Source organism: Mesoplodon densirostris, chromosome 3 (assembly GCF_025265405.1).
Source record: "Mesoplodon densirostris isolate mMesDen1 chromosome 3, mMesDen1 primary haplotype, whole genome shotgun sequence".
Classification (NCBI taxonomy): Eukaryota; Metazoa; Chordata; class Mammalia; order Artiodactyla; family Ziphiidae; genus Mesoplodon; species Mesoplodon densirostris.
In genome coordinates this window covers 141,155,613-141,263,745 of record NC_082663.1, presented here as the reverse complement: position 1 = coordinate 141,263,745, position 108,133 = coordinate 141,155,613, and the positions used below count along the sequence as shown (strand labels likewise).

At 54.0% G+C, this 108,133-nt stretch overlaps 3 protein-coding genes across 9 annotated transcripts; 1 reads left to right on the top strand and 2 right to left on the bottom strand.

Moving 5' to 3' along the window:
* Positions 1 to 1,846: 1,846 nt before the first annotated feature.
* On the bottom strand, positions 1,847 to 14,339 carry PIK3R2 (phosphoinositide-3-kinase regulatory subunit 2). 3 transcript variants are annotated; one of them, XM_060093867.1, is made up of 16 exons: positions 14,220 to 14,339; positions 11,667 to 12,414; positions 8,746 to 8,838; positions 8,359 to 8,400; positions 8,119 to 8,250; positions 7,818 to 8,028; positions 7,236 to 7,321; positions 6,977 to 7,085; positions 6,789 to 6,887; positions 6,460 to 6,640; positions 6,232 to 6,357; positions 5,046 to 5,188; positions 4,635 to 4,811; positions 3,735 to 3,806; positions 3,391 to 3,561; positions 1,847 to 3,067 (listed from the first exon to the last, which is right to left on the bottom strand). In XM_060093867.1, exons 2-16 carry the CDS (start codon positions 11,986 to 11,988, stop codon positions 2,860 to 2,862), a joined length of 2,172 nt encoding a protein of 723 aa, XP_059949850.1. In that variant the 5' UTR covers positions 11,989 to 12,414; positions 14,220 to 14,339; the 3' UTR covers positions 1,847 to 2,859. The 3 variants fall into 3 exon arrangements, with proteins under 3 accessions (XP_059949850.1, XP_059949852.1, XP_059949851.1); XM_060093869.1 differs by lacking the exon at positions 6,789 to 6,887; XM_060093868.1 differs by lacking the exon at positions 8,746 to 8,838.
* A 1,064-nt stretch (positions 14,340 to 15,403) lies between these two features.
* MAST3 (microtubule associated serine/threonine kinase 3) lies at positions 15,404 to 53,068 on the bottom strand. 5 transcript variants are annotated; one of them, XM_060093862.1, is made up of 28 exons: positions 45,201 to 45,379; positions 44,836 to 44,916; positions 36,701 to 36,789; positions 36,547 to 36,619; positions 36,337 to 36,357; positions 35,731 to 35,809; positions 34,891 to 35,051; positions 34,610 to 34,685; positions 34,108 to 34,317; positions 33,908 to 34,009; positions 33,501 to 33,633; positions 31,895 to 31,959; positions 31,386 to 31,471; positions 30,315 to 30,523; positions 29,490 to 29,628; positions 26,823 to 26,955; positions 26,502 to 26,667; positions 25,860 to 25,961; positions 25,050 to 25,172; positions 24,079 to 24,188; positions 22,296 to 22,435; positions 21,513 to 21,757; positions 20,852 to 21,058; positions 20,124 to 20,350; positions 19,563 to 19,685; positions 18,795 to 18,931; positions 18,501 to 18,682; positions 15,404 to 17,538 (listed from the first exon to the last, which is right to left on the bottom strand). In XM_060093862.1, the coding sequence occupies exons 1-28, from the start codon at positions 45,245 to 45,247 to the stop codon at positions 17,006 to 17,008; spliced, it is 3,999 nt and encodes a 1,332-aa protein (XP_059949845.1). In that variant the 5' UTR covers positions 45,248 to 45,379; the 3' UTR covers positions 15,404 to 17,005. The 5 variants fall into 5 exon arrangements, with proteins under 5 accessions (XP_059949845.1, XP_059949848.1, XP_059949846.1 ...); XM_060093865.1 differs by lacking the exons at positions 44,836 to 44,916; positions 45,201 to 45,379 and adding exons at positions 47,401 to 47,432; positions 53,030 to 53,068 and having other exon boundaries at positions 15,405 to 17,538; XM_060093863.1 differs by lacking the exon at positions 36,337 to 36,357 and having other exon boundaries at positions 15,405 to 17,538.
* A 6,474-nt stretch (positions 53,069 to 59,542) lies between these two features.
* On the top strand, positions 59,543 to 78,999 carry IL12RB1 (interleukin 12 receptor subunit beta 1). The gene is made up of 16 exons (XM_060092170.1): positions 59,543 to 59,690; positions 60,494 to 60,562; positions 61,480 to 61,597; positions 62,016 to 62,185; positions 64,607 to 64,746; positions 67,885 to 67,918; positions 68,394 to 68,516; positions 69,277 to 69,359; positions 70,203 to 70,440; positions 73,459 to 73,626; positions 74,324 to 74,461; positions 74,829 to 74,984; positions 76,355 to 76,489; positions 77,356 to 77,503; positions 77,818 to 77,899; positions 78,634 to 78,999. Exons 1-16 carry the CDS (start codon positions 59,543 to 59,545, stop codon positions 78,997 to 78,999), a joined length of 2,316 nt encoding a protein of 771 aa, XP_059948153.1.
* The last annotated feature ends 29,134 nt before the right edge of the window (positions 79,000 to 108,133 follow it).

The window sequence follows — 108,133 nt, the reverse complement described above, 5'->3', positions numbered from 1 at the left end:
GTGTTGAGAGGAGAGTGGTGCGGGCAGGGAGAATAGCCCAGATAAAGGCTTGGCGGCTGGTAGTGTTGGGGGAAGTAACCGAGACGTTCCGCCTTCAAGGCCTTGACACGACACAGATTCGGATCCCACCAGAGGAAATGCTCACCCGTGGGCTGGAAAACAGCCCAGTCCTCCGCTCCACAGCCCATGTTCCGCTTCAGTTCTGGGGAAACGCTGGCCCGCACGGCCACATTCATAGCAGCAGGTTTGGGAGCTGGGGTTCCCCTGAAGTCTCCACTACTGGATGGTCCCCCCACCCCATTCTTCTGAACCCTTAACAAAACCCATTTCCTTTGTGAAACCTCTGCAAGACTAAGCAACACAGCTTTGGGGAACTGTGTGTGCTTGGTCCTGTACTGGGCAGGACAGGAGAAATAGCAATAAATATAATTGCTACTATTTTTCCGGTGGTTATTAAACACCAGCCCTATTGGAGGAATTCATAAATGTAACCTCACCCATTTGATCATGGAACCCTCAGAGGTGTCCACTGGGGGCAGGGGTAGAGACGATTGACCCTACTTGGTAAGAGGAAGCAGGATCAGAGGGGAGGTGACATCTCTGAGAAAACACAGTTGATTTGAGTGTGGGGACTGGCTAGAGGCTCTGTGGGCTGTTCTCTTGTGCCCCCAGGCTCTACCCGGCTGGACTCATGGGACTGAGAAGGTGAGCTTTACCCTGCGTCCACCCATGCAGTGGGTGAAGACCACAGTGGGGGCAGAGTCCGGGCTGGAGTTATTTATGGGGCACCTCCTGACTGACCACTCAGTGGGGACAGTGCTTGGGAAGGACCAGAGCACTGAGGCCAAGGGAAGCAAGTCCTGTCCCTCTGAGAGCCCAGTGGAGAGATGGGTCAGAGGCAGCCTGGTTCCTTCATCCACCTGGGGCTGCCTCAGGCGTGTTGGATCCTGACAGGTGCTGTATGGGAAGAAGAAAGGTCAGAAGGTCCCCAGCCCTGGGGGTGTGAGAGGGAAGGGTAGAGTGACAGGGACCTTTGGGAGAGGGAAGATGGTGAACATGAATCTGCGTCAAAGACAGCATGAGGACCCAGCTCAGTGTCCCCTGGGACATGGCAGCCGGCGTCAGGGACAGGTGTGGAGGGGGGTCAGTGGAGGTCAGCAGGGAGGGGCTGGCACTGCAGACTCCTCTGGGTGTCACGGGAGGGGTTGTGACTATTGAGCCTGCCTGGCAATGAAGCTGCACATCAGAGGGGATGTGACTTTCTGGAGGGTAGGGCTGGTGGCTGATTGCCGGAACTCCAACTCAAACTTGGGGGCCAGGGAGGAGTTGGGCCAGGGTCTACCTGGGGTCCCCACAGCAGGCCAGGGTGTGGGGCAGAGCTTGGGATCTGAGCCTCTCTGCTGTGTGACCTTGGCGGGTCTCTCAACTTCTCTGGATGTGAGCATCTAAACTGGGGTTGGGGGACTTCCCTGGTGGCTCAGTGGTTAAGAATCCACCTGCCAATGCAGGGGACACGGGTTTGAGCCCTGGTCCGGTAAGATCCCACATGCTGTGGAGCAACTAAGCCCGTGAGCCACGACTGAGCCTGTGCTCTGGAGCCTGCGAGTCACAACTACCAAGCCCACGTGCCACAACTACTGAAGCCCGCGCACAACAAAGAGCAGCCCCCACTTGCCGCAACGCAGCAACGAAGACCCAACACAGGCAAAAAATAAATAAAATAAAATAATAAATAATAAAAAAAATAAACTGGGGTTGGGGGTGGAGGTGGGGAGGAGGCAGGGGTTGTCAGCCCTCATTTGGCAGCCCGGAGCTAAAGAAACCTGTCACCAAAGACAGAAGCATCCAACAAGTTCAATGTTTTATATCCACATCAGTATCAACGTACCATACAAAATCCGCCTGCCAGCCTGGCCAGGCAGGCAGGAGGTGGGGTGGGGTGGGGGTCCATGGGCGGCATAGAAAACCAGGGCTCTCGTCCCAAAGAGGAGAGAAAAGAGGGCTTTACGTACAGTCGAGGAAAAATAAAATCAGAGCCCGACATGATTGAGAAGCCTTGAGTCTGCGTCGCGTAGAGGTGCTGTGGGCAGCGCTGCGTGTCGGCTGCCCCAGAGGTGCTGGTGGCCTCAGTTCCTGGGAGGCCTGGGGTCAGCTCATGAGTTTATTTTTACTTATTTTCTTTTTTTGGGTTACTTCTTGGCAGCAGCCCCATTGTGGTGTTAACCGGGTTTCACTTCAGGATTTGAAGGGGAAGTTGGGGTCTGTGGGGCAGGTCCCGCCTGGCCCCAAATGTCATGGATGAGGTTCTTGGAAGTGGCCAAGCAAAGTTCCTTCCTGCCCTAATCCCAGGTCTATGGCTTAAAAATCGGGGTACCCAGGTCGGGGCCGCACAGCCCGGAGGCCTCTGTAAACATGGCAGGTGCAGCCAAGGTGGGGCTTTGGGGACCCCGGGGGCCTGTCAGGGGCAGGGCACAGGGGTGTGGGTGGCCAGAGCTGCAGGGAGGGCAGTGCCGGTGGGGGAAGGGGGGTGGAGTGGGGGAGGCGGGACCCCCACAACAGATACACAGAGGGCAAGAGACCAAGAGGGAAAGAGAGGACAGACAGATGGAGCTAGAAAGGGACGAAGTGTGACAGTGGGAGATGGACAGAGACTCAGAGAGATGGAGAGACAGGCAGACATGGAGAAGAACCTGAAAGAGACAAAATTGCAGAGAGATGAAGAGAAAAACAGATAGACCTGGAGAAATTCACAAAGACAAGAGAGATGGAGAAAACCCAAGAAAGAAGAGACAGGTTCAAAAAGATGGAGGCCGCGGATGTAGCTGCCACCCCAGCTGGGCCAGTTCTCCTGCTCAGAGCTCAGCGGGTGGCAGGTGGGGGCCCGGGGCCCGGGGCGCGCACAGGATGGGCAAGTGTGACGGTGAGCGCGTCGTTGTGCTGCACCAGCGAGGCGTGCTGGTAGTGCAGCACCAGCTCCTTCAGCGACCCGTACAAGTTGTAGGGTTCTGCGAAGCCAAAGCCTGTGGCTGTGCGGTAGATGACGCAGTGCTTGGTGTCACCGTCCACCCTGTGGGTGCAGGCGAAGGGGTGGGTCAGATGGGCCCCCACCAGGCTCTCCCAGCCCCGCCCCCCTATTCCTGTCAGGTGACCCTGCCTGGGACCTATATTTCCCCATTTCCTGTATGCTGGATGCCGACCCGGTCCAGACCCCGCCATCTCCTGCTTTGATACCATCCCAGCTTCCTCCTCTGTCCCCAAGAATCCAGGGCTTCTTCCTGTCTTCCCGAGGCCTAACATACAGTTGGCACTCAATGAGAGCTCTCAGAAGGAATGGGCGGATCCCTCCTCCCCACCTTCAGTCCACTCTCCGTTCCCTTGCCAGGCACTCACACCACAGAACAGGCATAGCAGCCCCGCTGGCTGCTTTCACGGATGAGGAAGGTGCCATCTCGCTTGCCACTCAGCATTTCCTCAGCTTGGGTGCGGTTGATCTTGCCTACATACCATGTGCGTTCCTCGTGGTGGGGGAGATCATCTTCATCCTCCATCAGTGAGTACTGGCTGTGGGGGAGGCAGGGAGGAGCCCTGGTCACTTACTCGTTAGCCTCCAAGGTCCCCCTGCCACCTGGACAACTCTCCCTCCTTGGTGAACTCCTACTCATTCTGCAAAGCCCACCAAAAATGGCCCCTCCCCTGGGACAACCCCTCCCCCCCGCCACCAAGTGGTCACTCACTCCTCAGTCTCGTTCTTGATCCCCAACCATTCATTGATTTTCTTCTGCCGGGCACCTTTCTGAGTGAGCCACCTGGGGGGAAGAGGAAAGGTGGGCTCCTGCTGCTCCGCTGGTAGGGAAACAGCAGCTGCAACACAGGCAGGGCGAGCCACCATGGGCCAGGCCAGCCTGGCTGGAGGCAAGGGTTGACAAGTGCAGGTTCTGGGTGTGATACCCCTGGTTGCCACAAGGGGTCAGCCTTGGCCTGGCCAAGGACCACTTGAACCCGAGTGGACTCCTCAAGCTCTGCCAGGGAACCCCCCTATTTATTATGTTTCTGTTTACACTTTTTGAGACTCTGGGTTGTGCCACCATGGCAAGGTCTTATCACTATCAGAGGCTCAGTCCCGGGGACTTCACGGTGGTGTGCCTTTGCACAGGGCAGCTTTACAAAGGACTCTGAAAGGACCAAGTGAGCTAATGTGTGCACGGTGCTTGGCACACAACAGGTGTACATGAGCGTCCAAGACCCAGGCGGAAGAAGGAAGCCCCTGATGAAGTCCTCAGTGGGTCAGTGGGCAGAGGAGGGATCTTGGGCTCAGGCTGGGTGCCGTGTGCTGGGTTGCACAGTTGGCATTCATGGAGTGGACCCTGTCGGAGGCTCCCAATGACCCAGCCTCGTGAGAGCAGTGTTCCCATTCCACAGCTGAGGCTGAGGCCGCCGCACAGGGAGCCCATCTGAGGGAACTGGGAGGGGCCTGATCGAGAGGGAAGGGGCTGGCGGACAGACAAGGGGGCTAGGGGACTAGGTAGGGCTAGTTGGTGGAGAAAGCAAGAGTGAGATGCATGCAGAGGTCACCACACCAGGCGCCCCTGCACTAACGGGGGGATCCACGGTTGAGTGCAGAGCCAGGCACTCACACGAGGTACTGGTCTCTGATCTTGCGCAGTTGCATGAGGTCTGGCTTGAGGCTGTTCATGCGCTTGTCAATCTCTCGGTTGTCGGAGGCCTGTGCCCGCAGCTCCTGTTCCAGCTTCGTGCGGCTCTCGTGGATCTCAGCAATGCGAGACTTAAGTCGCTCTGAGTTCAGCAGGATCCTGTGGGAGGAGTGGCTCAGAGGCCTCAGATGGCTCCCAGTATCTAAGCCTTTGGACATGCTGTTTCCCTGATTGCTCTTTCTGGCAAACTCCTACTATTCATCCTTCAAAGCCCATTTCAACCGACCCTCTCTTCCCCTGAAACCCAGGCTGCCCTCTCTGTTTCCTTTCTTTCCCTACTTGCGCTGTGTCAGATCAAGGTGTGGTAGGGCAGGGCAGAGGAACCAGACTCACCTCTGCATCTCTTTCTCATTGCCCTCACGCCGGAAGCGCTCCAGATATTCCTTGCTGCACTTCTCCTGTGTCTGGCCCTGCTCCTCAAAGATCTTGATAGTCTCATTGAAGGCCTCTATGGCTGTGCGCTTCATCTGCAGTTCCTGGAGGAGGGGGTAAATCTGAGCACCTCCTGGGACTCCCTGCAAGTCCCTCGTGAAGGATAAAGGCAGATCCCAACCTGATATGGAGACTTTGCTCAAGCTGTTCCCTCCACCACGTGCATCGTTCCTCTAGCCCCTCCTTCACCAAACGAACTCCTATTCAGCCTTCAAACCCCACACTCCCCAAACCCCCTCTTCCTTTAGATCCTCCTTTAGGCACCTTAAAAAAATACCTGGGTCTGTGAGCACGGCTGAGAATTAATGATAAATCTAGTTGCTACAATTCATGGGGCTCCTTCTCAGAGTAGATGCTGCACCAAGCACCTTCCATGCATCATCTCATAAAACCTCCCAAGAGCCTCCTACAAAGTCAGAACTATTAATGGGGAAACTGAGGCTCAGGGGGCCTAAGCCATTTCCACGGTCATGATGTTCCTAATTGATCCCAGACAGGTATCTTGTCCACTTAGAACCTCAGGTGACCCATCACTAGAAAGGGGACAAGACAGAAATTGCTCAGGGACTCCAGGGGAGACAAAGAAATTCCCTGCTCGAGATGGGATGTTCAATCTGAATAAGTTGTATCTCAACTTACAAAAGAAATTTATTAACACAGTCCTTGAGTAATAAAACCTCCCCCAACTTCCTTGTTTTTAAAAGACACTGCTCTTTTCCATGACCTCCTGACGCTTTGTCTTAGGCAACTCTTCGTCAGGCGGTTATCATCATTTTGAATAACATCCAGGTTGAAGGGGATGGAGAAGTAATTAAGACTCACGGTTCCAGTTTCCAGATGGGGAGACTGAGGCCCAGAGGCTCAACCAAGACATCTCCCACAGCTCAGCTGCTCCTGGGAGGCTGGTTGGTGCCTCTTCATCTGTTTTTATTTGTTTTTTTTAGAACCACATACATTGATTTCTATGCTTTTAGAGTGATCCCTGGTTGTAAGAGCCTGCTGTGACCTAGAAGTGGACATCTGTCCCTGTGGCCTTGGCACTGCCCCTCTGTGCCTGGGTCTCCCAGGATGCGCTGGCCCGCGGTACCTGGGAGGTGCGTGTGTACTCCTCGTAGAGCTGGTCATACTCGCGGCTCTTGTCCTGGTACTGCTGGTGGTAGACCTTGAGCTGGGCGCCCACTGCTTCCACACTGTCCTCCTTGACGATCTGGTCCTGGGGATACCCGGTGCCGTCAGGGAAGCTACCTGGGAAACAGGCCCAGGGCCGGCCAGGCACCACCCACCCCCGCCCCCAGCTCCCACCCCAGCCCTGTACCTGCTGGTACTTGGACACCGGGTAGAGGAGCCGCGTGTCCAGCTTGGCGTTGTACTGAGCCAGCGACTCGTGGCGGTAGTGGGTGATGAGGTCCACAACAGAGCAGAAGGTGAGTGGCTCCGAAAAGCCGTAGTGCCCGTCTCGGTGGAAGACCTTGATCAGCTTGTTGTTCCCACCTTTCCTAGGGGCGGGTGAGAGGGGGTGTCAGCAACCAGCAGCATCCGCAGACCCAGCAACGTCCCACTGGCTGTGCGACCCCCAGTCCTCTGACCTGGGTGTTCTCCCTCCCACCGCTCACCCCTGGTCTCCCTGAAGGGACAGGCCCCCACCTGAGGGTCAGTGTGTACTCCCCCTGGATCTTGCTAGATGCATCTCGGACCAGAAAGGTGCCATCAGGTGTGTCCCGCAGTTTCTCATTTACCTCCTCCCTGTGGAGACAGCCAGGACTGGGGCTGCTCACTGGGAGACCCGACCCCTCAGGCTTTACCCACCATGTGGCTCCACCCCACAACCCTACCTGGAGATGTCACCCCAGTACCACTCAGCATCCTGCAGGGAGGGCGGGTTGCCCCCATTGGCCAGGCCTGTGGGGGCTGGCTTTGCCTTGGGGGGTTTTGGCGGCAGTGCTGGGGGACAGGAAAACAAATGCACACTGAGCACCAACTGTATACTGTGGCCAGCTCCCATTGCAACCAAGCCTGCTGATACTGGCAGGGCTCCGAGTCAGCATTCTTGGTCCCCAACGATAGGAGCTAATAAAAGGGGGTGGAGGTCACCTGGGGGCGCAATCTCCTGTTCCTCCAGATGTTCCTGAAGCAACTTCTCCACCAGTAGCGCAGGGAAGTCGGGGGTGGCCTCAGTCCTAGGGGGAAGAGACGTGTGGTGAGCGCCGGGTAGGGCCTGGTGTGCACAGGGTCCTGCATGTGCTTGCGTGTCTGGTGGGGGGTCTATGTGAAAGCGTGAGAGGGGAAGAGTAGGTGACGCAGGCTGGTGTGGGAGACCCACTACTGTTTATGTATATGCAGTTAGCTCCCAGTAAGTATTCATACAACAAACAACAGGAATCAGCACGTGAAGGAAGGTACAGACACCACCCAAGTGCCGGCCCTCCGGTATAGGCCCCATCGCCTTGTCCCAAGGCCTGCTAGAGTCTTCCTGGACCTCAAGTCCCACCCCTTGTTATCCTTCCTAGCTCGCCCATCAGGACAGCTCTGGCCTCTTCTCCGCTGGGCCCCGTCCACACTCCTTTCTCATCGTCTAGACCCCCGCCCTGGCTACGTCTCCAGCCCTTCCTCCATCTAAAGCCCCACCCCTTTTTGCTCCGGCTCAGCCCCGCCTCCCCAGCCCCGGCCTCTCACCCGTCGGGCGCGACCCCTGGCGGCGGCGAAGGCGACGGCGCCCGCAGCAGCAGCGGCCCGAAGGCGGCGCTCAGGGCACGCACAGCTGGGCCCAGGGCTGGGGCGCGCCGGGCCACCCGGCCCAGGTGCTGGAGCAGGAAGCGCAGTGTGAGCGCGCTGTGCAGCGGCAGTGTCGGGGGCTCCAGCGCCGGCCCCACGGGCCCCGCGGCCTCTGCGGACAGACGGCCAGAGGAGGGTGAGCCAGGGCTGGCACCCGCCCGCCCCAGAGCCCTCCCCAGTCCGGGATTCCTGCCAGACTCACCCCGCAGGGCTCGGTGTGCCTCAGCCACGGCCTCGGGTGTCACAAGGGGTGCGGGCAGCGCCAGCAGGAAGCCCTTCACGCCATCTGTCAGGGCTGCAGCGTCCCACTGCTCCATATCGCTCATCGACCAGTCTGCGGGTGCAAGGGGGATACATCGATCCAAGGCGGGTGCAGGGAGGGGACATCATCCGTCCAGGGCAGGTTCCTCTCCCACTCTTGCCCACTGAAGCTTTCCCTCACCTGTGCGCGCGGCAGGTACCTCAGGCCTGTAGCTGTCTAGCCCTGTGGGGAAGGGGATGGGGTAGGTCAGTGCCACCCCACGTGGCAAGGCGAGCTCTCAAATGCTGCCTCGACCCCTGTGTGGGGTCTGGGGTGGCTACTAACCTCCCAGAGGTAAGAACAGGGGGAGGGGAGGGAAATGGTGGCAGAGGGCACGGCGCATGCAATGATGGGGTCTACATTCCCCTGGGAGTTACTCCTTCCCCAACTCAACATGGAGGCCCAGAACATCCAGACTCAGCCACTTCCCATACAGAGTGAGCCCAGCAGCCCTGTGAAGGAGATGAGTTGCCCATCACTAGAGGTAAGCAAGCAGAATCCAGGGGTTGCAGCCAGGCCGAGGCTCACCTGTCCGCTCAATGGCCTCCACAAGTTTCACCAGGATAGGGGGAGCCACATCAGGCGGGGAGAACTGGTCGGGTAGGTCAGGGAGTGTGAGGCCTGGCAGGAGGGGACAGAATGTTGGCAGGGTCCCTAGAAGGACCCCGGCCCCTCTCTTTGCCTGCTGCATCTCAGCCCAAGTGCCTGGCATCTGGACCACCACTCTGGGTGGGGGGACAGAAGGCCCAGCTGGTGGGGCTGGGAGGGCTGAATTAGTGGGGAACGATTTTCTAGGTCAAAATATCAATTCACCCAACTACAGAGGCCAGATATAGTTGGCCGACTAGTGTCCTCCCAAATGGTATGTCCACTTCCTAATCTCTGGTACCTGTGACTGTGACCTTACTTGGAAATAGGGTCTTTGCGGATATAATTAAGGTAAGGATTTCAAGATGAGATCCCTAAATCCAATGACTGGTGTCTTTATAAGAGAAGGCCTTATGAAGAGAGAGGCAGAGATTGGGGTGATGTGGCCACAAGCCAAGGTACACCTGGAGCCCCCAGAAGCTGGAAGAAGCAAGGAAAGATCCTCCCCTAAAGCCTCTGGACAGAGCACAGCCCTGCCCACACCTTGACTTTGGACTTCTGGTCTCCGGAACCATGAGAAAATAAACTCCTGTTGTTTGAAGCCACCAGTTTGTGGTAGTTCATTACAGCAGCCACAGGACACTCATACAGCAGGTTTAGGGCTCTGCCATTGCTTGCTGTGCAACCTCAGGCACAGGACCCACCCTTTCTGTGCCTCAGATTCCTCAACTGAGAAACTGGTCGATGGAATCATCTCTCCTTTCTCAGTGGGAACAACAAAGTGGTTGAAGAGAGTAAAAGGAAAATACCCCAGCTGGATCAGAACACCTCATTCCAAGGACCTTTCTCCATTTTCTAAGTCATTTTGTTTAAAAAAAAAAAATTTCCCCCCTTTTGAAAATGCTGACCTCCTTCCATGTCCCAACTCCGCCCCCACCCCCCAGCCCCATGTTTCTGCCCCACCCAGCCTTTTGTGCTCAGGCGCACTCTGCCTGCACGGCCACCATTTGATGCAGCTTTGGCCCTTGGCGGGGACGCCCTGGCACACAGCAGGAGCAAGCCGGGGCCTGCGGGGCCTCCCTGAGTGATGGGCCAGGTGGTGCCTTGAGCTGAAGAAAGGCCCAGCTGTGTCGAAAACGCAAAAAAAAAAAAAAAAGTGAGCGAACAAGGGGAGGTGGGTGACGTCCCAGCTGGTAAGGGGGCTCTGAAATTCAACTTTGAAATTTGCCTGTGACCAGTTTGCAAAGCATGGAGGGAGGTCCCATTAGGATAGGCATTATCCCCATTTTACGGATGAGGAACTGAGGCTCAGGGAGGGAGCAACCTCCCCGTGGGTGCACAGCCAGACGGGGGCGCAGGTGACATCAGGGTTCGGCACGCATTTCCCTGCGTGGAGTTGAATGGAGGGAAGGCAGGCAGCTGCAGCCTGCTGCCTGGTGGTCCCAGGATCCAGGAGGGTCAGGGCTTGAACAAAAGGACTAGTACCCCCCATTTCCAGATGAGGAAACTGAGGCCTGGAGAGGGGTGGTCCTAGCCGATGTCACATAGTCCTGGAAGATTTGGAGGGTGGGGCTGGGTGGCCGCCCGGAGTGGGGATGTGTGTGGTGTCTGGACCCAGGCCAGGCACAGGAGGGAGGCGGCTGTTACCAGGGGGAGAGGCAGATTCTGGCTGGGAGCCCGGATGGGGCCGCCTCCTGCTCCTCTAGGCCGAGGCGGGACGCAGGCCCTGGCCCTGGAGACGCCAGATGCTGCAAAGCCCAAGCCAGCAACCATGCTGCCTCAGCACCCCGCCATTTCACCCCACGCTGTGGGACTCTGGCCTGACCCTCTTTGGGCATCAGTGTCCCTCGGGCACAAAACCAGGCAGGCCATCGGGTGGGGCCTCGGTGCCTCCCAGGGGCTTTGGCCTTCACTGGGTGACTGCCCCTGAGCGAGTGGTCCAACCCCCTTGCACCCTGGTCTCCACATCTGTACACAGGGCCTCACTGGGTGGCTGTGAGGGTCAGAGCAGACCACGCTGGGTGCTCAGCACTCATCAGCCTCCTCCCCACAAGCTGAGCCTCGGTTTCCCTGGTTGGAACCCACACACCCTGCCCAGCATACAGCCCAGCACGCAGCAATTGCAGCGTATGTTCAATGCCCTGATTCTCCACTCCCAGGACACTCTTTGGAAGTAGGGATGGCCGAGGGTCTCTTTGGGGAGGGATGTAGGGTCCTCACACGTCACTGTGCTGCGTGGCCTCGACTGAGTAGCCCACCTTCTTTGGGCTTTTTGGCTCTCTTCATTTTGGAAACCGGAAAATTAGGGTTACAACAAAGGGGGTTCCTCAAGGGATTCTGTCTGCAAGCCACAAGATGAAGCTAAATTGAGCCCCTGAATCTTACTGGACACTCCCTATTGTCTTCATAATCAATCCCACAAAGTCCTTGAGGGGAGGACCCTGCCCGTTTTCTCACTCCACTCCACCTGACAGCTTGTCCCCTGAACCCGTCATGACATTCCCACCTCAGGGCTTTTGTCCTCGCTGTACCTGCTGCCCGGAGCCGTTTACCCCCATCTCTCCTGAGAGGCTCCTTCCTCACAGCATCTGTCATCACCTAATCACGTTCTCGTCACTTCTTGAACCAGAAGCCCCATGAGGGCAGGGCCAGGCCTTGTGTCCACCACTCGGTGCCCAGAGCCATGAACTGCATCCAGCACTTGACGGCAGTGTAATCAACACTTGCCGACCAACCAAATGTCCTTATTCCTCCTCTCCTGGAAGAAGCACCATTGCCTCATGGGAGAGAAGAGGAAACTGAGGGTCTGAGGGCACTCCCCCTTTTCCCCAGCCCTGCCAGGGCCCCTACCTGTTGCTCACCTGGCTCAGGGGGCCCATCTCGGGGCCTGGCAGGCAGTGGGCGTGGGCCACGTGGGCGAGGCCCAGGCCGGGCCAGGGTCACAGGCCCTAGGAACTCAACATAGGTGCCAGGGAAGTCGCCGCGCTGCCGTGTACGCTCATTGAGGCCAGGCATCCAGCCCACGCTCTGTGGGCAGCGCTCACTGCCCTCGGCCACGCCCAGCGCCTGCAGGGCTGCCCTGCTCACCACCAGCACGTCGCCCGGCAGCAGCTCCAGGTCCTCCGGCCGCTCCCGGCGGAACGGGTACAATGCACGGTATTGGAAGCCCTCGGCGCCAGCCATGGCTGGGCAGGGTGGGGTATGGATGGTCAGGTGGCTGCTTGGAGCCCCAGTGGCCCCATCAGCCTGGGGTGGGGGCCAGGAGGGTCCGCTGGGTGGGCTTGGGGACTCAGACCTCTATTTCCACCAAGAAGTTACAGGTGACCACAGGGGATGCTCACGCCTTGCTTCCCACCATTGTTCCACGACCCTGACAAGGGTCACTCGTTGCTCGGTCCACCATTCGTCAACCGGTGGGAGGGGGTCGGCAGCAGCGTGATCTCAGGTCACTCAGCCGCTGCGTCCCCCCTCAATCCGTAGGGCTGGGCTGGGCCGCTCACTCCCTCGCGTGGGGAGCCATCGGCTCCCGAGGCTGGCGGCTCTTCCAGCTGCGCCAGGCGAGGGGGCCGAGGGCACAGGCTGTCACCATGCTCGGCTCGGGACGCCGACCTAGGGGGAGAGGGGCAGGGCAGCATCAGCCAGTTTGGACTCCTGCCACCCCTAACTCAGAGATGGGCCCAAACACCAGGTTAGAATCCCCGGACTCACTGGCTAACGGGGGGCCAGTCCCTGCCCCCTCAGTTTCCCCAGCTGTAAAATGGGTACAACAATAGCCCTCCTTTGGGGTTGTTGGGGGCACAGCTCCAAAGAATCTGCCCCGGGCATACTGCATACTCAGTAAACAAGCTCTTCATCATCCCTGTTAGAGATGGGGAATCTGAGGCTCAGAGCAGGGAGGTCTTTGTTGGACAACTCAATGGGCCAGGATGCCAGGACTCAAAAACTCAGATCCGTCCAACTTCACAAGGCCCAGGATAGAGGAGAGGAGGCAGCAGCCACATAACAGACAGTTATACCCAGAGTGGGTAGGGTGTAATGGGTGGTGCTCAGGGTGCTGTGGGAGCCCCAAGGAGACTGGGCCAGCTGAGCACAGAAGGAGGCATCAGGGGCAAAAGGCGGTAGGAAAGGAGGTCCAAGCAGAGGCCCCAGCACAGGCAAAGGCCTAGAGGTGAGTCCAAACAAATGGATCTCTGATCTCTGCGGGGGAGGAGGGAATGGGGTGGGGGCGGTGTCCAGACATTGCTCAGTTTGGTGCCCACACAGTAGGTACTCAAAACAGAAGGGGGTTGGTGGGAGGCCAAGAAGACCTTAGCCCCAGGGTAGACATGGAGCCAGTAAAGGGTGGAGGGAAGGAGGGCACTGCAACTGCCAAGAGGGAGGCTGCTGGATGCAGGGGCAATGATCACTCCTTAGGAGCCCCCAGTCTCAGGGAGACACAGCCCAGCACAGACACACTCTCAATCTCAGCCCTGCAGGTTCAGTCCTCCAGAGAGGTTGGGGGGTGGTAGGCGGTGCTTTTCCTAGGGGCGGGTCCTCACAGAGGAGAGGAGGGGGCACTGGCCAGAGGAAAATTGTACAGGCAAAGACTTGACAGCAAGAAATGCTTGCCAAGAGTTCAGGGTGGCTTTAAGAAAGCCACAGACCACGCAGGGCCTCGAGTGCCAGGCAGAGGGTCAGACTTTATCCCTCGATCACGGGAGCAGCAAGAGGTGTCCGAGCAGGGAGCACAAGCTCCACATTCCAGGACGCCCCAACTTACCCGCTCCCTGGCCCCTGTACCCCCACTCTACAGGTGGGGAAACTGAGGCCTAGCGAGGGGGACGTCCAGGAAACCGCCTAAATCCGCTTGCCTGCCCGCCTCCGCGCCCAGCTGAGCACACGTTTGCACACGCCCCAGTGTGCGCGCCTGGGAACCAGCGCTCCCCGAATCCAAGAGGCGGGTGGAGAGGCCAGGCCTGGCTGGGGTCTTGGCGGCTGGACTCAGGGCCTGCGCGCTCACGCGTGTGCAGACGCGCACTCGGGCCTGCGTGGACCCCGCAGCCCAGCCCAGGGGCCGGAAGTGGAGTCGACCCTCTGCCGTCTTGCACCCCACTATGCCCCACACAATGCCTGGGCGCCCCTCATTACTGCTCGATGCCCCACTCCCGGCAGGGCCTCCCTCAATTCAGGGCCGCAGCTCCAACCCCTTATCTCTGTCTAGGGTCCCCCGTTCCGCCCTCATCGTCCGGGGAAGGCTGCAACGCAGCCAGGTCGAGCCAGAGGCCTCCCGCTCCCTGCGGCCCCCAGTTCCCGCGGGGCCCGATGCAACTCTGCTCGCATTCTGGCTTCCACCGTGGCCCCACACTCTGCCTGGGCGCCCCCGCATCTGACCGAACCCCAAGACCGGCCTGCCACGCGGACCAGGCCGGACTTACCTGGTCGCGGCCGCCACCGCTACTGCCGCGGCCGCCGTCACGCAGAGCCGAGCCAGACCCGTGGCTCCACCGCGGCCGCCGTCGCCGCAGCCGCGGGATCCCCACCTCCGCCGCCGCCGATGTTCCGAACAGTCGGGTCCGCCCCCGGCGGAAATGGCCGAGCGTATTCGGGCCGGGAGGGTGCAATGAGGCCGAGGCGGAGCCTGGGAACGCTCGAATGCTTCCGGAAAGAGCCGAACGTACTCCCGCGGGACTGGAGGGTAACGGGGTGGGGGTGGGGCAACCCGAGATAGCCGACCATTTCCGGAAATAGCCGAACATAATCGGGTCAGATGAATAATTCCGAGGCTGGGCTCGGCTAGGCTCGGCTGGACTCAGAGATGCCCGAGCAATTCCGGAAATGGCCGAGCGCGCTCCCCCTGGACCGGCAGAACAGAGGCTGGGCCCCGAGACTTCGGAAAGTTTCTGGAAAGAACCAAGGGTGCTCGGTCCCAAATGAGGCCCTGGGAACTTAGATCTAGAGGCGACCACCAGCTTCCGGAAACTGCCGAAGCATGGACAGCTCCAGAGGGCGAGTGAGGTGACCCAGAACTCAGGAAATGGAGGCGGCAGAGTTGGGGGCACGGGCTCAGACAGAAAGCTGCGCTTTTCAGGAAACAAGCTGAGAGCCGAGAAGGAGCCGGAGTTGAAAGCCGGAGTTTCCGTGGTAGCCCAGAGCGTCCGGAAACAGCTGAACTAACTCTCTCGGGTAGGGAGAACGAGCCCAACGCCTGTCCAGCTGCAGACTGTTTCCGGAGATAGCCGAAGACACTCGGAAACAGGGGGCGCGGCCAAAGGTTTCCGACCTACGGAGCGCTTCGGAAGTAACCGAACGCGCTCGGGCTGGACAGGGTTCCAGTGGTGGTGAGGGGAACTTCAGGGCACAGCCTCAGCAAAGACTGGTTAAAAAAGGACACAAAGATGGTTTATTTATTTATTAACACAGCTTCAGGGCCCCAGACAGGTGTCTGGATGAAGCTTCTAAGGACAGAACCCATGATGGGTACTCAATTCAGAGAGGACAGCAGGAGGCCAGGACCAGAGAAGGCATCAGGAAGAATCTCAACAGTGAATTCCCAGCAGCCTTCAAAACCCACAAGTGACTTTGAGCCAAGGGTCTGTTTTCATCCCGCCCCCACCCCACTCTTCCCTTACCCTTTTCTTGGCCCCTCACAAATCCAGACATTGGACCTCTTCTTTGTAAATGTAGGCTTTTATTCACCATTAGCTCCGGGATGGAAGGTGGGAGCAAGTCATGCACAGCCTTGATCTAGTTCCAACACCAGGCAGTGCTACACGGATGTCTCCAGAGAGAACACAGAGTGGGCTGCAGTGCCTGGAAAGTGCCCTCACCATTGTGGGGTATGGTGATCTTGCTGGCCACCTCTGAATGGGAAATGGAGACTCTGAGATGCCCAGTGGGTCACACAGCATTACAGGGGAGAGAGCTGGAGCTGGAGTCGGCTGTATCTGACAACAGAGTCTCCATTCCAGCTCCCTTGACTACAATGCCCAGGACAGAGCCTGGCTGCATGACTCTTTCCAGGCAATGGTGGGGGCAAGTCTCCACGTCTTGCCAGGCCTTAGTTATTTGTCTGTAAAATGGGGATGACGACACCACCTCCAGCCTTCTCAAGGTTGGCTGAGGGAAAAGCCACAGTAAAAGCGCTTGGCATACAGTAGGTGCTTAATAGTCGTTGGGATTTGTTTTGTAAACACAAGGAAACTGAGGCACAGAGTGGGGAAGTCATTTTCCCAGAGCCAAACAGTGAAGCCAAGAGTCCAACTTGGGCCTCACTGCCCCCCAGTTGGATTTTTCTCACTCGAATTTCATCCCTACAAGGCTCTGGCATATCGAGGGCACCCCCCAGGGGCTGTTTCAGACACACCATGGTCAAGTTCTCACCCTGGTGGGCATTAAATACAAAAAATCTTGTCCAGGGTGGACATTCTTCTCCTACCCTGGCAGTGTCCTTCGAGGCCTCTGCCTCCTGGGGCATCAGTGTCTGCTTGTGACGCGGGTGACCCCTCTGCCTAGATCTGGTGAACTTCTACTCACATATCAAAGCCCCAGTTCCCACACCTCCTAAGCCTATAGGACTGGAGGCAGACTCTAGCAAGGCTGGCCTAGGGATGGAGGCTATGATGGTGGGAAGTAGCCTTCAGAATCCAGTCCATCATCAAGATTACTTTGTTTTGTGGTGGAGGGGAATTGTTTACGGAATCTCCAAGTCATCCAAACTGGGCCTGGACAGGTAAGCTTGGCTGCATCCCTTCAAATCTGTGGGTCTTGAGTCAGGGATGGGATCAAGTAACACAAAAAAACTTTAAAAGTACAGAAAAACCATAAAACACGAACACACGTTGACTTGTCCAAAGTGCTTCCTTCTCAGCCCAGGGGGCAGGGTCTACAGATGGGTCCCCAGTGCATGGGACAAGACCTGGGCAGCCGCCTTAACAGTGGCAGCTCAGTCTGGCTATCGCTTATAAAACGTAATAAATTAGCTGCAGGGATTTGCTGCTATTTACAATGCCACCCTAGTCTCCCTTGCCTGCCCCTATGGCTCCCTGATTGATCAGCTCCAGAACATGAGGGAGGCACCTTCCAGCAAGAAACGCGATCGCTTCTCATCTTCCAGGTGTCAGAGGCTGGTGGCTCAGTCTCCATCCAGGTGTCAATTTATGGAAAACACACTCCACAAAAAATGCGTTGACTTCCAGGCCCGGGAGAGGCTAGGTAGGAGGGATTAGTCTTTCTCAGAGGGTCCAAGGGCTCCTGGCACAGCCTCAGCGCCCTCCACAGCGATCTGCGGCACCAAGGTGGGTGGCCCAGTGGCCTCCTCAGGTGGTTCGTCAAAGCTCACCTCCTGCACAGCCTCCTGCTTCTTGAATGAGTCTCGGCGCTCGGACAGATGCAGCCGTCGCATGACCACCAGCTCGGAGTCTGGCCCGCGGCTGCGGCGCCCCAGCTCCCCGTCGAGCCGCTCACCTGTACCCAGCTTGTCAGCCGACTGGCCTCGGCGCAGCCTTGGGGACCGGGCAGGCGCAGGCGGGTGCCCTGACAGGGGCGAGGGCGAGCGGGGTGGGGGCGCTGGCACGGGCGGGCAGGCCAGCGGGGAGGGCGGGATGCTGCTGGTGGACTTGCGGCGGCCTGCTTTGGGGCGGGGTGGCCCAAGCTTGGTGGCCAGGCCATGCAGGGAGCTGGGTCGGGTGTGGCCAGCGGCAGCCGGAGATGCAGGGCTGCTGGAGCTTGGGGATGCGCTGGGTGGAGACACTGTGTCTGTGGGTGACGGGAGGGTCAGGGCCACCAGCCTCAACGTGCCAGCCTCGAGGTGGGGCCCTAAGACTGACTGCCAAAAGCCCACACTGTTCCCTGTGGCCACCCATCAGGCCTGGTTTTTCCTTTGTTTGCACAGGCTCTTCCTTTGGCTTAGATCTGGTGGACTCCTACTCATCCATCAAAGCCCTAGCTCCTCTTCACCCACTTTTCACCTATATGACCCACTGAATCATTCAGCCAAAGGCACCTGCCCACCGTCCATCTATCCATCCCATGAACCCATTGATTCTGGAAGTTATCCAGTACGGGCCCTGCCTCTGCCTGTGTCTACTCCCCACCCCTAGGCCTCAGCCCGTGAGGATGCCTGATCTGAGAAAGACAAAGATGGCACAGATACCCCCAGCCCCATGAAGTCAGGGTAGGCCAGAGGGAGAGATAGCAGTTGGGGTCCCCAGAAGGCAGGGAGGGCTTCCTGGTGGCTCTCCTCCAGGAGGCCTTCCCTGCCTCTGTGGATTGCCCCAGACTGTCTCTCTAGTCTGATGCTAACCCAGTGGAACTAGGGGTGCCCATCTCTGGCTGTCTCTCACAGACTGGGGACCCTCAGGGTTGGGCCAAGTCACCATCCTTTCCTGCTCCAGAACAATCTTTCCATGCCCTCTCTGGCTCACCCTCCATGGCTCCCTACTGCCCCCCAATTTAAGCCCAGCTCTTCGGCTTGATCCATTCCCCCAATCCCCTCTCCCTAGCCTCCCTCTAGCTTTCACGTCTCTCCTGTCTGGATCCCCTTTGTTCATGATGTTCTTTCTGCTGGGCACACCCTTCCCTGCCCATCCCAGACTGCCTTTGAGGCTGTCACACATCAAGTCATTCCAGCCTCCCAACTCTGCTCACTCTCCCGCTGTGCTGACCACCGCAGCCCTAAGGGGCCGTTCTTCCCAGGGTGGTCCTGGGGGTGCACCCACCTGCTGGGGCATCGGGAGCCGGGCTGCAGCAGGGCGTGGTGGGGCTGGGGGAGAGGCTGTGGGTGGGTGAGCCCGGGAGGCTCTCGCTGGATGACAGGGAGTGGTGGAGGCCGGAAGAGAAGCTGCGGCTGGTGTGCAGCACGGACGACTGTTTTGAGATCTTCTTGAAGAGCGACTTCCGCCTGGGGGTTAGGAACCCAGATTCTTCAGAACCCCTGCCCCCAGCGGCCCAGGCCGCCCAAACGTGCCACAGGTCCTGCATCAACCCTCCCCGGCAGCCAGCCCACCACTCACCGCTCCTGCGTCTCCCGCCTTCGGCTCCGCTTGTTCCTGCGCGCCATGCGGCCCTTGGTCACATTCTTCCGTGCGGGGCCCACCTTGATGGAGGTGTTCTCCAGGGGCGTGGTCCGAAGGGCGATCTTGTTGCCACTCTGCAGGAGGGATGGCAAGGGGTCGCCTGTGTGCCTTCCATCCACCGAGCCGTCCACGCACCCACCCACCCATCTACTCATCCGTCGGAAGCCCCGTATCCTAACCACCCGCTTCTTACCTAATGACCCCACCACTCACTGGGCCAAAGATGGATGTCTGTCATCTGTCCATCCATCCAATGAGCCATCTACCCACCCACTGGTCCCAGGAGCTATCCAACTAGGGGTCTGCCTCCTCACCTGTGCCCACCTCCCCGCCTCTAGGCCTCAGCCCCTGAGGACCCTTGGTCTGAGGGGAGGCAAGAGGCAAAGATAGTACAGATACCCCCAGCCCCCCAGAGTCAGGGTGGGTCAGAGGGAAGGTCAGGAGAAGGGGCACCCAGGGGGGCAGGAAGGGCTTCCTGGAGGAGTGGCTCTGAGGCAGAGGCCACGGGACATGCAAGGCCGAATGCGGAGTGGTACGGTTGGACGGGGAGAACCACACAGAATCGGGAGCTGAGGCCAAGGGGTGGGGATGGAGGTCACAGGAGCAGCCCAGAGGGTGGGCAGTGTTGGGAGATCCAGGGGCCCTGAGGATGGACAGGGGTGGAGGCTCTGGGATGGAGGCGGGGGTGGGGTCGGGGGCCTGCACCTTCAGCAGTAGCTCCACGACGTCCATGTGCACCAGCCCCAGGACCGACTCCCCGTTGATGTGGGTGATGAGGTCCCCGGCCCGCAGGCCTGCCTCCTGGGCAGGGCTTCCCTCCTCCACACTCTGGGGGTGGGGGCAGATGGCGGGGTCAGTGGCCTGGGCCCCAGAGCTAGAGACCCCAGCCCAGCTGAGTCAGCTACAGGCCCCCAGCAAGCTGCTGCCTTTCACACTGCCTGGTTTCCCAGACCTTTCAGAGACCAGTGGGGAGGGGACAGGTCCTGGGCTGGGGGAGGGAGGACAAAACACCCACTGTGCGGGAGCTTTGTGCCCACTTGAGGTCTCCATCCCTCTTGCCCAGTCCTCTCCCTGTAACTGACAAGGACCATTAAGACACAGGGGGCATCAGTTCCCTGCCCTGGGCTCCAAAACCTCATAGGCAATGAGTACTCGCTTGCTTCCCAAGACTAACAAATGCAGCTCCAAAAGGGAAGCACCTTGCCAGGGCAGAGCTGGGACTCAAACCAGGTCTGGCTGTTCCTGCCCATCCCAGGGCCAACTCACCCACACGACATGGTGCACAGTGTAGATGTCACTGTCACCCATGTAGACGCGGATTGCCCGCAGGCTGAAGCCGTACTTCTTGCCCGAGCTGTGGATGACAATGGGGGGCCGCAGGCTGCCACACACGGGGGAAGGGTCTCGGCTTGGAGAGGAGTCGCGGGACGACGGGTTTGAGGACAGCGAGCGTGGGGACAGGGGGCTCATGAGGGGGCCGCCGCTGCCGTCATCTGCAGGGACGAGGTTCAAGGAGGGGGGTCACTCCCTTGTGGGTCCCTTCACAAGGTACCTTCCTCTCCCTCCACACCGATCAGTCGGTTTGTTTTTGTTTTTTGGCCGCACGGCGCAGCATGTGGGATCTCAGTTCCCGGACCAGGGATCGAACCTGTGTCCCCTGCAGTGGAAGCTCAGAGTCTTAACCACTGGACCACCAGGGAAGTCCCCACACTGATCACTCTGGCTGCTTTGCTGCCACTCCAATGCCCCAAACACCCTCTCCCTTCCCCTCCAGGCCTTTGCACATGTAGTGCCCGCCGCCAGGAATGCCAGTCCCCCAGCTGCTTCCTATCTCCTGGGCTCAGCCCTGAAGAGCAGCCCTGGGAGCTTTGTGCCCAGGGACACATCACCTGGAGGGACCCCCTCCAGTTCCCGCTGGCCAAAGCAGCCCCCACTCCATGGTTAAAATGGACATGGACAGACAAGCAAAGACGAGGCTGGGCCGTCGGCGTCACCTGCCGTGATGATGAGCGACAGGGCAGACACTGATGCTGACTTGGGCACGCGACCCCCACTGGGGGAGGTCTTGGATTTCTCAGGGGCTGAGTCTCTCGGGCCCCCAAGGCGGCGGCCCCGGCCGGCATCCAGGGCCCTCGGCGTAGAGTGTCGTGCACCGGTGCTGTTGCTTCGTAGGCGCGCGTGGCTGAGGGCAGCTGTGTCAGCTACAGGGATCAGCAGGGTCGGGGGGTCAGTCTGCCCCTCCCCCATCTCACCACTTGGCCCCTCTGCCCTCAGAAGGCAAAGCCCCTTCCTCCCTGGTTGGTGTGTACACAGTCCAGCCTCCTGGCCTTTGTTCAGGCGTTCCCTCTTCCTGTACACCTTTCTTTCACTGCTCTCCCTGGGAAGCTCCACTCTTCAAGTCCCCTACTCCAAGAAGCCTTCCCCTCACCCCAGTCAGATTCCTAACTCCCACTCTTGGAGCTCCCCAGTTCAATTCCTCTCTCCCGTCCTAATCCAATGAAGCTGCGGGGTATCACCCTCAGACTGAAGCCTTTGTTACACAAGTGAATGTTGTCTCTAGAGAACTCCTACTCATCCTTCAAAACCCATCTCAGATAGTCCCTCCTGTGGGAAACTCTCCATGACACCATCCCTCCCACCCTGGATTCCACCTACCAGAAAGGCTTGAGGGCTTGGGCATCACTGGGGTGGCTGCTGGGGATGGGTCGGGCTCCCCTAGAATGAAGACGGGCCTTTTGGGGCCCACAGGAGCCGGGCCGACTCCCTCATCCTCTGATGAGAAGGCAAATTTGGGCATTGTGTCCAGGCTGATGGTGTTCAGGGAAGATGGGCTAGGGCCCCGCTCAGGCTGGGAAAAGGATAAGTGGCAGGAGGAACCGGAGGATGTGCAGGACCTCAGCCTGTAGCGGGGAAGAGCCTGAGTCACACCTGCCAGGTGCCCTCACCCCAGGACACCCAGTCTCCCCTAGTGACCATACCTTAACTCTCAGCCTAGAGTCAGAGGTAATTTGTAAATATAAGGTGAGTTCCCTCTGCCTGCTCTATCCTCTGTGACTGCCCAGAGAACTCCTATTCAATTTTTAAAACCCAGCTTCCAACGCCCATCCTCTAGCAGACATTGATTATTTCTGTGAGTTTGGACATTGAAAGATGAAAGGGACTTCATGAGCAAAGGGTATTCTGGGCAGAGGAAACAGTGTAAGCAAAAGCCTAGCAGTGTGACGGTACATGACTGCTTTAGGTTTAGTGTGGTTAGGAATGCAAAGCCAAAGGGAGTGATGACAGGGGCCAGGTTGGCAGGGGTCTGACAGGCTGGCCAATATGTTTTACCCTTTTCTACTGGGCCACTGGGAAGCTCTTTCCAATGTTAAGACTTTGTGGCTCCACCTCCCAGCAGGTTTGGAAGCTGGATCTGCTTATACTCCCCAGCCCACCTACCGGACCTCGGTGGTGCTCAGCCGGCGCCCATAGTCCCCCTCACTGCTGCGCTCCCACCCTTCCTCCCGGTCCTCACTGAAGCTCCGTTCAGCAAAGGTTGGGGTGGGCTGGGCGGCCAGGAACTCAGAGCTGCTGTAGACCTGGGAAGCAATTAAAAATAACAGTAACGGGACTTCCGTGGTAGTCCAGTGGTTAAGACTTCGCCTTCCAATGCAGGGGGTGTGGGTTCGATCCCTGGTCAGGGAGCTGAGATCCCACATGCCTCTCAGCCAAAAAAACCAAAACATAAAACAGAAGCAATATTGAAACAAATTCAATAAAGACTTTAAAAAATGGTCCACATCCGAAGGGGAGTTCTGGGCAGAGCTCTGGCCCCTGAGGCTTCTGAGGAGGAACTGCTACCATCATGACAAGCATGGATTTCTGTACATGAGCCCCTTTGGCAAACTGGTGACACCTACAGACCTCCTCTCAGAGTAGTATTTTTAAATGCATCAGATGAAATAGGTCAGGTTGCAAGCGAGGCTGATTATATTAAAATAATATTAGGATATTTTTTAAACCAGCAATATGGTACTATATGTGTCTCTTTAGTAATGCATTAAATAACAAGATCTAGCAGGTCTTATAAGTACCATAATTTTGAAGTAGTTTTGAACTTGAAAGATATTTTACAACAACTCCAGCGTGACGTGAAAAATCCATGATTTGTATTTGTGACAAAGTCAAGGTCATGCTAATATTACTGTGATTTGCTGCTCATATTACAATTAGAAAACATGCCAAATTTCAGTTAGAGATTAGTGAAAATAAAGATGTAATTTATTCCCATGCAAGTTCACAAGCCCCAGATTAAGAAGCCCTTCAATAAATTCTGATAGTACCTGAAAAAAAAAAAAGGTCCACATCATAAAAAAAAAACCAGAAACAAAAAAAACAGTAACAACAACCGCATTCGCGGGGGACGGCTTAGGTGAGTGTTTCCTACATGCCTGACACTTCCTTGAGTCACTTCCTCAGATGCTTACTTACCACATCTCTAAAGACGTAGAGTCTTTAGCCCACTGTACAGGTGGAGAAACTGAGGCTCAGAGCAGCCTGGCTACCAAGGGGCCACAGCTGGGGTTTCCTGCCTGGGGCCCAGACCCATAAGCAGTGCAGGTTTTTAAATCAAATTATAAACAAAGGAAGGAACTCAAGTTAAGCTGATGAGGCTATAATATAACACCCAGCATAGCAGGTCTATTCACAATTGCCCCAAAGTGGAAACAACCCAAACGTCCATCAACTGATGAGTGGATAAAACGAAATATGGTCCAACCATACAATGGAATATTATTCAGCCATAACAAGGAATGAAGCACTGACACATGCTACCATGTGGATCAACCTTAAGAAGCCAGACACAGGGAATTCCCCAATGGTCCCACATAGCGTATGATTCTATGTATGTGAAATGTCCAGAACAGGTAAATGCATAGAGACAGAAAGCAGATGAGTGGTTGCTGGGGAGCGGGGGAGGGGGAAACCAGGAGTGACTGCAGCCGGGTACAAGGTTGCCCTTTGGGGATGATGGAAATGTTCTGGAACTAGATACAGGTGATAGTTGCACAACATTGTGAATGTACTAAATGTCATTGAATTGTATGCACAGTTTAAAATAGCTAAAATAGTCTATTTTATGTTACATGTATTTCACTACAATAAAAAAAAAAGAAAAAAAAAACCCCAAACACCTTGCCCTGTTTCCTGAGCAGTAGCTACATCCAGGGCCCAGGCTCACCTTGCTGAACCGGTGGGAACAGGATGAGAACTGGGGGATCTCCGTGGATGACTCCTCATCATTTGTCTCGTCATCTTCAGAGCCCAGGTGACGGTAACGCTCTGAGCGTGCTGCAGGAGGGAAAGGCATGTGCAGCCCACCTGATGCTGGGGGAGGTGGACACAGGGGCTGGGGGGTGATGTGGGGAGGGCCTCCCAGGTGGGGAGACGCTGTCAGGGCAAAGCCTTTGTGGTGGGACCAGGCTTGGTATGTTTAAGGACCAGAGGAGGCTTGGGTGGCAGATTTAGTATCTGGGAATAAATCCCAGTTGTGTTCCTAAAAGCTGTGGGACTGTGGATGGGAATTCTTGTGTCTCAGTTTCCTCACCCTTAAGATGGGTTACCCAGAGTTAGGTAAAATTGTGTATCTCAAACATAAAGGATGTTCCTCATCTTACAGAAAAGGAAACAGATGCTCAGAGATGACCTCTGACATGCCCAAGATCACACGTCAAGTTCTGGAGGAGGCACTGGAAGCCAAGGGCGTTTACTCTGTGCTTGGCCAGAGCCCCGACTGGGGAGAAGGAGATTTGTATGAGCTCACCTGAAGTGCTCGGGGGGACCCCCTCCACCAAAGCTGAGCGAGGCACCCCACCCTCCTGTATGACAGGCAGGGCTCCATGCCTGGTCAGGGCTGACACTCAGGAGGCTGAACCTGCTGGGGGACCCCCAGACAAGGGCTGCCACACTCAGTGCCTTGGTTTCCCCTCCCGCAACCCAAGGTGGTGCGACAGCCTCCTGAGCTCAGATGCATAGGAAATCCAGGCAGGGGGGCAGCCAGCAGACATGACCCAGCTTCTTGGAAAGCTCAGGAAGTTGGAAGCTCCAGGCCCAGGCCGAGGCACCAAGCTGGGGTGGAGACCCTCTTAGACACCCCTCACCACCCCAGGAGATCGTGGGACAGCACAGCCCGCCTCCTGGACCCCTGCTTACTGTCGAAGTAGCTGGTGTCGTCCTCAGCTTCAAGCTGCGGCACGAACTCGGCCTTGTGTCGCAGAAGCCCCGCCCAGTCCAGTGTCCAGAAGAAGGGGTGCTGCTTTACTTCGTGGGTGCCTCCTGCAGACATGCCTGGCTGAGCCCTGCTGGTCCCCACCCCCCATGGCCCCCTGGGCCAATTATGAACCCGAACTTGGCCAACACAGAACCAGAAAGATAGGAGGGGAAACGAGCCTTTAAGAGCCCATAGGTGAACCAAGCTAGGGCTAGAACCCAGGCCCTGCTCTTCCCTCTGCTGGATTCTGAGATCCCATCACCTGGAGAAACCCCAGAACCTTAGGAGGGGGCTTTTTCCACATGTTTCTACCCCATGGAGCAGAGCTGACTGTATCCTGTTCCCCAACCTCAGCCCCCATAGTCCTCTGCAGCGGCCAAGCTTCATCCTGAGTGTGATCTGTAGTGGCCACATAATGGGTGGCTGCATGAATATTAAATAGTCCCTTAATCAATATTTTGGTGGCTGGGGAAACTTGGGACAGTGGGATCCACTGGACTGGGCCTTGGGGACCGTAGGACACAGCCCATGGTGACCTGGCAGGCTCATATACACAGCCTCAGTGCCCCTTGTCTGAACCAGATCCAGCTACCTGCTACTCTTCAAAATCTCATGCTAGTTCTTGGTGAGCTCCTATGCATCCTTCAAAAGCCCAGTTTCAAGTCCCCCTCCTCTATGCAGCCTCTCACATAGAACTCTTGTTTACCCCAGCCCCCATCCTACCCACCTGGGCCTCACCCACACCTACGTACCAGTGCCCAGACGGTCCAGGGGGCTCTGTCGGAGCAGCCTGGTGATGAGGTCCTGGGCGTCAGCTGGAAGGGCTTCGTCCCCCTCTGGCCACATGATCTCATCTAAAATGAGAGGAGGGAATGAGGGACTGGGGACAGCGCTTCTTAGCACCTCCTACCACCTCCCCTTCCTACGCTCCAAGCCACCAGCCTCCTCTGCTCCTTCAGCATACCAGGCTTGGTCCCATACAGCCTTTGTTCTGGCTGTGCCATCTGCCCTGAGCACCTTCCCTTCATCCATCTCTGTGACTCCCTCTCACTCCTTTAAGTCTTTGCCCACACGTCACCCAGTGTGGCCCTGCGTGACTCTCTATTTAATAGAGCACCCCTGCACCCGCCCCCCCACCCCCTCCCTTCTTCCTACTTCCTTCTCCCCTTGGCATTTTTTGCCTCTGATTACTCCATAATTTGCTTATTTATCTCCCTTACTGTCCGTCTCGCCCTTGGCTGTGCTCCCAGGGCTCAGCTGGGGCTGGGACGCCATAGGTGCCCAATCCACAAGTGGGCCTGCTCCCCTCCCCGGCAAAGGCAGGGGGGACCACCGACCAGAGCCAAAGTGGGGCTGAGACTTAAACCTGGGGCGACAGGGCAGGGGGAACGCACCACTGACCACCTGGCCAAAGAGTTCCTCAGGGGTATCTCCGAAGAATGGCACACAGCCCACCAGGAATTCGTAGAGGACGACGCCCATGGCCCACCAGTCCACTGGCTTCCCGTAGCCCTGGCGGAAGATCACCTCCGGGGCGATGTACTCAGGCGTCCCGCATACCTGGGCCAGGTGGGACAGAGAAATGAAAGACCGCCCCCAGCCAGGGAAGAAAGTGTGGGTAGAATTACAGGGATAGTTTATTTTCTCCTTTTTGCTGCAAAGTCTCCCCATGTCCTGGGCTCAGGCTTCAGGCAGAGGGAGGCAGCCCCGCCCACCTGCTTGTCCACGAACTCCCGAGTGTCCTTCTCGATGTGGCCCTCGTAGAGGTTGGTGGCCATACTCATGAGCCCGATCTTAGACAGGCCGAAGTCAGTTAGCTTGATGTGGCCGAGCGAGGTGATGAGCAGGCTGTGGGCAGGCGGGTGGTGAGCTCAGGTGTGGGGGGCCCGACGTGCTTGGCCACTCCCGCCCCCTCGCCCACCCAGAACTTAGTCCTACAGGAGGTGGCCCGACCCCTCCATGGATCAGAAAGCACTGCCTGTGCATGATCACATTATTGAAAGAACCAACGGGTCTTGGGCAATATTACAAATTTGGCAAACATCTCTGTGCACCAACTGGGTGCATCTGGTGTTGCTCTTGAGCACCTACTGTATACTCCGCTGTGCAAAAATTAGGTTCCTGAGAATCACAGCATGTCCCCACTGGGCATTAAAACGTTTCGTGAACACCTCCTGGGGGGGATCTACAGCATATTCTTGTACATGCATCCATGATTTTAACAAACTGAACACTTTGTAAGCACCTATTGTTAAGTGAACATGTCTTTAGCACCTGCTGTGTACAGGAATATTTGTGCCTCTCATGGGCGCACCAGTTTCTTAAAACTTACACACCTACCATGTATGCTGCTGTTCATGTTCTCCTGCAAGCTTAAGTATATAAATATTTTAAGTGATAAAATGATATGCGCCAGCTTTATTTTATAAAGTCACATTTTCACGCACCTCCTGGGGACATCTGCCCATTTAAAAATAAATTTCTGGGGACTTCTGTGGTGGTCCAGTGGTTAACACTCAGAGCTCCCAATGCAGGTGGCCCAGGTTCTATCCCTGGTCATGGAACTAGATCCCACATGCATGTCGCAACTAAGGAGCCCACCTGCCGCAACTAAGACCCAGTGCAACCAAATAAGTAAATAAATATTTTTAAAAGTCAAAAAATAAATAAATAAAATAAAAAGGGGGAATTTGGACACAGACATGCACACAGGAGGAGCACCACAGCCTAGGGGCTACCAGAACCCAAGAGAAAGGCCTGGAACACATCCTTTCCCATCACCTTCAGAGGGAGTGTGGTCCTGCCGACACCTTGATTTTGGACTTCTGGCCTCCAGAACTGTGAGAATAAATTTCTGTTGTTTAAGCCCCTGAGTCTGTGGTACTTTGTTAGGGCAGTCCTAGCAAACAAATGTACCTTCTCCTGACTTGGGGTGTATTTGAAATTTTCTGAAGAAAAGAGGAAAAAATATTTTTCTGGAGCACCAACTGTGCGGGCCTATCTCTCCCTGAACCCTCCAGGGCTGCACCTTCCCACACCGTTTTTCAGATGAGAGTCCTGAGCTTGGGAGGGGCAGGTCCTGCCTTGGGGACACTTGGAAGATCCCACTCCAGGATGATCCCACAGAGACCCGATGGGCACAAAGCAAGCAGCCTTAGAGCGTCAAGAACAGAGGCCCAGGTACACAGCAGATGCCAACACACATTTGCTTTGTTTTCTAAGCCACTCGCAAACAACAAGATGCCCTGAAAACATGCAGGGCTCTTAAGGCTTATGTTCACGTCTCCACATAGCAAGTACCTCCACTGGAGAAAGGGAGCCATGTCCCTGGCACACAGTAGGTGCTCAATGCATGCTGACCTCAACATAAAAACTTTATAAAAAGATAGCTGCAGTGTTCGGGGACTGACACACAGTCATTGCCTAATAACTGTTGTTCTGATCACCTTTACACAGCTGGTGTCCAATAAATACACACCAGCTAAAAGATGTGCTTTATAAACTCAAAAGGGTCATCAGTGTGTAAGAAGTTAGTTATACCGCCGTCTGGGTTCCTTCAAACGGTGAGCACAGGCCCAGGTATACAGCAGGTGCCAAATACAGGTGCTTTGTTTTCTAAGCCACTTGCAAACTACAAGATGCCCTGAAAACATGCAGACTCTTAACGCTTATGTCCACACCTCCACATGGCAAGTACCTGAGAAACTCACACTTCTTGCCTGGTATCCAAAGGGCACTTGATGAAAGAGCAGCCCTTTCCTCTGTACACAGGAGGTGCTCAACTAATGCAGGGAAGAGTGCTTTGAAAATTATGAAAGGGTTACAAAGCATGAGGGATTATTCACACTCACACTTGTGTTTTTCAGTCACCCAGAGAGCACCGGGCACTCAGTAGGTGCTTACTAGAAGCTAGAATAAAATAAACACCCTAGGACTCTCTTTCTTCCCTGCACTAATACACAGCAGGAGCTCAAGACATGCAGTCCCTTTCTCTGCACATAAGGTCTTGCAAAGTGCATGTCCCTGTTCTTTGTATATAGCTGGTGCCTCATAAGTGCATGTTCACTTCCCTTGTGTGGCAGCAGCTCTGTGAGTGCCTGGTCCCTTCCCCTGTCCAGTCTGTGCCCCCTCACATTGCCTGGCCAGCACCTCGATAAGTGCACTGTCCTTCTCCTGCACACAGCAGGCGCCTATTAAATACCTGCTCTCTTCAGTACACACCAGGTGCTCAACATTGTCAAGATCCCTGCTTTCTACCAGCAGGGGGCCCATGATGCCAGCAGAATCTAGATGGTGGGGCTCCTGAGCAGTCCCAGACCCACTCAGAGGCCCCGCCCCCAGGCTACTCTGAGCCCCGCCCCCTGAGAGCCCGGGCCACTCACTTGTCTGGCTTGAGGTCCCTGTGCACGATGCCATAGTTGTGCAGGTACTCCAGCGCAAGCACCGTCTCGGCGAAGTACATGCGGGCCATATCCACGGGCAGCGGGCCCATGTTCTTTAGGAGCGTGGCACAGTCGCCGCCTGCAGAGGGGTGGACGTGCTCACAGAGGCCCTCGGCTCTACAGCCGTGCCCAGACTTGTGCCTATGTGCCCTCCCCACCTTCTGCAAAGTGTCTCCAATCTGTCCTGAATTGGGGTGGGGACCTGGGAGGGGCGGGAGGATAGGCAGACCCTGCCTTCTGATTTTCCCCTGGCAGGGCAGCAGCTCTGTTAAGTGCACAGTCCCTTCCCCTGTACACAGCTGGTGCCTCCTAAGTGCATGCTTCCTCTCCTCACCCGGCAGCAGCTTGGTAAATGCACGTCCTGCACTTACCTGAAGGCCCTGCTCTTTCCTGAACTGCAAACCTGATCCCACAACTCCTCACCCTGGTCCCCAACCCCCCTAGTCCTTCTGACGCACGCCTCCCTCCCTTCGCTGCTCTTGCTCTAGCCTCTAGGCCCCTGCCCACCAGTCCCTCCTGCCTAGGCTGTCCATCCTACCCCTATACCCTAGGGTCCTGCCCTCACACTTCTCTTTGGGATCCCCCAGTTCCAACTCCCTGAGGCTGGGTCCCCCACCACAGACTGAGGGTCCCCCAAGGCAGGCTGGGACCCTATGGAGGACAGAGCAGACTGCGGGCTTGATCAAAGGAGGGATAAGGTATTTCTTCTGGATAAGGAGTAAGCTCTCCATTGCTCTGGAGGCACGCAAGCCCCAGTGACCGCACCTTCTACATACTCCATAACCATGCACAAGTGGCGCCGGGTCTCGAACGAGCAGAACATGCTGACCACAAACGGGTTCTCAGCGAAGGTGAGGATGTCGCGCTCCACGAAGACCTGCTGGATCTGGTTGCGAAGGATCAGGTTCTGCTTGTTGATCTTCTTGATGGCAAAGCGCTGCCTCGTTTCCCGGTGCCGCACCAGGTAGACGGCCCTGGGGCGGGGCAGGGCGGGGGTGGGGGGGGGCGGAGCCGGGCTCGCTGAGGCCCGAGATCCAGGTCCCGGCAAGCACTGGGACCCGACCTGGGTCCAGAACCCAACCCGCTGTGCCTTTGCCTGTGTTGTGCCCTCCACCCGGGACACCTGTTCTCTTTACCCGGCCCTCCCTTCTCCCAAAGCAGCCACCCCGTGGGTTTAAGCCACTCTCCCTGGTGTCATATAAAGAGCCAAAGATGACCCCTAGGTTGTTTATTTCTTCACAGCCGACTGAGACCCGTTAGCTCAAAAGCCCCGCTGGCACACACTCAAATCCCTTTAACTACAAGTCAAGTAAGCAGATTTTTAGCCATTTAGAGCCTGCTGGTTTTGCATACCTTGTAGATAAGATAAACGCTGGGGCTATTAAAGACCCCAAGCTGCTCCTGCCCCGTGGAGCTCTCTGACCCAGAGACTCCCCACTGTGCTGTGGACACATAAGCTTGGACACAGAAGCCTCCTCTGCAAGCCCCCCTCCGTCCCAGACCCCACAAGGGTCTTATGTTGTAAGGGACTCCTCCCCCCTCCCACAAAGCGAATCCGTCAAAGCGGCACTTAAAGAATGCTTGGCGCACGCTACTGCCATCGTGTGGCCATCTTTTTCCTTGCTCAGTCCCCAAATTCCTAGAACCCCAAACACCTGGGGCAAGAAGGACCTAGATCACGGACAAGCCCTTCCACGGCCATGCCCCTGCTGTTTTGTGCCTCCACTTCCCTCTTCAGGCCTCAGTTTCCCTGTCTGCACACTCAGGGGCTGTGTGGGCTTCAGTCATCCTCATGGGCATCTGAGAAATGGGTCTACAGGGTACCCAAGGACTCACCCGTAGGCCCCATTGCTAATGAGTTTGATAGTCTCGAAGTCGCTCTCACAGGGCTTCCTCCGTGAAGCGCCGACCAGGGCACGACTCTGCGGGGGGGTGGCAAGAGGGGTCAGGGTCCTGCCCCACTGCAGAGCAGGCTGCGTTCTTCCTGCCCCCAAGTCCCAACTGCTGGTCCTGGCACCTGACGCTACCTCTTCTCCTATACAAACTTCTCAAACTCAGCTTCTGAGTTTGAGCTTTTGCTTACGCCATGCTGCCCTCCTTGCAGAAAACTCCTACACATTCTGCAAAGCTCCCCTTTCCAGTGCCCCCTCCAACCCTGCCCTGCCCAACCTCCATGACAGGGCAGTCTCACCTGACCCCACCATCCCCCACAAAGTCACAGGCGTTCATTAAGCACCTGCTATATGCAAAACCTCAGCAAACAGCAAACCCAGCCCTTCTCATGGCCACCTGGTCTACCGTCAAAAGAACAAGACAGGTGGGGCTGCCAAAGCTCTGCGTCTTACTTCTGGGGACTCCGGTGCTGGGGGCTGTCCTCCACTGTCATCAAGGTGACTCAGAGGCACCATCTCTGTAAAATGAGGGAGGAGCCTCAAATGGGGTTTCTGAGCCCTGCCCCTCCACCACCCAGAGACTTCCGGAGGCCTCCAGGGCTCATCCTGGGCTGGGGAAATGGTGCCTCCTCTGACCAGCTCTCACGATACTGTCATTCAGCCCCTACTGCGTCCAGGTGTCGGTCAAACCCAGGAAGCTGGACTGAACAACGACTAAGGAACCTTCTAGAAGGGCCAGTGGGAAGCCCAGGCTCCAAATGCTCAGCCTACCTTGAACCCTGGCCCCAAGTCTTGGGCCTGTGAACACCGGCTGTGACGCTGCCCCTCTGGGTGATGGCTCCTAACATCCTCCTCAGCTCAGGGCATGGCCCAGGCGAGCCCCCTTAGTTTCCAGCCCTGGGGCTTAGCAGAGGGGCGGCCCCAGGTAGGAGTGTGCAGTTGGTGAACATCAGCAGTGACGGTGACCATGAAGACAGTGTCTTGCGGTCACAGAGCAAGGCTAAGATGAGGCAGTGGAGCCTCAGGGTGAGGGAGGCCCAGGTTCAAATGCAGCCCACCCGTCCCACCATCAGTGGGCCCACTGCGCGGTGCTGGGTAGATGATCTGCCCCCGCAGCCTCAGCTGCCACCTGCCTGCCTGGCCACTTCGTGTTTCCTCTGACACCCGGGCCCACCCACAGTGCCACCTGCGTCGTCTTCATGAGACAGAAAAGAGGTTGGCTGCGGCCACACGGCTAGTCCACGTGCCATCTGGCCTTGGGCACACCTGGGCCTGAACCCCAGCTCAATCTCGTCTGCCTAGAGCCTCAGTCTCTCCAGCTTTAAATGGGGACAATGGCAGCCCAATCCCAGTGGACGCTGGCCACTGCGGCTGGTCCCTGCTGACCCCGTCGCCTCCCCCCAGCTCCCCTCCTTCCTCAGCCACACTCCTTTCCTCACTGCTCTTCCAACACGCCAGACACAGACCCACCTCAGGACCTTTGCCTTCACCATTCCCCCTGCCCGGTTCATTTTCTCTCTCCCCTGAATCTGCACACCTTTCCATCCTCCAGGCCCCAGCCTGAATATCCTCTCTTCCCAGAGCTCCCCCAACCACCCCTGGACCAGGCCAGGTTCAATGCTCCCCTAGCACCATGTCTGGGTTGTTCCCGTCCTGGCTGGGGGGTTCTCGGCCACCTCGGTCGTGCCCATGGGCTGCCCCATCTGACTCCCACTTCCCGGGTCCTACTTCCCGGGCCACAGTAGGATGAAATTGGGAAAGTGCTTTGTGAATTCACAGGACGACGTGAATGCCACTGCTAAGGGTGGTCCCCTGGCACCCTGGCCCAACTTGACTTAGCATTTGAGGACTTCGCAGGTCAGGGGCTCCAACTAGTGGCCACCTTACCCCAGAACCCTGGGCACTTTCCCCATAATATGCCCTGCAGGTGGCTGAGGACAGGGCCAAAGAGAGAGGAAGGACAGTGTGGCGGCTCTGGAGTCAGATGGGCGTGGGTTGGAATCCCGGCTCCACCGCAATCTCGCCCCAGTTTCTTCTTTCTGCCCCACCCCCAGCTCACCCTGGAGGGGGTCCTTAGCCAGGCCCAGCTGCCCAATGATGTACCGCGGCAGGTCCGTCTTGATGCCCTGGCCCTCGCGGGCCTGGCCCTCGGCAGCCTCCAGCAGGTGGTAAAACTCCTCAGGGTCAAACTCCTGGGGGTGCAGAGGGGTTGGTCAGCCGAGGCCTGGTCCCACCTGCAGGCCTTTGCACACGCCGCTCCCTCTGTCTGAAGCATCCTCACCAGCGGCTCCAACTCGTCCCCGGGATCTTAGCTCCCGGCCCCTCCTCTGGGAAGCCCGCCACAGCCTGGCAGCCCCCAGCATTCCTCTCAAAGCCCTATACGATGGGGCCTGTCTCTTGTATCTCGGCAGGACTGTTGGGTGCCTGGACTCAGCCCGGCACCTGGCCATGTGCCAAGACACTCACCAGGCACTCGAGGAGCCTCGCTGGCCGCGAGATGATGATCAGCAGCTTCCGGACAAGCTGGACAATGAAGCCAACTTCCTCACTGTCTGAGCGCTCATGGGCCTGGGGGCAGATGGGTGTTAGCGTCATCCACAGGCCCTTGGTCCTGCCCTGCCCTCCTTGGGGACCCCTAAACCCTGCGCTCCCCTGCCCCCACGCACATCCTGCAGCAGCCTCTCCAGCTTCTCCTGCATCTCCAGGAAGTAGCGGGAGGTGACAAGAGCCTCTCCAGACTTGGCCAGGCAGTCGCGGGCCAGCTCGATGATTTGGTGGTGGATGAAACCCAGGACGCCGTCAGCCAGTGCCAGCCGGGCGCCGGGTGAGAAGGCGGCCAGAAACTCCTGCAGACGGCCCTCCATCTGTGCTGTGGCCTGGGTGGGGAGCGGGGGAGATGGGGTGACCTGGTCATTGGATGGGGCTGGGGAGCGACATGCGCAGATGGGGGTGGGAGAGAGAGATGTGATGATGGGGTCCAAAGATTGGAGGAGAAGAAGCAACGTGTATAGGTGCGGGTGGGGGAGGGGGGAGTTTGAGACAGAGAGATAGGTAAAAACAGAAATGGACAACAGATGGGGGGACGCAGCCAGGAAGACAGCAGGTGCCATTGGAGGGACAGCAACATGGAGGGAGCTGGGGCTGGTCTAGCCGCCAGGCGCTGCCCACCTTGGGGAATCTCTCCCGGTACACGTGATTCATCATGACGATCTCGTTGTCGAAGGCCCCTGTTGTGCGTCCAGGGCTGAAGGAGGGGACAACTGGTTTATGACATGGGACCCAAAACACAGCCCAGGGAAGGGCGGCTGAGTCAGGTCTGAGGGCCAAGGGCCGGAGGCCAGGCTTGTGCACGGTCAGGACCAAAGGTGGAGGAGGAGCCACGATGTGGGTCCCAAAGCCAGCCCAGGGAGGGGCTGGGGCTGGGGCTGGGGTCAGAGGTCGAGGCCCACCTGAGGCTGCGGGAGCGGGGCCGAAGGCGAGGTGAGTGGTGGCCGCCCTCCTCATCAGCCATGCTCTCTGAGCTGCGGAAATGCTTGGACAGGAAGCATAGTTCGTCCGGCGTCGGCTGGAAAGGAAGCTGGTGGAGGCGCTCCCTGGAGGATGAGCTCGACTGGCAGGAGGGGGTATCGGGGCCATGGGTTCATGGTCAGTGCCACAGCCAGGACCCCAGCATTACCCCTGAAGGCTCAGGCTGTCTGCTGGTCATCAGATGGTAACTCTCCTGCCTGGCTCCTATGCATCCCTCAAAACTCCAGCTTTGCTGTCCCCTCTTCCAGGAAGCCTTCCCTACCTGCTCCCTTGGCAGCCCCAAGACCCCCTCTGACCAGGCCTTCCCTGACCACACAAGGATGAGGATATCTGTGTACCCCGGACCAGGAGCCCCTTGGGGCTGAGGCTGGGTCCTTTCAGGGATGCCCCAACGTTGCCCAAAATGGGGCACAGAGGGGCCAGCCAGGATGTTTGCTGATTGGATAACTATCCAACACCTTAAAAAAAACCCCAAAGGGGCTTCCCTGGTGGTGCAGTGGTTGAGAGTCCGCCTGCCGATGCAGGGGACACGGGTTCGTGCCCCGGTCCGGGAAGATCCCACATGCCGCGGAGCAGCTAGGCCCATGAGCCATGGCCGCTGAGCCTGTGCGTCTGGAGCCTGTGCTCCGCAGCTGGAGAGGCCACAACAGTGAGAGGCCCGCGTACCGCAAAAAAAAAAAAAAAAAACCCCAAAGACGCGTCTTCCCCACCCCCAACTTGGCACTCCCCTGTTTGCCTGCCAAGGTAGGACTTGTGGGTACCGAGAGAGTGGAGCTGGGCGTGTTGGTTCCATAGCCAGAAGACGGGAGGGACGCGAGGGACCATCTTCTGCCGTCGGCCCTGGAGAGAATGAGAAGTTGGAAGGAAGGCACGGCCCCTGCAGCTTGTGGGGACCAAGGGCAGGCACTGTGGCTGGCCAATCCTGGCCCCATTGGAGGAAGGACCTTTTGAAAAGGCCAAGAACCGGAATACAGGGTGAACAAGTCCACTGTGTGTTTTCTCCATGTTCTTCAGCTGCCTCCTCCAGGAATTCTTCCCTGACACCAGCGGCCAGTTCGTCCCCCATCAAAGCTGCTCTCTGAGTTGCAGCTGCTGGGGTACACGCTGGCCACTCCCACCAGACTGAGGACTCCCTGAGGGCCAAAGTCCAGCCTCTCATTCCTCAGCCCCCAGTGTAGGGCACGGCATCCAGCAGGCACTGAATAAACGTTGTTGAATGAATAAGTGACATCTAAGTGCCTGGCACATAACAGGTCCTCCATCAGGTCTTGTTAAGTGAATTAACAACTTTCAGTGAATGAGTGATTCCTGGACCAAGCCATGCCACCCCCTCTCCCTCCCCCTCCCGGAGGGCTCATAGAAATTACCTGTCTGTGCTCGGGATGTGGCTGCAGGAGACCGTGCGTGCATGCGTGCATTTGCCAGGGGCGGAAGCCAGAGGAGAGACCACAGCAGGGCAGAGGCCAGGGGTGGGGAAAAGGCTAATGAGGAGGCAGGTCCAGCCACCACGTCCATGCCCCTGCCTGTCCCCTCGTCCATCAAGTCAACACCATCCCCCAGAGCCGGAGACCACTCACCTCCGGGCAAAAGGAAAGTTGATAGCAGATGCAGCTGAGAAGTTCCGAGGACTATCCAGGGGGCTGCTGCCTGCTGAGGAGGACGTGGGGGAACTGAGTCAGTGGGGGTGGAGACAGAACACTCCCACCCCACCCCGCTTGCCCCCACGCTCACCTGTTGGGATGGACAGTGGTGACAGGGGCCGGGAAAGGGTCGGCGAGGGTGTTCCTACCACCAGGCTCTTGCGGTTCCCGCTGCGGCAGCTGTCGGGGGGGAAGGTGGGGACAAGGTCAGGTCCAGGACTCCTGCTTCAGAGGACCACATGCTCAGCCGGGAGCACATGGGTGATGGCTTCAGGGCAGGACAGGAAGCTGGGGGCGACCACTCTCTCTCTGCTCCCCAGGCGGACCGCCCCGCTCCAACGTCATGGCCCTGGCCCAACTTCTCCAGCTTCTGTGTTCACAATCCCACGCCCAGGACTTCCCCAGCGGTCCAGTGGTTAAGACTCCATGTTTCCAATGCAGGAGGCACGGATTCGATCTCTGGTGGGGGAAGTTCCGCATGCTGCGCGATGCCGGGTTGGGGGGAAGTTTGCTCCACAATCCCACCCCCACAGCCTTGCCCACATCATGGCCACTGCCAGGAACAATGGCAAATAAGGCAGAGGTTGGAGAGGATCCTGGAACCCACAGGTGGGTTGAGGCAGGCGCCCACTCCATTTTATGCACCTTTTCCCAGGGCCACTGCTCCAATCTCTGAGCAGACCCCCTCCCCAAGATCCCCCTAAAACGCCAATCTGATCCTTGGAAACCCTAAAGCCAGAATCTTGCACATTGGGTCCTGTTCTTGTTCTACCAAACTTTTTTTTTTTTCAAAGAATGTTTTTTTTTTTAAAAAAAAATTTATTTGTTTATTTATTTTATTTTGGCTACACCGGGTCTCAGTTTCCGCACGTGGGATCCTCGCTGCGGCACACGGGATCTTTTAGTTGCGGCATGCGGGATCTTTTAGTTGCGGCACGCGGGATCTAGCTCCCCGACCAGGGATCGAACCCGGGGCGCCCCCTGCATTGGGAGCGCTGAGTCTTACCCACCGGACCATCAGGGGAGTCCCTGTTCTGCCGAACTTTTGCCCACATGTTTTCCTCCCTTCATCCCAGCTCCCTCCTGGCCGCCAGAACCCTGGCCCAGGTGCCCCCCCCCCCGACCCTTGCCCAGTAATTCCCATATGTGCCCTGGCCCCAGCCCCCGCCCTAGCAGAGGGAAGTTGGGAGCGACACTGCACCCCCCACCCACTCCGGCAGTCGCCCGGCAACAGCTCCGATTGCTCTCGACAAGTGCATCAGCCCACACAGCCTGAGCCGCCAACGCAGCCCAGCCTTGGCGGGAGAACTGCGCAGGGAGGGAGAGATGACACCTCGGGGCCTCACAGGGCCAGGAATGGCGTCCCAGGCAGAAGGCACAGTGCAGGCCAAGGAGAATGAGGTCAGCAACTGGCTCAGGAGACAAGACATGCACGGAGGAGGGGTTCAGCCTATCCACGGCTCCATGTGCAGCTGCTCTGCTGAGCCTGTTTCCCCATCTGTATACTTTGCAAAGGTGCATACACAGTGCTCAGCTTTGGGCCTGGCACTGGGTAAATTGCGGCATGTACGTATATTGTCATCTTTCTCCTGACATTGCTCACAGGGCCTGGTGCATGGTGGGACAGCAAGCAATACCTCTCCAGCGAATTAAATCACCAACATCTGCCAATACCAATAAGCCCAGAGCAGGGAGAGACCAGCTGCACCCATTTCCCAGCCTGGAAAACTGAGGCCACAGATGCCATCAGCAGCAGAGATTGTCCTCTAGTCTGAGGTGCAAAAGCAAAAGCGAAACCCACAGGTTCCTGCAAAACTTCCTGTCACCACCCCCCCAACACACACACATCCGACAGCCCACATCCTCTTCCAGCCCTTCACCCCCACACTGCACCCCAATGCATCATTTTTCACTTCCAACAGCATTTTGGAAAAACACTGGGAGCCTCCCCCTTGCTCTCAGGCAGGGCTTTCTTGAAAACAACCAAATCTGAGATCTCAAAGGGGAACTGGGCATCATCTGTTCAATTCCCGAGCATCTACTGAGCACCAACTGTGTGCTCAGCCCTCCCTAGAGAAGGCCCAGGACCCTGAGGAGCTGCCTAGTTTTTCAATAACCAGCCCTGTGGCACAACAGAGAGTGAGAATTATGTCAGAAAAGAGGGGCCTGAGGCCAGTTTCCTGCACCTGATCCCTGAGGTGCCCATGAGCCTTCTGTGGCTCCCCAGGTTCTGGAAGAAGAGCCTAAACCCTGGATTAGTCATTCAAGGTCCTTCAGCAGCTGGTCCCACCGTCCAGCCTTTGCCTGTGCTCCCCTCTGGGAATGCCCCGACCAAGCACTGGTGAGACATTCAAGCACAGAGGGGTTAAGGAAATGCCTGAAGGCACACAGCCTGACAGTGGCTGAGCTGGAATTTCAACGCAGGTCCAGCAGAGCTCACAGCCCTCACTTAGCTTCTCTGCCTTTCAGAAGAAACTGAGACTCCACTTTGCTCTGGATAGAACACCGTGATTTCCCCCCACCCCCCCATAACCGACAAGCACACCATCCTCCTGCAGCAAATATTTGCTTCCGAACCATCATTTCCGCTGACTGGGCCCCAGGGACTAAACAGCCTCAGTTTTTCCAAGAAGCTCTTCTCCAGGTCTGCCCAGAGGACAGGTTTGAATTCTGATTCAGTCCCAAATCCCTGCTGCTTCTGTCACCACCTGAGCTGCGACCCCGGCGGACAAACACCCCAATTTGGGTAAGGAGCGGTGAAAGGAGGGTGCCTGGGACCCCAGGGGATACCTGGATCCCAAAGCATCCGCCCACTTCCCCCTACCGCCGCACACAGTGGCCCTCCCCGCGCTGCCGAGACACACTTTTGGCAACTCGTGTCTGCTCGGTCCGCCGCCGCGCCTTTGCCCGCGCGAAGCCCCCTACCTCTTGGAGCGCTGCAGCAGCGCGCCCTTGGCCAGGCGGCTCCGGTGGCCGGGCGCCGCCACCGCCGTCCAGTAGCTAGGATCGGACATGCTGCTTCCCTTTGTGCCGCCGCCGCCGCCAGAGGCCCGAGAGGCGCGGGGGCGCAACCAGCGGCGGCGGGACGCGAACCTTCACGGCGGGATCTGCCCCGGGAGACCCGCGGTGAGGGGCGGGGACGCGTCGCGGGGCTGGGGCTAGGGGGCGAGGAGGAAGCGCGAGCCCGGGAGCGAGGCCTGGAACCCCGCCCAGGACAGCGCGGGGGCGGGGCCTGGCCTGGCGGGGTGGGGCGAGCGACGCGGAAGCAAGGCCTGCGAACCCGCGTGCTGGCTGGTGGGCGTGGCGTTGCCATGGCCGCGGGCGGAGGGGCGGGACGTTGCCAGGCTTGCGGGAGGCGGGGGCGGGGCGTTGGCGGTACCTGGATGTAGTTGCCTTCGAAGTTGGCTCCCTTCCTTCAAAATGTAAATCCGATCGCGCCCCTTTCTCCCCTACCTAGGCGCTAACCCCTTCTGAGTGCGGCACTCAAGACCCATTCAGCGGCTTGGCCCAGCTCATGCTACCGCACCCACGCTGGCTCTACTCCTTGGAATGCCTTTCCTGCCTGGCAAAATTCAGCGTCCCCTCCTTCAGGAGGTCTCCTCTTGTGTCTGTCCAGCTCTGTCTTCCCCAGGCTTGAGCTCCTTGAGGTCCCAGCATCTTCCAGCGCTGGACTGGCACAGAGGGTGTGTTTAGCAAACTGAGTCAGGGCATCTGATATGCTCTTCCTGTCTGTATGATGGGAAAGGCCATCAGCCTGGCTACTATCAGGAAATCAGATGCCTGATTTAACTTCTCAAGCCTCAGTATTCTCAACTGTAAGATGGGAGGAAAATGGGGCTGACATGAAGATTACTCTGTGCGTCCCAAGAGTGCCTGGTAAACGTTTGATAAACGTTAGCATTAGGCAAACTTCCAGGCCTCTGGTTCCCCATATGCACATGTCCCTTTGTGAAAATGGAATAAAGTCAGAGGCACAGAAAGTGCCTGGTACAGAGCTGGGGGTACAGTTCATCTTCACTATGGAATGTCTCACACAGTAGACTGTGAATTAATGCTTCCTCCTTTCATGACAGCCCCAGGAAGTCAGGGACAGTGTCACCCTGAAGGTGGACCCCCCACAGGCCTCACAACACTTTGGGAACTGGCCCAGGCAGGACTGACCTGGAGCCCAGACCCCACATCTGAGAAAACTGAGGCGTACAGGGGGTGTTGCTGCCTGATGTGTAGCCCTAACCCTGCCCATCCATCTTGCCACCCATTCTGCTTCTCAAGTCTCTCAGACTCCCTCCAAGCCCAGTGTCACCTTCAGGTGGCCCACACGCAGTGGCCCAGATATCTGCTGTCTCCCCAGGCCTGCTCTCCACACCCCCAGACAGGGGCTCAAACAACCCATATCTGGCCACTCATTCACTCAACAAACATTGAGCACCTACTGTGTGTCTGCCCTTGTACTGAACCCTGAGGATGCAGGCCACAAATAATCCCTGCCCCCAGGAGTCCCCAGTCTGGTAGGGGAGGCAGAGAGTGAACAGAAAACAATTAAATGAACAAGTTAATTTCACACACTGAAGTTGAGGAAGGAAAAGAACAGGGGTAAGGCTGGCAAAGGACAACTTTAGCCAGGAGGCCTCTCTGACGTGACACTGCAGCCAGCAGTGAGACATCGAGAAGGAAGAAGAGCCAGCCATGGAGAAAGAGCATCCCAGGAAGGGAGCACAGCTCATGCAAAGGCCCTGAAGCAGGACTGAGGGGAAGATGCCAGCAAGACTCACCATGTGGGCCTTGTGGGCTACAGGGAGGAGTGCAGTTTTACTACAGCAGCAACAGGGAGTCATGGAGGATGTGTGAGCAGCGGGAGGGTGTGATCTGGACTAAGCTTGTAAACCACCCCCCATGTCTGCCATGAGGAACAGGAGCTGTTGGGGGCAGGAGTGGAGGTGGCAGGAGGCTAGTGAGGGGCTGTAACAGGATCTGGGAGCGGAGGACACAGGCCTGGACCAGGGTGGGGCTGTGGAGTAAAGTGGGTGGATCCTGGACTTATTCTGAGACTAAAGAACAGGCTCTGCTGTGGGGTCATATGTGTAGATGAGGATAAGAGAGGTCACCCATGATCCTCAGGTGTTTAGCCTGAGCCACATACGGGAAACAGAGCCTCCTGCATGGGAGGAATTCGAGGTCCCATAGGCCTGGGGACCCAACTGGGGATGAAGCCACGGTCTCATGCACCATAGGCTAACATGATGTGTCCACAAGCTCCCCCTACCATGTGTGCCGGGGACACTTCTGCACACAGTTAGTAAAGGAGCTGCCCATCATCCCCAGTCTGTGCTGCCTACGTGCCTCCCACTATGCCCATTGTGTTGGCATCCCCAGCAGCTGCTTCTCCCACGCCCATCTGGCCTCAGTTTCCTCCTCTGCAGAACAGGGTTACAGCTGGCAATCCAGAGGGCCTGTGGCCATGGCAAAGACCTCCCCTGAAAGGCTGGCTGATCAAGTGACCTCTGGTGCCAGCCCCTTGCCCACTAGATCAAGCCCCTCCCCTACTCACACACCCTCCACGGCTCCTCATTTTACAGCAAATTCACACTCCTGGGTAAATCCCTTTCCTAGAGCTCGAATCCTAACTCTGTGCCTCAGACTTTGCCTCTCTCTGCTTGTGCCAGTAACTGTGTAAATAGGAAAGCCCTAGGTGGACATACAGACCCTCATCTCCGACCCCACATTGGTAGGGCTACCCCAGCCCTTCCTACCTGCCCATGAGCTGTCCATGCCCCTCTAGGCCCCATACTTTATGCGGCTCCCAGTGCCCTCGGTAGAAAATCCAAATTCTTCCCGTCCTTGGTGTCCAAGGCCCCAGAGGGAACACATCTCTGACAATGCTGTTCCTGCCTGGAACAGCCTCTTTGTTGTCCCCTTGGCCATATGGGCCCAACTCATGACCTTCTCTTCAAACTGCTCCCCACCAGCACCACAGGTAGAGCCCTCCCAGCTGCTTCCCATTTGTCTGCGCCACAAGCATTAATTGAGCACCTGATGTATAGCAGGCCCTGCCTGAGGCTATAGGATGACCAGGACAGATCCAGGTCAGGCTTTCAAGGGGCTCTCAAACCTTTGGATGAGAAAAACAACTCAATAATCACACAAGAAAACATGGAAATCACAACCATGATGGGGTCAGGATGAGGGAAATGGATGTGCATAATGGATGCAACTGGGGCTTGGGGGCCCTTATGGTGGGGTGGGGCAGGGGCAGGGAGGTTTAGTCACGAAAGGCTTCCTATCTGAGAGCTTGATGGAGACTTGACAAATGGATAAAGGAGTAAACAGAGAAAGCGGAGCTCTGGGCAGGGGGGACAACAAGTGCAAAGGCCCTGAGGCTGGCCAGCTTATATTCTGGCAGTCCAGGAAGCTGCACGGCTAGAATAGGGTGAGCACTGGAGAGGTGGATGGGAGGACGTGGGGCAGGGGGGTGGTTCATCACAGGAGCTGGACCCATAGGGCCTTGGAGGCTGAAGGGACAAATGTGGGCTTATTCCCCTTGGAGCAGGGGAGGCAGGTACCCATTTCCTTGCCTGGCCCAAGTCAACGGGGCTCTGCTGCCCCCTGGTGGCAAGCAAGGGGGCCAGTGGACTCAGCTAGAGTCCCAAACCCTCTGCCTGTATTTCCCCCTGGTAAAACTGGCTTATCTGCTCTCAACAGGTCCCTCCCCTCATCTTGTCCTCACCTGAGGTTGAGGCCAAGGACACAGAGTCAGATCTGGCCTGACACTCTCTCTAAGGGTGCCTCTGGACAACACACTCTGAGGTTCCAAGCTGAGTTTCTCCTCAGCTAAATGGGGGCGACACAGTCTCTGCCTCCCATTGGACACCCCAGGCTGGTCCAGGCCCCACCATCTCCCACCTAGATGTTGCCCTAGCCACTTCCCTGCCTCTGCCACCTCCATTCCTGTCCCCTGTCCCCAGCCAACCTTTCTTCCCCCAAGGTAGCCACAGGGGCTTTAAAAATCTTGGCCCTGCCTCAGGACCTTTGCATGTGCAGTTCCCTCTGCTTGGTGCTTCTCTTCCCCTAGCTCTGCTCAGGCCTTGGCTCAAACACCACATTAAGAGGTCTCCGTCTGAATGTGTCTTGTTTGTCCATTCCCTTGTTCATTGCCTACTTCCTGAGAACTGACTGAGAGCCTCATGAGGGAGAAACTATGTTCATCTTGTTCACAGCTATGCCCTTAGCACCTGGCACACAGTAGATGCCTGCTTAATGAAGGTACCTGCCTGTTGCCCAGCTCCCAGTGTGGGCTCCAAAGTGTTCTCTCTTCTCCCCACTAAAGGCCCATGGGAAGAGTCTGAGCAGCTAATTCACACTAAGGTGTAAATGGTTGATGGGCCATCAAATTCTAGACATCATTGACCTGTACATCTGTCCCCTCCCTGAATTTTTGCCCAAGCTGTGTGAGGCGCCCACTATAACCCTGATGTTCTCTCCCATACAGGGGCAAGACCCTGAGACCCCGCCGTTGCAGAGAGTGGCTCAAACCCTCAACAGACTCTGATGGCAAAGCTGGCCCTGACTTGGCCCCCAGACGTACTGAACCAGGAGAACTGGTGTCTCCTCTCTGAACCTCAGTTTCCTCCGCTGGGCAATGGGATCAGAAAGGGTGCTTCTCTCCCAGGGTTGCAGAGGGGACAGAAGGCACTTGGGGCACTCAGTCAAGCTGGTTCTTTTCTCCCTATACCACTTGGCCTGGTTGACTTCAGTGCACAGGGCTCTAATGGTGGACTCTCAGGGTTAGGAGTGTGTGTGTGTGTGTGTGCGTGTGCGTGTGCGTGTGCGTGTGCGTGTGTGTGTGTGTGTACACATTCACAGGGAGGAGCTTTCCGGCCAGCTGAGCTGGGTCACAGCACAGGAGGCCAGGCCAATTCAGCAGGGCCCTGAGCAGGCTGGGAACCCAGCACCTGTCTCGAGGAAGTCCTTGGGCAACAGCTCAAGTTCTGGCCTTGCCCTGACCATCTATCTGAAGGGGGAACCTGCTGCCTATGACTGAATATGGAATTTTCCCATCATGGTCCTAGTGTGGATCACAGTGCCATTTTATGGAGAGGTAAACTGAGGCCCAGAGAGTCCATGTCACCAGCCCACAGTACCTTGGTGGGGAGCTGGGTCTGGGCAGCTTCCAAGTCTCTGGGGTGCCGGGGCGATGTCCGAGCCCCGCCCGCGCGCGCTGTCACTTACCTCCAGGGGTGCAGGCCCAGTGAGGGGCTGCAGGGGCTGCTGGGACTCAGCAAGGACGGGCTCTGGCTGCTTGGAGACAGACTGCAAAGAAAGAGGCCGGGGACGGTGAACCCGGCAACGGCCCCTGCGTGTGGCCGAATCGGGAGACGGGACCGGGGTTGTGGTTTCCTTAGGGAGAAGGGGCCTGAGGCTGGGGATACGAGATCTCGCGCAGGCCGCGAGGGCGGGGCCGGACCGTTGACTTGGGAGGGCTCCCTGGAGGCGGCGGTGCGACTCGGGGCGACTTGAGCAGAGACGCGGAAGAAGGGTGGTTGTCAGCCTGCCCCTCTTCCCCCAAATCTCCCCTTCCAGGTCCAAGCACTCACTCGAGGGTCAGCGCCGGGATGTGCAGCTTGTCCCTGCGGGACTTCATGCCGAGGCCGGGGCCGCGTCTACGCGACCGGGTACTGACGCCCCCTTCGTGGCCGCCAAGCCCTGATTGTGTCGCGATCGGACAGACAGACAGACGCGGACGCCGGGACAGCACGCCTGGTAGGCGAGACAGACGCGGAGTGGGGCCTGGGCCGCCGGGGGGGGCGGTTGGGGCGGGCTCTCTCCGTCCCGGGGCGGGGCTCGGAGCCCCGCACCTGCGCGCAGGCACAGACCCGCAGCAAAGGTCGGATTGTGCGAGGCGGGAGCCGCGGTCCCACCCCTCCCGGGCAGGGACGCTGAAGGTGCCGGGTATCGAGCCCCCGAGCTGCACGGCCGGAAAGGAGGGGCAGTCACTGCCTACTCCGCCGGACTTTTTGCTCCATCAACTGGCCCCGCCCCTTCCCGGTCGAGGCCGTACCTCCGCGCTCACCCAGCCCCACCCAGCCCCGCCCCCGGGGGGGTGTCTCTCGGACACCAATCCACGGTGTGCGTGCCCCACCCCAATCCTCCCACCCGCAGCCGCTCAGCCCAGGCGTTCCCGGCCGCCCGCAGCGGGTGTCCCCACCCCGGCGCACACGGGAGGCCCCGACCACGCCTACAGCACTTTGTTTCCCTGGGTTCCCTCTGCCCAGTCAGTCATCCCCCTCATTCATATCCGAATTCAGCCCCACCAGCCTCCTCCCTACACGTGGACCCCTGGCGCTCCGAGCCCCACCCTCCCTCCTGCCCAGCCCAGACTCCGAAGGTTTGCGGTTGTCTGTGTCTGGCCATGGCCCCCTTGAAATCCTGGTTGGACCCAGTCAGGCACACCGCAGGTGGCAAAGACTAGACACCCCTCAGGTAGTCTTTGTTCTGGTCCTATTCCGAGGCCCAGGACTTTGCCCTCAGTGGTTTGTACTGATTCACGGTCCACTGCCCCGCCCCCAGCCTGGGCAAAGGCTGGGGACAGTGCCTGCCTTCCGGGCAGTGTCCAAGCCCCGCCCCTACTGGGGTCCTCAGGGCCCTCCCCACCAGGTGCACTATCCCCAGTCCAACAAGAGATGGTCTGGGCTTAGGGGCTACTCTGACACCAGCCCCACCATCAGATTTCAAACTCTCATCCAACCCCCAGGACCTACCCCTTCTCCTCTCCCTCCACCTCCCCTATGCTCACTTCACCCCAGCTACCCCGTCTCCATGCTGTTTTTCCAATGCCAAGCTAGTTCGCACCTCAGTACCTTTGACCATGCTGTTCCCTCTGCCTGGAATGCTGTTCCCCCCACACTTTCCCCCTGGCTCTTCCTCCTCTTCCAGATCTAGTCTCAAATGTCACCTCCTCTAAGAGATCCCACATCTTCAGGGCTAAAGCCACCCTCCAGCCCCCTCTGTCTGTCTCTGTTTAATTTCTCCCCTGTATAATACCACTTCATCACTCTCTCCAATAGAGTGCAAGCTCCATGGGCAGGGTCCAGCATTGACTTGTCACCGTGTCCCCTGTGCCTGGAACAGAGCCCAGCACACAGTAGATCCTAAAAAAATGTTTGTTGAGTGAGTGATTTCACTGAGGCGCAAGGGAATTCCCACCCCCAACTTAGGCAAACGCAGCCTCCAAAGAGGGAGTGTCTGCACTCACACTCCCCCAGACCACCAGTACGAGGCAAACTCCTCCCCCTCCTGGGCTTTGGTTTCCCCATCTGTAAACAGGGGAAGGCACTGAACAAATGTTTTTTGAGCTTTTGGGATCTCAAAATGCCAATCACCAGGAACATTAATGTGACCCTGAAGTGTATGATTTTCTGCCGGTGTTCCCCAAAATAGAGTGAGCTTCCTGTCATGGGAGGCATGCAAGCTGGTTCCAGGATACTTGACTGGAATTCTACAGTCTGGACTCTGGATGCCACCTTTTCAAGTTGGTTGCTTTACAGCCAGCGATGCAACCCTTATGCACCTCAGTTTCCTCGTTTGCAAACTGGCATAGTTTGTACCTCACCTCCCAGCCTGTGGTGAGGGCCACGTGAGGCGCCTGTGAAGTACTTTGCAAACACCGGGGCAGGATCAAGGTGAGAAGCTTTGTAGTAATTATTAAATAAATTCACAATTTGGAGGCTGCTGCTGAACTATCTGTGCCCAGGGCCACAGGGCCCCACCCAGCCCACTGGCCCCAGGTGAACTCACCCACGTCCCCGGCGTGGTAGGCTCAGCTCCTTCTGAAAAGAAAACAGGGGTCATTCTCAAGGAGACAAACACTTCTCATCCCTAGCTTTCCACCCACCTCATTTCCCAGTTGGCCCCTTGTTCACCCTGTTCCAACCAATGCCTCTTTTCTGCTCACCCCACACATTGGACTCAGCCCTGCCTCAGGGCCTTTGCACCAGCTGTATCTTCTGCCAGGACCACTTTCCCTCCCTTCTGGTGCTTGTTAATTGAAGCTCATCCTTCAGGTTTCAGCTCAAGCGTCCCTTCCTCTAGGAAGCCCTTTCAGATTCCCAATCTACCTCCCTTCTCAGCTCCCCTGCTTACATTTTTAAAAAGTCATTATTCAAAATAAATTAGTTATATTTACAAAGAAGTATGTCAGTAGTGGCTAAATACTAATAATCTATTGAGAAAAGGGAGATTCCTTTGTCATCCTCACCCTGTCCCCTCCCAGATCTGAAAGCCATTCCCTGCTCACCTTCTGCAGAATCTATGCAGGTTTGGGTCCTGGTCATTGGTGGGGGCTGGGCACACTGACCAGTGACTACCTATTGAAGACTCTTTTAGAGCTCAGCAAGCCGATCTGCACCAACCCTGGGTGTCCTCACCATATATAGGGCAGAAAGCCCTGTGCTTGGGTTCCACTGTGACCCCAGAGTCCACCCTCAAATGTGGCTTGCCCAAGAGGGCTTTTTAATTCTCAAAAGGCTGTATAGCACAAGTTTAGAATCTGAGGACACCCAGACCTGGGTCCAGATCTATCATCTGTTCTTTCTTGGCCGTGGAACCTTGAGCCAAGTGACTGGTACTACCTGTGCTTTGGTTTCCCCATCTGTAATTTGGAGATAATGTAAGAGGGTTAAAATGTAAGGGGTAAAAATGATCAGAAATTATTGTTGTTGTGTTACTTACTGTTGAGCTCAGTAAGGGCCTTCGCAGACTATCGCAATACTTGCTAAATTTTATTCACATTTACTGAGCCGCTACTACGCATCAGGAGCAGAGGCCTTTTTACAGGCGGGGAAACTGAGGCGCGGAGGGCAGCAGCTGCCCACATCTCTCGACGGAGGTAGGGCCGGGAATCCAGGTCTCTGGACACCACACACACACACACACACACACACACACACTGGGGCGGTTGCGTCGAGGATGCAGGACTATTTTTACCTCGGTGGGCTCAGGGCTGCCCACATCCAGAGTTGGGCGTTCGTCATGGCAACCAATGATGTCATCAGCCCCCGCAGCCAATTGGAGGGGGCCGGAAGCTGCTGGGCTCGGGATGACAGGGCTGGGAGGGGTTAACAGGGTCTCCAGGCAGGGGAAGAGGAGGATCTGCGGGGGTGGGGCGTCGCCCTGAGGCTGGACCCCAGCTACCTTGAGCTCAGAAAATCAAGTCAGAGCCCTTCAAGGTGGGAGGAGGCTCACCTGCCACCCTGAGGTCCCCTTGTTTGCTTGAATACCTCTGGGGATGGAGAGCTCACTATCATTCTGCGCAAACGTTCATAGACCCACCACCACCACCACCACCATTAGGCTCTCCTTCGGCCCCCTCCGGTTGTTATGAGATCTCATGCCAGCTTCCTCCTCCCCTACTAACCCACAAAACAGTAAGGAGCTGGGATCCGAACTCAGGGGTTCTTGCTGTGCCCACACGTGCCACCCCCCACACACCCCATCCCAGCCATTTCCTTCCAAAACACTGACAGTCCTGGGTTCCCAGTCTGGCTCCCTAATCTGGGCTGTGTGACCCCCGACAAACGACTTCAGCCGTTTGCGCCTCAGTTTCCTCCTTTGGAAAATGGTCCAGTTACGTAGGGCCCTGGGAGGAATCAAGTAGCAGGCTCAGGGCCTGGTGCTGGGGGAAGCTTTGATCAATCAGAGCCCAGAGAATGATTTTGTGAGGTTAATAACTACCAATTTAACCACAAATTTTAATTTACTTCCAAAATACAAAAAGATGTGAAGTTGCACAGAGAGGTGAGGGACGGTCAGCAGCCCCCCTACAAAGGCTCAGTGGAACGCTGGGCCCACATGGAACTCTCCCGGCACCACCCCCGGACCCTCTGCTCCCTGCGCCATCTGCTCTTGCCTTCAGCCCCCTCTTTGCCAGCTGTTCCTCAGCGAGTGGCTCCCGCCTAGAAAGGGGGTGGGGGTGGGGGTGGGGGTGGTCTAACCCCCCGGAACTGCCCTTTAAGGATAATATTTATGGCATCCTCTTCTGGGCTTGACTGGGCTGGGAGATGCTGCTTCCTCACCAGAAGCCTCAGCTCCACCCGGAGGAACCCACATTCTGAAGGAGACAGGGTAGGGCATGGACACCCCCATACTGGAGGCATTAGTAGGGACCCAGAGGAAGAGAAGGGGCTGGAGGGAGAGGGGAGCCAAAAGAGTTCCAGGAGGAGGGTTTCAGGCTGGGCTAGCAGGCTAGTGGGAAACAGTAGGGTGAGGGTGGGACTCAGCCCAGTGGGCACCAAGTCTCATCGGAAGTTGGCAGCTGGAGCGAAGAGAGAGAGGTCAGCAGGGACCACATGGCACCAGCCGGAGGGCTTCCTGGAGGAGGAGAATAGTGGAACCGGACCGTGAGGATGCCAGATGAACCTTCCAGGGAGCTTCCCCAGCAGCAGGAGAGACAAAGTCCAGACACAGACTGGCCACCTTCTCTGTCCCTGGATGCTCTCTTTGGGGATCTGCTTTTAAAATTCTGTCGTTTGTTAAGCAAAGGGCAAAGTGGGAGATGATGAAAAAAATGATAAAATAATAGTGGTAGTAGTCCTAGTAATAACAGCTTATGTTAACTGGCGCCTACAAATGCTACACAGAAGACTGAGCTTAACCCAAACCAGAAAGGGCCAGTCTCCACCTCTTCCCCTTACCCACAGCCAATGCAAACTGGTGGTCCACAGGCCAAGCCAGGTCCTGTTTACAACCTCCTAGTACTCAGTCAACCGCACGCCCTGCATTGCCACAGTCAGATTGGCCAGGATACCCCCAGCTATTGTCTGGACTGGCCAATCAGCACCTGACTTCCTCAAGCTTTCATGAATTGACTCTTTGATCTTTGGCAAGGATCACCCTCCAGGGTATCTGATTGGCTCTGACCTGATTGGCTGGGGGCGCTCTGGGCTCCAATCAAAGAAGTGTGTGACTGATGCCCCAAACCAAGGCCCTCAACATCTTTGCACCCTCAAGTGCCAGACCACTTAGAATTCCAACTCCCTGACTTCCTGGATGTTATTTTCCTTCTCTGAGCCTCAGTTTCCCCCTCTGAAAAATGAGGCTAATAATCTCTTGGGCTGTTGGAGAACTAAATGTATGTACAGTGCTTAGCATTTGTAGATGTCCCTTAATGTGAGCAGTTATTTACACTTCTACTGTTATTTTAAAAATTATTTTCATGTGTCTCCTACTTGGTCCTTTACTCTAGATGCCTTCCTGGTTTCTGGCCCCCTTTCTGGCCCCCACCTGCTCCAGAAGAGTCTTTCAAAGCCCTCAGATCTGACATGACCTCCCCTGTTCCATCACCTTCCATAGCTCCCAATCACCCTAGGAAGAAAGTCTAACCTCTTCAAAATCAGCGCTGGAAGCCCTGGAAGCAGATGGTCCCATCTCACATGCCCAGTTCTAGCACTAAGAAATGGCTTCTAGCTTCCCCATAAATACATATGGTTGCATACCTCTGGGCATTTGCACGTGCTGTTCCCTCTGTCCAGAATGCCCTCACTCAACCGGGCAAACCCTACTTGCCCCTCCGCCTCCTTGGATGGAGGCCTGCCAGTGTGGGGTTGGGCTGGAGGGAGAGGCAGACCTGCCTGGGTTCAAATCCTCTGTCGCCTTACACACTGTGACACCTGGACAGAGGCTATGATTCTATGAGCCTCAGTTTCCCCGTTTGTAACATGGGACTCGTCATCAGGGAATGGGTGCCTCTTCCCCATGGAACAGCAACCCCCCCGTTTCTGACGTCAGCTGCACCCCCCATTCGCCTACCCGAAGGCGGTTTCTCTATTTTAAGAGGCTGCAGGCAGGGCTCAAATCTATCTGGGGCTCCGGGCGGGGCTTGTTTCCCAACAACACCCCACTGCAAACCAGTCCTGCTGCACCCCCTCCTCTATGCTCAGGCCCCCCACTCCTGCCTCTGGCAACGGCCCCTCCCCGCCCCCCACCCCCCCGCATGTCCTCAGGGTCTCTGCCTTGCAGCTCTACCCACACCCTCCCTGACTCCCAACCGAAACACTCCCTTCCTTCACCTCCCAACAAGTTCGCAGTTCTGCAGCCCGGGTTCAAGGCCTGCCTTTCCCCTCCCTCCTCGGCCTCAGTGCCCACCTCCCCACCCCACCTCCTCCTTTCTAGCTTCTCTGAGCCTCATTCATTTCCCCAAACACCAACCCCCTGCCCTGCCACCAGTGGCTGCTTCCTCTGTCCCAAGGTCACCCAGCAACCCTCGGTTCAGCCGCCTTCTCCAGGGGTGCCTGAGCGTGCCCCATCGCAGCTGACACCTCTGCGGGGTCACTGCTGCTCAGGCATTCGTCTCCCCCAACAGGCTGGGAGATCCAGGAGGGCGGTTCCAGGGGTGAACCCTCCATCCCCCGCCTCTCCAGAGGGGCGGGGGTGGCGTGGGACGGGGGACTACAGCAGGCACTCAATAAATGTTTGTTGGGTAAATGATGAATCCCGGGTTCCCCCACTTGCAACTGGTGGCTTCTTGCGGGTGTGGTCTAAGCCCCAGAGGGAAACGGCTAGATTGTCTAAATTCCCACTGGACGGATGGGGACACTGAGGTCCAGAGAGGTCAAGGAAGTTGCCGCCGCGGGGTCACATGCGTTAGAATGCCAGCCTCTGCTAGGTCTGATGCTTTTTTTGCTTATCTCCTGGTGGCGCTGCCTCCCGAACACAAACCCGGGGCCAGAGGTCAGAAAAGGAGGGCTCTTCTAATGAATGGGGAAACTGAGGTCGGGAGACGCAAGAGTGCCTCCCAACGCCCCAGCCCCCACCCCCCCAGGCCACAGAGCCAGCTGGCAGTGGCTTGTGCACCTGAGAGCTGGTTAAGGTCGCTGGACTGAATCCCTGCTGTGCGACCTCGGGTTTGTGACTTTCTCAGACTCCAGCCTCAGTTTCCTTATCTGACGAAAGGGCAGACTGACATCCCCAGCCTCCCCAGCTTGCCTTAGGGGTGAGCTGAAGCAGGGCTGCGGTGGCGCTGCGAAGGCACGAGGCATGTATTAATACACATTAATTAATATTAATATAGCACTAGTAAAAGTATTGACACAACGAGATGAACTTATGGTGAGCGCTCAAAGGCTGTCGTTGCTCATATGATTAGAGCTGCTGGTGGAGAGGTCGAAACCCTCAGCCCGTTTCTCCCACGGAGCCTCAGTTTCTCTATATGTCAAATGGACATACCCTCTTCCCAACAGGCGAAAAGCACTTTGAGATGCGGGTGGACAAGTGGGAGTCTCCGGAGCGCGCACCTCCCTCCGCCTCAGTTTCCCCTGGTCCGCCAAAGCCCCGAGCCCGGCACCCAAACAGATTCGCCAAAGCCCCGACCCCGGCACCCAAGCAGATTCACTCCGCCAGCGCCCTCTGCCCGCCCGCGCAGGGGCCTCACCTGGAGCCCACGGCGCCGCAGCAGGCTCGGCTCGTCCATCGCCGGCTAGTCCGCAATGCTCGCTTGCGCCCTGCCCCGCCTCAGCCTGCCAGGCCCCGCCACACCCTGCCGTTGGCCAAACCGGTCAGCTGACGAGGCCTGACCCCGCCCCTCTCCGAGAGCTGGTCTCGAAAGGCCCGCCCCCTTCGGGCGAGCCTGCCCCGCCCTTTCAGGCCCCGCCCCACCCCTAGAGCCTAGAAGTAAACATTTTTCAATGAATCTTCCTAGAAGGGAGAGTTATCCCCATTTTGCAAATGAGGAAACTGAGGTTCAGAAAAGTTAATTCATGTTCCCCGGGGGGCACACAACAAGGGTGAGGCGAGTGGGGCACTCACGTCTGTGCAAAATTTAAGAAGCGCCCACAAAAAAAGTCAGTAATGAAGATACACAACATTTTAATACAATAGTTTAACGAATCGAAACCAATACAAAAATGCATGATGAGCTAGACATCAACATTTTAAATAAAAGCAGGATCAGATTCTGCCCTTGCACGACCCTGCCTTCTTGCCTCACTACAATCCTGGCCCTTGTCCCAATAAAACTTTATTTACAAGAATAGGTGGCCACTGTAGTTACCAGTTTCTTTTCTGAGGATGGCTGCCTTTGCTGAGCGCCAATTGGGCACCCAACTAAGTGCCTCTTGAGGACCTCCTCTCACAGGTATCTGATGATAATTGTTCAGCCTGACTTTGCAGAAGGGAAAGGGAGGCTGGGAAAAGCCCAAAGTCCCAAGATGGCACCCATATTCTCTCTTTCACTGGGACTCCCACTGTCTCTGCAGCTGCAGGGTCCCTTGGTTACCAACTGTTCGACCTGGACATTAGAGTATGTTCTCAGATTGGAGGGAACCCTAGCTAAGGTCTCTGGCTAATCGCCTGTAAGGTACAGTAGTGTCCCACCAAGTTATGGTGGCCAGATTGAGCACATAAAAATACAGGACTCCAAGGCCAAATTTGCTTTTCTCACACGGTTTGAAATTGACATGTAATTTACCTACCATAAAATTCACCTTTTTAAAGTGTACAATTCTGTGGTTTTTAAACATATTCACAGAGATGTGCAATCATCACCACTATCTAATTCCAGAACACTTTCATCACCCCGCAAAGAAACCCTATACCAGTGAGCAGTCACTCCCCATTCTCCCAGCCCCTGTTAAAGACTAATCTTTCTGTCTCTGTGGATCTGCCTGTCCTGGACATTTCACATAAATGAAATCATCCAACATGTGGCCTTTTGTGTCTGGCTTCTTTCACTCAGCAAGACGTTTTCAAGATTCATTCTCGTTGCAGCAAATGCCACTACTTCATTCCTTTTTATGGCTGAATAATATTTCATTGCATGGATAGACACATTTTGTTCACTCATTCATCCATTAATGGACATCTGAGTTTTTCCACTTTTTGGCTATTGTGAAGAGTGCTTCTGTGAACATTCATGTACAATTTTTTGTGTGGACATATGCTTTCGATTCTCTTGGGTCTATACCTAGGAGTGGAATTCCTGGGTCCTATGGTAACTCTACATTTAAATATTCTCAAAAACTACCAGACCGTTTTCCAAAGCAGCCACTGTTATGGGTTGAATTGCGTTCTCCCAAAATTCATAAGTTGAAATCCTCACCCCCAGTACCTCGGAATGTGATTGTATTTGGAGATAAGGCCTTTAAAGAGGTAATTAAATAAAATGAGGTCATGTGGGTAGATCCAAATCCAATATGACTGGTGTCTTTATAAGAGGAGATTAGTATACAAACGTGTACAAGGGAAGACCATGTGAAGACACAGGGAAAAGATACCATCTTCAAGCCGTGGAGAGAGACCCTGGAAGAAATCAAACCTGCCGACACCTTGATCTTGTACTTCTAGCCTCCAAAACTATAATAAAGTAAATTTCTGTTGTTAAAATCACTCAGTCTCAAAAAAAAAAAAAATCACTCAGTCTGTGATACTTTGTTATGGCAGCCCTACCAAACTAATACAGACACCTGGTTAAATTTGATTTCACATAAACAATGAATACTTTTTCGGTATATGTCCTGTGCAATAATTGGGACATAGATATGCTAAAAAGCTGTGTTGTTTATCTGAAATTCTAATTTAACTGGATGTTGTGTGTTCTATCTGACAACCCTACAATAAATAGACTTCATCTGGAGCCTGCATACCCCAGGTGATGGTAAGTTCACACCCTACCATGGCCAACTTTCTGTCTCTGGCTAGTTCTGCCTAAAAGTTCTGTAATCCAGGCTGGGGTGGACATGTGACCTAGAGTCCTTATCCATCTCAGTCACTGTGATTGGTTCAAGATGGAGATGTGACTCAAGCTCAGCCAATCAGAGTCTTCCCTGGGACTTTGGCTGGAACCCCGAGGAAAGAGAGGTTCCCTGTACCAGAGGTGGTTGGGCTGGACAGATGGGGAGCTGCTGGAGGGGAAGCCACCAGAGAGGTCTCAAATGCCCATGATCTATCTGGAGAACTTCCCAGAACTCCTTCCCAAATGACCTCTTCAAAGGGCAACAGGGAGCATTTATTGACTGTCCGACTGGAGGACTGACTGAATGCAATTTTTCCACGGTGAACACCTATCCTTCAAAATCCACTTCAAATTCTCTTTGAGAAGCATCAGAGAACATTTATTGAATGAATAAATAGATTTTTTTTCTTGCAAACTTCTACACATCCATCAAAACCCTCCTCAAGGGCTTCCCTGGTGGCACAGTGGTTGAGAGTCCACCTGCCAATGCAGGGGACACGGGTTCGTGCCCCGGTCCGAGAAGATCCCACATGCCACGGAGCAGCTAGGCCCGTGAGCCATGGCCGCTGAGCCTGCGCGTCCGGAGCCTGTGCTCCGGCAATGGGAGAGGCCACAACAGTGAGAGGCCCGCATACGGCAAAAAAAAAAAAAAAAAAAACCTCCTCAAATATCTCCATGAAGGGTATCAGGGAGTGTAATCAGGGAGTGAATGAATGAGTTCTTTTCTTGGTAACCTATGTATTCTTTTTTTAAAAAAATAAATATATGTATTTATTTATTTTTAAATTTTTATTTATTTATTTTTGGCCGCGTTGGGTCTTCGTTACAGTGCGCGGGCTTCTCATTGTGGTGGCTTCTCGTTGTGGAGCACGGGCTTCAGTAGTTGTGACATGCGGGCGCAGTAGTTGTGGCTCATGGGCTCCAGAGTGAATGCTCAGTGGTTGTGGCACGTGGGCTTAGTTGCTCTGGGAAATGTGGGATCTTCCCGGACCAGGGATTGAACCTGTGTTCCCTGCATTGGCAGGTGGATTCTTAACCACTGCACCACCAGGGAAGTCCCACCTATGTATTCTTTTTTGGGGGGTGGGGGTGGGGTCCCACACTGCACAGCATGCAGGATCTTAGTTCCCCGACCAGGGATCGAGCACCTGCCCCCTGCAGTGGAGGTGTGGAGTCTTAACCACTGGACCGCCAAGAAAGTCCCCTTAAGTATTCTTTTTTAAAAAAATTGAATTATAGGGCTTCCCTGGTGGTGCAGTGGTTGAGAGTCCGCCTGCCGATGCAGGGGACACGGGTTCGTGCCCCGGTCCGGGAAGATCCCACATGCCGCGGAGCGGCTAGGCCCGTGAGCCATGGCCACGGAGCCTGTGCGTCCGGAGCCTGTGTTCCGCAACGGGAGAGGCCACAACAGTGAGAGGCCCGCGTACTGCAAAAAAAAAAAAAATTGAATTATAATTGACCTACAACATTATGTTAGTTCCAGGTGCACAATATATTGATTTGATATTTCTATATCTTACAAAATGATCACCACTATGTATTCTTTAAAACATCCTCAATTGATCCTCTGGAGGCCTCAGAAAGTCCTGGTTGAGTGAATGAAAAATGTTCTTATTGGTGAAAAATGTTCTTATTAATAAATGTGTTTGTTAAATGAACTCATGGATTTTCTCCTTGCCAACTCCTACTCATCCTTCAAGATCCTCCTTAGATGCCCCTAAGGGGCACCAGGTCTCCTGACCACATGGAGAGAAGCTCAGCCCTTCTCGGGCTAAAGGTCACTACCCGCCCTTCCCACAGAAGGTGGAAGCTGAGGGGGTGGGGAAGTTCTGTGGTTCCTCCGATTACCATTTCCTGGGGAGGGGGGCCTATGACCCTATCCTTCCTGCCTCGCCCTCCCCCAAGTTTGTGGGGCATCTGAAAGTGGGACAGCTCTGGGGACATATCCCAGCTGTGCTTCTGGGGCAGCTGGGAGGGCTTCCTGGAGTAGGTGGCAGGCAGGCCAAGAGAAGTGGGTGTACAAAGATTTGGCACGGGGAAGGTGGGCTGCGGTGAGCCTCAAGGTGAGCTTCCAACTGTGACCTCAAAAAGGGTAGAAACAACACCTGACAAGTGGCTGGAATCCTTCTCACACTCCTGCCATAGCTCCTTGGGAAAAAGCTCTTGGGAAAAAGCCTAGCCCTTCAGCCCAGCACTCAAGGCCCTGGCCCTCCCTACCATCTTCATCTCTCCCATGGAGCCCCAGACCTGCCATGTTCATCTTGCTGTTCCTCACATCATGTCCCCCAAACTTTTGCCTCTTCTGTGACCTCTGCTGGGAATGCCCTTTAATTCTACGAAGCCAGTTCAAGACCTCCCTACTCTGGGCAGCCCTCCCTGGTCCCCCGCAGGGCCCCCTTAACCTCTGCCCCTCCCTGCACCCAGCCCCTGACCTCAAGGAGCTGGGGGCATCTGTGTCCAGCTCTGCCCCACGCCCCTTGATGTTTTTCCAGTGACTGCTCTAACTTTGGGGGGATGGGAGAGAGGTGTGACAAGAGCAGAGGCCACTGCGAACCCCCAAAGAACGACAAATCATACTGGCTCTCTGGTGGGCAGCAATGCTCTTTTATCCACACTCGAGCCCATTTGCAGATGGGGAAGCTGAGGCCTGGGAGGCCCAACTTTCGGGAGGGGGTTTGGTGGGAGGTAGGGAGTAGCCCTGGGGCATGGGCCTTACTCTGGAAGGTGCAAAGCTCAGCCCCACTGTGGGGGGCGCCCTGCCTCAGGGTTTGCATCTATGTTTTCACCTCTAGCTGGGTCCCTGAGTGGTCTGGGTGTCTCTGGACTCAGTTTCTCCATCTGTGAAATGGGGCACTTGAGGTAGGGGTCTCAGGATCATTGAGGGGGGGCCATGGGTTTACCCTTATCTCCAATGGTCCCTTCTATCTTTATGTTTCTCTCCATTTGTGTCTCTGTCTCTTTCTGTCTCTGACCCTCCCCCAGGCCTCAAATCTACTCCGCCCCCTGGCCTGGCCTGGGCCCTGCTGCCTGTGAAGACTGTTCTGTGCAGGGTCACAGGGTCCCCGTCCCCACTGTGCCAGGCCTGGAACACTGCCTCTTTGTTCCGATGGCTCTGACTTCATGGCCTGCTGGGCGCCTGACCCTGGCCAGCCCAGCTGCCCCTCAGGACTGGCTCTCAGAGAAAGGGCTCCCTCCTGGCCTCTTGGGCCTCAGTTTCCCCAGATACTTTCCCCCAGGAGAGACCCTTACCCTGTTCTTTGCCCACCTGGGCTCCGAGAACATTCTTTTTTAGGTGAAAATCACATAACATAAAATTAACCATTTTAATATGTACAGTTCAGTGACATTTAGAATATTCACTCTACAGTACACCAATTACCTCTGTCTAGTTCCAGAACATTTTCAGCACCCCAAAATTCAGCCCCATCCCCATGAGTAGTCACTCCCCATTCCCCTCCCCCAGCCCCTGACAACCACTAATCTACCTTCTGTCTCTGTGGATTTGCCTGTTCCAGACATTTCATATACATAGAATCATACAATATATGGGCTGCTGTGTCTGACTTTTTTCACTCAGCCTGTTGTTTTGGGGGTTCATCCAGTTTGTAGCATGAATCAGCTCTTCTCCATGGACATTTTGGGCCTTTGTTGACAGTGCGGAGAGAGGGTCAGAAACTGAGACCACCCCCACCCCCCGCCCCGCCACCTCTCCACCTCTGGCTGAGAAAAAGACACAGAGAAAAGACAAAGTTGAGTCTAAAGGAAACAAGGAGACTCTTCCAGACCTGGAACCCAGGGCGCCCTGAGGCTGGAGTTCGGGAAATGGGGAGGTGGACATTTTCGGAGTGCCCAGCCTACAGCAAGCACTTCATAACAATTTATTGGTAGAGTGAACTCTGACGTCTGAAGACCCTGGCCTCCCATTTAGCTCCTAAGTCTCAGAAGTGGACCAGAGAGGGCTGGAGACCTGGCCAAGGGCACAGAGCCCCAGGCCACCCATGGGGCTCTCACCCAGTGTCCAGCTTCAGTCTGGGGCCAGCAGAGAAGACCCCCCGGATGTGGGGCTCAGGGTCCAGGGCTCGGGTGTGTTTGTGGTCTGAATGAGGCCACCACGCCCAGGCTGACTTCCTGGGTTTCTCTTTCACTTTGACTTGCCTTGGGAGGGGCCATGACACCTAACTTTTTTTTCTTTTTAGTTTTTCTTGCTAAGCTTTAATGTGTTCCTGGGTGAGGACTGGGTGGCTGGGCCCTCTCCAGCAGCACAGAAGCTCGTCCAGGGCTGCCGCCCTCTTCGAGGACCTAATGGGGCAACGGGTGACCAGGCTGGTCCCCCTCTTTCTCCTCCTGTTACCCCGACAGGGTGGTGAGTCCCCTACCCTGGAGTCGCGGCTCTTCTTGCCGGGGCCGGGGGCTGTGTGTGTATATGTGGAGCGCTGTGGACCCGGTTCCCAGGGTTGTTTCTGTGTCTCTGTGCCTCAGTCTTTCCCTCTGTCAAATGTGAGCTGGATGATCATGGATTCTGATGTCAGACTTGGGCATCTCCCCTCTGGTCTTGATTTTGCCTTCTGTGTAGTAGGCTGAAGCTCTGAATCTTTCCCACGTCCCAGAGTTTAATGAGAAATAGCTAAGGAAGGGATAAAGACCAAGTATATATATAATATATATATATATATATATAATATAGTGTTATGTACCCAGTGTATGTAATATACATACTCTCTCTCCATCTTGGGGAATCGAATGGGAAGGGACCCAGCCCCCAGCAGATGAGTAGGTTTGGACTCTCATCCCAGCTCTGCTGTTTCATGACCTCGGGCAACATCTTTGTGCCTCAGTTTCCCTCTCTGTAAACTGGAGATCAGCAAGGTTTCAGGGCTTTTAGAGGTCAGGCAGGGCTGGAGACCAGCAAAAGGGAGAGGTACAGGGGACCCTGGATTGCTTTAGAGGAGCGGCCCGAGAGCTGGATGGGTGGGTGGATGGATGGATGGATAGGTGAGTGGATGGATGGATGGATGGATGGATGGATGGATGGATGGATAGAAAGGTGGATGGGTGGGTGGGTGCAAGGATGGGAAAGTGGGCAGGTGCATGGATGGTCACTGGGCAAGCCCCCCTCCCCTGCAGTGAAAGGCTGAGACTGTCATTATCTCTTCATTGCCTTTGCAGCTGAAGCCTGTGGCACCATGGGGTGCTGTTTTCAGGATCCGCCGTATCAGTATCCGGATGCAGACTCAGGTCTGGGGCAGTTCCCCATAGTGGGAGGAAGGGGTTGTACTGGGCTCTGACTGACCCATCCTGAGCAGCCACTCCCTCAGCTCCCTCCTGCCCAGCCAAAGACTGGGGTCTCAGGAGCCCCAACCTGACAGCCTGATGGCCTGTCCTCACCAAACTCAGGGGTCCTGGAGCAGTCACCTCTGTAAGCCTCATCTACTCCGTAACAGGGTCGCAGGACTGGTGTCTGTGTCCGTCCTGACTGGTCAGCATGTGGGGCTAAGCAGCTGTTAAACATTTTGAAGTTGCTCTGAGGCAAGCATTGCTGGAACATTCATGCTTGTAACAAACTCACTAAATCTGCCACTGGGCAAGGCATTTCATCTATTCTTTTGTTCCAGAAATATTTACCAAGCACGTACTACGTGCAGACACAGTTCTAGACACGAAGGAATCAGCTGCGAGCCCAGCTGTCCTCCTGGGGTCACAGCCTAGTGCAGCAGGTGGACAAGAGGCACACAAATGCATATCCTGCATACAATGACGCGCTATGAATAAAACAGAGCAGGGTGAGGGATGGAGAGGGAGGGGGCTGCTTCAAATAGCCTAGTGCTTGAGGAGGTGACACTGAAGGAGAAATTGGAATGTCAAATCTGGGGCAAGGACATTTCAGGCAGAGGGCATAGCACATGCAAAGGTCCTGAGGTAGGAGTGAGCCTGGGGTGTTTGAGGACCAGTGAGGAGGCTGAAGTGGCTGGAGGAGGAGGTGTAAGGGAGATGGCAGGAGACAGGCGGGAAGGGCACAGGAAGGTGCTGGAAGTCACAGCGTGTTTAGGCTGAGGTGACACCGGATTGCATAAGTGTCACAAAGATTCCTCTCTGGGGTGTGTCAGTTTGGGGACCCCGCCCCTCCCCACTCTAATCTGTTCTCAAACCTCCAGGCTTAGCTTCGGGCCCCCGGGACCTAAACTGCTACCGGATACTCAGCAACGCTGGTTATGAATGTTCCTGGGAATATGAGGGCCCTGCAGCTGGGGTCAGCCACTTCCTGAGATGCTGGTGAGGATCCTGCCTTTGCTCCTGACCCCCTGCCTCTACTCTCAGATATATGACCTCGGCAGTGTCTTTGCCTCTTCCTGGGCCTCAGTTTCTCATGTCAGAAGGGAGGGTTGGGGATCTGTGTTGTGGGGTCAGCATGGGTGGGTATCCAGTTTGGGTGGCAATTAGGATCCCTGTGGTCCTTCCTTCATCCTCACCCTGTGACTTATTCATCCATCTATTCATTTCTTCCTTCTCTCTGTGGCAGCCCATGTTAGGAGATTCTGGGATCCTCCAAATCCCTTAGTCCCAAGTTGATCCCTAAGAAACCCCCAGGGTGGGGAGTGGGAGTAAAAGGGGAAGAAAAGGATCCTGGGATGTGATGCATATCATCTGCTGTGGCTGCTGAGACTCAGTACCAATACCCTCCTTCCCGCAGCCTCAAGCCTGGGCGCTGTTGCTACTTTGCCGCAGGCTCAGCCACCAAGCTGCAGTTCTCCGACCAGGATGGCATATCCGTGCTCCACGCTGTCACTCTCTGGGTGGAATCCCGGGCTGCCAACTGGACAGAGAAGTCCCCCAACATTACCCTGAACCTCTACAGCTCAGGTCAGCACCCTGTTCTCTTCCTCCCCACTACCACTTCCTCACCCGGAGAAGCCTCTGGTCCCCAAGCCTAGACCCGGGGGAATTCTGGGTCCCTGGCAAGGGGCTGGATACTGCCAGCTGTTTTTACATCCAACTCTGTCATGTAACCTGGCAGAGTCTTTCATGGTCCCCTAACGGATCCCCTACTGATGAACATTTAGGTAGCTTCCGGTTTCTCTTTGATACTGTAATGTGGCCAAGACCCTGTTGGGTCTTATAATTTTTTTTTTTTTTTTTTTTTGCTGCATTGGGTCATCATTGCTGTGTGCGGGCTTCCTCTAGTTGCAGAGCATGGGGGCTACTCTTCTTTGCGATGCTCTGGCTGCTCATTGCGGTGGCTTCTCTAGTTGCAGAGCACGGGCTCTAGGTGCGCAGGCTTGAGTAGTTGCAGCACACGGGATCAGTAGTTGTGGCTCGCAGGCTCTAGAACACAGGCTCAGTAGTTGTGGTGCACAGGCCTAGTTGCTCCGCGGCATGTGGGATCTTCCCGGGCCAGGGATCGGACCCGTGTCCCCTGCATTGGCAGGTGGATTCTTAACCACTGCGTCACCAGGGAAGTCCCCCGTGTTCGGTCTTTAAAATCTGTTTTCATGAATCAATAACATATACTTAGTTTATACTCGTTGAACTGCTACTGTGTGCCATGCTTAGTCATAGGGGACATGGGCAAGGCCAATGGAAGTCACAGCACAGGGCTGAGACAAGGGTGAGATGAATGAGGCATCCTCCTTGGCCACAAAATGTTATGGGGGTGCCAAAAAACCTCAGTAGTCATTATAAACTATATCATGATGCAACTTTTCTTTTTTAATATTTATTTATTTATTTATTTGGCTGTGCCTGCTCTTAGTTGTGGCACGCAGGATCTTTGTTGCCACTTGAGGGTTCTTTGTTACAGCATGCGGGATCTTTTAGTTGCAGCATGCATGTGGGATCTAGTTCCCTGACCAGGGATCGAACCCAGGTCCCCTGCATTGAGAGTGCAGAGTATTGACCACTGGGCCGCCAGGGAAGTCCCATGATGCAACATTTTAAAAAAATCAGTATTGGGCTTCCCTGGTGGCGCAGTGGTTGAGAGTCCGCCTGCCGATGCAGGGGACACGGGTTTGTGCCCCGATCCCGGAAGATCCCACATGCCGCGGAGCGGCTGGGCCCGCGAGCCATGGCCGCGGAGCCTGTGCGTCCGGAGTCTGTGCTCCGCAACGGGAGAGGCCACAGCAGTGAGAGGCCCGCGTACAGCAAAAAAAAAAAAAAAAAAAAATCAGTATTAATGCAAAAAAAAAAAAAGCCATGACAAATCAAATATCAGATTTTTTTTTTTTTTTGGCCTCACTGCACAGCACGCAGGATCTTATTTCCCCGACCAGGGATCGAACCCACACCCCCTGCAGTGGAAGTGCAGAACCCTAACCACTGGACTGCCAGGGAATTCCCCAGAACTTCAAATAAAGACAGGATCTGACCCTGTATTTGTAAAACCTTGCCTCACTCTCCTCACCCTAATCTCAACCCTGTCCCTGCCTTCATGGAGCCCAGATTCATGTAGGGTGATGGACAAGGCATGATCATTACACATGATGAGATACTGCTGGGAGGTCAGGGAGGGCTCCAGTTCAAGGATGAAAAAGATCCAGTAGGAATAAAGATGGGGAAGTGTGGATACAGCAAAACAGAGGATACAGCAAGTGCAAAGACCCTGAGCTAGAATCAGGCACAGTATGACTGAGATGCAGAAAGCATGATAGATGTCTCTCCTCAGGCCAGGCTCCTTGAAGTGGGGTTAAAAAGTTAGTAAGATTTGGGCTTCCCTGGTGGCGCAGTGGTTGAGAGTCCGCCTGCTGATGCGGGGGACACAGGTTCCTGTCCCGGTCCGGGAGGATCCCACATGCCGCGGGGCGGCTGGGCCTGTGAGCCATGGCCGCTGAGCCTGCGCCATGGTCGCTGAGCATGCACGTTCAGAGCCTGTGTTCCGCAGCGGGAGAGGCCACAACAGTGAGAGGCCCGCATACGAAAAAAAAAAAAAAAAAAAAAAAAAGTTAGTAAGATTTCCCTAATAGTCCTTCAGAAAAAAATAGAATCAGTTAATTACCCTCTCATCAGCAATTTACAAAAGTGCCTGTCTCACCACAGCCTTGCCAGCAATGAGTATTAATGTTTTAAAGACACCTTTACTAATAAGTTCCTGTGTATAAATCTTAACTCTTTGACCCATAGAACCCCAGGCTTAGATGGGACCTGTAAAGGTGTCCCTGATTCAAATTTTGGGAGCTTGGTGGTTTACTATGGGCCAGGAGGATCATGGGAAGATTTTCCAGAATTTTCAGGACCAACAGCTCACACACATGCCGGCTTCCCCTTCCCAACCCCCAACTCTGCTTCCAGTTAAATACGACCCTCCCCCAGGAAACATCAAGGTGTCCAGGTCAGCGGGGCAGCTGCTCATGGAGTGGGAGACCCCAGCCCACCAGGATGGTGCTGAGGTACAGTTCCGGCACCGGACACCTGGCAACCCGTGGAAGTGGGTGAGTTTATTCTCCAGATCAGGGGTTTGAACAGGCACAGGGCACCCTCACACCTCTCCCATCAGTTTTTCAATCTCTGTATCTATCACCCTTCCCACCTGGCCTCCACTCTTGCCCCAGGTTTAGCCTCTGGGTCTCTCTGACATAAAGATCTGATTGTGATCTCTCTTGCTCACACACCCTCCATGGTTCTCCACTACCCTCAGTAAGGCATCCTTATCTTCAGCTGGCCGCAGATTCCCTCACTTGCCTCATGCTTCCTCTGGCCCCCCCCCCCTTTTTTTTTTTTTTTTGTGGTACGCGGGCCTCTCACTGTTGTGGCCTCTCCCGTTGCGGAGCACAGGCTCCGGACGCGCAGGCTCAGCGGCCATGGCTCACGGGCCCAGCCGCTCCGCGGCATGTGGGATCTTCCCGGACCAGGGCACGAACCCGCGTCCCCTGCACCGGCAGGCGGACTCTCAACCACTGCGCCACCAGGGAAGCCCCTCTGGCCCCTTTTTGAATGGCCATCATTCTTTGCCCATGCCCTGGATTTCCAGCCTCTTTGCCTTGGTATATGCAGTTCCTTCCACCTGCATGCCCTCCTCTGTACCTGGGCACGTGTGAATCCAACCCACCTTCAGGGTCCAGCTCAAGGGCTACCTCTTCCAGGAAACTACCTTTCCACCATTCCTCCCTCCCTCCCTCCTTTTCTTTCCTTTTTTTTTTTTTTTAAGCCATGCTCTATGGCATGTGGGGTCTTAGTTCCCCGACCAGGGACTGAACCCTTGCCCACTGCATTGGGAGCACAGAGTCTTAACTGGACCGCCAGGGAAGTCCCTCCTTTTTAAAATTCAGATGTAACTGACTTACAAAATGATAGTAGTTTCAAGTGTACAACATGATTTGATATTTGTATACATTGTGAAATCATCACCACAATAAGTCTGTTTAACCTCTGTCACCACACAGGCATGTTCCAGATTTTGCTTCTTGTAATGAGAACTTTAAGATCTACTCTCTTAGCAACTTTCAGACAATACAGTTCAGTATTGTTAAATATAGTCACCATGCTGTACATTACATCCCCAGAACTTATTTATTTTATATTGATAACTTTGTACCTTTTGACCACCTTCACTCGTTTCGGCCACACGCTACTCCTCACCTCAGGCAACCACTACTCTGTTCTCTGTATCTATGAGTTTGGTTTTTTGTTTGTTTTAAATTCACTTGTAAGTGAGATCATACAGTATTTGTCTTTCTCTGTCAGGCTTATTTCACTCAACATAATGCCGTCAAGGACTATCCATGTTGCAAATAGCAGGATTTCCTTCTTTTTATGGCTAAATAATATTCCATTGATACATGTACCACATTTTCTTTACCCATTCATCCACCAATGGACACTAAGATTGCTTTCACATCTTGGCTGCTGTAAAATGCTGCAGTGAACATGAAGGTGCATGTATCTTTTCCAATTAGTGTTTTGCTTTTCTTTGGATAAATACTCAGAAGTGGTATTGCTGGATGATATGGTAGCTCTATTTTTAATATTTTGAGGAACTTGCACTCTGTTTTCCATAGTGGCTGCTGCAATTTACATCCCCACCAACAGTACACAGGGTTCCCTTTTCTCCACATCCTCGCCAACAATTGTTATCTCTTGTCTTTTTTTAAAAAAATTTATTTATTTGTTTATTTATTTTTGGCTGTGTTGGGTTTTCGTTTCTGTGCGAGGGCTTTCTCTAGTTGCGGCGAGCGGGGGCCACTCTTCATCGTGGTGCGCGGGCCTCTCACTGTCGCGACCTCTCTTGTTGCGGAGCACAGGCTCCAGACGCGCAGGCTCAGTAGTTGTGGCTCATGGGCCTAGTTGCTCTGCGGCATGTGGGATCTTCCCAGACCAGGGCTCAAACCTGCGTCCCCTGCATTGGCAGGCAGATTCTCAACCACTGCACCACCAGGGAACCCCTATCTCTTGTCTTTTTGATGATAACCATTCTGACAGATGTGAGGTGAGATCTCATCGTGGTTTTGATCTGCATTTCCCTGATGATTAGTGATGTTGAACACATTTTCATGTACCTGTTGGCTATCTGTATGTCTTCTTTGGACCTTCATTCATGCTTCAGCTACTCTATTCTCCCCTCTGTCCCCTGCAGGCAGGGCAAGCCTAGGCTTGCAAGAAACCTCAGCCCTGACCAATTCCCCAAGGAGTCCCTGGTTTGGGAGAGACAGAGACACCCCCCCAGCTTCTGAATTGTGGTGTCTCTCCCTCCCTCAGCCTGGGAGCATCTTGAGTCCAGGGAGTTGCCTCAGTTTGGGCCCTATCTTCCCTCCAAATGTTGTGCCCTTCCCTGAGCCTCAGTTTTCCCATCAAGTGAATGGGTTCGGATCAGTCAGAGGCAGGTGACATGGGACTCCTGTTGGGGAGGGGCATCTCTTTACTTTTTATCTCCAGCCCCCTAACACACTCTGTAGTGGACCCTCTCAGCCCCCCTTTGCAGATGAGGAAACTGAGGCTCAGGATGTCCAGGGACCTCTCAGCATCAGCCAGGGAGTGTGGGGCTAGTTGGGTCCTAAACTTGCCTCTCCTCACCCACGACACCACAAACAGATAGGTTTTGTCTCTTAAAATATTTTTTTAGGAAATTATAAAAATATAATTTTGCCTCCTAAAATAATTATTTTATTTTATTTTTTAATTTTTGGCCTCGACACACGGCTTGTGGGATCTTAGTTCTCTGACCAGGGATTGAACCCGGGCCCCAGAAGTGAAAGTGCCAAGTCCTAACCACTGGACTGCAAGGAAATTCCCCCAAATAATTCTTAAAAAAAAAACCAAACAACTTTTTTATTTTGGAATAATCTTAGATTTTCAGAAAAGTTACAAAGAAGTACATAGAGCCTTCACCCAGCTTCCCCACAGGTTAATGGCTTTCGTTCCCAAGTCTGTCTGTCACTGGTCTCTTGCTATGAACTAAACTCCAGAGTTTATTTGGATTATCACCCGCTTTTCCAAGAATGTCCTCTTTCTGTTCTCAGATCCAATCCAGGGTTCCATGTTGCATTTAGCAAACTAATTGTTGAAAATTTCAAAAGAGCTAGAATTTTCAACACCCAAATGTAAAACAATGTATAAATATGGTCTTGTTTTAGGGCGACTGTGGACGTCAGGATGATGCTGGCTTCGGTGAGAATAATAGTGACAATGACAGCGGTAGCAAGTTAGCATTAATTAGGCACCCACTGTGTGCTAGACCCAGTGCTAAATTCTCTGTAGGCTTGTTTGTGCCTCCCTGTAGTTCAGTATTTGGATTATTCCCATTTCACAGGTGAGGAAACAAAGGCTTGGGCTTGTGAAGCCTTTGGCCAAGTTCACATCCCTAGTAGGTGGCCTTGCTGAGACTTGAACTCCAGGCAGTAAAAGAAATGGGCGATCCTTGAGGACCCAAGAGCACAGGACCTGGCCTATTCTGGTTGTGTCCCCAGGGTCCAGCACATGATTAGCTCTCAATAAGTGCTTGTACACAGTTGGCACTCAATAAGTGCATGTGCACAGTTGGAGCTTAATATGTGCATGATGGCTAAGTGACCAGTGCCAAGCCCTGGGCGCTCCCGGCTTTGGGACAGCCCCTTTGCTTGATGTTTGATCTGCTTCTTCCCAGAGTCATGCCTCTGCCCCTTGGAGATGGACACGGCCCAGGAATTCCAGCTGCGGCGACGACTGAGGCCAGGGGTCCCCAGAGGTCCCTGGAGCAGCTGGAGCAGCCCTGTGTGCATCCCCCCCGGTGAGAGCACCCTGGACCACAGGAGGGGAGACAGGCGTTAGAAAGATGGTAGTAGTATTAGAAATAAGGTGGTGAGTGTTAGCAATAAGGTGATGGATGTTAGAAATAAGGCTGCCGAAGAAATTAGGGAAAATTAGTGCAAGGTGGCAGGGCAGTGGGCAAGTTTCACTTTGTAAAATGTGGCAAATCCATAATAAAAAGAAAACATTTATCAGTCTTTCTCTCCTTCCGATTAGTTTGGTGGGTTTTGTTCTTTGAAAGCCGAACAAGGAGTTGATGGGTGCAAGTGGCTGTGTCGTGAAGGCAGATTTTCCCAAATGACACAGGAAGCTGGAGCCAGAGCAGCTCCAGAGTGGAGATGTGGCCCGAGGTGGGGGTGGGAGGGAGAGATGGGGGGGGTGACTGTCAACATTTGTCCCCCTACCCTTTGAACTGGAGCTTCCTCCTGCCCACCCAAGCGCGTACCTGCTGGGAAACAACTCCGACGGCTGTTTTCAGATTTTTTTTTTAAATTGTAGTAAAAGAAGACATAATATAAAATTTGCCATTTTAACCATTTTTAGCCAGTTGCATTAAGTATATTCACACTATCGTGGAGTGGATCTCCATGTTTGCAGATTTTGAAAACTACTTAACGACCCATGGAATCCTGTGTTTCATGGGAGGGAAGGAAAAGGTCCCGGGTCCCAATCCAGGGTCTGCAGGACGTTGTGAGCAAGGGCTCCACCCCCAGTGTCACTGTCTTGCTGTCTCATTGCAGAAACACCCCCACAGGCCAAGGTGAGGTTCTCAGTGGAGCAGCTCCGCCCGGATGGGAGGAGGCAGGTGACCTTGCATGAGCAGGTAATGGGATCATCGCCGGCCTGTGGGGTGGCCTGAGGACAGATAGAAGGGGACAAGAGGCTGGAGTGGAAGTGCTTAAAAGGAGGGAGATGAGCCGTGGAGGTGGAAGGGACCGGAAGGACTGTGGGTTGAACTCTGAAGGTAATGGGGAGCCATGGAGGGTGTGTGAGCAGAGGAAGGATATGGCTGGACTCAGGTGTTCACAGGCTCCCTCTGGCAGCCATTGGGGGAGCAGATTTTGGGGGCTCTCGTGGAAGCTGGAAGGCCAGGAAGGGGTTGACTGTGCTGGTCTGGATGGGAGATGATTTTTTTGAAGTCCCCCAAACAACTCATTAAGTACAGTCGAATGAACCCATTTTCCAGAGGAGGAAACTGAGGCGCAGAGGGGAAATCCCCTGCCTGAGTCAGGGCAAACTCACCATACATTTCAACCCCTGGCTTCACCATAATTGATTCCGCCAGGTCCCCAGTGGGCTGGCATGATAAAGCTGTAGTGAAGCTCCTTCTCATCCTAGGTTTCCTATAATTTGAATTCCTTTTCTTAGGAAAAATTTCCAGGCTCGAAGTAACTGGGTCCAAAGACGGAAACATTTTTTTTTCTCTGGCTTTCAGTGGGTTTTGCCAAATTATTCCCCCCTCTCCCTAAACCAATGAGCAGTGGATGTGTCAGTTTCCCAGCAGACTTGCCAGCACTGAGGTTTACTATTTTTAAAAAATGTTCATACATGTCATCAGCTGTGGCCCGTGGATGAGCCTGTGCTCGTGGGCAGCATCCTGATGTCAACCCACAGGGACGACGTGCATGTTCAGGTCCCCACAAACCATCTCTCACACTCACAACAGCTGCCCCAGCTGGAGCTTCCGGAAGGCTGCCTCGGGCCCGACTCGGGCATGGAGGTGACCTACCATGTCCACCTGCATATGCTGTCCTGCCCATGTAAGGCCAAGGCTACGAGGACTCTGCGCCTGCGGAAAAAGCTCATCCTCTCGGGTGCCGCCTATGACCTGGCTGTCGTTTCCCGGAATCGCTTTGGCCTCGGTCCCAAACAGACATGGCACATTCCTGCCTATACTCACTCAGGTGCCTTTGGCTGGGCAGTGGGGGGGCCCCTTGGAGCTGAGCACATACTCTGAGCCTCAGCTAGACTAGGGTGAAGCAAGTGAGGCACAAAAGTGTAATGTGGTGTCTAATTTAGGAGTGTGTAAAGTCAGTATTCAAAATGCATAGCATTAAAAAATGCATAGCGGGGCTTCCCTGGTGGCGCAGTGGTTGAGAGTCCGCCTGCCAATGCAGGGGACACGGGTTCGTGCCCCGGTCCGGGAAGATCCCACATGCCGCGGAGCGGCTGGGCCCATGAGCCATGGCTGCTGTGCCTGCGCGTCCGGAGCCTGTGCTCCGCAATGGGAGAGGCCACAAGTGTGAGAGGCCTGCGTACCGCAAAAAAAAAAAAAAAAAAAAAATGCATAGTGCTATAGTGTAATAGTTAAAAAAATTCTCACTGGCAAACTGTGGCCCAGGCCAAACACTTGTTTTTGTAAATAAAGTTTTATTGGGACCAGCCAAGATCAGGGTGTGGCAAGCAAGGCAGGGTCGTGCAAATACAGGGTTGATCCTGTCTTTATTTAAAATCTAGACATTTTGCTCATTTTATATACATGTATACATATATTAAATATATACATATGTTTATACACAATGAAAATATCAATGGTGATGATGTGGATAAAAGGGAACCTTCATACACTGTTGGCAGGAATGTAAATTGGTGCAGCCACCATGGAAAACAGTATGGAGATTCCTCAGAAAATTAAGACTAGAACTACCATATGATCCAGCAATTCCACTTCTGGGTATTTATCCAAAGAAAAAGAAAACATAATTGGAAAAGATATATGCACCCCTATGTTCATTGCAGCATTATTCACAATAGCCAAGATATGGAAACAACCTAAGTGCCCATCAATGGATGAATGGACAAAAAAGATGTGGTGCATGTATCCAATGGAATACTACTCAGCCATAAAAAAGAATGAAATGTTGCCATTTGTGACGACATGCGTGAACCTTGAGGATATTATGCTTAGTGAAACAATTCAGCTGGAGAAAGACAAATACCCTATGATTTCACTCAGATGTGGAATATAAAAACCAACCAACCAAACAAACAAACAACTGACTGACTAAATAAATGGACAAACCAAAACTAATACATAGATATAGAGAACAGATTAGTGGTTACCAGAGGGGAAAAGGCAGGGGGAGGGGAGGGGTAAAGGGGGTCAACTGTATGGTGACAGATGGAAACTAAATTTTTCACGTTGAGCACACAGTAGGGTACTCAGAAGTCGAAATATAATGTACACATGAAAGGTTTTTATTATTATAATATTATAAACCAGTGTTACCTCAAAAAAATAAATCTAAAATTTAAAAATTAAGGTTTCGGGGCTTCCCTGGTGGCAGGCACAGTGGTTGGGAGTCCGCCTGCTGATGCAGGGGACACGGGTTCGTGCCCCGGTCCGGGAAGATCCCACATGCCGCAGAGCGGTTGGGCCTGTGAGGCATGGCCGCTGAGCCTGCGTGTATGGAGCCTGTGCTCCGCAGCGGGAGAGGCCATGGCAGGGAGAGGCCCGCGTACCACAAAAAAAAAAATAAAAAAAAATTAAGGTTTATATGTATGTATATAAACATATGTATTTTATTGAGGTAAAGTTCACATATCAAAATGAACCATTTTAACAAGTACAATTTGATGCCTTAATTACATTCACAATGTTGTGCAATCATCACCTCTGTCTAGTTCCAGAACCTTTTCATCACGCCCAAAAGGAGACCCTGTCCCCCTTAGCAGTCACTCCCCATCCCCCTCCCCCAGCCCTTGACAGTCAGCAGTCTGCTTTCTATCTCTGTGGATTTGCCAGCTCTGGACATTTCATAGAAATTAATCATATACTATGTGACCTTTTGTGTCTGGCTTCTTTCACTCAGCCTGATGTCTTCAAGATTCATCCACATTGTAGCGTGCATCAGTGCTTCATTCCTTTTTATGGCTGAGTAATATTCCATTGTGTGAATGGGCCACATTTTGTTTATCTGTTTTTCCACTGACGGACATTTGAGCTGTTTCCATTGTTTGGCAACCATGAATAGTACTCAGTACATATTTTTAGGTTCATTTTGATTTTTTAAAAAATATTGCATTAGAAGAGTGTTGATCTTGGTGATTGAGTTCTTTGGCGCCTCCTTAATTTCATGCCCGAGATAAGTGCCTTGCTCGCTTCACCTTAGTCCTGATTCTGCTGAGCACCCAGCTGGGCTGTTGGGATGATGCCCATTTCATGAGATGACTGAGGCTCAGACAGATGAAGCCACTTGCTAGGGTGACACAGCAGCAAGTCTGTCAGCTCCTGGTCTGGTTTGGGCCATGGCCTCGCTATGTGACCTTGGGCTGGTGGCTCTCCGGCTTCGAGACTCAGTTTTTATATCATTGGGATGATCACGGTCCCACTTTGTGGGAAAGTGGCGCCTGTAAAATGCTCGGCACTGGCCTGGCACATACAGTCGGAACTCAATAAATGATAGTTATTGTCCCTAGAATTGGAAGCAGTACCCACCTCTCAGGTTGATACGGGTGGCCTTGCTGTAGGGAGTGGAGAGATGAGCCCAGGGGGCTGAGTGGGTCTGTCCTCGGGGCTCTGAGTTCTGGTCCAGCCGGGAGGCTCCTCCTCCACCACAGCCACCCACCACTGGGCAAGGTGGGTGGTGGGTGGCCAGGCATCTGCTGGACCAGGAGATGCCCACTAGCCTGACAGGGTAGTAGTGGCAGCATAGGGAGCACTGACTGTGGGCATCCTGGCAGGGAACCCACAGTCAGGCTGGGGGAAGACTCGATTCATTCAATCAGCCCCTGCTGTCCCCTCTGTGCTCAGCCCCCATCCTGGCAGCCCCCAGCGTAGGGAGACAGAGCCAGATACAGACACTCCTGGCCCTGGGGGGTTAGAGCTTGTCAAGAGGGTGGCATGGGGCTATAGGAGCCTTGGGTTGGGTGGGGGGAGCATGAAGCAGCTATTCTGATGTGCCTCCCTTGTCTTCTTCCAGAACCAGGGGTTCTGAATATCAGTACCGGAGCCAACAGGACCACCATGCATTGGCCAGCCCGGACCCAGGGCATGACGTACTGCATTGAGTGGCAGCCCCAGGGCCAGGACGAGAGCCTTGCCACCTGCACCCTGACGGCACCTCAGGACCGGGACCCTGCTGGAATGGGTACCGTAATATCGGTTGCCCTGCATCCTCCATTAGAGCTCCTGGTCAGCTCAGACCTACAGGCATCATCCATGTGGGGTGTCTGAGGGCCAGAGAGGTCTTGCCACTTGCTCAAGGTCACACAGAGGTGGGGACAGGCCAAGACAGACCCTCCCACTCATGCAGGTCTGGAGCTTCCTGCTGGGATCCTGGGGTGTCAGGGCTCAGCCCTGGGAAAGTTGCACCCCAGCAGGTAATGAGTCTCACGTCCCAGGGTGTTTGTTAAACATTCACCCATGCCAGGAAAGGTAGCAGCTAGCAAGATGCAGGTGGCAAATTAATAAGGCCTCTGGAGGGAAAGGGAGGGTGCCAAATGGCCCAAGCATCCTCTCACTCTCTGACATGGTCTTGGCCGGGGCCCCAGGAAGCCTCAGCCTCAGCCTGGCCCTCAAAGAGCTCCCAGCCAGGGGAGACAGAGCTGGATGCAGACACCCCAGCACCATAGAGTAGGAGCTGTGCTGGAGGGGGTGGGGACAGGCTAGGAAGGGGCAGGGACTGGGTGGGAAGGGGCATGAGGATGGAATCCTGGAGGAGGGGACATTGGAGCAAGGGCTTTGAAGCATGGGTAGGAGTGCTCTAAGAGTTCCTGGGAGATGGCACAGGTGCGGAGGTGGGGACACAATCTATTTACTGGTCTGACCCTTGCTAATCCTTCTAGCAACGCACAACTTGAGCCAAGCATCTGGGGCAATGTGGCAGAAGGAGTGTTACCGCATCACCATCTTTGCCTCTGCACACCCGGAGAAGCCCACCTCGTGGTCCACCGTCTTGTCCACCTACCATTTTGGAGGCAATGGTGAGTGGCCCAAACCTGCAGGGTGGTCTCCCCAGGGGACGCGGCAGTGGCCTTGGGTATCAGGCAGGGGGAATACCATTTAGAGGCACCTACTGCATATGAGGCCCTGGCCAGAAGCCAGACACATAGAAGCTCAGTCAACTCTTAAGATACCCCGAGAGGCATTGCACCATTATATAGTAAGAAAACTGAGGCTCAGAGAGGGGAAGCGATGACACCAAGAGTGGTGGAACTGGGATACAAACCCAGACACAGCTGACTCTGTGGCCAAGGTTCCCTGGGTCTCTGGACAGAAGCAGGCTGGGCAGGCAGGAAGTACTCAACCAGCACCCTTGGAGCTGACTGTGGTAAAGGATGTTGGTTGCAGCCTCAGAGGCCGGGAGCCCACAGCATGTGTCTGTAAAGAAACTCAGCCAGGATTCAGTGTCTGTGGACTGGACACCATCTCTGCTGAGCACCTGCCCTGGCGTCCTGAAGGAGTACGTTGTGCGCTGCCAGGATGAGGCCAGCAACCAAGTATCCGGTACGTGAGGCAGCACTGGCCTGGCTGGGGGAGGAAGGGCTCTGGGCTTGAGTTCTGCCTTTGCTGTGTGACCCTGGGCACCTCACTGTCCCTCTCTGGGCCTTGGTTTTCACACCCATGGAACAATAGAGTTGGACTCAAGGGTCTTGACTGATCCTTTAGACGGCAACTCCCATGGGGCGGGGATGACTGTCTCCGTTCTACAGATGGGGAAACTGAGGCCTGGAGAGGGATTCACCTACCCAAAGGTTAAACAAGCTTGGATTTGAGCTCAGTTAGGTGCCCCTTCCTGCCCCATAGGAGGGAAAGAAATGAGGATGTACAGGGCAGGTCTCACCAGGGCTGGAACTTCCTGTCATTTCCCACATTGGGAACCTCTTCCTCCCCACTGGGTAACACAGCCTCTCCAGAATACAGCATCGCCCATCCATCTCCTGCAGCAACAGGCCAGGCCGCCAAGACCATGAGTTTATATCCTGCCTTCCCTCCTCGAGCCCAGCACAGGGGCGGGAGGGGGGTGGAGGGGGGACGGGGTGGAACGGGGGCTGCTCTGGCATCAGACATAGACATTCTGCCATCAGCTTGGTCACCCTCCGTTGTTTAGAGGGGGTAAATGAGGCCAAATGGGAGTCGGTGACTTGTTCACAGTGGCACAGCGGGAAGCAGCCCATTTGCTGAAAACCACTTTGCCAAAAGTCAAATTGCTGAAAATTTATGCACCAAATGCCCATTTGGCCAAATGTACCAACTTCCCTGAAATTTCTTTTGAAGAATATTCCTCTTGAATATTTACAATGAATATGGATTTAGGGTTCTAGGAATTTTTCTTCTGCAGCCAACAACTGTATTCTCATTTTAAAGAATTTTATGGGGTGCTTTATTTTTAAAAAATCATCCAATTCCACAGACACTTGTTGAGATCCTACTTTGTGCTGAGGTGCTGGGGACACTCGGGGAACAACTTAGACAAAGTTAACCCTGACCTTGTCCCTAAAGATGAGAAAGAGGTGAGGGAGGAAACCATGTAGTTATCTGGTGAAAGGGTGAACCAGGCCAGGGAAACAGCCAGTGCAAAGGCCCTGAGGTTTGGGATTGAACCTGGTGCCTCTTAGGGAGCTCTGAGGAGAAGGCAGATGCGGCTGGAAAGGAGTGGGCTAGGAGCAAGTGAAGGGCAAATTAGTCAGAATTTGAGAAAAAACAGCATCATTCACTAGTATTTTGAGGAAGAATATTTTCCAAATAAGTTTGATGTGAATTGGTGCATTTAGGGAAGATTATTCAGCAAAATGTCTGTGAGCCCCCACTCCCACCCCCAGGGTGGAGTCCAGAGTAAAGGGGGTTTAGGGACCCACGCTGCTTCCTGCCCACAGAGCTGTCAGTGAAAGCCACAGAGACCCAGATCACCCTCCAGGGTCTGCGGGCTGCCACAGCCTACAAGGTGCAGGTTCGAGCAGACACAGCCAAGTGGCGGGGCGCCTGGAGCCAGCCCCTGCGCTTCACTGTCGGTGAGTGAGGGAGCGGGCCCGGGTACTTACCCAGCATGCACTGCCCCATCCCACATGTCGGCAAGCAGTCCCGCCCTGACCCTCCATCCTTCCATGGCTCCACATGCATCCCTCTCAGGAGAAAGTCGCAGGCTGACCTGCTCCCAACTCCTTCACCTCTGCTGCAGCTTCCCCTCATGAACCTTCTCTCACACTGCCTTTCCCTTGCAGGCCTCTCTGTCTGGAATGTTTGGTCTCCTTGTCAAACTCCTATTCATCCTTCAAAACTCAGCTCAAAAGCTCTCTCCTCCAGGAAGCCTTCCAGGCTTCCTTCTGGGCACCCCCCACCACTGCCCCTCCAACCTGGCCTGACGCCTTGGGAGTGTGTGTGGGTGTCTGTGTGGGTTCTGCCTCCCCCAGCCTTGGGGCTCCTGGGGAGGGGAAGGGAGCAGGGGGCTATTTATTGAGTGAATGAATGAATATGAATGAATGAGTATCTCATCACAAACATGAGGAGGTGGGCTCCATTGTCTTGGGGTGTGTGGCAATGAGAGATTTGGAGACCAAATGATCCCTGATCCTGCCACGGTCCCTGCCTGTTGTCCATGTTGAGAAATCTGGTCCCAAGAGAACCAGTGAGTCAGACTGGGTGTGTGGTGGGCTGGTCTGGGTCCGGGGGAGCAACCACACAGGCCCTACCTGCAGGCTCTTGGAGCTACAGTATCCTGAGCACTTATTGTGTGCCAGGGCTTTATCCTGTAGTCACAGGGCAGGCAGGGTCCCACTTCACAGAGGAGGAAACTGAGACACAGAGGGATTCACAGTATGCCAGGTCAGCAGTGAGTTGATGGAGGGCCCACCCCTCCCACTCCCTCCTCAATGAGAAGCAGGAGGTGGCTCTCCCCCAGCCCAAGCTCTTCTGCTTCCAGAAGTCCAGGTTTCTGAGTTGTCCGATTTGTCCATCTTCCTCACATCTTTGGGAAGCTTCGTGAGCATCCTTCTCCTGGGAATCTTTGGGTACCTCGGCTTGAACAGGTAACTTGCACCCCTTCCCCCGAGATGATCTGTAATAGTGATAGTAAGAATAGTAATAACTCCTGCCCCCAAGTAGGTTTTTATGTCCACTTTCGAGATGAGGAAACTGAGGCCCAGATAGTCAGGCCCAGGCATCCAGCAGTGGCGACAGTGCTGGGATTTCAATCCGGGTCTGTCAGTCTCCTGTACCCCTGACCCCTTAGCCACATCCTCACTCCCCTTATTATAACCTAATGGAGATGAAAAAAAGTAAGTCAGAACAATTAAAAAGTAAGAACGAACAGAAGCACTGACCAGTTCTCCTCCCTCCCCAGGGCTGTAAGGCACCTGTGCCCACCCCTGCCCACACCTTGTGCCAGCACTGCCGTCGAGTTCTCTGGCAGCCAGGGGAAGCAGGTAAGGACCCCCTTTCTAATTCCAGGTCTGGTTTATTGGGTCCATATCTGGACCAGGGCTCTGAAGAGTAATGGCCATGCATTAACTCATTTTACTTTCCCCCAACCCACTGGTGCAAGGACTCCAAAAGCCTATCCAATTTTATAGACAGGCAAATAGAAACCCAAAGGGCAACCTCGTGTGGGTCATTTATTAGTAGCAGAAACAGAACTGAAGTGAGTTCCACAAAGGAACCTGATGGAAAAAAAATTCCAGGGTGGTGGGCTTCAGGCATGGCTGGATTCAGGAACTAGGACTCCATCTCTTTGTGGTGCTATCCTCCCTTCAGGCTTCTATCTCAGGCAGGCTCAGCCTTCCCCCGTGGAAGCAGGGTATCCATTTTTCCCATTAACTGGAGCAGAATTCTCGGACATCACTGATTGGCCCAGCTTGGGTCATATGCCCATCCCTTAGCCTATCACTAGAACCAGGGGGTAGGAGTGTTCTGATTGGCTGGGCCAGGATCACATGCCGATGGCGAGAGCTGGCGTGGGGCTACTGCCCTGCCCAACCACATCAACTAAGAGAGGAGAAGGGGCAATTTTCCAAAGAGAAATGGGGGGCCCTTCCAACTGATCCTTGAATTGGTGTCGGGTTTTAGAGAATTAAGCCAGAAGGGACCTGGTCTACTCCATCCTTGTGTGGATGAGAAATAGGGCACTGCCCACAGCCTTGACCCCACCGTCCGTCTCCAGGTTTGGCAGTGGAACAGCCCGGCAGACTTCCCGGAGGAGGTGTCCCAGCAAGAGGCCCTGGTGGTGAACATATCCTGGGACAAAGGAGAGCGAGCTGACGTGGACACAGCTGGGCTTCTCAAGGAGAAGATGGAGCTGCCTCTGGGTGCCCCTGAGCCAGCCCTGGACACAGAGCTGCCCTTGAAAGACAGGAAATGGGTGCAGGGATGCCCTGAGTCTGGGACTCTGGGGCCTGACCGGCAGGACAGTCTGGAAGACAGCCCTGCCCAGGCAGCTGGACTCCCGCTGCTCCTGGGAGACCTAAGGCAGACCCCCAAATTCCGTTCCCAGGGAGAAACAGAAACATCTGCCTCCTCTTACAGATAGGAAGACCAATGATTACAATCACGACAGTTGGTTATTAAGTGCTTATTGCATACCCAGCCTGTCCTTTCCAGGCACGTGATGCCCTGAATCCCCATAATCGCCTTGAGGTACATGGCTTTCTTATTAACCTATTTCAGTGAGCCTCAGTGAGGCTCAGAGAGGGCGAGTGGCTGGCCTGTGGCCACACAACACAGGCAGGAGTCTAACCCAGGCGGAGTGACTCAGACCCCATCCCCACTGCCCAGGCTCTGGCGTCAGTGCCCCCCACCAACACCCACTCTGTCCAGCACCGGTTGCCACATGTCCTGTGGTGGAAACCCTAGAAACCGCCATGAAATGGGAGCTGCTACCCAGGGCCAGGGCCTGGCATCCATGGAGCAGGGCGCTGTTGGCCTGTTGGGGGTGTGTGGGATAGACTGGAGGGGGGCCCAAAGGGTCTCAGGCTGATCCCAGGGTCCTGGGCTGGGCATCCTGTCCCAGAAGCATTGGATGGGGAATCTGGGCACAGAGTTCCTGGCTGCATTGCAGGTTCTCCAGGCTTGGAGGATCTAGGTGTGAGGAAAAGAATGGGGGCTCTAAGCATTCTGAGGGGGGCATTGGCCCCTCCCTGGCCTCAAGACTCCTCCCCTATAAAATGGGGGTGAAAAAGTAAAATAAAATAAAAAATAAAATGGAAACGCGGCTGCTGCTTTCACTATGGCTCATTACAAAGCCGCCCATCAGTTCTGGAGGTACTTGGAGAAGTCGGGGGTGCTGGGCACGCTGACCAAGGTATTGGTAGTCTTATATGAAGAACCGGAGAAACCTAATAGTGCTTTGGATTTTTTAAAACATTGCTTAGGAGCTGCTACCCCACAAAATCTAGAAATAGAGCTGCTTCGCCTAGAATTGGCAGAAATGGAAGAGAAATATGAAGCTATTGTAGAAGAAAATAAAAAACTGAAAACAAAGGAGAAAGTTCAGTAAACTTATGGTGGCCAGGAAGAAAATACCTTACTATAAGCCACAACGTCTTTGGGAAGATGTAGATTATTGCATATCAAATATTTGTGCAGTGCAGTTATGAATGGGATTTAAATTTTAGTTTCCCAGTAATTTAAAAGATTTATATAAAAAGTTTTCATTAGGTTTGATTGTATTAAATATTAAAAATCACTGAGTGGTTTAAAAAGATAGGACGGGGACTTCCCTGATGGCGCAGTGGATAAGAACCCTCCTGCCAATGCAGGGGACATAGGTTCAATCCCTGGTGCGGGAAGATCCCACATGCCCCGGAGCAACTAAGCCCGTGAGCCAGAACTACTGAGTGCACACGCCTAGAGCCCGTGAGCCACAACTACTGAGCCCACGTGCCACAGCTACTGAAGCCCACATGCCTAGAGCCCGTGCTCCGCAACAGGAGAAGCCACTGCAATGAGAAGCCCGCGCACCCCAACGAAGAGTAGCCCACGCTCGCCACAACTAGAGAAAGCCCGGGCGCATCAGTGAAGACCCAATGCAGCCCAAAATAAATGAAATTAAATCTTAAAAAAAGGACTTTAATATAAACTTGCTGATTCAGTAATTAAATTGAATGTAATAGTTAACTTGTTTTTTGTTAAGTTTTTTACCCAATTTAGAATAAAATTCACCTAAACTCCAAAAATTAATTAATTAAATGGGGATGATAATAATGTTGACCTCACAGAGCTGCTGGGGGGAGGGGGGCGGGTGTCTTAGGCTTAATAAATGAGTATCTTTCCCCTGACTAAAGCCTGAGAATTAATTTATTCATTCCACACATTTATTAATCTCTCCCTCTGGATGCCCCCCAGGAGAACCCAATCTGGGAGAGACAGAGCTAGATGATCACTTGGAATTCTGCTAAGTTAGGACTGGGAGGCGGGGGTGGGGGTGGGGGTGGGGGTGGTGGACCAGCCCAAGGGGCAGTGGGGCTGAGACCGCTAGTAACGGGAGCCTTGGTTGTCCCCCAGCCCCGCCCCTCTGCCCAGGGCTCAGGCCGGGACCTGGGGTTCTTCCCTGGTCCTAACACCCAACGCCCCGCAGCAGGACCCGTGACCCCCAGACACACCTTGAATCTGCCCACTTCCTGTACCCTCGCCACCCGACCTCCCCTCATTCTATTTAAAAAAAAATAAATGTATTTATTTTGGGCTGCGTTGGGTCTTTATTGCTGCGCACCGGCTTTCTCTAGTTGGGGCGAGCCGGGGCTACTCTTCGTTGCGATGCGCGGGCTTTTCATTGCGGTAGCTTCTCTTTGTTGCGGAGCGTGGGCTCTAGGCACGTGGGCTTCAGTCTTTGTGGCACGTGGGCTTCAGTCGTTGTGGCTCGCGGGCTCTAGAGCGCAGGCTCATTAGTTGTGGCACACGGGCTTAGTTTCTCAGCAGCATGTGGGATCCGGGACCCGGGCTCAAACCTTCGTGCCCTTCATTGGCAGGCGGATTCTTAACCACTGCGCCACCAGGGAAGTCCTCCCCTCATTCTTAAACGAGTTGGCTCTGATTCCCCGTATGGCCACCAGGTGGCAGCAGCGGCGCGTGTCTCCCAGGACCAGTCCGCCCAGCCCCCCTCCCACCTCCCAGGGAGTTTCCAAAACAGACTTATCCGGTTTTAAACGAGGGCGGGGTGGAGATTAAAACCCAGTACCACTGAATTTTGTGGCAAAAGGAGATGGGACCTCTAGGTGAGGGAGGTCTGGCAGCTCGTAGGGCCGGGAATCGAGAGGTCCAGGCCCCTCCTCTTTGGGGGTCTTCTGTTTCCCCATCTATGCATCTAGATGGGGAAACAGAAGACTTGGTCCGAGTGCTCCAGCTACAGTGCTGCTTACTGTTCTGCGAATGTTCCCTCCCTTGGATTTGCCACCTCGCAGCTTTTGCTCAAGTGCCCTCTGCTAGATATGCCTTCCCTTAAGGATCAGTCCTCCTCATTCCTTAGGGCTGGGCTCCAGCCTGAGGAAGAGGCCCGGACAGTGACAGAACCAAGTGGACAGGAAGGAGGGGATGCTGGGTCAGCAGCCTCATGAGAAAGACCAGACTGACCTGACCCCCAGGGGCTCAGAGCTACCCACCTCAAGTCCAGCATCTCCTCGACCCCCCAACACACACACACAGCAGAACCTCCAGGGAGCTAAATGCCCCCATGCTGGCCATCCCATTCTTGGGCCCACAGGTAGCACACGACCCAGTTATGTGGTCTTGGAGTTGGCAAACTCACCCCCTGGGTCCAAGGGGTAGGAGTTTGGTGTTTATTGAGCACCACCAGAAATTCTTGCTGAAATGAATGGGAAAAATGAACACCCTGCTTCCACTGGGGGAAGACTGAGACTGCCTGGAAGAGAAGCTTGCAGGGAGGACAGGAACACAGAGAGATGGAGTCCTAGTTCCTGGATCCAGCCATGCCTGAAGCCCACCACACTGGTTCTCTTTTTGTTGAAGCCACGTTGAGTTCTGTGTCTGCTGCTAGGAAGTTACCCACAGGAGGGTCATTTTCTGGGCCTCTACTTGTCCATCTCTATAAAAGGAAGGGGGGCTTCCCTGGTGGCACAGTGGTTGAGAGTCCGCCAGCCGATGCAGGGGACACGGGTTCGTGCCCCGGTCCGGGAAGATCCCACATGCCGCAGAGCGGTTGGGCCCGTGAGCCATGGCCGCTGAGCCTGCGTGTCTGGAGCCTGTGCTCCGCAACGGGAGAGGCCACAACAGTGAGAGGTCCGTGTACCGCAAAAAAAAAAAAAAAGGAAGAGGTTCAGGGCACTGGCTTGAGGGCCCTACCTCAGTGGGTTGGACAACCTTACTTAGCAGAACCCTGGTCCAGTGTTTATTGAGCGCTTGCTGTGTACTCATTATTCTGGTGCTCCTCTGAGTGTTGATCCCTCAGCTCCTCCCAGCAGCTCCAGGAATCAAGACTGAGGTAGACCCCCCCTTTCACAGCTTCATTCCTTCACTGATTCAGGAAATCAGTGTTGAGCACCTACTGTATACCAATTCCTGTCCCAAACAGATCAGAATTGGTCCAGGCATGAGGGGTTCCTGATTGGGTAGGGAAGGCAGATGTTAATCTAATCATCACAAAGAGAGTTATAATAAACCTGGGAGAGTGACAAGTGAAAGTGTGAGGAACAGGAGTGAGGGACGGCTTCCTGGAAGAGGTGGTGCTAGGGTCCAATGGTGAAGAGAGGCCAGAACAGCAAGAGCAAAGGCCCTGTGGCAGATGTGGTCGGTGGGGAGTAGGTGAGGGGGACGGATAGAGGTCACAGCTTCCGGGGCCTTGGGGACCTAAGAGTTTTATTCTTAAGTTGGTGGGGGGTGGGGGTGGACGTTCTGGAGCAGAAGAGTTAGAGACCTGATTTGTGAGTTGTTCAAAGATTCTTCCTGCTGCAGTTCAGCCCAGAACAGATGACTCAGCCTGTCTGGCCTCAGTGTTCCAGTCTGTAAAATGGGTAAGGTGGCTTCTCCAGAGCACTTGCCCCCACTCTCAACTTCCTTTCCTCTGAGTCTTTCTCCCTTGAGAAAGAGACTCATCCCACCATGAGTCAGGATGCATGTTTCCATCAGGGGGACAGGCTGCCTCAGTTTACCTCCCCAGATACCTGCCTCTTCTGTCTCTCCAGCAGCCTGTGGGTGGCTTGGTCACAAAGACGTGTTGTCTCCACCTCTTCCCTTGAACCAGGATGGCGCTGGGATATCAGGGGCCTCTGGGGACAGTGGCTGCAGGAGATGAGACAGAACAGGCCTGGCCTAGCTTCTTATGCGTCACAGCCTGCACCCCGCAGATTCCAGGCCCTTGGCCTGAACTGAAATGCCCTTCCCCCAACTGTGCACCTTTGCCCATTCCTCCTTTTTTTTTAAGGCTATGTTTGCATACCACACTATTGACCCCTTTAAAGTGAACAATTCAGTGGCATTTACAACGTCGTGCAACCATCATTACTATCTAGTTCCAGAACATTTCCATCATCCCAAAAGAGACCCCAGCACCATGAGCAGTCACTCCCATTCCCCCTCTCCCAGCCCCAGGCAACCACTGATCTGCTTTCTGTCTCTATGGATCTGCCTGTTCTGGACATTTCATATAAATGGGATCATGCAACAGGTGGCCTTTTGTGTCTGTTCTTTTGTAAAAGAGACTCAGCTTGATGTTCTTGATGTTTGAGGTTAATCCATGTTGTAGCGCATATCAAAACTTCATTCCTTTTTTTTATTGCTGCACTGCACGGCTTGCGGGATCTTAGTTCCCAGACCAGGAATTGAACCCAGGCCCTAGCAGTGAAAACGCTGAGTCCTAACCACTGGACCGCCAGGGAATTCCCACTTCATTCCTTTTTATGGCTGAGTAATATTCCATTGTATGGATGGACTGCATTTTGTTTATCCATTCATCTATTGATGGACATTTGGGTTATTTCCACCTTTTGGCGATTGTGACTAGTGCTGCTATGAACATTGTATACAAGCATGAGTGTGAACACCTGTTTTCAATTCTCTTGGTATATACTTAGAAGTAGAATTGTTTGATCACATTGTAATTCTAGGTTTAAATGATTCATGAACTGCCAGATTGTTTTCCAAAGTGCCTGCACATTTTCCATTCCCATCAGCAGTGTGTGAGGGCTCCAATTTTACCACATTCTCAACACCTGTTATTTCCCACTTTTTGAGTCTGGTCATCCTAGTGGGTGTGAGGTGGTATCTCATGGTGTCTTGATTTGCATTTCCCTGAGGACTAATGATACTGAGCATTTTTTCATGTGCATACTGGCCATTTGTACACTTTCTTTGGAGAAATGTCCATTCAAGGCGTTTGCCCATTTTTCACTTGGTTATTTATCTTTTATTGGGTTGTGAGAGTTCTTTATATATTCTGGATATTAATCTCTTGTCAGATATATGATTTGCAAATATTTTCTGCCATTCTGTGGTTGTCTTTTCACTCTCTTAAGTGTCCTTTGTCAAAAAAACTCTTAAATTTGGAGCCCAATTTATGTATTTTCCTTTGGTTACTTGGGTGTTAGACCTCATAGCTAAGAATTCTCCTTGTGTTTGATGCCCCCTCTTGCAGGTCCCTCTCCCCATTCTCCCTGCCCCCCAGCCTCTCCCTCTGGTGGGCCCTGACCTATCCCCCCTCCCCCGACTCCCCGCCACCCTGCACTAACTCGGGTTGGGGCATCTGCGTCCAACCCTGTCCCCACACTGGGAGGCCTCTTGGGCAGGCACCAGGCAGCTTCCATCAATGTTTAATAACGGAGCGCTCGGAACCTTGGCACGGACGTGGGAAACCCCGCCAGGAGGCATCTGCCCCTTGGCCACACGTGGGGGCCCGCGACCAGGCAGGGCCCCGCTTTCCAGGTGGGGAAACCAAGATACGGAGGGAGCAGGAGGGAACCTGCCTGGTCCCCTTGTTGGGGCGATGGCCGAGGTCGTGCCCTGGGTTCGGCCCCGGAGCTGCTCCTGGCTTCTGTCCCCTCCCTGGACTGACCCTGGCCGGCCGGGAACCGCCTGCGGGCAAGGCGGTTCCTGCTGAAACCAAAACACCCAGGAGGAGAAGAAAAACATTCTGTGGGCTGGGAAGCGTTGGGGGGGGGGGGGTGCCGGAGTAGAGGCGGACCAGGGGGGAGGGGCAGGGCGGGTTTCTCCTCTGCCAGCTGGGGTGCGCCTTCGGGGTGGGGGCTGGAGGAACGGAGTGTCACACAGTAGGTGGACAAACGTCTCTCACATCCTGACCGAGTCCTGCTCGGCCTCCAACTAGCTGTGCAGCCTGGGGCTCTCCAGCCTAAGTGTCCCCATCGGTGGAATGGGGGTGGTTAACCCTCCTTGGGGGTTGTGAGAGGTGAAGAAGGTGCCTGGCCCTGGAGGCACGCACCTCAGGGAGCTGTCCCTGACATCACCCTCAATAATATGCAAGTCCCGGTTTGTTCAAGAGCGCGCAGAGATTTGTTTCACGTAGGGGCGCCTCTGGCTGTGTTTACATCCCCAGCTTCCCGCGATTTGCCAGGTGGGGGGGCGACCGTGTCTCCCTAACTGCCCACCTCCCTCTCTGTCTGTCTCTTTTTGTCTCTGTCTCTCCAGCTCTCCTGTTTCTCTCCCTTTCTCTTCGGTCTCATCTCTCCCTTTTCTCTCCACCTCACCTCTCTCTGTCTCCCCACCCCCCTCTCTATCTCTCACCACCTCTGTCTCTCCCTCAACCCTCCTCCAGATCTCCCAGACTAGGCCTGCGTCAGCCGGGGCAGCCCAGGCCTGGCCAGTGTCTTAGGCCCACATTTCCCTGAGACAAGCCCAGATCCTAATCTCCCCGCAGCCACCCCCCACTGTGGCCTCAGGGTCGGGATCTAGGCATCTTGGGGCCCTCACTTGCCGCCTGGAAAACCCGAATGGCATAAGAATCCCTCTCTAAGCCTGAGAGCCTAGCAGCTCAAAACCCACAGTCTCAAGAGACAAGAGTTGCCCCCGCCCCATTTATTTAGATGGGGAAACTGAGGCCTGCATCATGAAAAATCCCATCCAGAGCCCCCAGCTCCAGTGCTGTCACTGGTCACCCTGGTCCCCAGCCTGTGGCCCCCCTGGGCCTACCCCATAAATGGTCGCGATTGTTCCACCCGGACAGGCTGGGCGGTGACATCCCCACCTCCCAGAGCTGGTTTCCCAGTGGCAGATCTGGCAGGTGGCCCAGGCCATGTCCCAGTGGCATTGGCAGCTGCCTGGTGCCAGCTGGAAATGGGGACCAGAGGGTGGGGTCTGAGGTGGGGCCTCAGGCCCAGGAGACTCCAGGGTCAGGAAGTCCCACAGTGTCCCCACCCTCCCTGGCTTACATCTTTGTGTATGGGGTGGGGCAGGGAGGGAACCGCTTCTCAGTCTGAGGGTCCCTTCTTCAGGAAACATCCCTCACCACCTCCCAGACTCCTGGGGATCCCCAACTCGGAGTACCTCCCTCTGGGCCAACCTTGACTCTGTGGAACTGGGGGTATCTATGTTGGGCCCTGACCCTCCCAAACTGGGGCCTTGGACATCTTCCCACACAAGGCAGGCACATGAAGGTGGCCGGGTATGAATGAGCAAATGAGTGAACAAACACACGATATACATGCATCCTTGACCCACAGAAACGCAGGCCATGAACACTAAAACTGGAATTCTTAGCACACTTAGGGGGCTCCCACCCCAGCCTGCATCTGAAGCCAGGAACTGAATAATACATTGCAGGGTGGGAGGGACATTTGACGGTATGTGTCACATCTCGCCTCTGCCACTCATTGACCTGGACAACCACTTTGCCTCTCGGAGCCTCAGTTTGCCCATCTGTAAAATGAGGATGGTGCCCTTTTCTCAGGCTTGTTGGGGGAAGTGAATGAATATGTGTGAAGCAGGGTCAGGCCTATCTTCAGTTGTGAGTGATGAGCCTCCTCCCTCTGACAAGGATTGAAATTATAGCGATAAAATCAAAGATGGAAGGAGGGTAGTTGCGCAGAAGGAAGCTGACCGCCCTGGTGACTCTGGTTGGGGGGTGGGGCACGAGGCTCCCTCCCAGATCCTGGTTGCCTCTTGACTTCCTACTGACCCTTTCAGCCTCTCCTTTACTCAGATACCTCTGAGTCCAGAGCCTCAGTTCTCCCTCTGTGAAATAGGACCAAACAGGCATCACTGACACGCTTCATTCCCCACCGCATCCACCAGTGAAACTGTTCCCAAATCCCACCTCTCCTTGCCACCTTGTCCAGCCCCGTCATTGATCCCTGGACCAGAGCAGGCCTCCTCACTTCTGCCCTCATCCCCCATAGACTCTGTAGTGACCAGAGCCAGACTCATCCTTCCTTCCTCCAGAATGCTCTATGGCTCCCACCTCCCACAGGTAAAAGCCAAAGTCTTCCTCGAGGCCACAAGGCCCTGCTGGTCTTACTGCTCCCATTTCTTTTCCCCTCTTACCTGGCTCAGGCCACATAGGCCTCCTCAAATTACCTCCAACAAGTCTGGCACTTTCTTGTCTCAGGGACTTTGCACAGGCTGTGCCTCCGCCTGGAACCGTCTTCCCTGAGACACCCAAATGTTTCCCCCACCTCCTTCAGGTCTTGGCTCAAATGCCATTCTCACCCATGTGCCCTTTCTTCCTCTCCTACCATCGGGAGTCTAGATTTTATTCACAGCAGTGTCAAATCAATGTGCTCACAAAAAATCACATTGATAATAAGAGTCATTTATCACATGCCTACTGTGTGCCAGTTCCTGGACTGGTGGCTGGGAACACAGCTGGGGACAATTGAGACATCCCTGCCCTTGAGGGATTCATGGTCTGGAGGCAGGGAGGGAGATGGATAGTACGGATAAAGTGGGACACACGACCAGATGTGGCAGAGGGAGGGTCTTTTCAGATTGGGAAGTCATGGAGGGCCTCCTGGTAGAGGTGACATTGGAGCCCAGGCCCAAATGAAGGGAGGGAGAGAGTGGGAGGTGAGATGAGAAGGTTCCAGGCAGAGAGGTAAAGGCTCTGACCTGGGAATGAGCTTGTTTGCAAGGAGGCCATGGAAGGAGATGATGCGGGGAGGGCAGCAGGGCTGGGCCTCATGGGGCTTTGGGGGCCACAGGGAGGGCCATGGTCTTTACCTTAAAAACAATCGGCAGGGCTTCCCTGGTGGCGCAGTGGTTGAGAGTCCGCCTGCCAATGCAGGGGACGTGGGTTCATGCCCTGGTCCGGGAGGATCCCACATGCCGCGGAGCAGCTGGGCCCGTGAGCCATGGACGCTGAGCCCGCGTGTCCGGAGCCTGTGCTCTGCAACGGGAGAGGCCACAACCGTGAGAGGCCCGCGTAGCGGTAAAAAACAAAACAAAACAAAACAAAAACAAACAATAAACAATCGGCGGACTTCCCTGGCAGTACAGTGGTTAAGACTCCCCACTTCCACTGCAGGGGACATGGGTTCTATCCCTGGTCAGGGAACTAAAATCCCACTGCTGTGTGGCCAAAACAAAACAAAACCAAATAAAACAAAAACAACTGGGCATGCTGGGAGGGCCTGGCGGCAGTGGGGGTGGGGGTGGCGCATAGGACTTGATTTGTGTCTCCCAAGGGAAAGACATGACCGCGTGTGGTTACTCTGGTGGCCGTGTGTTTCTCACTAGTTCACAGATGGAGAAACAGAGGCTCAGAGACACGAAGTGATTTACTCAGCATCCCCAGGTTCAATCTCCCCAGCCTGGAGCTTGGAATCCCCTCCCACCCCACGCACCCCCTCCCCACCCCGCCCCCGTGCGGCCCAGATGTAGAGGGGAAACCGAGGCACAGAGGTGCTATCACTCCCCAAGGCTCCCCTGGGAATGGAGTCACCCCCTTCCACGCTCCCTGCCTTTCCCCTGCGTAGCCTCACTAGGGGACTTTCTCCCAGGGAGGAAGCAGCAGCAGCTGTTTTCGCAAGTGAGTGGCCAAAGCTGCAGGCCTGGGTTTCAGTCTGCAAATAGCATCCGGCTCCAACCACCCTCTGCAGCCTGGGAGGTTTGCTGGGCTGCTGCCTGCAGGGCATTATCTGTGCTAAGATGACGCACTACCTGCTGACTTGGGGAAGCAGGGCACCGCCGGGCCTGGGGGCAGCCAGGGGTCAGCAGTCTTGGGGGGGCTCACTGATGCCTCATCCTCATTTTGCCTCGATCACTCATTCAATCAATAGCCAGCGCTTACTTCATGCTTTGCTGTATTAGTACATTTTATTCTCCCAGTGATCATAAATTAAGTGCATATCAGGCTGTGTACAAGGTATTGTTCATTTAAGCATCTTAACAGTCCTAAGAGGCAATATAGCCCTGTGGCCGCTGTAACAGATGACCATAAACCTGGTGCTTAATACAATAAAAATGTATTCTCTGACAGTTCAGGAGGCCAGAAGTCTGAAATCAAGGCGTGGGCAAGGGTGGGTTCCTTCTGGAGGCCCTGAGGGAGAATCTACCCCTTGCCTCTCTCCCGGCTGCTGGTGGCTGCTTGCAACCCTCGGCATTCCTTGGCTTGTGGCTGCATTACTCCAACCTCTGTCTCTGTCTTCTCCTCTGTCTCTCTTTGTCTTCTACTTTTCTGTCTCTTATAAGGACACCTGTCATTGGATTTATGGTCACCCTACTCTAGGATGATCTTGTCTCAAGACCCTCAATTATATCTGCAAAGACCCCTGTTCCAAATAAGGTCACATTTGGAGGTTCTGGGTAGGCAGATTTTTGGGGGGCCACGATTCAACTCTCTCCAGGCAGGTATTATCAGCCCTACTTTACAGGTCAGAGAGCCGAGGCACAGAGAGGTCAAGTTGCTGATCTGAAGGGCTAGGACTTAAACCTAGCTGGTTGGAGCCTAGATCTACTCATTTCACTGCTCTGGAATCACCTACAGTCTGCTGTGTTCCAGGTTCTTTCCGGGGGCTGGGGACACAGAAGGGAACAAGAATTGCAGTATCAGGCGCGTGGCTTTTGAACCTCAGGCTGATGAGTCTTCCGTGTGTTAGAGAGTGATCTTAGGATCAAGGGTCTCTTCTGTAGTGGGCTGAATGGTTATCCTCCAAAAGACATGTGCACCTGGTACCAATGAATGGGAACTTATTTGGAAATAAAGTCTTTGCAGATTTAATTAAGGTAAGGGTCTCGAGATTAGCTCATCCTGGATTAGGACGGGTCTTAAATCCAATGACAAGTGTCCCTATAAGATAAGAGAAAGGAGGGGAAGATGTGAGACAGAGGAGACAGCCATATGAAGACAGAGGCTGGGCTTCCCTGGTGGCGCAGTGGTTGAGAGTCCGCCTGCCCATGTAGGGGACACAGGTTCGTGCCCCGATCCGGGAAGATCCCACATGCCGCGAAGCGGCTGGGCCCGTGAGCCATGGCCGCTGAGCCTGCGCGTCTGGAGCCTGTGCTCCGCAGCGGGAGAGGCCACAACAGTGAGAGGCCCATGTACCGCAAAAAAAAAAAAAAAAAAAAAAAAAAGACAGAGGCAGAGCCTGGAATGTTGCTGCTATAAGCCAAGGAATGCTAAGGGTTTCCAGCAGCCATCAAAAGCCAGGAGAGAGGTGTTGGACAGAGCCTCTAGAAGGAACCAACCCTGCCAGCACCTTGATCTCAGGCTTCTGGCCTCCAGACTGTGAAAGAATAGTTTTTTGTTGTTTTAAGCTACCCAGTTCTTGGTACTTTGTTTCGGTAGCCCCAGGAAACTTCCACACTACTCTCATCCCGAATAACGACCCCCCTGTCTTCCCGCAGGTGCCCCAGCCCTGAGAGGGCAGTGCCTACCCCCAGGGCACTCTGGCCAGGGGTAGGGAGGCATGTCTTTCTCTTTTGGGGATTTCAGAGGTTTGTGGGTTGTGGACTCTGATATGCTCAAAAACTCCAGATGCTTTTCTAAAGTGTTGGAAAGTCTGAGTTTCTCATGAATATGTGACTTGGGAAACACTGGTTTTGTTGGATTTTGTAGCTTTTGTCAATCAAATGACAACTCACTTGTGTTTTGATTTACATCTTCCTTATCTCCAGTCGATTCTGAACATCTTGCCACGTGGGTTTCCTCCTTGGTTCTTTATATATGTTCAATACTATTCCTCCGTCAGTTGAGTATATTGCACATATCTTCCTCTTGTTTGTAATTTGTCTCTTTACTTTCTTCAAGGTACTTTGATTAACAAAGAGTTTTAATCTTAATATATACAAATTGGTCAATATTTTCTCATGTAGTATACAATGCCTGTTGGCTCTTTTGGGGGAAGTCTTTCCTTAGTGAAGATCACCTATATCTTCTTTCTTTCTTTTTTTTTTTAAACATTTATTTGGTTTCCCCGGGCGTTAGTTGCAGCTCGTGGACTCCTTAGTTGCAGCACATGAATTCTTAGGTGCGGCATGTGGGATCTAGTCCCCTGACCAGAGATTGAACCCAGGCCCCCTGCATTGGGAGCACAGTCTTATCTACTGCGCCACTAGGGAAGTCCTGCTCACCTATATTTTCTACCAAGATATTTAAGCTTTATTCAAGATTTTTTTTTTTTTTGCACATAACCCCTTCACCCATATGGAATTGAGTTTTGTGTGATGTAGGGATTCAATTTAACGGTTTTTAGCATGGACTCTTACTTCTCAGATCCTTTTATGAGATAGTCTCCCCTCCCCACTGCTGGGACAGACCCTCTCCATTTTGGAGCAAAATTCCTGACCTGCGCTGGGTGTCTGTAGGCATTTAAATTCAATACATTGGTTAATGTGTCTCTCCCTGTGCCAACACCCCTCTGACTCAGTTACAGGTTTTGTAATGGATCCCAATATCTGTTAGGACAGGTAACAGCACCCTGTTCTTCTGCAGAAGCATCCTGGTTATTCACAACTCTTTGCTTATCCAGATAAAAATTTGATTCATCTTAAAGTTCCCGGGGAAAAAACCCTGCTGTGACTTTGGTTGGGGTGTGTTAAAACATCAGATGAGGGGCTTCCCTGGTGGTGCAGTGGTTAAGAATCCACCTGCCAATGTAGGGGACTCGGGTTCAAGCCCTGGTCCGGAAAGATCCCACATGCCGTGGAGCAACTAAGCCCGTGCCCCACAACTACTGAGCCTGTGCTCTAGAGCCCGCGAGCTACTACTACTGAGCCTACGTGCCACAACTACTGAAGCCCGCGCACCTAGAGCCCGTGTTCCGCAACAAGAGAAGCCACTGAGATGAGAAGCCCACGCACCGCAAGGAAGAGTAGACCCCGCTCGCCGCAACTAGAGAAAGCCCGTGTGCAGCAACGAAGACCCAATGCAGCCATAAATAAATAAATAAATAAATAAAGCTTTAGATGGAAAGAATCAGTGTCTTTAGAGCCTCAGCTTCCCTGTCCGTGAATATGGTACATCCACTATCCCCGTTGCTTCCTTAGTATTTCTTTCTTTCTTTTTTTTTGCGGTACGCGGGCCCCTCACTGTTGTGGCCTCTCCCGTTGCGGAGCACAGGCTCTGGATGCGCAGGCTCCGGATGCGCAGGCTCAGCAGCCATGGCTCACGGCCCCAGCCGCTCCGCGACATGTGGGATCTTCCCAGACTGGGGCACGAACCCGTGTCCCCTGCATCGGCAGGTGGACTCTCAACCACTGCGCCACCAGGGAAGCCCACCCTTTTTTTAAAAAAAAAAAATTTATTTATTTATTTTGGCTGATGCCTGCGGGCTTTCTCTAGTTGTGGCTAGTGTGGCTACTACTCTTTGTTGCAGTGGGCAGGCTTCTCATTGCAGTGGCTTCTCTTGTGGAGCACGGGCTGTCGGTGCCTGGGCTTCAGTAGTTGTGGCACACGGGGTCAGTAGTTGTGGCTCCCGGGCTCTAGACCGCAGGCTCAGTAGATGTGGTGCAGGGGCTTAGTTGCTCTGCGGCATGTGGGATCTTCCCGGACCAGGGCTCTAGCCCGTGTCTCCTGCATTGGCAGGCAGATTCTTAACCACTGTGCCACCAGAGAAGTCCCTTCCTTAGCATCTTTTAAAAAAAAAATCTCTATTGGAGTATAATTGCTTTACAATGTTGTGTTAGTTTCTCTTGTACAACAAAGAGAATCAGCTATAAGTATACCTATATCCCCATATCCCCTCCCTCTTGCGTCTTCCTCCCTTCCTCCCTATCCCACCCCTCTAGGTGGTCACAAAACATTGAGCTGATCTCCCTGTGCTACGGGGCTGCTTCCCACTAGCTATCTATTTTACATTCGGTAGTGTATATATGTCAATGGTACTCTCTCACTTCATCCCAGCTTCCCCTCCCCCACCCCCGTGTCCTCAAGTCCATTCTCTACGTCTGTGTCTTTATTCCTGCCCTGCCACTAGGTTCTTCTTTGTGCCGTGTTTTTAGATTCCATACATGTGTGTTTGCATACGGTATTTGTTTTTCTCTTTCTGACTTACTTCACTCTGTATGACAGACTCCAGGTCCATCCACCTCATTACAAATAACTCAATTTCGTTCCTTTTTATGGCTGAGTAATATTCCATTCTATATATGTGCCACATCTTTTTTTAAAAATTTATTTGTTATTTATTTATTAGTTTTGGCTGCATTAGCTCTTCATTGCGGTGCACGGGCTTCTCATTGTGGTGGCTTCTCTTGTTGTAGAGCATAGCCTTTGGCACGCGGGCTTTCGTAGTTGTGGCTCGTGGGCTCTAGAGCACAGGCTCGGTAGTTGTGGTGCACAGGCTTAGTTGCTCCGCACATGTGGGATCTTCCCGGACCAGGGCTCGAACCCATGTCCCCTGCATTGGCAGGCAGATTCTTAACCACTGCATCATCAGGGAAGCCCATGCCACATCTTCTTTATCCATTCATCTGTCGATGGACATTTGGTAGTTTCCATGTCCTGGCAATTGTAAATAGTGCTGCAGTGAACATTGTGGTACATGAATCTTTTTGAATTATGGTTTTCTCAGGGTATATGCCAAGTAGTTGGATTGCTGGGTCATATGGTAGGAAAGAGGAATAAATGAAGAAATTGGTGTTCTCAACCCCTCAGGGAAAAAGAAACCACTGTATTAAGAGATACTAAGGTACCTTAGTATCCAAGCTTCATTTATTTCTCTTTCCTGATGCAAGGTGCCCTCCATCTGATCTTCCATTTTACCACTGCATTCTTGATTCCACTATGAGGTTTTTTTCTTACCTGGTATTTCTGATTTCTGCCTGGTTCTTTTCTGAATTTTGTTTTGTTTTGTTCTGTTCAGATGGATGCACTTTTACATGGCTGGCATATTCCCCTGCCTGGTTTGGGATGCACGTCAAGCTCATTTTAAGCTCCTGGCCTATCTGTCCTCCTGTTCTCACTCCTGGTGGAAGCCATGGTTCAGAGGTTTTTCCTGGTGAAATAATGGGTTTCTCTAGATCTGGTCATTTTGATTCCAGCCCATTTCCTCAGGAACATCAAAGATAAGGCCAGCCCCAGTGCCCCAGACTCAGGGAATGAGATGAGTCCCCAAGTCCCCTAAAACCTCAAGCCAGGGTTTCCTTGGTGGCGCAGTGGTTGAGAGTCTGCCTGCCGATGTAGGGGACACAGGTTCGTGCCCCGGTCCGGGAAGATCCCACATGCCGCGGAGCGGCTGGGCCCGTGAGCCATGGCCGCTGAGCCTGCGCGTCCGGAGCCTGTGCTCTGCAACGGGAAAGGCCACAACAGTGAGAGGCCCGCATACCGCAAAAAAAAAAAAAAAAAAAACCTCAGGCCATTACTTCTCACTTCCCCTCCCTCCCCGAGTCCCGGCTTCCACCAGCATCTCCCAGGGAGGCAGCTCCTGGCGGGAGTAGGTGGGTGTCAATCTATTCCAACTGCCTCCCTAGGGGCAAGGAGGAGTAGTCCCTGCTCGGGTCATTCTGCTGGCAGGTGCACCGCGTGTTCCTGCAGTGGCGGGGGCCAGGTGGAGGGGAGGGGAGGATGCCAGGAGCAGAATTCCCAGCCGCCCCCTCGAGGCTGTCTGGCGCCTCCATCTCAGGCCCAGGTCATTCTCAACATTTTCTCGGCATCCCCACTCTGGAGCCTCTGGGCCAGTCTCCAGGAGGAGCTGAGATTTTCCTCAGTCCTGGACATCAGGCCTGGGATCGGACTCAGGAGCCCAGAGGTCATTTCAAAATGCTCTGTGTCATGGAAACTTTCAAACACTTCCTGCAGTCGAGAACACACAGCGACCTGTGGGCCATCCCCAGATTCACAGTGACCCAGGCTACACTCACCACGTGTCCACGGCGCCCCACCCTCCTCGACCTTATTAGGTCCGTGCTAATCCCAAGTTCATGCTCCTCACCCAAGAGGCGGAATTCCTCTTACTGGACAAGCCTGGCTCCAAAAGCAAAATCACCCCTGAAACCCACCAGGAACTAGGGTCCCTTTCATTCCTTGCCCCCCAGCCTTTGGAGTCCTACCTGCACCTCTCCCTCCTGAGGGTCCTGGCCCATGTCACAGCCTTGGAGCTTCAGGTTGAGAGCTTGGGACCTTGGTTTCCCCCATCTGTATGTCCAAGGGGTGCCAGTCTGGTTGGTGTTGGGGAGAGGTCCACGGGCCAGATCTGGGGGGTTGGAATGAATGGCCCAAGAGCTCTCTCTGTCTCTCCCCACCCCCGTCTCTCCTACTGTCTCCCTGTCTCTCTACTTCTCTCTCCCTGTCTGTGTCGGTTTTCTCTGTCTCTCCACTGTCTTCCCCCATCCCTGCCATCTTCTTCTCTCTCTCTCTCTGTTTCTGTCTCTCTGTCTCTCCCTCTCTCTCTCTCCCTCCTTGTCTCTCTCTGTTTCCTCATCTCTCTGTCTCTCCTTGTCTCTCTCTGTCTCTCTTTCCCTGTCTCTCATCCATATCTCTCTTCCTGTGTCTCTCTCTCATCCTGTCTCTCCCTATCTCTCTCTGTGTGTGTCTCTCTCCCTGTCTCTCACTAACTCTGTCTCTCTATTTGTGTCTCTCTCTGTCTCTGTTTCTGTCTCTCCCTATCTCTCTGTATGTCTCTCCCTGTATCTCCAACTCTTTCCTGTCTCTGTGTCTCCGTCTGTCTGTCTGTCTCACAGGTGTATTGGGTCCGCTGTCTGACTTCCCTACAACCCTTGCACCTGCCCTGGGGTCTGCAGTCTGAGGAGGATGAGCTCTTGTTTAACCTCCAGTGAATGGCTGATGGGCTGGACTTTCCAGTGAGGCCAGAATTGCACACACTGGGCCCAACCCGGCTATGGCCACATTGCTGAGTCCCCAAAGCAGCCTCCCCAGGTCCCCTTGCCAGTTCATGAGCTCCCCTACTGGTCACCCTGAGTCCAACTTCCTGGTTATCCCAGGACTCCAGAGTCTCAGGATACCGGCCTGGGCTCTTCACCACCTCCAAGATTGTTCCAGGATAGAAGCAGCCCCAGGACTGGACCTTGTCAAGGGGCAGCTGTGCACTGCGGCATGGCTGGGACAGTGCTGATGCCTCATTGGGGTGGCCCTGGCCACACAGGGAAGGCTCCTGCCTTGTAGATTATCAACCCGAGCATTTGGACAATGGTGAGATGTGCATCTAGCCTTTGTTGACTTTCATTAGCATAAAACAAATAAATGCAGCAGAGAGAGCAGAAGATACTCAATCCAACCAAAGATTTATCTATCCTACCCTGACAGTACCTACTGCATCACCCCCAACCTACCCAGTCCCCAGTACAGACCCACACAGCATGTGGGGGTATCATTACCCTCATAGCACAGATGAGGAAACTGAGACAGCTGTACAGCTGTGACAGCCGTAATATCTCCATTTCCAAACAACTGCTTTTTCACCTTTTGTCTGTGTTTATATAATGGTATGCTCACATATCTTTCACAAATACTTCATGTATAGCATGTTGATATTGACACAACTTAAAATACAGATGTGTTTTATTTTGAAGGGAGAAAAAGAATATTCACTGGCACACCCGGACAGCTAGAGTATCTAGTAAGATACTGAGTACAAACGCAGGTTATTGGAAATGCCTTTGAAATTAAGAGACCAGCAACTTAAAACAATCATGTAGGGCTTCCCTGGTGGCGCAGTGGTTGAGAGTCCGCCTGCCGATGCAGGGGACACGGGTTTGTGCCCCAGTCCGGGAGGATCCCACATGCCGCGGAGCGGCTGGGCCCGTGAGCCATGACCGCTGAGCCTGCGCATCCAGAGCCTGTGCTCCGCAGCGGGAGAGGCCACAGCAGTGAGAGGCCCACGTACCGCAAAAAAAAAAAACGAACAAAAAAACATGTATATATATAGACTGCTGTATCAAAATCACATGGTAATTGCAAATGAAAAATCTAGACTAGATTTGCACACAAAAAAGGAAAAAGAAGCCAAACACAACACAAAAGATAGTCATCAAATCACAAGAGAAAACAATGATGAAAGAGGAAAGGAAGAAAAAAGACCTACGAAAACAAATCCAAAACATTTAACAAGATGGCAATAAGAACATACATATTGATAATTACCTTAAATGTAAATGGATTAAATGCTCCAACCAAAAGACACAGACTGGCAGAATAGATACAAAAACAAGACCCGTATATATGCTGTCTACAAGAGACCCACTTCAGATCTAGAGACACATACAGACTGAAAGTGAGAGGATGGAAAAAGGTATTCCATGCAAATGGAAATCAAAAGAAAGCTGGAGTAGCAATGCTCATATCAGACAAAATAGACTTTAAAATAAAGACTGTTAGGGCTTCCCTGGTGGCGCAGTGGTTGAGAGTCCGCCTGCCGATGCAGGGGACACGGGTTCGTGCCCCGGTCTGGGAGGATCCCGCATGCTGCGGAGCGGCTAGGCCCGTGAGCCATGGCCGCTGAGCCTGCGCGTCCAGAGCCTGTGCTCCGCAACGGGAGAGGCCACAGCAGTGAGAGGCCCGTGTACCGCAAAAAATAATAATAATAAAATAAAATAAAATAAAGACTGTTACAAAAGATATAATTAAGATTTCACTTTTCTTCCTTGCATGAGTTTCCAAAACAGGGGACTTTGTATATTGCATTTAGATTTTGTTCTTATTTGCCTTTTCCCTGCAATCTCGAAATAAAATATCATATACCTATTTTTAAGGTCAGCTTGGTTAGGTTATAATTCACATACAATAGATTACAGTTGGATGAGTTTTAACAAATGCATAGTCTTGGAACTGTCAATCTGTATGTAATATTTCCATCTCCCCCAAAATTCCATTGGACTCCCTTTACAGCCATTCCCTCCCGACTGCAGGTATGCAGTTAATGATAAGTCCTGAGTGAGCACATTTGTTTTTTCCCACTGGATACAGTAAGTTAGAGAGAGTTACAGATTCAACTGGAGGGGAGATGGGGGTTCCTCCTGCCACAATCCCAATCCCCTTGAGCTGAGCCCAGAGTGGGCCAAGGGCCTGGCGTGAAGGGTCTACATGTGGACATCCACAGTTAGCCAAAGTCCCATTTTACAGCCAGTACTACTGAGCCCCTATTGATGGGATTAGTGCCCTTACAAAAAGAGACACGAGAGAGCCTGTTTCGTCTCTCTGTTCTCTGCCACATGAGGACATAGCAAGAAGGCAGCCAACTAGGAAGGGGGATCTCATCAGACTCCAGATCTTCTGGCACCTTGATCTTGGACTTCCCAGCCTCCCAAACTGTGAGAAACAAATTTCTGCTGTTAAAGCTCCCCAGCCTTTAGTATTTTTGTCATAGCAACTGAAACTAAGACCTGCTGCATCCTGGGGTCACTACAAGTCCTCAGCCAGCAGCTTCTTCCTCCGGACCTTGTTTTTCTGTGTGTAAAATGGGGATAGTTATGGAACCAGCCTGGAGGGACTTTTTTTTTTGAAGTATAGCTGATTTACAATATTTTGTTAGTTCCAGGTGTACAGCAAAGTGATTCAGTTATATACATGTATTTTTTTCAGATTATTTTCCATTATAGGTTATTGCAAGATATTGAGTATAGTTCCTTGTGCTATACAGTAAATCCTTGTTTCTTACCTATTTTATGTAGAGTAGTTTGTATCATAAAATCCCATACTCCTAATTTATCCCTCCCACTTTCCCTTTCCCCTTTGGTAACCATAAGTTTGTCTTCTATGTCTGTGAGTCTGATTTCATTTTTTTAAATTAATTAATTAATTTGGCTGTACCGGGTCTTAGTTGTGGCATGTGGGCTCTTAGTTGTGGTATGCGCGATCTAGTTTCCTGACCAGGGATCAAACCCAGGCCCCCTGCATTGGGAGCACAGAGTCTTAACTGCTGGACCACCAGGGAAGTCCCTGATTTGTATATAGATTCATTTGTGTTAGTTTTTAGACTCCACATGTAAGTGATGTTATATAATATTTGTCTTTCTCTGTCTGACTTTCTTCACTAAGCATAATATTCTCTAGGTCCATCCATGTTGCTGCAAATGGCAATATTTCATTCTTTTTTATGGCTGAGTAATAGTCCACTGTGTATATATATCTTAAACCAATCGTCTGTTGATGGTCACTTAGGATGTTTCCATGTCTTGGTTATTGTAAACAGTGCTGCTATGAACATTAGGGCACATGTGTCTTTTCAAATTAGTTTTCATCTTTTCTGGATATATACCCAAGAGTGGGATTGCTGGATCACATGGTAGCTCTATGTTTTGTTTTGTTTTGTTTTAAGGAACCTCCATACTGTTTTCCACAGTGGCTGCACCAATTTACATTCCTGGTGGGGTTTTTGTGGTTTTAAAATGAGGTCTGTCTCAGCAAGGCCTGGCTGGGCACTCATAAGTGTTAGCTGCTACTATTACTATTATAGTGGTTGCTATTGTTGACACCCCAGCCCTGGTTCTTGACCTTGAGACTTCCCAGCTGGGCATCCTGAAGCTCTTCTCTCTGCCTCCTGACCCCACCCAGCAGCCTGTGGCCCTGTCCCATTCCTCCTGAGCCTGTCTCCTGAGGTGGCCAGGGCATCATGGGAGAGGACTGGGGTACCTGGGAGGCAGGCGACTCTGGAAATTCCAGGGCAGAGACGTTGCTGGGTGCTGTTTGTCTCACCCCTGCCAGGGCTGAGGATGTGCTGGGGCTTTCATCCTTCTCTGTGTGGGCGATTCAGGACACAATGTCCTATCCTGTCCTGTCCTGTCCTGCCCTGCATAATAAACTTAGCTTTACCAACTATCCAATTTACAGTTGGAGGCTGTAAATTGTCAAGAGGAGCTGGGCCTGGCATGAAAACAGTTCTTGAAATCACCATGTTCCCTCCCACCCTGGGACCTTTGCACATGCTGTACCCTCTGCCTGGAACTTTCTGTCCTCTGTTTACACTTACAGATCTCCCCCTCCAGGTCTCCACCACGTCTTCCAGAAAGCCCTCCTGGACTCCATTCTGGGGGTCCAAGCACTGGGTTGGGGGGGAGGTCTTCCTTTGGCAGGTCCTGTCCAAGTTATAATTTTGCATTTATGGTGATGACTGGGCTAATAACCATCTCCTTCATTGATGGGGAGTCCTGGGCAGGCAAGAATTGGGGTGCCTGGCATACAGTAAGTATTCAGTAAAGACTGATGGGATCAATCACTGAGTTCAGTAACTACTTATTGAATCTCATCTGCCATTCACTCGGTAACTCTTTACCGAGCCCTGAAGGGCGCCAGGCCAGACTCTGGGTTCTGGGGACACACTGTGAATGAAGAAACTCAGACCCCCTGCCCTCCTGTGGAACCCCTGTTGTCCCTGGCCTCTTGCTAATAGTTCTAGTGAAAACTGTTGAATAAGGGCACTATTTTGTTACCCAGGCTCTGGTCCTCAGAGACAGATGATGTATTTATGAGCCAATTGTCAGATCTTACCCATCCCCATGAGCTCCTGGGAGAGACAAGGATGGTGGACCATCAGTGGTACCACTTTCTCTGTGCCTGGGTTCCCCTCAGGATCTTCACAACGTCCTGCGGTTGAAGCTTCATCAAAGTGGGGTCAGGGAATTCCCTGGTGGTCCAGTGGTTAGGACTCGGCGCTTTCACTGCCATGGCCCTGTTTTCAATCACTGGTCGGGGAACAAAGATCCCACAAGCCATGTGGCACAGCCAAAAAAAAAAAAAAGGGTGTGTGTGTCAGATTCAGCAAATAAACATCCAGGCACCCAGTTAACTTCAAATTTCAGATAAGCAACCAATACATTTTTTAGCATAAGTATATCCCCAAATGATGCATGGTCTAAATTTATACAAAAAAATTTTTTTAATTGTTTATCTGAAAGTCAAAGTTAACTGGATACCCTGTATTTTGTCTGGCAACCCTGATCCATCATTGTGCCCATTTTACTGATAAGGGAGCGGAGGCCCAGAGAGGTTAATTGATGTCCCTGAAGTGGCACAGCCAGGGATGGGCAGATGGAGAATCCAAGTGGTACCATGGGACCTACTGCCTTCAGTGCACAATTCTTGCCTCCAAAGATCCCAGCCTGAGGAGTGGTGGGGCTTGAATGAGCAAAAGCCCCACCTCGCCTGGGTCAGAGGCACTTTCCTCACTCTCACTCCTGGTGCTCGAAGCAGCTGAAGGAGAGGGGTCCCCAGAACCAGGGCCCTCTGCAAGCAGGAGGAGCCCATCCCACCATCTGGATTCCGGCATCCGGAAGTAGGGTGGCTGGTCTCCTGTAAACAGCCAGTCTCATGTCACTGTAAACAGCTGGTGTCTAGAGTTGTCACAGTGCCCGAGTCTCAGTGTGACTGCCCTGTGACTCGATACCCTGCCGCCAGCCCCGTCACTGGATACTTGGTAAACAGTGTTCTGAGAATGGGTAGCAGCGCCCCATCTGGTCAGTACGGTGCTGGGGCCGGTGGCTGGGCCCAACTTAAACCCAGATCCTGACACCCATTAGCCATCCAGGCTGCTTTGTACTGATACTTTGTAAATATCCAGTCCTGATACCTGTTAACTTGTCAATGGTCAGACACTGTTAGTCATCAACCTGCCCTAATATTTCTTAGCTGGAGATCTGGAAGCACTTTAAACAGAGTTCTGATACTTTGTAAACACTGAATCCTGATACTTTGTTAACCATCTAGCGCCTCACCAAGATGCTGGCAAACTGCAGCTCTGGCCAGACCTAGAAATGGCTTCCACACTTTCCCATGATTGAAAACATACCAAAAGAAGACCATGTTGTGATCCCTGAAAACTTCATGAAATTCAAATTTTAGTGTCCACAAATAAAGTTTTATTGGGTTACAGTCATGCTCACTCATTTGAGTATTGTTTGTGGCTGCTTTCAAGTGAGCTGAATTGACTAGTTGCAATACACGCTGTATGGCCCGCAGAGCTGAGAATATTTATAACCTGGCCACTTATAGAAAAAGTTTGTTGACTCCTGATCTAAGCTCTCAGGCAGTGGCTGCTCCTTAAGCTATGCTTAGTATCCTCTTAGTAGTCAGTGGTCCATGGTGTTCATATACTGGGCCAACAACAAGTTCAATAGCTCCTGTTGTTCATATACTGTGCAAACAGCGAGTTCAATGGTCCACAATGTTTGTATACAGTGCAAAACATCTCTTTACTTTGTACGAGTCACATTAAGTGTGATGTGATGACACTCTGGGTGCAGTGACTATTTGGTCTCTGACAGCAGTTAATGTGTCCCGAGACTGTGTCAACAGTCAATACTGGGAAATGCAACCAAGATGAGACCAAAAGGGTGACTGAGAATTAGGCAAAGGAAAAAGGAAGGATCTTGGCACACTCGGGCAGGACCTTGAACCCTGCACCAAGGAGCTGGACTTCCTCTGGAAGGTGATGGTAAGGTATGGCCAGACTATGAGTAGAGGAGGGGCACACTCACCCTGGACATAGGGGCGGAACCTCTCCTGACCTTGGATTTCCCACTTGGGCTATGGGCTGAGGAGGTCAAAATAAGAGCCTTTCTAGGCTTGGAGTCTGGAAGGAAAGGGGGCTCCGGATCATGATGGGGAGGGTTTTATGAGAGGCCAGTGTGTGAATAACTGAGCAGGACCTTCCGCTCCACTCCCCACCACCGTCGCAAACACCAAGCAGGCTCTGCAGAAGGGCGGCAACAAGGATCTGGAGGCCAGGGGTGAGGCTGGGGACTCTCCTCTAGGAGGACATGCTCTAGGTTCCTGCACTCTCCTTTGTTACTGCGTGTTCACTGGACACTCACTGCATGCTGCAGCCCTGCCCTCTCAGAGCTCACATTACAAAGGGGAAGCAGAAGACGACCATGAACTCACCAATACGTCATAATTATGAATTGTCAGAAGCACAAGGGAAGGGCTGAGAGAGGGAACGAGGCAGCGCAGCTTCAGTCAGGGAGGCCGAGGGGCCTGCGAGAAAGGGATGCTTGAACTTAGACCTGGAGGAGAAGGTGAGCGTCTTGGGAGGAGTGAGGGAAGGGCTCTCTGGATAGAAGGAAGAGCAAGTGCAAAGGCCCTGAGGTGGGACTGAATCTGTTGTGATGGAGGCTGTGGGGGCCAGGCCACATGGGACGTCACAGGCTTTGGGGAGGGTGTAGAAGGCACGGGATCTGAGCCTTGTTTCACAGCCCCCATGGCTGCCCTGGGGCTCGGGCACTGAGACACCAGCAAGAAACCCCCACTGCACTAATGTCTCGGGTTCATTTCGCAGATAAATCAGCCTGGGGCAGAGCTGATGTGAGCCAAGGCCAGGGGGGTTGAAGGCCTGGGCAAGGGAGTTTCCAGAACACATGGGCCTCTGGGTGGAATGGAAAAGTCTTGCCTGCCCGTCTAAACCACAGAGTTTGGCAGGTCCTGAGAGTGATAAGCCAGCAGGAGGCACCTCCTGGGAATCAGGCATGGCAGGGGGGCCTGAGCCAGCTCCAGGAAGTTGGCATGTGAGAAACATGGTCCTGCATACCTGTCTGCAGGTGATGCTAGGCTCCTGAGAGGCCTCAGCCCTAACCTGTCTGGAGGGGATAGGCATGGCCACGTGTAAATGCCCTCAGCCTGTGAGGTCAGAACTGGGTTAGAGAAAAGGGGCATTGGAGATGGGGTTTTGAAGGATGAGTAGAAGTTTGAGGGCAAGAAGAAGGAATCCCAGGAACATGACCTGCAGGAGGCCCCAGTTTGGCCCCATTTGGTCCCCGTGGCTGAGTAACCCTAGACTGTCCTGGACCCTCGGTTGTCTCCCACTTAATATGGGAAAGGACAAACCCTCTTAGATCAGGCTAGCCCAGGTTTGAATCCAGGCTTTTCCGCTTTCCGGGTGACTCTGGGTGAGTGAGGCCACACCAAGATTGGCCCCAGGTTACAGGAAAATAAACTGAGGCTTATAGAGTGAGGCCACTCATCCATCCTAAGATGCAGAGAGAAGTGGCCAAAGCTGGGGCCTGCAGTCAGGACTTAGGGGAGGAGAGGAAGACAGTTGCAACAGAATCAGGAGAGGGGTGTTTTGCCCAAGGCCAGTGTCCTGAGGCCTGAGAGATGGAGAGGAGGGGAAGGAAGAGCAGGCTGGCAGTTGGCATAGCAGGTGCAAAGGCCCTGAGGCAGGAACATATTTGGCAGTCTCCAGGAACAGCAAGGAGGCAGGTGAGCCAGGAGCTGACGTGTGAGGGGCAGATGAAAGGAAAGGAGGGCGGAGCAGTCACAGGGGCTATGCAGGGCCTTGGGGACCAGGAGGAGCCACAATGGTTTGGAGCAGGGAAGAAATGGAACCCAGAGTGACCACTGGCAGCTGAATCAGGGCTTACCTGGGGATTCAGAGACCTGGGGTGTGTCGCATAGGCTCCTATCTGTCAGCCCGTATCGGCACAAGCCAGTATATTCCAGTACAAGTTAGTGCTTACCAGGGCACACCAGTACCCACTGCTGACAGACACCCAGCCTAACACCTGGACCCAGACTTGCAGATGCACCAATCAGCCCGCATCTGCTTCCTGAATTGTCTGAGATGTGTACCACATTCAGGTACATAACACTTGTGTGCATGCGCCTCTGGGCAACTCCGCAGACAAGGCAGACACACAAACACATGCACACACTGGTTGCTCCACCTATTTCCAGGCCATCTGCAAACACACATGTGCATGAGCACACCCCCCAGACTGAGTCACTAGGAGGTTCAGGAAGCACTGCTGGGGGCTCCCTTGAGAGCTGGCTTCCTGTTTTCAAAGAGGCTGGGAACTGCTGGTGGAATGTTCTGGACAGGCCCAGCCCTTCCCCTACTGCCTCAGCACCCCTCCCCCCATCTAGCCCCACAGATCCTGCACCCCCTCTGTACCCCAGTACTGACCCTGTCCTACAGTGAGGTCAGACTCCAGATCAGGAAACTGAGGTTCAGAGAGGTACAGCCACTAGCCCAAGTTCACACAGGAAGGAAGAGGTGGTGCCTGGAGTCCAGACCCTGAGCTCTAGCCTGCCTCACTCTGGAGCACCATTCCCGGGGCCCAGGATTCACAGATAGGGAATTGCCCCTTTCTGCCTGGACTGTGGCCCAGCTCCTCCTGGCTCCTGGGGCCACGCCCATGCAATCGCAGGCTCTCCTGCCCCGTGAATCCAATCCCCCCATTCACCACCCACTCTACCCATCCCATCCTCTGTGTCTCCAAAAGGAGGGCCACCTACGTCACAAACATTAATGAAGCTTCAGCTAACGAAGCAGAACTGGTCTCACCCTCTAGGGGTTGGTGAAGGTGGGGGAAGACCCAGCCCAGGAGCAAATAAACAAACATCTGCAGCTGTCCCCTCTATGCTCCAACCCCACAGAGCCACTGGGATGACTGAGGACATGCTTGGCTCTCTTTAGTCTGCTGGGTTGCACAGGCTGTTCCCTCTGCCTGGAATTCTCTTCTCTAGTTCCCCAGTGAACTCCTCTTCATCCATCAAAGCCCCAACTCCAGTGTCCTCTCCTCCTGGAAGCCCTCCCAGGACCCTCCAGCCCTCATCCTTCCCTCTGGCCCCACCCTGACTTCACAGGGTGGGGGGGTATTTGTGGACTCCACCATAATGCCTCCGGACTCTGTTCTGCTGTCCTTGTCATGGTGGCAAAGATGGTCGCTAACATCACCTCCAGGGAGTCCCCAAACTCCCACAGTGATCGGTCCAGCCAGAGTCACATGCCCATCCCTGAACCAGTCCCTGGGTCTGTGGTAAGAGAAAGCTCTAATTGGCCAGACCTGGTCACATGTCCACATCTGGAAGCAGGAAGTGGACCTGGCTCCTTTTCTTTTGTTTTCTTTTACGTATTTAGTTATTTTTGGCTGCGTTGGGTCTTCGTTGCTGCGCGCAGGCTTTCTCTAGTTGCAGCGAGTGGGGGCTACTCTTCATTGTGGCGCGCGGGCTTCTCACTGTGATGGCTTCTCTTGTTGCGGAGCGCGGGCTCTAGGCACGTGGGCTTCTGTAGTTGTGGCTCATGGGCTTAGTTGCTCCGCGGCATGTGGGATCCTCCCTGACCAGGGATCAAACCCGTGTCCCCTGCATTGGCAGGTGGATTCCTAACCACTGGCCACCGGGGAAGTCCGACCCGGTTCCTTTTTTTTTTTTTTTGGTACGCGGGCCTCTCACTGTTGCGGTTTCTCCCGTTGCGGAGCACAGGCTCCGGACGCGCAGGCTCAGCGGCCATGGCTCACGGACAGGGACACGAACCCGTGTCCCCTGCATTGGCAGGCGGACTCTCAACCACTGTGCCACCAGGGAAGCCCCGACCCGGTTCCTTTTGCCCACCAAAAGGTGTTTGGGGAGAGTAGGTGCCCTCAAGACCCTTTTACCAAGGACTTAGGGGTCCCCTGCCTGCTCCATCCTGGCTGGGGGACCTTGGGCCAAATCACCTGTTCTCTTTGCCTCAGTTTCCCCACCTGTGAATCGGGCTCAGCATGGCTGAGGTGTTGGAGCACAGAGGGGCCATCCAGGCACTCCCCAACACCTCACCATTCAGAGGTCCTGTTTACCATGCACCTCCTTCCCCCATCTTTTCTTGTTGCTCTCTGTGATTCCCCCCCGAGACAGGGCAGCACAACGTGGCAGGCACTGATGGCCACCAGCTGAGTCACCACTTCCTCCTGGGCCCCTTGCCCAGCCTGATGTTTTCTGGGGGCTTTCCTGGCCTTCCCCGAACATCAAAAACAAGGTGGGGGATGACTCCCGGGTTGGGGAAGCGAGGGCAGAAGCGCGTGTGGACAAGACTGCGTACACCTTGGCATGGGTTCAAATCCCACATCCTGTCCCCACCTGTAAAGAGGCCATAACCTCCTCAGAGCTGGGGGACTCCACACGTGAACACCCCACAGACCCTCAAGCCATGGGCGCCCAGCGCTGGGATGAGCATGGTCACGGCTGCCGTACCTGTTTGGACAGGCGTTAGAGGGCATGCAGGTCTGTTAGTGGTTTCTAGGTTGCGTGTGCCCGAGTTCGTGGGCCCATTTCTGTGTCTCTGCACGTGTGTGTGCATCATGGCTGGCCCTGTGTGTAGAGCCCAGCGGGCTTAAAAGACAGACCCAGCCCCTTGCTGGAAAAAGGTGCATCTGGTGGTGCAGGGAACTCCGTGGGCAAAGGTGGGAGGGCTGGGAGATTCCTGGTGTGGGGGAGAGGGCGTGGGAAACAGCAGGGGGGGCGGCAGGTCAGAAGGAGGCAGAGGCTGGGGTAGATCTGGCAGGCTGAGGGGTTGGGGAGCCGTGTGTGTGAGCCTGGGAGGCTCGGGCAGACTTCAATTCTAAAATAGTCACCAAGCACCTACTGCGTGTGCCCAGTGCTGCAGACATAGTGGGGCCCTGGG

What these genes read in the sequence shown, in the direction of transcription:
- PIK3R2 (XM_060093867.1), bottom strand. Translation starts at nt 11,988, where the DNA reads ATGGCTGGCGCCGAGGGCTTCCAATACCGTGCATTGTACCCGTTCCGC. An exon ending in GGTACCTGCCGCGCGCACAG is followed by an intron (nt 8,251 to 8,358) that starts GTGAGGGAAAGC and finishes TTGCACCCGCAG; the next exon opens with ACTGGTCGATGAGCGATATG. An exon ending in ATCAGAGACCAGTACCTCGT is followed by an intron (nt 3,807 to 4,634) that starts GTGAGTGCCTGG and finishes TCTTCCCCCCAG; the next exon opens with GTGGCTCACTCAGAAAGGTG.
- MAST3 (XM_060093862.1), bottom strand. Translation starts at nt 45,247, where the DNA reads ATGAAGTCCCGCAGGGACAAGCTGCACATCCCGGCGCTGACCCTCGA. An exon ending in GTTCCCACCGGTTCAGCAAG is followed by an intron (nt 22,436 to 24,078) that starts GTGAGCCTGGGC and finishes ATTGCTTCCCAG; the next exon opens with GTCTACAGCAGCTCTGAGTT. An exon ending in GGCTCCCGATGCCCCAGCAG is followed by an intron (nt 17,539 to 18,500) that starts GTGGGTGCACCC and finishes CGTCACCCACAG; the next exon opens with ACACAGTGTCTCCACCCAGC.
- IL12RB1 (XM_060092170.1), top strand. Translation starts at nt 59,543, where the DNA reads ATGTGTTCCTGGGTGAGGACTGGGTGGCTGGGCCCTCTCCAGCAGCAC. An exon ending in GTATCCGGATGCAGACTCAG is followed by an intron (nt 60,563 to 61,479) that starts GTCTGGGGCAGT and finishes TCAAACCTCCAG; the next exon opens with GCTTAGCTTCGGGCCCCCGG. An exon ending in GCCCCTGCGCTTCACTGTCG is followed by an intron (nt 76,490 to 77,355) that starts GTGAGTGAGGGA and finishes CTCAATGAGAAG; the next exon opens with CAGGAGGTGGCTCTCCCCCA.